We start from the raw sequence: 110,532 nt of genomic DNA on the forward strand, positions 1-110,532 counted from the left end.
TTCCTTAAAAGCAATTTTCATTCCATTCCAGTTTCCATAAGGCCCTTACGGCGCGGTTCGGGCATCCACCGAGATATGAGAGAGGCAGGTGTCGTTTCCTTTCCTTAAAACCAATTCTCTTTTCATTTTCCTTTCCTTACGGCGCGGATCGGGTGTCCACCGAGATATGAGAGGTTCCTCACGCACTGCTTGTCTTGTCTTTATTTTTTTTATTTTTGCAGCGTGTGACGTCACTCCTTTCGATTGTACACCATGATATGAGAGACAGGCATTTCCTTTCCTTAAAACCAATTTTCATTTTTTTAAGGCCCTTACGGCGCGGTTCAAGGTATCCACCGAGATATGAGGGAGACAGGCGTCGTTTTCTTTCCTTAAAACCAATTTTCTTTTCATTTTCCTTCCCTTACGGCGCCTTCGGGTGTCCGCCGTGACGTCACGCAGTTCGCGCATGCGCACCTGTGGCTTTTTCTGACGACGGGGTCCACGCTAGCCTCAGAGTTGAATAGCCTAGTGAAGCTTTTCGCTTCAAAAACAATACTTCCGTATTAAATACACCGTTTTTTCGACCCTTCTAGTGTCCTGGCAAACTTTGCACAGGAGCCAGTCAAAATGCGCTCCACATGTCGTTCACTATCCTTGCTCTGAAAGCAAGAGGGGTGATGTTTGACAAGCCGGATTCTTCCTGTCGAATTAAACAGCCGTAGGTTGCCAGGCATCGCCATCTATCAGAATTCGAGCAAATGGAGTACGACACTGTCTGGCAATTTCTTATTATACCGCAATACTTCTTTAAATAATGTTCTAAGCACACGGCGAAAAACGTTGCTGTGGATTTGTAATGCGTTTGTGAGTTGAAGGCAACAGAGCAACGTGAAGTTGTCGCGTGATCTTTTTGGTCCCTGGTTAGAGTTCACTTTAACTTCTAATTTTTCAACTTTCAGTGTGGGGTGCGGAGTAGCAAAAATTAACACTCGTTTCGCAACGATTCTGTGTGTTAATCTTCGCTCAACCACAGCGCGCATAGGCGCTGCCGCCTCTCAAGAAAGACTAAGAGGACATTTTTAACAATTTCTAACAGTGCAACTTCAGCGATGAGCACCAATTCTTACATTTGTCGGCTGAAGCATACGCTGAACACAGAATAGGTTTTTCTGTGGTTAAGCATGGAGCAATGTTCGTGTGAAGGATTGCTGTAAATAAAATGAATAGCGAAATTTACGCTGCATCTACCTTCATGTACTCGACTGGAGGCCTAGCCGGTACCATGCGTGCCTGCCATTTGCAATCATCACTGAGGCCGATACAGGACCAATAGCGTTTTTGTACCGGTGGGCCACAATTGGGCCTGTGGAGGTTTTTATAACAAGAAGTACAAGTTTACTTTGCATCTGCTCTCAAAAACCTGACAAGAGACCTCGTTGGACAGCCCGCTGTCCTTTGGCAGCAGGACGTATGCACCTAGGACAACGGCGTTTTAGTGCGGGTGGCATCATTTGGGTTTACCGAGGATCGTTATTCACGCAGCCCACGTCTAAGTTTAGTTTGCTTCCTTGAAGCCGATTGAGTGGTGATATAGGCAGGATGTCCTATGCAGGAGCAGGAGAGGCAAGCCCAGTTTCCTCTTGCCCGCATATCTGTCATGCAGGGTCGACGTACAGGGTCCGTCAAAAGTTCCCAGGCCACATGGTCCGCTTTTCATCGGTATATCCTGGCACTTAAGATTCCGATAGATCTATCGAGGTTCTCAGATGGTAGAACGATCCTTCTTCTATTCTCTACAGATATTTTGAGCTTCGAGGGTATCTCAACAGCCCGACAATGCTGCTCAAAAGCAAACCCTGTGGCCTTGGAACTTTTGACGGACCCTGTACGTATTCAGGGGCTCCACCTGCCGAACTGGCCATTGTGAAACAACAGGAAGCAAATTTCGTGTGCTCTCTGTGCTGTGATCACCGCGTAAATGCACGGTTCGCAAAGAATGAACCATCGGATTGGTGGTAAAGCACACACTCATCCCGTTTTACGTGCGCCTTGTTTGCTGCGTGGTGTAAAAGTTAATGAAGAAAAACGTATCACTCGGTTACATGAGGCTTCAGGGTTTTGAACACAGAAACGCTCGAAGAGACTTATTCATGGATGCAACAAGTTTGTAACGTGCTTGAGATCAAGGCTTTCACAATTTTAAGAGGCAAGTAAGCGTCACTTTGTCGGGAAGCATCGGCCATGCTCGGCAAGTGGTCACCGCGTATGGTAGAGCACCCACGAACAGGCGGCTCGGCCGCCGCTTTGCTTGTTTCGGGCGTTCACCTAGGTGACAGCACACGCCGTTTCGTGGTGCCCGTGCTGTTAGGAGGCCTGGGCAAACATTACAGCGGCCATCGGGCGAGCCTTGTTGGCGATAAGAAATTGCCGTGCTTGAACAGCAGCTACTAGCGGCTTTTTGAGCATTCGTCAATTGTTTCGTGCTCTCTACTTGGCAAGAAGTTTTCTTCGCGATGAAGGTTATATAAAGCTACGATGCAGAGCGAACGCTTGAAAATTTAAGAGATCAAGTTGGCCTGTTACTCCGGCTTTATAAATCATTCATGTCATGCATATCAATTCTCCCGAACACTCCGCGATGGAATATTTGAGAGAGGTTCAGCTCCATGCCTGCAGGCATGTTCGGCGGTGTTTGTTTAATTCATCTAAAATGGGAGCTAAATCATTTCATGCATATTAGTTGGACGCTGGCATTGTCTATTCAATACGGCTGATGCCAAGTTAGCTGCAATTGCAATCGCAGGAGTTGAATAATTTTTTTCGTTCACTGGTTCAGCGCAAATTTACGTATCTACAGCTGGATGCTAACAAGAATGGTCCCTCTCGTGACACCTTGTGTCACAACGCTGGAGGGACATGTACTTTTTTCAAGGGCCAGCCACCCAAGATGATGAGCCATTGACTTTAGAGCTGCCGAGCGCACATTGTCGATGGTAACATGCGGTCTTAAAATCGTCCAATTTTAATAAGAGCGTTACAAGGAGAATTGTAAATACCAAAACCAAATTTTGCGAAGTTGCCAGTCAGAACGCCTTGGCTCATTTCTTTAAGTACACCATTTGCAAATGAGGCCACTTTTTTGGCATTTTTTTTATTTTCATTCGAAGACCCTGACGACTATTACACTTATTAAGCATCCCTGAATTATAATATGTAATAAAATAAAAAATACCAGTTGGTCCACACGAACAGCAGCTAGTGGAAGATCCAGTGGTAAGCTAGTGAGACAATCAGAGCGTGGTTGCGGCGATAGAACGTTACCTTAACGCAAAGCTCTTCATGTTAGGGTCGCAAACTAATTCGTCGACGTACCTCTGATATTTTGCTTCGATCTCGGGAAGTGTTGCTTGCGGAATCAATATATCCAATTTCGAAAGACGTTGCAATAAGAGTTGACTACCAAAAATTTGAAAGGAAGAAAGTTGTTAAGGTGAAAACGCGCAATTTTTATCCTGCTTATCGCGCATTCCCGTATTTGGGGAAAAGTACCCCTTCCTGTGCGCTTTACGACGCAAGGTTAAGAGTGCGAGCGCTGCCCAGGTCGCCAATGACCAAAGACTCCCTGTCACATAGCGTGGAGGCCCCGACCTAATATTTCCTCTTTGACAAATAAATTTTGTTCCTCCTCCGCGTCAGTTCCTTCTCTCAAGCTCGTACGCACGAGCTCAGGACTGGCACAACCGTGCACACGCTGGTTTCCGTTCATGACGCGAGAGCTCCTGTGCTCGCTCTGACCATTGCGCTGTAAATTAAACCAAAGTCGGGGTGCTGAATTCGCGCTTCTGCGAGAGCTTCGCTTGTTCGGATTGAAATGGCCGGTGCCCCGCTCGGCTAAAAGAGGGTAGGTTGCAAAAGAAGACAGAGAGAAAAAATTTTTGTAAGAGGAATTCGGGGCATGCCCCAGGGTCTCCGCACGACCCTACTGCACTGAAGTGTTTATGTTCCTAAGGTCCGTAACACTCGCAGCCCGGCCGGTGGTGATGGTCTGCACGGCCGGGTCCTCCGAGCGCAGCAGGGTCTCCCAGTCCTCCCAGGTCTTGACGTTCTCTAGGTCCCGCGGGGGAGGGTCCGCCGGGCAGAGGGAAAGGATTTGGAGGGAAGAGCCGAGGGGCTCTGGGCATAGGACGCATGCAGGAGTGGGGAAGGATGGATGATTGTGGTTAGGGCAAGGGGTGTGTCTGTAGTCTCCGCCAGAGTGTAGCTTGTTTGTTATCGAGGGAGGGGTGGGGCGGGGGGCAGAGCTGGCGTCAGGCTCTGTGTGCCTGCGTCAGCTCGCTGAATGAGTGCATGCGCTCCTTCGTGAATCCCCGATCCGAGGCCACCTGAGCCCGGTTTAAAGAACCTCGGGCTAAAAGGTTGGCAGCCTCGTTTCCGGGATTCCCGGAGTGCGCGGGCACCCATATCAGCTCCACTTGGCGGGGAGGGGGTGCATCTGGCGAGTCCACTATGCCAAAAGCAGGGACATGAACTCGGCCTCGAGCGAAATTTAGAATCGCAGTTTTAGAGTCAGTTAAAATATACCGGGCTTCCGTGCGGGTTATAGCAAGTGCAATGGCGGCTTCCTCTGCAGCCTCTGGGGATGTGTCTGAAGGGAGAGGTAGTGTGAGGAGGGTGGATAAAGAGCAGTCCACCACAGCTGCTGTCGCTTCATCACCCGTGCAGGCAACTTCCTCCCATACGGCGTCCGGCTCGGAGCCGTACGGTCGATAGAGTGCCTTCGCACGGGCTCTGCGGCGCTGCTCATGGTGGGACGGGTGCATATTCCTCGGGAGCGGCCTGATGAGAAGCTCCCGGTGAAGGGGTCGTGGGATGATGAGGAGGGTTGGGTCATTGGCTGGTATTCTGATTCCGAGGGAGTCCAAGATATAAATACCTGTGGAGGTTTGTGTGAGCCTGATATATTGGGCCTCTCGGTGGGCCTCCACCAGTTCCCCGATCGTGTTGTGGAGGTCCATGCCTAGTAATCTGTCTGTGGGTGTGTTGAGGGGAAGATGAAGTGCTACCTTGAATGCCTTGCGAATCAAAGCATCCAAAGCGTTTATGTCATGTGTGGATAGTTGTAAGTATGGGGTAGTGTACAGGACACAGCTGAGGACAATGGCGTGAATGAGGCGACATAGGTCGCGCTCCTTCATGCCTCTGTGATGTCCCGAAACCCTTCGGATGACGTGCGATATCGCGCCTACAACGTGCTGGAGTTTCCTGAGGGTGGTGGAGCTTTTGCCATCGTTCTGGATGTGCAGGCCCGATACACTGAGGGTGCCAACCTCAGGCACCCGGTCACCATTCAGTTCAATGGCAATGGGGGAGCGGGGACAGCGGTGGTTCTTAGGCCGGATGAGGAGCAGTTCGGACTTCTATGAGGAGCAAGACAGTCCGATGGTCCCTGCTTAATTTTGGGTGAGGGTGGCTGCTTCCTGTAAGGTGTTCTCTATGTCGCCGTCACTGCCGTGGGTGGCCCACAGGGTGATATCGTCGGTATGAAAAGCGTGCTTCAGGCGGGGAATAGTTGCCAATTTTCGGGTGAGGGGGATGAGGGTAATGTTAAAGAGAAGAGCTTGCCGATATCCGCAAGCTTGGAAGACAGACGTCGCGGCGCTCACCTTCGTGGGAAAAGTGGTGCCGCGATACGTGCATTATAACTCTGAGGTGATCCTCGTGCGTGCGTACAAGAAAACCATCCCGGCCTGCGTGCAGTGCGGCACTGTGCGCCACTGGGCAGACACCTGCCCCTGCCCGGATGAAAAGTGTGGCCTGTGTGGCCAAACTGTGCCGACCGTCGACGGGGTCAAGGCACCGCATGAATGCACTCTGTGCTATGCAGTCTGTGGGCACGCCCACGCTACCAGCTTCCGCGACTGCACGGGAAAATTCCCGCAGCTCAAGGTGCCTGGCTCCAAGGCTAAACGCCCAGAGCTGCCAAAAAACCAGCAACCGCCCAGCGGCAGAGACACCGGTCAGTTCCCGGCCCTCAAGACATTTGGCGCTGCCGACGCCCGGGCATCAGCGCCTCAACATGACAAACGTCAATACGTGAGCAGGTGGGCTGAGATCGCCTTCTTTTCCTCCCATCCCCCACCCTCCCCCGTAACCGTATCCGCACTTGACACGGAATAAAAAAAAAACAGATAGACGTGCTCCGGCCACAAAATGAGATTTTGCTCAACAAAAATCAAAATTTAGAGCGACGCGGAGATCTGTCCTGCCCTCGTGACAGCCATCTCTAGGAAATTCCGTATCCCATCCTTTAAAAATTAACCGTCTGATTATCGATTCGGGCAATGAGGACAGCTGCCCCGCTCCTTCCGTCATCACCCCCTAGATGGCGCAAGTAGCTGGCTCTGGGGCAGCCAATCCCTCTTCCTCTCCCCCAAGAATTTTAAATCATGGCGAGACACCTTAATCAAACGAGTTCTGCTATCTCCAATTTGGCCATGACAACTTCAATAACACAGTGCAACTATAAAGGCTTTAAGGACCGCACTAAGCAGGCCAATTTCCGCCTCTACCTTCAAACTCTCGAGTCCTTGCCAGCCGTGGTTGCCCTCTAGGAGCCAGGCCTGGGCGACAAATTTCAAATTACACGACGTTCCAACAGGATACCGCTCTTGTCTTCTCGTTCACAAAGACTGCACAGCCAACTTAGTGGATCTTGACCTCCAACTCGAGTATTATTATGTAATGGTAACCCTCTTACCGGTCCACCGCAGGGACCCACTGTTCCATATACTCAACGTGTACTGCTCTCCCAAACATAAGCGAGTAATTTTGCGGACCTTTTTAGCCGCGTGCTAAGAGTAGCAGGTCGCGATCCCCTGCTGATTGTGGGCGACTTTAACGCTCCCAGCCAGCTGTGGGAGTATCGCAAGGAGGAGTCGCGCGGGTGTAAGCTGGCGGAGCTTGCGTCAACGCTGGGTCTCACCCTCCACACGGACCCTGTCCACCCAACCCGGCTAGGAAATTCCGTGACACGGGATACGTGTACGGACTAGACCTTCGCTCGCAACATACGACACGCAGACTGGCTCAACACCGAGGAGACCCTCGGTAGCGACCACTGCATCCTTAACAATACACTAAGCACACGCCCCCTCAAGCGTCCCAGAACTCAAGCCCGTATCCCAGATTGGACGAATTTCAGGCAGAATTTTCAGTCACGTGATAATGCTCCCATTTCCGAGCAAGGCTACCGAGCATGGTCCCAACAGCTGCTGACTCATCTTTTCTCGCATGAAACTCAAATCTAGCTCTCAGAGACGGTCACAGACGAGGATAACCACCTTCTGCACCTCTGGGAAGCCCGTCGCAGCCTCGTACGCCGTTGGCGACGCCAGAAACATAATAGAAAGCTTAAACCTCGAATTGCCGAGCTTACCCAGAAAGCGGCAGAGTACGCGGCCCAACTCATCGACTCCAACTGGGTGGATAGATGTAACACGGCCGCGCGACAAATGTCCAGCCGCAACACGTGGCGTCTCTTTCGAGCCCTACTCGACCCAACCCAAACACGAACCGAAGCACAAAAACATTTGCAGTCAGCCATGCACGCTTTCCCTGGCAACACAACTCAACTGGCACAGAAACTTTGGGACCAGTATCTGTGTACAGCCCAAGACGCCCGTGGATCTGCGTACTCTTATGCAGTCAAGGACAACACCGAGCTGGATCAACCTTTCCAACTCCATGATCTGCGGGCGGCTCTGGCAGAATGAAACGGGGCACTGCGCCAGGAAAGGGATAAGGTCATCGTCAAGCATTTGACGAACCTGCCCGACTTGGCATACCAGTCCCTCCTCGACTACATATGCAATTTGGCGCGGGGACACACCCCTGCCAAATGACTGGAAAACGGCTCTAGTCATATTTATTCATAAAGCAGGAAAACCAATTGACATAGATAACCTTCGCCCCATCTCTCTCACCTCTTGTGTGGGCAAACTTATGGAGACGATGGTGCGGGATCGGTTATCTGAATATCTTGAACACAAACATGTCTTTGCGAGCACCATGTTCGGAATCCGCCCGAACGGATCCTCATACGTCCTCCTGCAACTTAGTCGGGAAATCCTTGACCCCCTCGAATACGCCCATAATGACTGGGTAGTACTCGCCTTGGATCTTAAAGGGGCATTTGGCAATGCAACACACGAGATCATACTCCCTAACCTAAGCCAGACCGACTGTGGCCTCAACACATTTCGATATATCTGCCAGTTTTTAATGGATTGCCAATCCTACATCCACATCCAAGATAGAGAGCATGGTCCTCACCTACTCGGCACGCCGGGAACCCCCAAGGGGCGGCACTTTCCCCGCTGCTCTTCAATCTGGCTATGATGCGCCTGCCGGCACAGCTGGATGGTGTTGCCGGCGTGCAGCACACCCTGTACACCGATAACATCACCCTGTGGTCCACACAGGGCAGCACAGGGGACATTGAAACCAGCCTGTAAACAGCGGCGACGATAGTTGCCCGCTATGCCCGCCGCTGCAGTCTTCAGTGTTCCCCTCAGAAATCGGAGTTTGTACACCTCTGCCCCTAACAGAAGTGCACAACTAAAATCTCTCTTTCTCTTGCGAGTGGTCCCGTACGCGAAAGTGACGAGATACGGGTACTAGGACTTTACATCCACAAAAAACAGACGGCCAGACACTACATTGGCCAAACTCCGTAAGGTGGGGGACCAGGTGGGCCGCATGGTCCGCCGGGTTTCCAACAAACGAGGGGAATTACGAAGTAAGGATGCCTTGCGGCTGGCAAACGCCTCTTGAACCAGTCGAATTATCTATTCGACACCTTATCTCCACCTACGGAAACAAGAGGAGGATGCGCTTGAGGTCATCCTTGGCAAAATTATTAAGCGTGCCCTTGACCTCCCCATCACTACTTCAAACAGCCGGCTTATGGCTCTTGGGGCGGTGAATACTTTCCGGGAGCTCCGGGAGTCGCACCTTACAAACCAGTACACGCGGTTGTCGCTAACGGAGTCGGGTCGAAGCCTTCTTGCTCGACTCCATGTTCAACACACCCCTCCAATGGAAGACAGGTTTCACATCCCAGAACTGTGGAGACGTGCCCTCCACGTGCGGCCTCTTCCAGCAAACATATCACACGAAGACCATAATGGTCGGCGCCTGGCACGAGTGGAAGCGCTAGACCGACATTATGGCAAAAGAACAGGTGTGGACGCCTCCGGTCCTCACCACGGGGGATGGTACACGGTCGCGGTGGTTCACAACATCATATTCATGGGGCACTGGGTGCTACTTCAAGCTGCATTATGCAGCTTTTTGCCGAGTGTCCCCCTTTTCAACTTTAATGTGTGTGGAGAAATAAATTTTCAATTTCAAATTTCAACACAGTTAACGGCCTCACCTTCAGAGCCCGCAGTGCAACACAAGTAGAAGAGGTCGTGATTGCTCTCGTGGCCTCACATTCCGATTCAAAATACATAATCACCGGCTCGCGAGGGGCCTGTCGGAACGTCGAACAAGGCTGCACTCCCTTCCTAGCCTATCGAATCTACCAAAATTGCATACGGGATACGGACCCCGCACACTGTTACCTTATATGGGCCCCTGCTCATCAGGGGTTGGCAGGAAACGAGGTAGCAGACGCTCTCTCGCCGGGCTGTTTTCTCCTCCCCACCCGATCAGGAACCCGATTTTAATCCGGTCTATACATTCAAAGATATTACAATCTACTATCAAAATAGTCATCGCCTCTACCCTAGCCCATGTAAAGGCCTGAATAACGCGGATGAGCGGCTCCTTCTCCGTCTTCTCACCAATACATTGCTGTGCCCAGCAGCACTAAAACATTTTGACCCCTCCTTTATTGGCAGCTGCCCACATTGTAGTGCAGTGTCTTCTGACACCTATCCCCGCTATTGCCCCGCTATTGCCCCCATCACCAACCCAACCCGGGAGGACTGGGAGGCGACCCTGCTCGGCTGCCACGACTTACAGGCTCAACAAGCCTTAGTCGGGCGTGCCCGGGCGGCGGCCACCGCCACTAGGGTCCCATAAAAGGGACCTCCACCTAGTGCTTGTAAGGATCAGTCCCTTACGGGCTGATCCAAACATACCTCTTGTCCCTTGTTAATATTTTCACCACCACCACCACCACACACACACACACACACGCGCGGTCACGCACGCACACACACGCACACGTGCACACACACATACACACGCGCACGCACGCACGCGCGCACACACACGCTATTTTATTCCTCAGACAATATATTCAACAAACTGCAATATCTTTTCGGAAGCGTTTTAATGGCCACGAAGCTTATGACACCAGCCTTCCTAAGTTGCCATTATCGAAGCACACAGGAAATCCTGGTCATTCATTTGATAAACTAAGGTTGCTAATTTTGATCCGGAATTTGATCACTCTACGACCGAGAAATAAGGCAATCATTTCTAATTCACAAATTCAAAGCTTCTTAATCAAGCATAAGGTAAAACGTTGGGAAATTAATCTCCCTGTCATAATAGAATCCTATTCAACGACCTTAGAGATATCATAAATGGTTCCATTGGTGTCTTTTATGAATAAACGTAAAAACAGTGTATTCAAAAATGTGAATTATATGCTCCTGTAATGACAATTGCTTTTCTATTTGCCGATTTGCTAGTAGTCTGCGCACATTTAATTACACTGTATATCATTTTCTTACATGTTTTTTTTTCATGCTTTCAGGCTTAACAAATCAACAGTTCAAGTGGGTGCCCCACAAGCCGGGACAGGGAGGCAACGGAGGGAAGCGGATGTCAGTAGGCGACTGTCAAGAATACAAATGGTGTGTTTGCGACCGCGTGTCGTTCAAAAGCGACAGCATATCCTTACCACTGGGTTGCAGCCGTGAAATGAATGCTGTCGCACAATTTCGCATTACATTTCTGTAAAGGTGGTGTAATTTTTTTTCGTTTCCAGCGAGAGCTGCACTACGCCAGCCGCTTCGCCAGGTCAGGGTGGCTGCGCGCTAATCCGTGGCACCATGCTCCGCCAGCTGTGCGCATGCGCGGAGTGACGTCAGAGGCAGGGGTGGTGTTCGCGCCACGCGCCTCGCCGCGGCTCTGATGGCGGAGCAGACGCCGCTCGCCTCGTCAGTTGTGCGCATGCGCAGAATTACGTCATATCACGCACCGTTTGTGCGCGGCGCGCCTCGCCGCGTTGCCAGAGGTCAGTTGAGAGCGTAATGTCTTCTTCCTCTACTGCAATGGGTTTCACGCCGCCGTACAGGCGTCGACGCGCCGTTGGTCCGAGCGCGAAGCTGCGTCAGTGGCTTTCGGTATCGGTGGATGCTGCGTCGCGAAGCTTAGCCTCTTAGCGCAGCGCTTTCAGGAAAAGATATGGACTTACCTCTTGATGTGGTAGCCCAAAGCGGGAAAGGTTGGTATCGGCAGGTTCCTGACGGCTGGGATGAGGTAATCCGGTCGTAAAAGGTATAGTTGCGGAGCGGATGTGAACGCGTCCGCTCACACGGCCCCCTAACGATGCATCGTGCGTCTTACTTTCAAGCGAAAGGTAAGCGTAAGGGTGGGGGAAGGGGGGGGGGTGTAGAGCTGGCGTGAGGCTCTGCAGCTGACGCAGGCCTAGAGAGCCTCACGCCAGCTCTACCTCCCGCTGCACCCCTCCCTAGATAACAAACAAGGAATATTCTTGCGCAGACTACAGACACACTCTCTCCCCTCACCCCTTGCCCTAGCCCACTATCATCCATCCTTCCCCACTCCTGCATGCGTCCTATGCGCAGAGCCCTTCGCCTCTTCCCTCCAAATCCTTTCCCTCTGCCCGGCGGACCCCTCCCCCGCGGTACCTAGAGAACGTCAAGACCTTGGAGGACTTGGAGACCCTGCTGCGCTCGGAGGACCCGGCCGTGCAGACCATCGCCACCGGCCGGGCTGCCAGTGTTACGGACATTAGGAACATAAATACTTCAGTGCAGTGGGGTCGTGCGGAGACCCTGGGGCGTGCCCCGAATTCCTCTTACAATAAAGTTTTTCTCTCTCTCTAAGCGTAGCCTTAGGCATGTACCTCTCGTTCCTCGACCAGGCTCAACGAGAGCTAAACCACAGCCAATTTTTTTCAATGACGATCAGACCGATCCTCAGGCTTGGGCTCGGAACGAAGCATGCAAATTCGTTCGCAGCCCTTGATGTATACTTCTTGAGGATGTAAAGGAAGTTCCGCACCAGACGGTATGCAGATTTAAAGATTTTTCCCTATGGTCGCAAGCAGTTACGTAACAAAGAGTTTCGACCGATGCTTTCGATAGGCGGTTTTCACCTAGGAACATAACTTGGCATGTGCGGCGCAGTCCAGTATGTGGGCATAATGTAGGTAGGGCAGGCCAGTATGTATGTATTATTCAAATCCTAAGCAATGACTTGTATACCACTTTCGGAAAAATCAGAAAAAGTGAGCTTTGTTCTCTAACATGATAATTATTGTTCCACGGCTGATAACTAGTAATCGTGATGTTTGTAGGAGTAATTGTTGCAAGGTCTCTGTGTCCGTCTAAACATGGGCCCAGGTTAAAGACAGAATTTTTTTTTTGAATGTGCTGCCCCTCGGTAGCTGTAGAGGACCATGCTGGTGGACAATGTTTCGCACATATTGCAGTTTGTAGCCAGTGCCGACTGTCGGGCTACGTTAGTGAGGTCGTCGGCCGTATTACTACTGTCCGTACTGGCGTGGGAAGGTCCCAATGGAATAACGAATGGCGTCCCTGTTTTGATAGGCGCACAGCTTATTCGTATTTAGTAACAGAGCATGCCCCCCTTCAAGCCACTTCTACAAGAGGCGTTTCTTAAGAATGAACTGCGTGTGCTAAACAGTGACCGGTGTCTTTACCTCCGGAAATAAAAATATTTTCATGGCAAGGTAAAACCACAGTACATAGGCGATTCGAGAACTGGGCGCGCTCCCAAACGGCGCTATTGCTGGAACTGTGTGCGGGCCAATGTGTGGGCCCGTCTTGGAGCACATAAAGCTGGCGCACAGAACTTCTTTACTTCATGCCCCAAAATGGTGCAAGTGATGCCGCATTGGTGACTTCAGATCGGCTTGCTGCAAACGATGGGAGATACGGGTTACATAGGGACAAATATGGGACATTGCATATGAAGAGAATAATCCTTGAAGTTTTTATGAATTGAGCGCATTCATGGACGATCGTTAAGTTTATATTTCAGCGCACGCATAACAGGGCACCTCCCCTAAGAAGTAAAGTCCCGTTCAACAAATCTGAACGTGACTGGTATTTGAGGCTTAGCACTCATCAGTGTCCGGAACCCGATGTCTCCTTGATGACTTTCGACTCTGTACCTCATTAATATCTGTAAAAAAATAAAGTTGTTACGGAACAGCATGAGTACAGGTACACTAGCAAAAACATTGAGGCAAAGAAGGCCGTTTTCAAAAAGAAAAATATGCTTCAAAATTGTGTGGATCCCGCGGACTAACCCAGCATCAAAGCTTAAGCATCAAAAGTTTTGTAGAGCTGACTCCTTCATGTCAATAAGGAAAAGTTCAACGGGTGGATTAGCAACCTTGAGGAAAAACGTAGGTACCTGACCAAACTGGGAAGTGTGACTCAGTCCGGTTTTATATATGAAAACAGCTTGTCGATATTCTGTGATGAATGGTCATGTCCGATTTGAATTGGCTTCCGGGAATTAATAAGGACGTAAGGAAAGGTTACAGAATTGGTTGGTTCTAGAGAAGGCAATCTTATGACACAAATGATCACTTTGTACAGCCCGTTACTCACAATAAATTGTATTAAATCCAAGTAGGCAACTATTCTTGTTTAGGCTGATTGAAAAAAGTGCCATCTTCCATTTTAAGACAAGAATTTACCACGTTTCTCAACAGGGCTCCCAGAGCAGAATCAGATGCGCAGCTGCGATTCAGTGGCTAGGCCACTCGGCTGATGAGTCGGAGGACCCGGCTTCAATCCCGGCCGTGGAAGGAGCGTTTCGATGCCAGCGAAACGCGAAAGGTGCCCATGTAATATTAGCGCACGTTAAAACCCAAGGTGGCCTAAATTAATACTCAGCCTAGCACTACGACATTTTGATATATCATGTGCCATTTAGGCTCGTTAATGCCTAGGATTGAAAATTCTTATGGTACCGAATGGCCCGCTTCTACTGATTCCAAAAACTTGGATGAGTTTACACGAAGTATTACTCACAACTCAGCTCTGATATAAAGTTTAGACTGCTGCATTTGGTATCCAGTCTTTTGCCATTCAAGCCATTCACAGAGATCCCGTGAACTGTCATGAAAATAAAAAAAAAACACATACCTTTGCTAGAAGCGTGCAGACCTCAAGCTCGGCTATTCCTTTACCAAGGCAACCTCGCGGGCCAAAACTGAATGGAAGGGAGCCGAACGGGTGCGCGGTCAAAGCCTCGCCGTGACTGGCGCTCTCTTCACTGCCTTGTTTAGCTGACCGGAGCCACCTTTGTGGAAGGAACTCGGATGCCCGGGAGAAGTTCTCCTCTAGCCTCCCCGTTACGAACTGCTCAGTCCTAAGCACAACCTGCGCAAGTTATTGATGCGTGCCATTAGTAAACCGCGCATCAGCCTCAGGTGATTTATTCATATGGATCAACTAAAAGCAGTGCTTTGGTTTCTGTACTTGAACGTGCTAAGTAAACTGCTTAACAGCTAACAGTGCACTAGAGGTTAACTTTTCAACAACAAAAAGAATACGTCACCCTCTATGCCGACATTTCTGAAGAAGGCCAGAGTAAAACTGGTTAAAAAGGGGTATTTTAATTGACATGCCGCAGGCGTGTACATGAGGTGTCCGGGCGCATAAATGGAAGTAAAGCGTTCTGTTGGTTCAGTGCAGAACTGGAACCGTGCGACCCCATAAAGAATTCTGCGTACGGGGCCCTAACAATGCATAATACGAGAAATAATCGCGTTAACGTTGCCTGGAGCACACACACACACACAAAAACCACAAATTATCGAAGACTACCGTAGATTGGCATCTAGCTTAATGATTCCTCTGTACTAAACAGCGTCATGTAGTGCCACACACACACAACATTATCACACAAATAACGGAAAATTATCCTACAGATGTCACACATTTGTGTAAACTCGTACAGTCATTATAGAGATGTCACAGAATATCATACAAATTTTATGATAATCTATGATGAATCCTGTACGAGGTTATCGCATCACATAATTTTTTTCAGCAGGGAAAGGACGTAGGAAAACCACATTTATCGTTTTTGTGCATGCAGACAATAGCTGTCCTCTGTGGGGGCTACGTAGCAAGCCCAACGGGCTGCCGTTGGGTGTGCCGCCCGATGCCGAGATGCAAATCCCGCACATATATGTTGGGCCCCCATGGGCAGCCCATGCCTGACCCATGAGGGCCCGCAACTCAGAACCCCATTTGCGTTAATGGCGGTGCAAATGTTTTTGCGGCACTCCTGAGCATTTTCACCGCAGCGGATGAAAACTTAGGCCCCTCCTACATGCGCCTTTTTTATGCTATCAAAAATCACTCTGGGCTTCAAACTAGCATAGACACGCATCGATATGGCAGTACAGAATATAATCATGGTGAACTTCTTTTTCGACCTTAGGTATATGAGTAAAGGAGCCAAAACACGCCAGTTTTCGGACAAACAAAAGCATTTCACTCACATGGAAAATTCCAAACTTACATTCGCAGGTATATGATAACCGGACATAGTTACGCTGTGTCTCAACTTGATATTTACGCCTGGTATGATTGGGTAAAATCTGAAAGAAACAAAGGAACAGATTAGCAATGGTAGACAGAGGAGGTTTGAGTGTTTTGTGCTGCCTGTAATGCAAATTCTTTTACTTTATAAAATGCTGACAATGCTGGCGTAAAATGATTCAAAGGTATCGCAGCTATGACTGTACTGTGCGGATGTGATGACTTAACCCGCCTGTCAGAATTAATCCTGTGGTGCAGAAATTTAGAAATTCGCTCTCCAAAATGGGCTTGCTATAGCGCCAGATGCACTAGGTTCTGCATGCTTGAAGGGTTTGTTGACGCCAAGAACCTCTGGGTTACGATGCGCTGATTTCAAACCAAATTGTGGAAGGTTCAGCGTCCACCTTTGCTAGAGTGCCGATATTTTTGTGTTCTACTAGAGAATAGCCATAAAGTACACTTTTTATTGCAGGGTTGCTCGAGAACTTCGCTTAGTTGCGCCTACCTACGCCGCGCGTAACAGCTTATAAAATCATTGAAACTGTCCATTCAAGCACAGTTATATAATGTTTCGTGGAATCATAAAGCCATCCAATATAAGTCGTCTTTTTATGCGATCTATTTCAGGTAACCAACAAAATAATAACATATTCCTCTTCTCGAGGGAGCGGTTAAGTTTGTCACAGTCGCTCCAGACGCGACTCTAAAGAGCAAAGGTATATGCACCACGTTCTCTCCACAGAAACGCTAAAACTTTGTTCAAGCTTGGAGTGCGCGCCTATTATTACCAGAAAAGGCCACCCTGGCTGCGTGTACACAGGCAACGAAGGCAAAAAATATGACAATAAAAGGGAAACACTGCTCACTGTTAAAAGAATTCGACACTTGTGAAAAAATTGACTTCTTACGTTTGACTTCGACGTTTGTTTCCTGCCGCACACTGCTCTCTTCTTTCTTATCATCGTTATACATACTCGTATCAGTTTCCTTTTGGATAGATCGCTGCATCTTGTTCCCTTTAAGATATAACCATTTCGTCACCCTCTTCGCTTCTGCCCCATAGGTGAGGACCGGTAAGATGAAGGTCTTTTGGACTATCCTACTCAGCGATACTGGTAAGGAGCTGCGTGGGATGTAAGAAGTGGCCAAATGCACCCCCCCCCCCTCCCGCCCAGTTTATGAATTTCAAAGCTTCACTTCAGATGGTAAATTACTGTTCGTTCCTAGACGGGTTAACATTACATTAGTTTTCCGCATTATGAATTTTAGGCCCGGAGTTCTGCCTTGGCTTTATAGGACCTCGATCTTGCTTTCGTGCTCAGAATTACCGGAAAGGGAATGTCAGAGAATCGAAGCTTACGAAGGTATTTTTCGTTATCTTTTATCCCTGTTCTATTTCTCGACCTGGCATCCTTGCTCTATGGGAGGCTATGATGGCTGATGTTACTCTATGGGAGGCTATGATGGCTGAGCAGTTGCTCAAGAGCACAGACCTTTGGGTTAGTTGGCGCATAGCAGACACGTACAAGCGCAAAAAAAAAACATGGACAGAGAGACATGGACAACAGGAGCGCTTACTTCCAACTGAAGATTTATTGACACACAAGCACAATTATATACACCTTGCAGCATGACATCAAACTGATAGCCCTGCCGACATCACGTGGCCGCTCCCAAAAACATTATTTACTTTTTAGTCAGTGTGACACGGTGCGCTGACGCAGGATGGACCCGCTTTTCTAATCAATTCTGCCTCTATTATTTCTCTAACATCCTGACAACTATGTTTGGCCACAATCTTACATGCGCTGAAGATAGGTTTACATGGTTTCTTATTCTTTTCAGCAGAGTCATGACAATGTTCAGAAAGATCACCGTCGCTATAATTGCCTACTTTCCTCCTGTGTTCCAGTAATCTTTCATTCAGACATCGGCCAGTTTGACCGATGTACATAGACACACACGAGCAGTTGCTATACACATTTTCGAGTATTTTGCATATTTTCCTTGTACATCCTCGTTGTGCAGAAACCATGTCATTAACTCGCGGTTTTTTCCTTAGTGACTCTGGTTCCTTCCAGTTTGTTAATATTTTACCCTCCAAAATTTCCTCTGTGTACCTCGTTGTACTATCAATTTAATTTCAAAGCTTTTCTGGGCCTTTAAGATTGTGTGCCGCAACCAAGTGGCAAGATGTTACAAACCAATAGTTTCCTTTTAGGGAAGATTGGCAGGCTGCTATTCAAAACATATTGTTATTCAGAGCGTATATTGGCTAGCTGATGTTCACCTGGCAAACACATTCTACCCCATTGTAGTTCTCTCTGTTACTTCCTCTCATGATTCGGATGAGCAGTCACTAAGACCCCTTACCACTTTTAATATCTCGCTGCCTATCGAAAACTGTTGGTTCTTTTCGTGACCACGTCACATTGGGTTGCGTCAGAATGCGTCATACTTACTCCTGGCTCACCGCTCACCACGGAACATTTGTGCCGTCCATCATGCGCTGCAATTCTACTTCTGAGATATACCGATGCGATGTTCCAAGCGAATCAGAGATTTCCGAGGTGCCCTCCAAAAACATTTATCAAGCTCTTCATCGGGAAACCCTCTGAACACATCTTGCGAGCGGGGTGAACACGACCGGAGAGGTGGTGTCACCATTCGTGACCCCCTTCCTGATTAATACCTCATTTCTTTTCTAGTAGGGACTGTGCTCGGTGTGCAGTGTCTCTAGGTATGTTCTGGTACCATTGCATGATCCTCTTCCCTACCCTTGTAGGGAAGATCTTTTCTCGCAATGTGTGGAGGATAAGGGGCATGTATCAGGAAGTTATACTCCGCATGTTAACGGTACGAATGCGTTAAGTTGTTGATTTACCTATCTGGGAACCTGCATTGCCCCTTTGGGTGACAAAAGTCCAAGGCTGCTGTACTTCTACAAACAAGAGACTTTGTAAGAGAGGATAGACAGCTAATCAATATTTACATTTAGACAGCCTAAGTATCGGCTTTCAGGTGGATTAATTTGATGTTACCATTTCTGCACGCTTACTCTACACTCGAGGCATTTAGAGATTTTATGCACAGGGTAGCCAGTGTTTTTAGCGCGCCCCCTCCGTCCTTAGTGATCTGCAGTTATTTATTCCTCTCCAGTCACACTACTCCTGTGCATAGGTGGTAAGTCCTCCCCTACTGCCTCTAACGTTTCCAGTGTAATATGAATCTCCTCAGCCTCATTGCCTTTGTCATTAGCGTGAGAATTATTTCCGCTCTTGTACGATATCATGCAGCATTCCTCGGCTACATAACTGATTCACAGATATTACTTGTGCTGTTGCATTGTTTCTCATTGCGTACTTCTAATATTTGAGCATGCCTAACTTCTGCGTTTACGCTTCCTTGGTTCAATAGAACTGGCTCAATTCTCTGCACCCTGTGCTTCTTTACACCGCTTAACTTACACTTCGCTTAATATAGGGCGGCTCTGATAAATTTGGGCGCTGCAAGCGCCCTCTGAAGGAAGAGAAACAAGAAATTTTTTTGGAACACACTAATGGCGGGAGCAGATGCGTGCGCGGCCCGGCGCACTGTATGGCCCTCCTTCCCTGGTGACTTTGGCGATGGGGCTAACAAGAAGACCTTAAGCTCATGTTATACCCCGGCGACCTCTAGAGGGAGGCACAACCTCATTGCGGGCTTCAGTGGCAGCTCTCTCTCTCTCTCTCGGTGTAGTGGTTCGCGTCGAGAATATTCACGCCAACTCCTCGCCTTTCTTCGTGCGCAGGAATGACCCACTTCTCCGCTTCCGGGCTTAAGACACGGCTTTTAGGGGGCTGGTGCCAGGAGAGTTAGCGTTTCGCGCGCGATGAGGAGACGCGCATGACTATGAAAGCTTATGATTTGTTTTCTTTTGTTTAGTTTCTGGTCATGCTCATTGGAGTGAATCATGCAAATCATGGCTTGCGGGAAGCTGTTAAGAATCAGCCGCTTGTTCTGGCAGCTTCGGTAGCTGGGTTTTGTGCGCTGTCTTTACTGTCCTTTAAAATTTATAAGCAGTGTTTTCTGTTGTCTAAAGTAATCTCTGCGCCATCAATTTATCGTCGTTTTAAAAGTGGGCAGTCAGCTACGGCATGTCGTGCCAAATTACATGTACCTGAAAGAATTTAGGTCTAGAAAAAAAGATCCTGTGACCTAACTTTCGCTAGATTTATTTTAGCGGTTCCCTTATGTTGCTCTTAATTTAAGTCGGTTAACTGGTGGTAGGGAGATGTAGCTCTGCCTGGTACAGAAACGGCGGGAAACCTACGCTGCATATGATGAAAATTGAGCGCTACTTCAGCTATGTAGTTACGTTCCAGTAGAATTGGAATATATCAATAGATCAGTATATATCAGTATATATTAATATTACTGATATCAATGAGCGCACAACTTTGTAGCCTATACGTCCAGTCTGTTTGAAGCAACCAAGCTCACAACCTCCGTGCCAACAGTGTTCCACCAGCATGTAAAGAATGTGAAATGTTCGCTAGCGATACGCATGACAAGAGGACAATACCTTACAGTGATTTGGGCCAGTGCACTCAGCACTTGCAGTTGAATGTTTTCAAGGGAATGACTGGTTTCAACGCGAATGTTATTCCCAGTGCAACAAGATCTTCTGGCTTACAATCGACAGTGAAGGTAACAGGCAAAATGGCATAAGTGCGACTGCTAAATGATTTCGAGAGTGTGTCGTCCGTAATATTCATCTTTTGCTTGTCACTCGAAGGTCTGACGATATCTCGTGTTGTCCGCGAGTAAATTCATTTCAAAAATGCAAATTTAAGACATTAACCTAAGAGCATCAGGTTAAGGCACAAGACGAAACGTCTTAATCTTTACTAGAAACAAGCTTTGGTCAGCGTTGCTTTTTGGCATAGGATAGCCATGCTCCAAAATAGCCGATATAGGGAGCTTGAGAAGTACCAGGACATAGAAGGCGTGCTTTAGGAGTTCTGTTAATAGGAGGTGCAAAATACTTTGAAGGGTCCAAGCGGCAGTGGTTAAACTTCTTACCGGAGAGCTTCTTTGACGCATGCAGAAAGGTAAGGTGATATGTAGTTTTTGTTAGATCCTTTTTCGGACAAGGCGAAAACCTCCTTTCGTGCTTCCTCTTGAGCGATGGGGTTCATCGACAAGCAGTACAAGGCGTAAGTGGCCATTGCTGATGTCTGAAAAGTCACCAACAAATATTTTGCTCCGTTTCGTTCTATGAACCTGCTCACCCAAAATTGATTTATATGCATTAGCTTGAAATAGAGTCTGTTCAATTGATTTCTAATGAAATTCAACTGTAAAAAGATAATCAATAAATTGTTTGCTCCTTGCAGCAAGGCCAGCTGGTAAACGTTATTAGACTTTATTTACATTGGGCCTTTGGCACAAAGTTAATAACGTGTACAACATATAGTTTTTACCTGCTGCAAAAACTTTCAATACAGGGCACTTTTCCGGGGTTGGTTTATGCCACCTTTTAGAGTAGGGCTCAAGCATTGAGCGCTGGTTAAACTTGAGGCAAAAAATGACAGTATTTGTTTTATTTATTTGAACAACATAACGCCCTGTAGAGGAGCCTAATACATAGGGATGCGACACGTATGCACGCACGCATACACGCACGAAGAGACGCATGCATGCACGCATGGCTCGTTGCTGAATGAGAACTATACTGTTAACGCAGTGTAAGCTAAATGAATGAAACAGTGCACAAGCACGAGTCTTGAAGTAACACCACATTTGAAAGTCGCAATCAAATTTACAACAAAAACGTTTCCAACAACCTAAAATATGTGGAAATATCCGTGAAAGTTTTAAATCTGGCGAGTTAAATGAAGAAACAAACCGAGTTATTCCAAAATTCCAATAGTACAGACGACAAAAACACATTATCACGCTCAAGGCTTATGTTAATGGCTTATGGTAATAGCTGGCGAAAACCAATTAATATTTTACTGTATACATGTGAGGGGCAACCGCTTAGAATTTTTTATTCTATTCAGCTATTGTATGGAGTATGAATTATTGTGCACACAGGCATGTGTAATGTAGTGCTTAAGGGTAAAACAGGCGAAAAAATACTGCCTGAGGAACACTGAAAGAACTCTTCATGAATAGGCTCATTTATATAAGGTGTGTGAAAAAGTGACAGGCGAGCATGTGTCTATCTAAGTGCTAAGAGAACCATTTCTCCGTAATCTTTTTAAACCTGCCATGCAAAGATGTGGTGAGTGGTAAAATATAGAAAGAGCATTGCGGCTCGTAGGTATTGATTGTATGGGTTAAGTAGATTTGGTTGGGCTCTCGGACAGTTCCTACATATTGAATTTTAGGTAGGGTTATTGGGGTGCGTGCAAGCTTCTTCAAGCAGGGAGGAGCTTGTTTTAGTCTGTATTCAATGATTAGGAATCAGCGAGTAGCGCATGTAGCAGGCGAGATTAAACTAATTATGTCCCGTCGCATTGAACAATTTATTGGGTCAAGGTACTTGTTTAAGGAAGTAAGCACAACACTATTGTTGCAATCAAAGAAGATTAACCTGAGAACAATGTATTATAATTATATAGTCTTTCGAACACCATAAATTTTATCCCCCAAGATTAGATTACAATGCTTGACGGTCACTGCGAGCGGAAATTGTACGATAAACCAAGCAGTTATGATCAAAAGGCTTTACTCGAGATTACAAAAAGCTACGTAAATCACTTCTATGCCCTAGAAAAATCAAAACGATGGACCAAGGACGCTCCCTTGTGGAAAGCTTCACGTTGCAGGCAGTAAATAAAGTTACAGCGATAAATACAGGGAAACTGTGTTCGGAATAACAGATCATCTATTTCGCGTGCAAGGACACGAACGTGAATGTTAAAAAACTGGAAATTGAATTTTGGTTTGTGACGAAAGGAAATGATGCATTAACTCCGCTGTCTTGGTGGACAGCCGCACTGCGCTGTCAGGGAAGAGATAAAGGAGGGAGTGAAAGAAGAAAGGAAAAAAGAGGTGCCATAGTGGAAGTCTCCGGAATAATTTCGACCACATAGGCGTTCATGCCCAAGCCGAGTAAAAATATAAATATAGAAAATCTGAGACCAATATCTTTCACGTCCTGCGCCGGTAAGCTCATGGAGGTGGTGATTGTGAAAACATTAATTTGGTAGGGACAGGAGGTATATGCTTGAATCAACCCGTAAGGGACCGATTTTTACAAGCACTAGGTGGAGGTCTCTAGTTTGGGACCCCAGTGGCGGTGGCCGCCGCTCGGGCCCGCCCGAATAAGGCTTGTTGGGTCTCTAAGTCATGGCATCCGAGCAGGGTTGCCTCCCAGTCCTCCCGGGTTGGGTTAGAGATGGGGGGATGGCCGTGTTAGAGGGGCAGGCCCACACCATGTGATAGGTGTCTGAAGAGTTGAGTTGTATGCTACAGGTGGCATTAGACTGCTTATTCTGCCGCAAATTGCTCCACAGTAGCGTCACTTATATGTTAATAGTGTCTTAAAACCGGCCAGACCTGCCCCTCTATGCGCACATTCACATATAATAGCACATATTACACTCCCGCCGTCACCATCTATGTCCACAATCACTCACAGCAGAACATAATCCCGTCCAGAAGTCACCACCTATACACACATTAAATCACAGTAGAGCATAGTCCATTGCAGTGCCACCATCCATGCACACATTCACTCACAGAATAACATAGTCCAGTTCAGAATACATCATCTACGCACACATTAAATCACAGTAGACTATAGACGGTCCCTGCTGTCACCATTTAGATTCGAGATCAGTGTCTTACAGGAATGCTAAAAGAAGGCGGAAGCCTCCCTTCTGCATGTCTGGTTTCCACTCGGGTAGAAAATGTCCTGAACTGTACTGTGAAGGGCTGCTGTCTTCTTAAAGGAAGCGAACATCACATACCGTTCCCTGTTGTACTCTGGGCAGTACATAATATAATAAACCGCACTACAGTGCGGGCAGCTGCCGCTAAAGGAGAGGTCAGAATGTTTCAGTGCTGCCAGGCACAGCAATGTATTGATGAAAAGGCAGGGAAGGTGCCGCTCATCCGCCTTCTTGAGGCCTTTACATGGGTGAGGGTAAAGGCGTTGACTATATTGATAGTAGGCTGTAACATCTCTGAATGCATAGACGGGATTAAAATCGGGTTCCTGATCAGGTGGAAAAAAGAAAACAGCCCGGTGAGAGAGCGCGCGGACGGATGCGTCTGCTGCCTCATTTCCTACCAACCCCTAATAAGAAAGGGCCCATAAAAGGTAATGGTGTGCGGGGTCCGTATCCCATATGCAATTTTGGTAGATTCGACAGGCTAGGAAAAGAGTGCAGCCTTAAGGGTTCAACATTCCGACAGGCCCCTCTTGAGTCGGTGATTATGTATTTTTAATCGCAATTTGAGGCCACGAGAGCAATCACGGCCTCTTCTGCTTGTGTTGCACTGTGGGCTCTGAAGGTGAGGCCATTAACTGTGTTGCTGTTGCAAACTACAGCGACCGTGTACCATCTCTCGTGGTGAGGGCCGGAGGCGTCCGCGTAGTATACACCTGTTTTGTTGCCATAAAGTCGGGCTAGGGCTTCCGCTCGTGCCAGACACTGACCATTATGGTCTTCGTGTGACTTGTTGGCTAGAAGACGTCGCATATGGAGGGCGCGTTTCCACAGTTTTGGGATGTGAAACCTATCTTCCATAGGAGTGGCGTGCTGGAAATGGAGTCGAACAAGAAGGCGGCGACCCGACTCTGTTTGCGACAAGCGCGTGTACGGGTTTGTAAGGTGCGCCTCCCGGAGCTCCCGGAAAGTATTCACCACCCCGAGGGCCATAAGCCGGTTGTTTGAGGCAGTCATGGGGAGGTCAAGGGTACGTTTAACAATTTTGCGAAGGTCGACCTCGAGGGGATCCTCCTCTTGTTTCCGTACGTGAAGATAAGGAGTCAAATAGAGAATTCGACTGGTTAAAAAGGCGTTTGACTGCCGCAACGCATTCTTAGTTCGTAACCCCCCGCGTTTGGCGGAAACCCGGCAGACCATGCGGCCGACATAGTCCCCTACCTTACGGAGTCCATCATCAATTGTTCGTATAGAACCACCCTCAAGTGAAGGAGGTATTTTAGGTGTGCACTTTTGTGAGTTGCGGAGGTGCACAAATTTCGATTTTTGAGGGGAACATTGAAAACCGCAGCTGCGAGCGTAGCGGTCTACTAACGTCGCGGCTGTTTGCAGGCTGGTTTCAATGTCCTCTGTGCGGTCCTGCGTGGCCCAGAGAGTGATGTAGTCGGCGTACAGGGCGGGCTGCACGCCGGCGACACCACCCAGCTGGGCCGGCATGTACTTCATAGCCAGATTGAAGAGCAGCGGAAAAAGTACCGCGCCTGGAGGGTTCCCCGCGTGCCGAGTAGGTAAGCACCATGCTATCTTGGCGGCGATGAGGGAGAGAGTCTCCAATTATTTATAACAGCACGAGCTACTGCCGCCCTCCATGTTCAGTTTCTGGCCAAATTTATCAGCGTAGGACGAGCTGCTCTAAATCAATAATAAAGTCATCGACCCCTCCTTCAGGAATCCGGCCGACAGGACTATTTTGACCCTGGACTCGAAAGAAGCTTTTGACAACGTTAAACACAGTAAAATTCTGGAGAGCTGTAACGCCACCAATTGCGGTGAGAAAACATTCAGATTTATACAAAACTTCAGAATATAGGAAAGTTTACATCAAAATTGGGAATGCAAAATTCGCCCCCACCAAGATGGGAACCCGAGGGACGTCTCAAGGGTCAGTTATATCTCCAGCGCTTTTTAACGTTGCCCTCATGGTCCTACCCGAGAGGCTCAATGGCGTGCATGGCTTATGCACACGACGTTACTGCCTCGTCCTCCCGGGGCAGCGTGGGGCAGATGGAAGGGGGTCCTCTGGGAGGCCGCCTCGGTAGCTCAAGATTACGCTCGGGAGTCCGGTCTGGAATGCGCTCCGAACAAATGAGAACTCCCACACATTAAAAGGGATAGAAACCTAGGCTAGAACATGCAAATTTACGTTAACGTCACACAGATACCAGTGGTGGAGACGCTTCGGGTATTGGAAATACAAATTAATCACTGCTTTAGCGATGCGACCACCTTGCAAAACATAAAGTCCCCCTGTGAACAAATTCGTGGGATGATTAGCATGATATTCGGCAAGCATGGTGGACTTCCAGAAAAATAAACCGTTCGCTCGGTTCAGTCGTTCATCGTCAGTCGCGTGGTGTATGCGGCGCCTACCTCAAGCTGAGGAAGAGCGACGGCGGGAACCTCGACGCGATGATACAGGCGGCGGTTAAAAAGGCTCTAGGAGTCTCTCCAGTGCATCCACGCAGCGCCTGCTCCAACTTGGTGTCCACAACTCAGGTGGAGGAGCTAATTGAGGCCCACAGAACAAGCCAAATTGCCAGGCTGTTGGTGGCCAGCGCCGGCAGAGAAGTCCTTCGGGACTTCAATTTCGCGCTTTTCCCCACCACCGAACGAAGAGTCAACATCCTGGAGCCATGGAAAAAATACTTTTTCAGTTAAGCCGCTCCCAAAAGTAAAAATTGGGAGTATAATCAAGGGAGGCGTGAAGCCAGGACAAAGTTTATTCCAAATTACTGCCGGAATAAGAAAGGCATGGAATACATGGATGCCGAGGAGGGCATCTGCACCATTGCGGTGGTGCATAGGGGGAAGCGGGTGTACGCGCTCTCGGTAAAAACTACCGACGCGATAATGTTGGAGGAAGTGGCGATTGCACTAGCCGCCACGCATTCCGACGCAGCGTGCACAATATCGGACTCGCAGCAGGCCTGCCGAAATTACGTGCGGGGTAGGATAGCACCACTGGCCCGCAGAATATTATTGGCATTATAGAGCAATTCGGATTCGGCCGTGAGTAAAAACCAGATGTCATGGGTGCCCGGTCACCTGGCTGAGGGGAACGAGACCACTCACGCGGCTGCCCGAGCGTTTCTTCCCCCGGGTTCCGCTCAATTTCCCGGTTCTGCCATGGCAATCATGCCGATTACGCTAATCTCTTAGGCGGATATTACAAGCTATTTACGTCTCTGCAGGGTACTCCTGGGATCCGCCAAGGGTCTCGACAGGACCGAGGAGTGCCGCCTTAGACGGCTGCAAACCGGGTCTTTCTTAAATCCCGCCGTACTAAATCACGTGGACCGTACATTAACAGGCACGTGCAAATTCCGCGGGGCAGTACGCTAACCTACACCACATGGGATGGGCCTGCCAGTACAATATACATATAGACGTTATTAATCAGCCAACTAGGGAGGGCTTTGAGGTGGCCCTGCCCAGCTATATCTTGGAGGCCCAGCGGGCTCTGGTGCAGAGAGCACGGGCAGCGGCGGCGGCCAATGGCGTGCCGGAGTAGGGAATGCCACGCAGCCCACCTCCCTTTCCCAATTGAGTACAGTGTTGCAATAAATGTTTTCTCCCCCTTCTCCACTGACACCGTAACGTACACGGGCGCCTTTGTGTTTCGCCTCCATCGAAACGCAGCAGCCACGGTCGCGTTCGAACACGGGTAGTCGGGCTCATTCGAGCAAGCACCTCAACCACAATTCCAGATATTCTACTTTTAGCAATATTCTACTGATATTCAACTTTCAGCAGTATTCTTTGGTATAAAATAGAGTCAAAGCCAGTCGAAATACATAAATATATAGCACAATTTGGTGGCAAGCGTTATTCGATGAGCCAAGTTAGTCGATCCAGCTACCAGCTCACACCGTGAACATTTGTTTTGAAATCGATGCTGATTTTAAAGATTATCGTGCGAGCTTGTGAGTAACCTAGTGCTTTGGATAGCACGGCATGCTCCAAGAAATTTGCAGACGCTACTTTGCAACAAAGTGTGCCGGTGGTTGAGTGATAACGAAGGATTTCTTGATAAAAATTGGGCATTGATGGGGTATACCGTTTAAAAAAAATCAGGCCATACATCAATGATTATAAGGAAAAAGCTCACTGGAATGGTAAAATGGTTTTTAACGTTACAATGCAGGTAACATGTTCAGACGCCGAAGATGTCCTAATTTTCTTTAGCAGTTATAAGTACTTGTAGATATTACTTTATACCAGCAGGCAGAATATAGCAATAAAAAAAGCGCACTTCTCTGGCTAAAGATTACCTTTCGCAAAGTGATTCGAGCTTGCCGTGACATCCGCGCGAGTGCATGCTAATGATACATTAATACCTGTACAAACTTAGACTAGGGAACACCTACGCCTGTAAGATGAGTAAAAGTTATATTGGGTTGTTTACATGGAGGTGGTGCCTCTGAAAATTTTCGGCGGTTCTTTGTCACCACACATGATCAGTCGAGTTTGAACAACCGATGACGAGCGGATTTTAGTTACGCCTTGTAACCTCTGTCGCATGGCAGGAAAAATATCAAATGAAATAACTTTATTTCAGCATCAACAGGGAGATTACCGCACCTGGAGATGCAACAGTCTTCTAGAAAAAAGCCTGTAATGGCTTGACAAGGGCCAGCAACCCGTTCACAATGCAGTGCAGCAGTGGACAAAAAAAAAGAAGTGAAATAATGACAAGCCTCATAAACATAGCGACGGCACAAAGATGACGTATGTACATTTCACTGACACGATTAAAATGGCGGGGAGAAAATTGCATGCGTGAATTATAACTTCGACAACTATGCATAGGCTGTTGTATGGATTAGTTTGACGCATTAACGGAGGAGTTAAGAGTTTGTGGCAGTATGTACGTCAACATTTGGCAACCACTGTCTGTGCGGGTGAAGGGAACCTTCTAAATATGACAGCGCCGTTTTCTGCATGTTTTTGCAAGTGGAGTTAGGGTTGCAAGTATTCCTAGGAAAGGGTCATTATTTCTGCGACAGGAATGATACCAATAAAAGTGTGTCAAACATGTTGGACAGTAGCTGTAATTTAAGGTCATCAAATATAAGTTCTGTGTGAGCGTCACATGGCATGGTAAAGATGATTGTAATGGCTTTTTTCTGCAGCCGATGGATTTTGCACAGGTTTGTGTCAGTTCTTGTGCCCCGTACAAAGTACCCACACGTTAATGTGGATGCGAAAGGAGAGCTGTATGAAAGTAATTTGATGTGTTTTGGTAGGATGCAACGAAAACGTAACAATGCACATTATTCGTGAAAGAGTATGTGCGTTCCACTACATATTTTCTTCAAAAAGGACACCCTAAGTTTTTATTGCTGGCACCAAGTCTATGACCGACGGGCCAAGCTGCAGGGCAATATTTGAATTAACTGGCTTGTTTCTAGCGCGAAAAAGAGCAGCTTTTGTTTTTGAGACGTTTTTTGTTTTCGAGACATTGGTTACTCTACCCCAACCGGCCGGCTGCCCTGCTCCGCCATCTTTCTCTGCTACCCCTCTGCAGCGGAAAGTATCCTTCCGGCTCCCAGCTTCACCAGGCTCCTTCACAAACGGGGCGCCTACTGTAGCAGCAGCAGCGGCCTTACGCAGCTGGTGCAGCACCAGCCGCCGAAGACGATGACGCCGAAGTTCCTCCGAATGCAGCCCGCATCCCATTCTGTCGTAGGCTACAACAACAACATCTCGTGCCCGCGGGACGCACCGATCGGCGGCACGCCATCTTACACTCTAGAACTCCGGCCAATAAATCATTCATTTCCTTCACAGTGCCAGCCTGATGTTTTTTGGGGCAACGCACTTTTGAATAATCGATTAAAATTCCCAGTGTGTACAATTCGTTGATGAGGGAGTCAAGAATTATTTCTTTTTGAACTAGCAAAGTGTTTTCTGTCGCGCATTTTTTGTTGTAAATCCAAGCTGACAGGGCGTCATGTTATCATGTATTGTTAAGAATGAGTTAATTCGTATGTGTATTAGGTTCCCTACAACTTTAGAGAATATAGGGAGTATTGAAATAGGCCTATAGTTAGACCTGTTAAATTTCTCACCGCCTTATTAAATCGCAGTAACCTCTTCCATTAGCAGCCGGCGAGAAAAATGCCCATATGAAAACATTTGATTAACACGACCTCTTCTGCATTTACTGGGAATAAAAATGCAGTTTCCTCTGTTCTTGGGCGCCTAAAGTTTATACAGTTCGTGTGATGATGGCTATTTACTACTGATGTGACAAGAACACTAAAAGCTGCAGCTCGTCTTCTCCTGGGAGAGTTGCACCATTCAGAGTAACCTCCGTGGGGTTATTGGCACAAGTTGTAGTTACTTGTACTCTTGTTTGCTGCAGCTGCCAAAGTGTCAGAAGGAACGCTCCACGCAGCCGCAGGAAAGCGGCGATCCAGGTGTCGCTAATGTTTCCTTGACAGACACATCCTTAGCGTGTATCTTCGCGCGTCGGCACGCGCCGACCTGTCGATGAAAATACTGCAGAAAGGTGAAAAAGCGGCGTAGCGATGAAGGCGTGATGAACGAGACAGGTAGACCAGGCGCCGAGGTAACCGCTGACACTGGACAAGGTAGTCACAGGCAGAGCAGCAAGTACAGGCAGAGGTCGACGTCCAGTACCTGAAAATGGTAGATAGCGGCTTCAGGTGCTTGTGCACGTGTTCGCTGCTGCTGCCAAATTGTCAGGAAGAACACTCCGCGCAGCCACAGGAAAGCGGCGATCCAGGTGTCGCTCAAGGCTCCTTGACAGACACACCCGTAGCGGATATCTTCGCGTGTCGGCACGCGTCGACGGGTCGATGAAAATGCTGAAAAATGGTAGACAGCGGCTTCAGTGGATTGGACGCATGTTCGCTGCTTCTGCCAATGTCAAGGCATTTTCTGCCCCGCCCACGGTGAAGTGATAAAGTGCTCATCGGTTCTCGCCACTGCACTGCTTCAGCACGAGCGGGGAACAGATTGGCACGTGGCACTTGCGCGCTGGAGTGACGTTCTGGGATGTACGTCTCTGTCTGCTCTCTGCAGGCGCGAGTTTAGAATGGCGCGAGAATCGGCCCAAGTTCTCTAAGCCACACCGGCGAGGGTAATCGCGTTTTCAAAATTATAACATGTATCTTGGTGACGGTGGGCTACACGCCTTTCAGTACATAAGCAGACTAAGAATAATAGTTAGAAGGTTAACTATTATTTACGCAGCCTGCTAGTTAGAACATCTTAGCTGTACTCTAGCGCACTACATCACAGATGGGGCTATACCGAAAAAAGCGCTCTCCTAACTACGAAAGCCCATTTTTAAAATCTGTAGAGCGTCATATGTGAAACACCTTGTTTGCACAAGATCTTTTCGCGGGTTTTTTTTACGACTGACACCTTTCTAATCGTAACGTTAGTTATCTCCCAGTTATGATCAGTTATCCCTGGCAATGCATGAACATTTCATGAAAAAATACATTTTTTTCTGAGCAAATATTGTAGGGTAATGCGAGAAACGCTATTTCGTGACTCCTCATAACCGTACTGATGAAAAATGAAAGAATAAATTAAGTGAGAACACGCCAAGCACCAGGCACCTCATGCGCATTAGTACTGCATAAGTGCTATTTTCTGTATGGTAGCTATTAGTTTATTTTTCGTGTCACTACATAAGCAGAAGTGCTATAATCAATTCTCTCTTCACTAGCTTTCCCATATATCACATTGCAAATGCGCAGCTGTATTCGCAGGTCATTTGTGCTGTTAAAGTACCTTTACTTTACCGCTTCTCCTAAATATGACAATTAGACCACGAGGGTATTTGTAATAAAAAAATCGTCAGCCAATTTTTTTCAGGAAATCTAGATCGAGTATGACGTTGGTCAGAGTTCTAAATGGAAAAGTTATATGGAGACCCTTGCAACCAAAGTCATTGTAGCAGTCCTTCCCACACCTTTCCCTCTTAGCGCACTCAAGACTTTTTTGTGCGCTGAACTTGTTTTTGGACAGGTACTTATCTGATTAGAAACGTGGAACGACTCTCACCGTATTATTACCGGTAAAAATGACGTCATGCAGGAAGGTGAACATCTCTTTGAATGGTAGATCCTCGCACCAGAGATGCTCAATAACGGTGCTCTTCAGGCGTTTGCCGTTGTTCATTCGAACTTCGCCAGCTGCCTCTTTTGTGAGCCGGAAGAGAAACCTGTGGATTCACATTCAGTACGTGTTACTACAGCAACTGCAATTATGACCAATCAGGAAATTGTATCAACATTGCTGTGATACCATTTCGTTGAGATAGATTTTTTTGTATACTAGTATCATGTCATAGTACGGTGGCTACCACTGTAATGTGTAACCATCGTACACTGGACAACAGGGTATGGTCAGGGTGCGTATCTAAACTCGACATGCTCTCCGTATACCTCTATGGATTAATTTAGTTCTCCTATTGTCCTAGCATGAATTTTTGAGCAGATGAAAGGAACGCACCTATTAATCGTTATCCTTTGCTTTACACTCTTTTCACTGGTCACGGCTAGGCTCCCTCAATTTCTGTTCTCTATGAAGAATCTTATGCTTCCCCTTTCTAATCCGAAGCTCACATATTTATGCAGAACGCTCGCTCTTTATTATCAGCAGTTACCCCATGTTTAAGATCAGTGCTACAGGCATACCAAGGAAGTGCAAATTCGAACTTCATTACTTAATTTAAAAATCAACAGTCACCCAAAGTTCTTTCAATCATTTATTGATTTATACAAAGATTACATCCGAACTATATTTTCCTGAGTTAAATCTACAGATGCATTAGTATTCAACCTTACACGTATGGTCCTATTGTGGCAAATCGGTATCGTATAACATGCTTTCTACTGTTGCATTGAAACTTGGCGTCACAAACCTCGCTTCTCGAAATAAATTGCATTCGACAAAAGATCTCTTGCCTTCAGTTCTAGTATTATAAACAATTCTATCATATTACAGCCCACTCTTAGAAGGTGAATAAATCTAATTGTTCCTCGCTTCGGCTTGCGAATTTTGCCACGGCGGCGCAACAGAATGCTATGTTTAATAAGCATTGGGACAAAAGCAAAGCAAACTTTGTGGTGGTGCGCAAGGTCTTCGTATACCACAGCAACGCACGTCCCCTCTTTGCCTACATCGACACACCCTATATTGTGGCTACTCAGGGGTGAACAAGGAAAAGTGAAAAAAAAAGTGCCGAGACAAACACCGAAAAACAACTGCAGATGAAATTAACAATGTATGTGCAGACACAGAGTGTAGACCAAGTAATTCGCATGAGCTTACTCGCATTTCTACGCATTTGTGTTTTGCTAATGAAAGGTTCATGAGAAATAACGTAACCGCAATCGCCTGCTTTTGAGGAGTTGTTTTCTTCCTTTTTACAGGGGGTAATTGATGGGTGAAAACTGTTAGTGCTTTTCTAATCAATTAGCTTTAAGCGATAACACATTCAGCAATATTCTAAACCGAACAGCACAAAATAAATAAATTAATTAAAAAATCCCCTTTGTCCTTTGGTTTCTCTGGCTGTGGGCTTCTCGCATATTTATAACGAGCCCCTCATTCCCCTTCCCTGGTTTGCTTAATTGCTTAGCGACGGCCTCGGTTCTGGCAGCCTTGACTCCATAGGAAGCATAAGAGGGTTCTCACACAGCTTCCACCCTCGCCTTTCGATGACGTTCTACGTCACACCAGCGGTAACCCAGGACGTGCTACGTCCGCCGCTTACGAACGTGGATGGCGCTGATGAATTCTCAAGGTTAAGTTATTTGTAAACACAAAAACCCCCGAAAGGAGATTTCACAGCCGTCGCCGTAGCTCAGAGGTAGAGCACCGGACGCGTAATTCGGAGGTCGTGGGTTCGGACCCACCGGAGGCATGTGGTTGTTTTTCCTTCTGCTTTTCTAATCAATTAGCTTTAAGCGATAACACATTCAGTAATATTCTAAATCGAACAACAGCACAAAATAAATAAATTAGTAAAAAAATTCCCTGTGTTCCTTGGTTTCTCTGGCTGTTGGCTTCTCGCATATATATATATATATATATATATATATATATATATATGGGATAACAAACTCAAGTTGGGGAAGTCACATTGAAAAACTAAACAGATTTATTCAACGTATCGACCAGTCTCTGGTCGAAACGTTGAATACATCTGTTAAGTTCTTCAATGCGACTTCCCCAACTTCTTATATATATATATATATATATATATATATATACTAAGGTATTTACTAAGGTAATCGCTAATAGAGTCAGGACAACCTTGGACTTTAGTCAGCCAAATGATCAGGCAGGCTTTCCTAAAGAATACTCGACAATAGACCACATTCACACTATCAATCAGGTGATAGAGAAATACGCAGAATATAACCAACCCCTATATATAACCTTCATTGATTACGAGAAAGCATTTGACTCAGTGGAACCCTCAGCTGTCATGCAGGCATTGCGGAATTATGGTGTCGAAGAGTGTTATGTGAAAATATTGGAAGATATTCATAACGATTGCACAGCTACTATAGTTCTCCATAATGTCAGCAATAAAATTCCTATACGGAAAGGTGTCAGGCAGGGAGACACGATCTCGCCAATGCTCTTCAATGCCTGCTTACAGGAGGTATTCCGGGGACTGGAATGGGAACAGTTGGGGATAAGAGTTAATGGAGAATACCTGAGTAATTTACGATTCGCTGATGACATTGCCTTGCTAAGCCACTCTGGACAAGAACTGCAAAGCATGATCAATCAGTTAGACAGGCAGAGCAGAACGGTGGGGCTGAGAATTAACTTGCAGAAATCCAAAGTAATGTTCAACATCCTATCAAGGGAACAGCAGTTCACAATTGGTAGCGAGGTGCTGGAAGTAGTAAGAAAACATGTCTACTTAGGGCAGGTGGTGACCGCAGATCCGGATCATGAGAGCGAAATAACTAGAATAATAAGAATGGGGTGGAGCGCATATGGTAGGTTCTCTCAGATCATGAATGGTAGCTTACCAATATCCCTGAAGAGAAAAGTATACAACAGCTGTATCCTACCGGTACTCACCTATGGGGCAGAAACGTGGAGGCTAACAAAGAGGGTTCAGCTTAAGTTAAGAACAACGCAGCGAGCTATGGAAAGGAAAATGATCGGTGCAACGTTACGAGATCGGAAGAGGGCAGAGTGGGTGAGGGAACAAAGGCGGTTTAATGACATCTTAGTTGAAATCAAGAGGAAGAAATGGGCTTGGACAGGGCATGTAATGCGAAGGCAAGATAACCGCTGGTCCTTAAGGGTAACGGAGTGGATTCCAAGAGAAAGCAAACGTAGCAGGGGACGCCAGAAAGTTAGGTGGGCAGATGAGATTAAGAAGTTTGCGAGGATACAGTGGCGGCAACTGACAAAGGACAGGGTTAATTGGAGAGACATGGGAGAGGCCTTTGCCCTGCAGTGGGGGTAGTCAGGCTGATGATGATGATGATGACTTGAAATGAATGACTACTGCATGGCGGGTAGTTGTTTTTGGCGCGGTTTCTAACTGGATATCCACACCTTCCAGAAGGAACTTGTCAAGAATTCTCGGCCTCTGTCTTGTTTGAGACATTTATGTTCAATGAAAACAGTTCCTGCGGCTGAATTTGTGGTTCCAAGATGTACTTCGTACCATTTGCCAAGATAAAGGCTATTTTTTGACTCATTTAGGCACCTCCATGCACCGTCATGTTTACAAGTGTGGTCGTTGTCTTCTCTCGCCTTGTATGTAGCCGCTGCGTTAGCCTCCCCCGCCACCAGAACTCCTTCGTTTCTGGTGCCAGTTTCTAGAGAGCTCGCAGTACCCTGGCTGCTGCCTTCTTCCATTGGCGTTCCTGGGGATAGAGGACCCGCAGCCAGCCATACAATACGCCTACCTCTAGCTTATTTTTTTATGAATTTGTTACCATGCTGACCTATTATGACTCAAAAGGGAATCTGTAGCTATGTACAATCGTCATTTTGTTGTTGATGGCATTGCGTTTGTGATGTTTTCCTGCCGATTTATCAGAATGTATTGGTGCATCCTGTGTCAAGCCAGTCCTAGGCTTTTTGGGCACACTCCTAACATCCTCTATATTTAAATAAGGGTATTTGTATTCTAAACGCTTACACTATTACTGCTTGGTTATACTAGTCGCTAAGCCGCGTATATACTGAATGAACAGCTGTGCATTACCAACTGTTCTATTAGCGGTATCTGCTGCGCAAAAAGTATACCGCCTTGAAAATATGAACCAACTATTCCTCAAAAAAAACGGTGCTGAAATTGCCATAAACTACATAAGAATTTTTATTTGTTTTTTTTTCAGTCGTTCATTAACTTCAATCACAAACAGGAATGGTCAGATCACGATATTTGCTGCATTTTCTCTTTATGAATTATTTGCTAGGTGCTGTTTCTGAAAACTAAAAACAGTCATGACTTTCTTTGGAGCAGAATAATGCATGATGTTGAATTTGTTTTCTCGTCATGTATTTCACACAATTTCTTTTTGGTGCTTCTTTTATGATTAACTTTGTTTCCAGGAGACGATTTCGGGCATTATCGATCCTTGATTTTTTTTTAACCACGCTCTTTGGTGACCAATAAACGTTTATGCTTTTTACCAGTGCCACTTTTCTTTATTTTAATAGATTTTGTGGGCTCTATGTAGGTAGTCTGCTCTGTGTAGGCCGATTTTTGGATGGTGCCTATCAAAATGTGCTCAAATTTTCACACTCAACCGCGATATATCGTTCTTTCTCTGTGGTGCTGATGCGTACATTAAAACTATATTGTCTTTGTAAGCTTCCTGTCTTTCGTCGCATTTCGCTGTCAGTGTCGAGTACGCTTCGATAACTATCGATAAATGCCCGACGCTAGGGCAGAACTTTGTAAGCATGCTTTGCTCTTTGCTGTTTCATGCCGTGACCGCTTTCAGATGCTTTGAATCACTTATCTCCACTAGGGGAGCTGGATGCCGCATCGGGCGCCCGAAAGTGAAGCCACCGGAAGTAAGCGACCTTGCGCCGGAAGTCAGCCTTTGGCAGTGCATGAAATCGGACCTCAGCACGGTTTCTCAGTTTCAGGTTTTTTTTCCTCCTTAGCAATTCGTCTTTTCGTCGTTCTCGTCTTTTTACATGACAATGCCTACCAGTTGCGCCGTCAATTGAGCGAGGAGACCAGCGAAGTCTTCTGGAAGGACGTTTCAAAATTAAGGGCCCATTGCATCGCAATGCGGCGACACTAGCAGACGGCAGGACATCGCTACACGCAGCAAGTATGGAGCCTCGTCTACTCGGCGCCGTGTCGTCTCGCTTGCCTAGCTTCGCCAACTCTGCTCTTTACTGTGATGCTTGTTCGCACGCTCAATCCCAAGTTATGCTATCATTGGGGGATAAATTTAAGAAAGAATAGGTTGAAACGTTCACCAGGCAGCTTACTTTGCAGCGACCATTTTACCGAATTATGTTTAGACCGAACCGGAGCGAGGGCTAGGCTACTATATTGTGAGGTATCGACGGTGTTCGGTTGGTTCACATTAGCGCCTCCAAAAGGTATGGTACTGCTTTTTCGACGGAGCGTGTTATCTACTGTTTCTTGTTGCAGGAAGTTAAGCCTGAGTGGGCTTTAATTCGTGGTGCCTGGTGCAGTTCACTTCTAAAAGCGCGTCTCACGCGCACTACAGCATTCGTCTTTCTTGTCAGTCGTTCCTCTCGCGCTGTGCCTTTTCTTTCCTGCACGAAAATTCGGTTTTAAGATGACCTAGCCTCATCGTCATTCCACTACTTCTCCTTCACGCTCGGAAGACAAGAACTAGACAAGAACATAGTGTTTAATGGATGTACTTCTTTGCCTTTGCAGGGTGAGACCTGCATGCCTGTTTTCTTCTGTTTCTCTTAAATTACAGGGTTCAGCACACAATGCTCCCATTTCTCGCTTTCAGCTTGCTTTTTCCTTTCATATAACAGCAGACATTGCACGAGAACAACCAAAAAACTGAGAACGAAAGGGCGAAAGTCGCGACTTTTTGCATTGAAATACACAGCAGACACCCGACTTCCGGTACAAGCCGTCCAACTTCCGGTGGCTTCACTGCGGTATAACAGAGTATACTGTGGGGCCAGTTGGTCATACATAATCTGAACGAACAAACGTAGCGTTTAAAACAGGACACAGAAAGATGAGGACAGGACGTGGCTACATATCCAGCCAGCCAGGTATCCAGCCACCTAGTGGAGATCAGTGGCTTTGAATCGGTGTACCGACGACCTACTTGCATCTTCATCATCATCATTAGCCTGACTACGCCCAATTAAGGGCAAATACCTCTCCCATGCCTCTACAAATAACGCTGTCCTTTGCCAGTTTCGGGCACCACATCCCCGTAAACTTCTTAAATTCATCCGCCCACCTAACTTTCTTCCGCCTCCTGCTGCGCCTGCCTTCTCTTGGAATCCACTCCGTTACCCTTAAGGACCAGTGGTTATGTTGCTTTCGCTTATATACCCTGCCCAAGCCCATTTCTTCTTCTTGATTTCGGCTACAATGTCATTAAGCGGTGTTTGTTCCCTCACCCATTCCGCCTGCTTCCGATGTCTTAACGTATCATTTTGCTTTCCATAGCTAGCTACGTTGTCCTTAACCTAAGCTGAACCCTGTTTGTTAGCCTCCATGTTTCCGCCCGATAGGTGAGTACCGGTTAGATACAGCTGTTGTATAGTTTTCTCTTTAGGGATATTGGTAAATTGCCATTTATGATCTGAGAGAACCTGCCACATGCGCTCCACCCCAATCATATTCTTTTACTGATTTCCCTTTCATGATATGGATCAGCGTTTTCTATCTGCCCTAAGTAGATATGTTCTGTCACTCCTTCCAGCTCCTCGCTACCAATTGCGAGCTGCTGTTCTTTTGCGAGACTGTTGAACATTACTTTGGTTTCCTGCATGTTAATTTTTAGCCCAACCGTTCTTCTCTGCTTGTCCAACTCATTGGTCATGCTTTGCAGGTCATGTCCTGAGTGACTTAGCAAGGCAATGTTATCAGCGAATCGCAAATTACATAGGTATTCTCCATTAACTATTAACCCAGCTGTTCCCATTTCAAGCCCCGGAATACCTCCTGTAAACAAGCGGTGAATAGCATTGACGAGATCGTGTCTCTCTGCCGATACCATTCCTTATTGGAATTTTATTGCTGACTTTATGGAGTACTGTGGTAGCTGTGCAATCGTTATAAATATGTTCCATTACTTTCATATGGCACTCTTCGACACACTGATTCCTCAAAGCCTGCATAACTGCTTAGGTTTCTACTGAGTCGAATGCTTTCTCGTAATCAATGAAGGCTGTATATTGAGGTTGGTTATATTCTTGGGATTTCTGTGTCACCTTATTGTTATCGTGAGTATGGTCTATTGCCGAGTACGCTTTACGAAAGCCTGCCTGATAATCTGCTTGGTAGAAGTCTAGAGTTTTGCTGACTGTATTACCGATTACTTTAGTAAGTACCTTTTAGGGAGCGCACGGTAAGCTAATCGGTCTTTAATTCTGCAAGTCCTTCACGTCTCCTTTTTTAGGAATTAAGATAATGTTCGCGTTCTTCCAAGCTCCTGATACGCTCGAGGTCACCAGGCAATGCGTATAGAGGGTGGCAAGCTTTTTAAGCACTTTCTCCCCTCCGTCCTTCAACAAATCTACTGTTATCTGAACCTCACCAGCTGCTTTCCCCTTTTGCATTGCTCCTAAGGCTTTCTTTACTTCCTCCTTCGTTACTGGCCGAATGCCCAATTGCTATGCTCTACTGCCTCTATCAGTATCGCTCGTATTCCATTCGCTACTGTATAGATCTGTGTGAAACCCTTCATTTACTTTAACTATGTTATCCATATTGCTAATGACATTGCCCTCTTTGTATCTGTATAGATTTGTGTAAAACTGTTCGTCTATTTTAACTATCTTATCCATATTGCTAATGACATTGCCCTCTTTGTTTTAGTGCATACAGCTGGTTTTTACCTATACCTAGTTTGCTCTTCACTGCTTTTAGGCTACCTCCGTTGTTTAGAGGATGCTCGATTTTCTCAAAGTTAAAGTTCCTACGTCTACTGCCTTGCACTTATTTATTACCTTCGATAGCTATGCTAGTTCTGTTCTGTCTGTGGAGTTAGACGTCCTCATGCTTTGGCGTTTCCTAATGAAATCTTTAGTCTCCTGAGACAGCTTGCCGATATCCTGTCGAACCATCCTACGACCTACTTCTGCAGCGCACCCCGTGCCGATAGGCGTTAGATTATCGTTCATTTTTTCAACATTACGGTCATCTTCTTCAGTTAAAGCGGAAAATTTGTTCTCCAGCGAAATCCTCAATTCCTCTACTTTCCCTCTTAACGCTCACTGGCTGATAGCCTTCTGCTTCTCTAGTTTCCTCTGTTTTCACTTCAAATGTAAGCTAATACGAAACCTTATCATTCAGTGGTCGCTATAACGGACATTTCCGACGACCTCCACATCCTCTACGATGCCAGGGTAAGAGCACATTTTGAAGTGTATTTCATTTTTACTCTCACCATTGGGGCCATCCCACTTCCTATTTCCTTGTTTATGGAAGAAGGTATTCATGATCCGTAAATTATTTCCATCTGCGAACTCTCGTAATAACTCTCCCCTGCTGTTCCTGGAAGCTATGCAATAGTAACCTGCCGCCTTGTCTCTAGCCTGCTAAGTGGAAAACCAGCGGAAAGGACGCGTTCACAAGCAGGAGAAGTACCCAGGACAACGCTGGAAACAAAAAAAAAGTGATGACTTCCTGCGGCGGAAGATCGTTCTTTTTTATAAGGATGTCATTAGTTTGTTTGGTTCCCAGCGTTGTCCTGCGTACTGCTCCTGCTAGTGAACTATTCCCTTTTTCTGGTTTTCCACTTATTATGCACGAACTGGCCCAACAAGCTAAGCTTCTTCAATACTATGCTTCTTTTTGGGCATTTTTCTACATGTTTAGCCTCCTTCAGACCAGGCTGCCTTCTGCGTCCGCACCATCGCCTACCCCTCCTGCAAAGCCCGGTTTTATTCCCACTGCATAAAAAACGAGCTTCCGCCGCAGGACGTCATTAGTTTGTTTGGTTTCCAGCGTGGTCCTGTGTGCTTTCCCTGCTTGTGAACGTTTCCTTTTCGCTGGTTTTCCACTTACCATGCGCCAACTGGCCCAGCAAGCTACGCTTCTTCAATTACAGCCTGCTTCCTGCCTACTTTCGCACGGAAGTCGCCCATCAGTACAGTGTGCTGCGATTTCACATCTTTTTACTAGCTTTCAAAGATATGGTCGTCATGACTTGATGTAGGTGCGTATGCCTGCACCACCTTCAGCTTGTGCCTCTTATTAAGCTTAATTACGATATATGCCACTCCCTCGTAAGTACTATAATACTCCTCTATGTTGCCAGCTATATCCTGATTGGTGAGAAATCCCACACCTAGTTCTCGTCGTTCTGCTAATTCACGATAGTACAGTACGTGCCCGCCCTTCAGAACTGTATACACCTCATCTGTCCTCTTAACCTCACTAAGCCCTATGACATCCCTTTTAACACCCTTTAATTCCTCCAACAGCACTGCTAAGCTAGCCTCACTCGATGAGGTTCTAGCATTAAACGCCAGGTTCAGTTTCCAATCGCGGGCTATCCGGAGCCAGTGAACCTCAGTTGCGCAATTCTCGCTGAAAGATACATATGGTCAGCATCATTCACAGTGTACAATGCTGAAATGGTGATTCATAGCGCCGTGTGCCATGACTTCTGCACATCCTCCTGAATTGAGGTGATTCATATTCCACGAAATAAGCGGCAGAGAGATGATCACTCTTTTGCTGTGTGAAGGAACTCCGTCTCGAATCGATTCAAAGTGGCGGTGGGGTACACTTGATTCAGATATAGCCCGGAAAAAAATCTGTATTTTGTTTCTCGTGTACACGCTTCTTATCGTGTTGCTGCCATTACTTGATACGAGTTGAAGGGGTAGACGCATTCAGACTGATCTCATTCACTGCTACCGGCTCGAAAGACCACTTTTCCGCAGACGTCAAGCACCCCAATGGTAAAACCACAAAGACATCTTGCAAACGAAATGGCACTATAACACTCTTGAGGAATGCGCGTGGGCGATGGAGGAAGGCGCCACTATGTTCAGAGGTTAAGGCAAAGATACGGTAACTTATATCGTTACAAACAAACATAACAGATGAAAATCCCACTCAAGCACTATTATCAACACTGCTTAGATGTGACAGCCATGATCTCGAAAGCTCTTTCCATTAAGGTGGATAGATTCATTGATATGAGGTGGTCATTTTATCTTCTGGAGGGGCCCGTGTCCGTGAGGCCCATCAACGTATAGTTGTGCACCTAAAGAGCACTCGCCAGCATGGATCCCAGAATTATCTCGTAGCGATGCTGACCAGCGTGAAAATTCGCTCCGATGCTGACAGGCACTGTCGTATAAATAGAATGCGCTCTTCGCCGATAGAACGTGGGGTCAATAAGAGTAGAAAGTAACTCGGCAGAACGCCACTTCGCAATCATCGAGATCTGAGTGCTCTCCGTTCTTTGCCGTTCCGTAGTGAAAGAGGGTACGGGATACTGCAGACAACGAGCCTACACATTCCAGGCAAGTCCCCAAAGACCGAGGAATTACCGCACACGATCGTAGACTTTTTGCGAAAAATCGGCTGCTAGATGACGACCAAACGCGACGTAAATTTCCCCACTCAGCGAACGTATGAAAGATAGGACTATCTCTAGCGACGATAAAGAAAAAAACGAAGATAAAACAAGGAGAATAGGTCACGGCGACAGTATTGCCAAAGGCACGTCCCATACGGCTTGTTGAGACTTACGGTGCGATGAAGTCTGCTGCGCGTTTCCAGCGCCTGTTGGTAGGAGTAGGGAAGTAGCGGTAGTATGGAAATTGCGTCAACAGGGTCTCCACGCTTTGGACGAAATTTTCGATTTCGTGCATAAATTGGGCAGCTTCTGTGCCTGGCTGAATCTGGTTTTTCAGGAGCCCCAGTCTTTTTCCCAATGTGACGTAGACAATCGCTGCAAGAATGATTTGGAAATGAACAAAATGAGCATAAATATATACAATGCCCCAAATATATATATATATATATATATATATATATATATATATATATATATATATATATATATATACACACAAGAGTTAAACGTCAAGGCAACTGCCTGGCTTTAAATGTACTAAGACCAGTGTTACGCACATCACAGGGCAAAAGGAAAAGTATAACGTATGACTCGAAGCGTCTCCACATTTTCCGCCATTTTCATTTTTGTTGGCTTTTTCTTTCCCGAAGATTTTTAAGTCAAAGCTTACTACGATAATAAGACACCGTCCTTAAAGAAATCAAACATCTATCTCATAGCAGCATGTGGAAGTGGTCTCCACTGCTCATCTTCGTGCTCGAATAAGCTCACTTTTTACCCATATTTAGGGTGGCATAATCATGGCATAAAAACACATTTTGAAGCCATAGCCTGCAAGAATGACTGAAGAAATATATATATACAGTCTAGCCCGTTTATAACGAAGCCACTTATAGCGAAATAGCGGTTATAACGAAGGGATTTCAATCTCCCATTCCCATTTTTGCATTTTCAATACATTTTGGGTCCGGTTTTAACGAAGTAAATAAGAGCGCGTCAGCGGATATAACGAAGAGATTTAATACCAACCGAAAAATAATCTGCCAATCAACACATTTTTGCGTCCTTGAGGCGATTTTTCCGCGAAAATAAGAGCAAAATTCGGCTGACGGCGTCCTTTCGTGGCGTCGTCTGCTCTCCTGCGGAGCGAAAGGTTGCTTCACTGCATCGCATGGCACGCCGGTCTCGTGTTGCGCCGTCCTTGAACGGCGTCACGGCGACTTGAACCGCTAGCGACTTGAACCTTGTGCCTGCGGGTCTAAGCCACATGGACTTCGTTTTCGCCGACGAAGACCTTGTTGCCACCGAGGACTTGACGACTGAAGAAGTTGCCGGGAGTGTCATGGAAGGGAACTTGGCGGAGATCGCTTCCGACAGCGAATGCGACGATGATAGTTGTGCCCCTAAGCCGGTCACCTCCGCAGCGGCCATCTCAGCTGTTGACACGTTACGAATACACCTCGGGAGTCCGGAGTTCGATCAGATCTTTGGTTCGCAGTTGGATGGTATGTAAGCCGCAATCCTGAAGGCCGCACTCGCGAAACGTGTTCAGGGGACGCTCGACGACTTCTTTCAGCGGCAATAAATCCGTATGCCGATGTTTTCATTTTTTTGTAGTCCGCATATTACGAAACAGCGGATATAGCGAAGGGATTTCCGATTCCCGCCGACTTCGTTATAAGCGGGCTAGACTGTATATATATATATATATATATATATATATATATATATATATATATATATATATATATATATATATGTATATATATATATTGTAGCGTGCAACGCCAAAAAGAACACCCGCGCAGAGACGAAAAACCTGCGGCGGTCCCCTAGTGGTTCGAGCGCGCGCGAGAGAGCCAACTAACTTCTTCCTCTTCTAGCGCATGCGCTACTTCTGTCTCTTCTTCGAATGCATGTATCACTGCCCCCCTCTTATGCAGCATCGACACGATGCGGCTGGGAGTGAAAAGTCAGCGAAAGGGTAGAACACAGCTGCAGTGGACCGCAGTTCAGTCAGGTAGCCGGTCGTGGTAAGGCTTCATGCGAACAACGTGTACGACTTCAGTTCGGTGCGACCGGCGCGATGAACAAGCTGTCGGGGCGGGAGCAACTGCATAAGTCACATCACTGATGCGGTGCACTACTTCGTAAGGGCCGAAGTATCGGCGCAGCAGCTTTTCAGAGAGCCCGCGGCGACGAACAGGTATCCAAATCCACACAAGGTCGCCGGGAGCATAACTGACGAAACGGCGTCCACAGTTGTACTTAGTGGCGTCAGCCTCCTGTTGACGGTGGATGCGCAGGCGGGCCAGTTGACGCGCTTCCACAGCACGCTGAACGAAGGTATCTACGTCGATGTCAGCGTCAGAGTCGCAGTAAGGGTCGACGGGCAACATAGCATCCAACGGAGTGGTCACCTGGCGACCGAAGACAAGCTGAAAGGGGGTCAGTCGGGTTGTTTCCTGCAGGGCGGTGTTGTACGCAAACGTTACGTTCGGCAGAATGGCGTCCCAAGTTCGATGCTCGACGTCAACGTACATTGATAGCATGTCGGCTAGTGTGCGGTTGAGTCGCTCTACCAACCCGTTTGTCTGCGGGTGATACGCCGTAGCACGTCGGTGGCTCGTGTGCGTCAGAGTCATCACGGACTGGGTTAAGCGGGCCGTGAAAGCAGTTCCCCGGTCAGTAATAACAACGGCGGGTGCTCCATAACGCAAGACAATGTTGTGGACGAAGAACTGCGCCACTTCAGCAGCAGTGCCCTTGGCAAGAGACGTGGTCTCAGCGTACCGTGTGAGGTAGTCAGTCGCAACGACTATCCAACGCTTTCCAGACGAAGACTTCGGAAATGGGCCAAGGAGGTCCATGCCCACTTGATGGAAAGGGGTCTTCGGTGGATCGACGGGGTGAAGAAATCCGGCCGGTTTCAATGGAGTAGTCTTCCGACGTTGGCATTCACGGCATGTTTTGACGTAGGCCCGCACCGATGGGAGTAACCTGGGCCAATAATACTTTTGTCTAATCCGCGCGAGTGTACGGCTGACTCCAAGGTGGCCGGCGGATGGTGCATCATGACAGGCACTCAAGATCTCAGACCGCAGCTGTGATGGTACGACGAGTAGGAACACTTCTTCGCTGTTGGCAAAGTTGCGTTTGTAGAGAACACCAGACCGTAAAGTGAAGGTGTGAAGCCCTCGAAGAAAAACACGCGGAATGGGAGCTTCACTGCCTTCGAGGTAATCGATGAGCGGCGCCAACTCCGTGTCCGCCCTCTGAAGCTGCGCCATTTGGGTGGTACTAACAGAGCCCAGGAAAGGAAAATCATCGGTGGTTTCTTCGGTATTGATTGGGATAGGCGCGCGCGACAGACAATCCGCATCCTGATGCTTGCGGCCAGACTTGTAAACTACTGTTAAGTCGTATTCTTGCAAGCGTAAGCTCCATCTAGCCAAGCGTCCTGAGGGGTCTTTGAGGCTCGCCAGCCAGCATAAGGAGTGGTGGTCGCTTACCACACGGAAGGGTCGTCCGTAGAGGTACGGTCGGAACTTGCAGATGGCCCATATCACTGCAAGACATTCTTTCTCCGTCGTTGAATAATTGGTCTCGGAGCGCGTAAGTGTCCGACTAGCATAACTGATGACCCGTTCTGCACCGTCTTGCCACTGGATCAGTACTGCACCAAGGCCAACATTGCTGGCGTCAGTGTGGATGTCCGTGGCAGCATGCTCGTCGAAATGGCCGAGTATCGGAGTGCTTTGCAGACGGCTGCGAAGCTCGACAAATGCAGCCTCTTCGTCGGTCCCCCAGAGGAAGGGCGTGTCGTCACGGGTCAGTGCGTTCAGCGGTTCCGCGATTTTCGAGAAATCTTGAATAAAGCGCCTATAATAGGAGCACAGGCCTAAAAACCGGCGAACGGCCTTCTTGTCAGTTGAGCGTGGAAAACCTGAGACGGCAGCAGTCTTGTCAGGGTCCGGGCGAACACCTTGTGCGCTGACAACGTGACCAAGAAAGCGAAGTTCCTCAAAGCCAAAATGGCATTTCTCGGCTTTGATGGTGAGTTGCGTGGATTTGAGCGCTTGTAGCACAATGCGCAACCGCTCCAAGTGTTGGTCAAAGGTGGGCGAAAATATAACGACATCGTCCAGGTACACCAGGCAGGACTGCCATTTCAAGCCGGAGAGGACAGTGTCCATCATGCGTTGGAAAGTGGTCGGTGCTGAGCACAGACCAAATGGGAGCACTTTAAACTCATAGAGGCCGTCAGGCGTCACGAAAGCCGTCTTCTCCCGGTCTCTCTCGTCCACTTCGATTTGCCAGTACCCGCTTTTAAGATCCAATGACGAGAAGTATCTGGCGTTCCGCAATCGGTCGAGCGCGTCATCTATCCTGGGCAGCGGGGTAAACGTCCTTTTTGGTCACGCTGTTAAGTTTCCTGTAGTCCACGCAGAAACGCAGAGTGTTGTCCTTCTTTTTGACAAGAACCACAGGCGATGCCCACGGACTGGTGGACGGCTGAATGACATCGTCTGCAAGCATCTCGGCAACCTGATTTTGAATGGCTTCTCTCTCCACCGGGGAAACACGATATGGGCGCTGGCAGACGGGTCGCGTAGTCTCGTCAGTGATGATACGATGCTTGGCGAGTGGAGTTCGGCCGACCTTCGAGCACGTAGCGAAACAGTCCGCAAATTCTGCCAAGAGGGCCGACAGAAGATCCCTCTGAACCGACGGCAAGGCAGGATTTATTCTGACTGACTGAAGAACGTGATGTGGGCCAGCATACTCCGGAGAGGGTCCTCCCACGGTGCACAAACCTGGAACCTCAGCAACGTCGTGGAGGAAGGCAATAGCCATGCCTTTGGCCAGGTGCTGATATTCGTTGGCAAAGTTAGTCAGGAGGACGTGGGTGCGGCCGTCACGTAGTTGGACGAGACTTCTTGCAACGGCAAGTCCCCGCTTAAGCAGCAGTGGACTATGGCTGTCCGCTAGGCCCTCGTAGTCATGGAAGAGGTCGTTCCGCACGAGCACCAGAACACTGCACCGCGGCGGCACCGTGACGTCGTTCTCGACAATGCGCAGAGCGTTGCTGCAGGGATCGCGGGAGTCAAAGCGCGCCACGGCCTGTTTGGTCGAGAACGTGACACGTGCCTCCTGAAAGTCAATCACAGCGCCGTTCGACTGCAGGAAGTCGATCCCCAGAATCAAGTCTCTGGAACACTCGGGAAGTACGACAAATTCACCAACGTACGTAAAACCACTAATCCCAACTCTAGCCGTGCACTTGCCCACAGGGGAAATTAGGTGGCCACCAGCGGTGCGAATGGGGGTCCCCGTCCACGGTGTCAGAACCTTCTTAAGTTCTCCAGCGAAGGCACGGCTCATAACAGAGTAATCAGCACCGGTATCGAGCAGCGCGGTAATGTCAGTGCCATCAATTGTCACACGCAAATCGGATGCAGCGTATCTGATACTGTCGCTGCCTCTCTCTGTACGGGTATCGTCGGCTCGAGGGTTCCGCGATGGAGGATCTTGACACGTCCCGACGTCAGCGGCCTTGCCTCCAGAGGTCGCTGGTGTTAGTTTTCCCGACGCGGACTCGGCGAGCGACGGCCAGCAGAGCTACTCTGGCGGCCAGGGCTGGAAGAGCGATAACGGAGAGGCGAAGGGGAACGGGACTCGCGCCTTCCAGAGTAGGCAGGGTTCTGGCGTGCCCAGAGATGCTGTGCAATCTCATGCGGTCGTTCGCCGTTCTGAGGGCAGGGTGCGTCGGGATGGAAACCGCGAAGGCCCACTTGGCGGTACGGACAGGCGCGGTAGAGGTGACCAGGCTCCCCACAGTGGTAGCAGAGAGGCCTGCGGTCCGGTGTACGCCACAAATCCGACTTGCGAGGGCGTGGCCCAGCTGTAGCAGATGCGGTTGCAGAATACGTGGCGATGTTACTCACGGAGGTCGACGGGGTCACACCGTAGCCAGGCACGCTTGCGTGACATGTGCCGATGTTGCTCACGCCAGGCGTTGGGGTAATGGGACCGTAGCCTGTCGTGCGACGTACAACAGATGCGTACGTGGGTCGGTCATCGAACCGGGATGGCGCTTCAGGGACAGGAGGTGCCTGCGCAGCCTGTCGCACCTCGTCCCTGACAACTTCGGACAGCGCTGCCAGCGGCGCAGGTGCAACCTGAGGCAGATGGATCCGTTGCAGTTCCTCCCGGACAACGGAGCGAATTAGTTCACGCAAGGTGTCTGCACTGCCGCCGAGACACGACGAAAAGCCTTCGGGCACCATGCAGTTGATGTCGCGGTTGTACTGGCGGGCCCGTTGTTGCAGCGTCGTCTCCATCGTGGTCGCCTCGGTTAGAAATTCCGCCACCGTGCGGGGTGGGCTGCGCACGAGGCCCGCGAACAGCTCCTGCTTAACCCCACGCATGAGATGGCGCAGCTTCTTCTCCTCTGTCATGTTGGGGTCGGCGCGCTTGAAAAGACGGGTCATGTCTTCGGTGTACATGCGCACGCTTTCGTTCGTGCGCTGATTTCGGGAGTGCAGCGCAGCTTCGGCCTTCTCCCGGCGGTCAGCGTTGGGGAACGTAGCCAGGAGACTCCGGCAAAACGTCTCCCAGGTGGGAAGTGTAGCCTCGTGGTTTTCAAACCACGTCCGAGCAGACTCTTCCAGGGTAAAGTAGACGTTATTCAGCTTGCGCTCGTCGCACCAGCCGTTGTAGCGTGCGACCCGCTCGAACGTCTCCAGCCAGTCCTCAGCGTCTTCGAACACGTCACCGTGAAAAGATGGCGGTGTTCGCGGTGGGTGGCAAAGTATCGGCGCCAGGGGCCTGTTGTCAGCGGCCATGGCAGTTGGACTCGACGATAGAGGCTGGATCGGCGGCTGGGTCCTGGTGTCAGTGGCCATGTCAGTTGGACTCGGCGGTCGAGGCTGCGTCGTCCTTGTTGGCGGGGGAAGGGGCCCAAATTCAGGCGACTCTCCGCGGAGACGGCGGCTGGGTCGCTGGTGAACCGGTGTGAGGTCCGTAGTGACGCTGTACGGAGTTTGCAGGTCGGGAAGCGTACCCAGCACTGCTCCACCAAACTGTAGCGTGCAACGCCAAAAAGAACACCCGCGCAGAGACGAAAAACCTGCGGCGGTCCCCTAGTGGTTCGAGCGCGCGCGAGAGAGCCAACTAACTTCTTCCTCTTCTAGCGCATGCACTACTTCTGTCTCTTCTTCGAATGCATGTATCAATATATATATATATATATATATATATATATATATATATTGTTACGTGCTTAGCACGCACGGGGGTTTATTCACAGAGGGGATCGGTCGGAGCAGGATGGAAGCAGGAAGCCTACCAGCGTCCTTCAGCTCTTTCTCTTCCTTTTCTCCCTGCTGGTCAGTCCATCTTCTGCTTCTTCCGTCGAGGTTCTGTGGAAGCACGTGACATTTCCCTCCTCGCAGACGAAGCCCGTCGGGCGAGTTAAATAGACAGTCTGGGATGGAATCGCTCGAGGCGGGCTACATGCACCACCTGAGACTGGCGTGACCGTCGACCACTAGCAGTTAGTCGTGATATAACGTAATTAACGTCACTTATGCACTCCAACATAACAAACGGTCCAGTGTAGTGGGATAGCAGTTTCTGACACAGACCACGCTTGCGTAGAGGGGTCCACAACCACACAATGTCACCAGGAACATAAGAAACTTCCTGGTGTTGGGCGTCGTAGCGGTTCTTGGAACGCTCTTGCGAAGATAAAATTCGAACGCGGGCAAGCTGGCGAGCTTCTTCAGCTCTGCAGAGTGTGGTCGCAAGAGAAGGTTCATCGTGGATGAAAAATAGTAAAATGGTGTCAAGGCCGCAGCGAGGTGAGCGAACATAGAGCAGGTAAAAGGGGCTGTAGCCAGTTGTCTCATGTTGCGCTGTGTTGTATGCATGAGTAATGAACGGGAGGACGCCATCTCAGTCCTTATGATCTGCAGCGACGTACATAGCAAGCATGGTGGTGAGCGTCCGATTAGTGCGTTCTACCACACCGTTCGTTTGGGGATGATATGGCGTGGAGTGGCGAAAACTGGAGCTGCTGAGGCGGACAAGTTGTTCAACAACGTCCGCTGTAAATTGGCGTCCACGGTCGCTAATGAGAACTGCAGGAGGGCCGTGCCGAAGAATGACGAATCGAAGTAAGAAGTTAGATACTTCAAACGCAGTAGAAGCTGGTATCGCGGCTGTCTCACAATAACGGGTTAAGTAGTCTACGCACACAAGAATCCATCGATTTCCTTTAGAGGACCGTGGGAAAGGTTCAAGGAGGTCAATTCCAACTTGCTCAAACGGGGCTGTTAGAGGTGTGATTGGCCGCAGTTTGCCCGGTGGACTCGAAGTCGGCAGCTTGCCAGCAGGAAGCCTACCAGCGTCCTTCAGCTCTTTCTCTTCCTTTTCTCCCTGCTGGTCAGTCCATCTTCAGCTTCCGTCGAGGTTCTGTGGAAGCACGTGACATTAAATATATATATATATAAAGTCACCAGAAATTGAAAAACATAACAGGATTTAATTCAGGACGTTTCGGCTGGAGGACCAGCCTTTTTCGAGTGTATTACAGTATTCGAAACAAGCAGCTTTATAGCTTCCGCGAGGTACAGGAAAAAGCATAAAGCACAAATGCAAACAATAATGAGGAGGGGGGAATGAAAAAAAAAACAGGTTACAACTTGAAAACTCGATCCCCTAATGTGGATGCAGGTGTTCGGAAGGAGGTAACGACAGAAAATAAAAGGATGGAGGAAAATTTCTTTCCCCGCGACCTCATGGCTTTCTTAGAAAGACAGGGGAGTGCCCCTCGAGGAGTAGCTCGTTACCCCATGTCGGTGACAAACGCGAAGCGCTTGACAGCTGCCCAGCGAGGAGGCAACATTTCAGGAATAATGAGTAGAGACGGGGGTCGGCAGGTATTCCGAAAAAAAAGAAAAAAACTCTTTTGCACAAGACTGCAAAATGGCACTAAAGGTGCGTTCACACTTGCCCAAAAATCCGGCGAGCGAAGCGGATTCGCTCGCCGCAAAAACAAGGACCTGTTCTTACTTGTTCACGCGCGGGCGAGGCGGAGCCGCCTCGCCGCTGCTGTTTCTCGTTTTTCCACACCGCGTCGCTGCTAGCGGCATACACAGATATAGTGAGAAAAGAGCATAAGTTTACGCAGTCTACATGAATGCACATGCATGCTTAAACTCAGGCGCATTCCGACTTTTAGTTCAGGGTATGCTAGCACAGACGCAAAAATAAACTTAGCATATAGTGGCGCCATCAGGCTGTCAGGGCGGGAACCATTACTGTCAACAAACCGACTCTGCTCTTAAGCCTAGAAGCGGCATAATCGTCACTCTGAATAAAAAATAAAGCAAATTTATCACTAATACGTTTTGTTAGAGGCGAGGTGAGACGAAGCGAAAAACCTGTGCCGCATTTTTGGCCAGTGAACGCACTGAAAAAGGCAGCAACAATGAGAATTCAATCCGAAGCGAGGGGTCCGGCTTCGAAGCGCGCCGCCATGTTTGTCGCGGCGCGGCGGAAATGGGTCCAGCCCGATCTCCCCCGCCGCGCCGCTTTCCACCTCGCTAGGCGTCAAAAGCGGCTGATTCCGCTTCGCTCGCCGGATTTTTGGGCAAGTGTGAACGGGCCTTAAGATATTGGTTGTGGCAGAAAAAAAAAACTACTGCACAAGACTTTGCAACCTCGCACTCGGAGAAGGGTTGTGGCCTCTCAACGCATTTCGGCGACAAGCGTGAAGCGCTTGGCAGCTGCACAGCGAGAAGGCAACATTTCAGGAGAAAGTAGTAGGCAATGTTGGCTTCTCGCTGTGCGTTAGGCGAGTACGGCACCGAGGCCTACCCCACTGGCGCCAGTTTGGACGTCAGTAGGTGTGTTCGGGTCGAAATGGCGCAGTATCGGCAGGGCGGTCAGGATACCGAGCCAGGAATCGAAAGCGTCGTCACAATCACACACTCGGGACCACTGCGAAAGACCAAAACTGCCGGAGAGATGTGATAAAGATGCCGCAATTTAGGCTATATTACGGATAATCTTACGCAAGTAGGAACACAGACCGAGGAAGCTGCGCAGCTCTTTGGTATAAGTAAGTCTAGGAAACGCAGCCACAGCATGAAGTTTGGCCGGGTCGGGACGGGCACCGTCCTTGGAGAAAACGCGGCCTAAAATATTGAGCTGGCGTACGGCAGAATGACACTTGTTTAAGGTGAGCTGGACCGCGGCGTCAGAGAGGCAGGTCAAAACGTGCTTGAGGCGGTAGAAGTCAGTGTCAAAGAAAGGCGAAAAAACGACGATAACGTCGAAATAACAGAGGCAAGTCTTCCACTTTACTCCACGCAAGATGGTATCCATCATCCTCTCAAAGGTGGCAGGAACATTACAAAGGCCGAAAGTCATCACAGTAAATGCATACAAATTGTCAGGGCTTACAAAGGCAGTTTTGGGGCGATTGGTCTCTTCCATGGGTGCCTTTCTGTACCCAGAACGTGAATGTAAAGCTGAAAATATTTTGGCACTTTGGAAGCAGTCTAGCACGTCTCTCGATGCATGGCAGAAGATAGAGTCCTTGCGCGTAATTTTGTAAAATCTGCGGTAGTCTACACAGAAACGGATGGAACCGTCTTTCTTTTTGACGAGCACAACAGGCGAAGCCAGACTTATCGAGGATTAGATGTCGCCGCTCTTGAGAATTTGGTCGACTTGACCCTCAATAACATAGCACTGGGTTGCCCACACACGATAGGGGCGATGATGTAGTGGAGCGTGGGCACCTTTGTCGATGCGATGTGCGACAGTCGACGTTTCGCCCATTGAGCGGCGATGAAATTCGAAGTAGGCGTGGAACTGATGGAGCAAGTGAAGAAGCTGCGTGCGCTGCGGCGGAGGAAGATCTGCGTTGATGGAGCGGCGAAAGAGTTCTTTAGAGGAAGGGGTGGGTGTAGATGATGGTGGGCTGAGCGCACTCAGACTCAGGTGTGATACATCTGCAGTGTCCTCACGGGTTTGAATAGACGCTTTCGGTTCGACACTGCCGAAACATTCGCCATGGCGCAAAGCACTAGGGCAGGAAAACGGGTTGCACACTCACAGTACAGAGAGGCCAGCAGAAATAGTCGACACGCCGTAAGGCAGGTGAAGATGTGAAGGACTGTGTACGGGAGGCCTAGGCATGGCCCAAAAGAACTCTCCATCGACTAACACCAGAGACACTGTGTCTGGCTCAAAATTATCGCCCTGTCCCGTCAGCGAAGGCGGTTGTGTGGAATGCAGCGGGCGCAACACAGAGACGTGCGAAATAGCCAGAGGGCAAAAGAGGAGAGGCCGCGCGGGGCGCCCAGCGCGACCACACGCATCCCTGCGGCCCGTTTTGCAGCGCGTCCCCAACTCCCCCCCCCCCCCCTTTGGCGCAGAGACAGGCACGTTTGTGCGTTTGTGTGTGCGCGCATGCACGCCTGCAGACGGCCTTGTTGCGAGGTACGGGCTGTGGACTCGGAGAAGGCTAGGAGTGGGTCTTTATTAAGGGAAGTTAACCCAAAAGAAAAGAGGGCCCCATGCCCTTGGAAAACAGACTGTCTCCCCGGGCAGCTGCTCTCTTCCGCTGCTAAGGGAGGACTCCCTTTGTCCGTTGACGGCCAAGTTTTCGAATGCCGTGGTCGCGTGTCCAAGCCGCGGTTCTTGGAAGAGACCACCCCGGGTTCCGATGCGAGAAGAGAGAGGACAGCCGTGACCCTCATAAATATGTCAACTTCGAGAGGAGTGCGTCCTCGGCTGAACATGAGCTCCGCGTTCGCGAAGAGGCCGGCACCCTGCGGCGCGGAGGGTAGGCCGGAACGCTCGCGGCACAAACAGCTTCCCGGAGTTCGCGGGCCCACTGGCCTGCATTGTCTTGCAGCGCGACGGCCTTACTAATGGCTCGAGGTGGCGGGGGAGGCCGGCAAGTTAGCACCAAGAGGGCTCCCAGCAGAGGAGGCGAGGAGGACACCGAAGGAAAGAAAGGGAGTCCTCAGAGAGACGCGTTGGGGACAGGGAGACAAAGGAGAGAACGAGCAGAGACGGGCGAAGTGTACGGACGGAAGCAGATCGCGCTGGTCTGTAGTCGGTGAGGCCGGACCCGAGGGCATCCGCTGCAAACTGACCGCCAGCCGAGACGCCCAACAAGCCGGACGCCACAACCCGTCAGAGTATCGCCAGCCGAGACGCCCAAGAAGCCTGACGCCACCACCCGTCATAGTCACCGAAACGTGGGACCGCCACCAGCCTGAGCGCCACCCTGCCAGAGCAGCAGAGAGCGAGGCACCTGTTGGCCGGACTGCACCGCGACGCCTGATACAAGACAGCGGTGAGCGGAACTCCCAGTTACACCTTCAGGCAGTGAGAGTGAATAAATTAGGTTGAATCGGAGGCGTTGTGTGTTGGCTCAATTCTCCTCGCTTCAGCAGGACCCGTAGATAGCAACAAACAACTGTGTTGCATTGTGACTGACCCCCGACAGGCGGGAACGTCACAAGTGGTGGCAGCGGTGGGATTTTGCTGAAGTTTTGGTGCGAGACCATTAACCCTCGTACCCGAGGAGAAAGGGGCCAACATGTCGCTACCGCAATCGCAGAATTCTCATGACGGAACGTTGGGAGCTAGTGCGCTAATGCTGGGAGCTGTGATTCCATCATTCACGGGGGGTGACAACGGTCCCAAGATAAGGGACTTTCTGAAAATTTTAGAGCAGGTCGGTAATCTGGGCGGATGGCAGGAGAAACAGTTAGTCGGGATGGCGCGATGTAAGATGGTCGGGGCTGCTCTGGACTTTGCGTGGTTGGATGAAGAGGTGGCAGGCGTGACTTCGTATAAATCGTTTAAAGCGCTCGCGCTGAAACGATATGATACCGAGCCGGCGTGCAGGAAGTTTGAGAAGTTTCTCAGCGCAAGGCAGAGTGCTGGTGAGAATGTGCGCTCATTCGCGAGCCGGCTTCGTAGGCTCGGAACAGAGGCTTTCGAGGACGTTGATGGCGATGACACGTCGAAGAGAGAAGCGAGGCGCGAAATCCTTAGGGAACAGCTGACCTCTATTTTTCTGAATGGGCTCCGAGATCCGGTAAGGAGATTTGCTCTGTCACACGATCCCAAGACATTCGAAGAAGCAGTAGAGGTAGCGTCTAAAGAAGAGCAAATAGAGGAAGTGACGCGCACGAGCACCGCGACTGTCCGACGTGTAGAAAGCAGAGAGGAGAATGGTGATTTTAGTGAACGTCTGGATCGGCTGGAGAAGCTGCTCGAAGAGGTCCTTCGAATAAGTGAGGGCCCTCCATCTGGGCAGGCGCGAGAATTGAATCGACGCGTCAAATCAATCGCCTGCTTCTCGTGCGGCAGGTTAGGGCACCTCTCACGTTTTTGTCGTCTGCGTCAGATATCGCACGGGCACATTTCAGGGCGCTTGGACCGCTCCGAGCAGCGTAAGAAGGAAGGCGAGGACAGCCCTGAAGGTATCAAGGAGCTAGATAAAACATCTGCTGAGAGCCGCCACGAGCGAGGGTGTTCAGAAGCGGTATTGAGCCTATGCACGGACAAAGCAGAAGGAGTTCGCGAGCCAAGGGAGACCAATCGCCATTCAGACGAGCTCAGCCGCGCGGCGGACGCAAGGCTAACCGAGGTTCCCCCTGTGATTGAGCAAACCCGCCTGTACGTGGAGCAAAGGAAAGATTTGTCTGTGCTAAAATTGATAAACGAGTGCGACAGCTCAGAACGAAAAGAGTCAAGATTGTATCATTTGGACTCTTGTGGTTTACTGCGTTTCAGAGACAAAGCGCACGGAGCCTCAAACCGAGTAGTTGTCCCTTTGCTAATGAGGAGTGAAATTGTGAGGTTATGCCACGATATGGAAGGCAGAGGACATTTAGGATTTCAAAAGACCCGCCGGGCGGTTAGCAAAGGTTATTTCTGGCATGGACTGAGACAAGATGTTGCAGAACACTGCAGAAACTGCCAGTGGAGAAAGAAACCGAGGGTGAGCGAATTGCATGGACCACCTCCTAATCTTAGTGTGACTTAGGGGAAGTCTGGTAGTTGCCACGACCATTGAACTGTGCTCATGATTTCTGCGGTTGCGTGTTTTACATATAGAGGGCGGAGTTGTCCGCCGTGTGAAATTTACTCCTCTGCCTGGGGGGACTGAGAGTCCGCCCACGTTGTGCCGTGTTGTGAAACCAGTGCTTGTGCGCGAGGACGATGTTTAACAGCATTGACGTACTCGAAATGTGACTGCTGCCATAAGACTGAGTTGCGAACTTTGCGACGTACTGGTGGTTGTGAAAGTGAGGTGACCACGAATTTTTCGTAGAAAATTTCTTTATAATAAGAGGGGGTTTTGAAGGACTGTGTACGGGAGGCCTAGGCATGGCCCAAAAGAACTCTCCATCGACTAACACCAGAGACACTGTGTCTGGCTCAAAATTATCGCCCTGTCCCGTCAGCGAAGGCGGTTGTGTGGAATGCAGTGGGCGCAACACAGAGACGTGCGAAATAGCCAGAGGGCAAAAGAGGAGAGGCCGCGCGGGGCGCCCAGCGCGACCACACGCATCCCTGCGGCCCGTTTTGCAGCGCGTCCCCAACTCCCCCCCCCCCCCCCTTTGGTGCAGAGACAGGCACGCTTGTGCGTTTGTGTGTGCGCGCATGCACGCCTGCAGACGGCCTTGTTGCGAGGTACGGGCTGTGGACTCGGAGAAGGCTAGGAGTGGGTCTTTATTAAGGGAAGTTAACCCAAAAGAAAAGAGGGCCCCATGCCCTTGGAAAACAGACTGTCTCCCCGGGCAGCTGCTCTCTTCCGCTGCTAAGGGAGGACTCCCTTTGTCCGTTGACGGCCAAGTTTTCGAATGCCATGGTCGCGTGTCCAAGCCGCGGTTCTTGGAAGAGACCAGCCCGGGTTCCGATGCGAGAAGAGAGAGGACAGCCGTGACCCTCATAAATATGTCAACTTCGAGAGGAGTGCGTCTTCGGCTGAACATGAGCTCCGCGTTCGCGAAGAGGCCGGCACCCTGCGGCGCGGAGGGTAGGCCGGAACGCTCGCGGCACAAACAGCTTCCCGGAGTTCGCGGGCCCACTGGCCTGCATTGTCTTGCAGCGCGACGGCCTTACTAATGGCTCGAGGTGGCGGGGGAGGCCGGCAAGTTAGCACCAAGAGGGCTCCCAGCAGAGGAGGCGAGGAGGACACCGAAGGAAAGAAAGGGAGTCCTCAGAGAGACGCGTTGGGGACAGGGAGACAAAGGAGAGAACGAGCAGAGACGGGCGAAGTGTACGGACGGAAGCAGATCGCGCTGGTCTGTAGTCGGTGAGGCCGGACCCGATGGCATCCGCTGCAAACTGACCGCCAGCCGAGACGCCCAACAAGCCGGACGCCACAACCCGTCAGAGTATCGCCAGCCGAGACGCCCAAGAAGCCTGACGCCACCACCCGTCATAGTCACCGAAACGTGGGACCGCCACCAGCCTGAGCGCCACCCTGCCAGAGCAGCCGAGAGCGAGGCACCTGTTGGCCGGACTGCACCGCGACGCCTGATACAAGACAGCGGTGAGCGGAACTCCCAGTTACACCTTCAGGCAGTGAGAGTGAATAAATTAGGTTGACTCGGAGGCGTTGTGTGTTGGCTCAATTCTCCTCGCTTCAGCAGGACCCGTAGATAGCAACAAACAACTGTGTTGCATTGTGACTGACCCCCGACAGGCGGGAACGTCACAAAGACACTTGCCGTGGAGAAAAACATGAGCTGGCGTGAAGAGGACAGTGTCATCATAGAGAAAGTCACAAGAGAAGCGCCCATGGACGCTAGAGCATGAAGGCAGGTCGATGTCTTCGGCGACGTGGGCTTTAACACATGGCATTTAAGGAGCAGCGTCCGGTAGGGATTGGGGCAGAGAATCCGACTTCAGCGCGAGCGCAGTCGATTACATCGGCATGAGGAGACACGAAATCCCAGTCTAAAATAACCGCGTGAGACCAAAGCGGCGGGACGACGAACTCAATCGCATAGAGGACACTGGAATTACAACTCTAGTGGTGCAAGCTGCTGACGGCTTGATGTGCTGAGCGCTGGCCGCGCGCAGCGAGAGTCCGGTAAGTTGCGTGTTAACTTCCTTCAAGCGGCGACGAAGTTTTGTGTCTGTTACTGAAATTGCGGCTCCGTTGTCGACAAGGGAAATGACAGAAATTCCCTGGACCGAAATGTCAATAAGGTTCGCAGGAGATGGCTGTGTGCTTTGGTAGTTCGACGGGGACGCAGTTTATGCCTCAGGAACGGCGGCATCTAGTTTTTCTCTTGAGAATCATTACGGTGGCGAAACATCGGAGAAATGAAGCGGTGTCACGGCGGAGGCGAACGGCGGTCAGAAAGCGCTGAACGGTCGGGGTTAGTGGATGTACGGAGCTCACCAGATGCGGAGTACTGACGCACTGGAGGCCATTACCCGACAGGCGGTGCCGAAACTGAGACGGCGACGGCAATGGCGGGCTATGTGGGAAGGCAATCCGCAAGTGTAGGAAATAGGCCGGTAATCCGTTGTGCGCCACGGACCTTGGTCTCTTGGAGAAGGTCGGAAATAAGTTGCCGGCGCTTGTACGGGCCGTGAGATTGTAGGGTACGTAGGCGGCTGAGTTCACGCGACCACTTTGGCGCAAGTCATTGGACGAGCGACAGGTCTCGGGTCGACATCGGCATAATTCAGACTGGCGAAAGGTCTTAGGGTGGCGTCAGCGTATATCAGTGGAGCGGCGACACGTGATAGTGAATGGGCGCACAACCTGCTCTCGAATAGCATGTTAGACAGCCAGGGAAAATATGGAGACGACCCTTGATGGCTAGGCGAAAGCAAAAGCTGAGGCGCCACCCCTCGCACAGAATGTCCTTGGTGTGCTGCAGCAGAGAGGAGGTATCAGCTGCAGGTGTCAGTCCAGCAAGTGACTCTGCCTGAGCTCAGTGCTGACGAGTCATCACCCTGTGCTGGCTCAGCTGCTAGAAGTTCTGGCAGAGGGTGATGACTTCCGAAATGGTGCGCAAGACCCGCTCTAACAGCATTTCAAAGGCGCCGTCGTCAATACCTTTGAAGATCTGTGTTATTTTGTTAGCTTCCGGAATGGTCACATTCACTCGGTTGAGGAGGGCGATGACATCTATACACCTGGTAAAGCTTTCACCAAAGTGCTGCGATGGTTCACGCAAGCGCTGTTCTGCGCGGAGTTGCCTGACAGCCGGGCGATCAAAGAATTCAGAGAACTTCGTCTCGAAGGCCGACCAAGTTCCAACGTCCCCTTCATGATTGCAATACCACAATTTTGGAACGCCAGTAAGATAAAAAATGTCATTGTTTAATTTGGTCTCCTCATCCTGTTTGTTGTACAGGCTCCCCCGTTCGTAAGATGCGAGCCAATCTTCCACGTCATGTTCATCTGTTCCGCTGAAGATAGCCGGGTCCCGCTGGCGAAGGGAGCCGGCACAGATGAAAGGTGGCGGGCCTGCTTACACAGCTTGATATTGGATGTCCACCGGCATCGCAGGTTTCAGAACTCAGATGAGTGCAGCTAAGCAGCACCAGAGCTGATATTGGTAGCCCAGTAACTCCACCAAATGTAAATTTATGTTTACAACTAACTTTACCTTGAGAGTGCTTATCCGCGCCACCCACGTTCATAAGCGACGGACGTAGTACGTACTGAGTTGCCAGCGGTAACTAAAGACGGCTCCCGTTTCTGCGGCGATAATTGCGATCTCACGTTAGCAGAATGCATGTGGAGGAACGATGACAACGTCATGAGTTTGAGCACGGCTCCTGTTTCTGCGGCGATCATTGCGCTCTCACGTTAGCAGAATGCATGCGGAGGAACGATGACCATCCCATGAGTTTGAATTCGGGAGCAAGATCCCAGCAAGCAAAGACGCATATAAGAAGCCCTGATAAAAGATCCCAAGTAAAGACGCATATAACAAGCCCTGATAACGTCGTGTGAATTACGCTGAAGAACAAGAGCCGCGCTTTCTTCTAATTGCCCTCCGAATCCACTGGCGCTTATCTTGGAACCAAGCGCAATGTGAAGCCCAGTCTTGGGCAGCTCGAAAGGCGCGACGCGAGTGATGCTTTTAATAAAGCACGGATGAGAGCGTTGTAATCGCGGCGCATCCGGCCGCACGGCGCGTGCAGTCAGGAGGTATATTTTAAACACCGCGGGCTTCCGTTTTTCCTCAATAAAAACGGTAACCCTAGGTTTATCCCATTAAAAGTGCCTGGGTTGGGCAGTATTTGTGTAGCTATAAAACTTTCCTATTGACGCCTGAATGTATCAAGCTATATTTAAAAAGTTAATTTTTTTTCAGCAGAGTATATATATATATATATATATATATATATATATATATATATATATATATATATATATATATATATATATATATATATTTATATATATATATATATATATATATATATTCAAGCAAAACAAGAAATCTCGGCAGGGTATGTAGTAGTAAGAACGTAGACCTATGTTTGAAACGCTTGAAATCATTTATTGACGCTTCAACCGTGGAACGGCCTTCGTCAGAATGTCTGAATCGAAAGGGGCGGCACAATATATGTAGGTAAGAAAAACGCATAGGAGAATGGACCCAAAAAATTCGATAAAAAAGCATCAGGCACATGGCTACAAAACGATAAATGATCGCAGGGTGAATCACAAGACGATAAATGACTCGCAATACACAACAGCTACTTTGCGAAATACAGTAATTCTGTGTTGGCCACATATCAAGAACATCATTATGTGATTTGGTTATAATCAGTCCTAAGATGAGAAGTCACCATATTGAACAGCGAGAATAAAGAAGCAAGAAGTTACACATGATAAACGAAACACATGGAGGCGACGTACAGCATAATCAGTAGGAAGAATATCAATTACTAAATCCAGAAAGGAAACTGATGGCAAACACAGTACACTGACCTAAGAGCGAAATTTTTGCCCATTAAGAGGGTATGGAACTCAATTTTACTGTGCTTTCATTTAAACCTGAAGACACTGTATTGAATTTATAGATAAGTTAAGACTCCCTAATTTCCCGGTCATGATTAGTTCTAAAGCCTGATTCCAGAATGGTAGCAGAAATGTGATGAATTATATATATATATATATATATATATATATATATATATATATAGGTTGCGAAAGCGTGAAGTACTAGACTGCTTATCAGAATATATAGCGAAGTATACGCTTCGTTAAAGGAAACATATTTATTAAACTCGACGTTTCGATCGGAAGACCGATCTTCTTCAGGAGTGATTTTACATTGTGAATGCATCCCCTTTTATAGGGGCGGGCACAGAACAGGTAAGTGGGAAACACAAAGCACATACCAGAAAAATACGCATAAAAAATTATTAGAGGCAGTATATATATATATATATATATATATATATATATATATATATATATATATATATACTAGGACTATTTTTCGTAGTGCAAGCAGAACTTCTGCTTTAGGAGGTTTCTGTTAAAATGCCGCTAGTCCGCGCTTTGCTTTACTTTTTCGGCGCTTGTGTCACCACTCTGGGCTCGTTTTCATTGCCAAACGTAGCAGTTCTTTGCAGATGCAGATGTTCCGCAGATCTTCTAGGTGAAAAGTTGAGAAGGAAACGATGGAAAGACAGAAATTGCGTTGAAGAAAATTAGCATAGTTTTGCTTATACTCTAATCATAGAGTTCAGAGCATCTCCTGTTAATAAAACTGCACTCAAAAATGAATAAAAGAACTACTCAGCTCCCTTACTCTCAAGGCCCCATCTCGTCAATTCTTGATCGCAGCCAGCGACGTCACCATTCTGGTCTCTCCGGCTGGCGATGAGGTGAAGAAAATCATCGGTAACTTGTTCGATTCGCTCGGCAAAGGAATCGACTACTCGAGGGCGCAGGGTGCATGGTGATCCCATGTTACGGATTTCCTTCCAAGCTTCACCTTGGCTGCAAGAATCCCATAGTCTTAGTGTTAGATACCTCTTTAGCAGAGATATACGTATATCGCCGATTAGTTATCCGTTACAAAAAAGAGCGCGCTTGAGGAATTAGGCAGTGAAATGCGGACTAATAGAAAAAGTGGCAGTGGCTTTGCTCAGCTATGCCAGAATATACGCAGCCAGAGCTACCTTGGCGTCTCCGCTTAGCAAGACGTACTTCTCTTGGCTCAGGCGTCTCCGCCTCTTATTACAGGCGCGGCACCGGCGGGCGTAGTCGGGCCGGCGCTGCTCCCCGCGTGGCGGCGGCGATGAACTCTGAAGTCATGCGCCGCGCACCTGCTGCTCCTCTTCGGTTTCGCGCATGCGCACTATCGGCCTCCCAGGCTCACGGCGAAATGCTCGACTGGGTAGCGTTGTGTAGCTCTCGCTACAAAATTGACACATTAAGTTATATCGCAGATGCACGCTCGGAGGTAATCACCCTTAGCGAAAAAGGATGAGCTAAAAATGCATTTCGGTGACTGTATTAATTGCATAATTTTTTCGTATTTTTTGTTCCTATGCTTAAGTTGCAGTACGAATGCTTTCTAAGTACGCTAGGAGTAATATTTAGAACGTTCTTACAATTACGGCAAAAATACACTTTTGGCCGCTTAGTGTATTTTTGTAATAGATTTCAAATGTACTAAAAATACCATAGAAGTACATTAGATTACATTAAAAATACACTAAGTATATGCATTTAAGACATTAAAAATATATTCACTTCGGCTTAAAAACGCTCTGCTTGTCGGCTTCACCGGATGAGACGGGTTAATGTTGTAAACAGCAGAAATAATGAAGAAATAAGAAATAAAGGAGCCCATCCATGAGAAGACGCGGAGTTCTCATCAATCAAGAGGTCTATGACACTTCAAGGTCACTTGACGGAATTCGAACGGGAAAGATGTCACCACCCAGGAAATGCCGACATCAAGTGATGCAGGAAACAAGTGCTCTGACAAGTGCGATACTTGGCTTGCCTTATTATCTGGTCTGGTGATCGCTTTTTGCACAGACTTTGGGCCCCGAAATTGTCGCACGAGTGCCGTGGTGGCCGCGTTCGAGTCTAGGCGCAATCTAGAACCGAACTGCTAGTTCTAACTTGAATCAGGCGTAGGTCAGGAGTCGAGTTGTCAACCAACAAATCCACGGGCGTCTAAGGCAGCAGGTCTGCCTTGCCAGTCGGGGTCCTTTTCGCTGGCATGTTCGACCCGGAGGTGTCCAACGCACTCTGCCAGAATAATGCTATCACGTTCTACGCCCGTAACGTACATATGTGGTAATAACCTTCTTGATAGAAGTTACCTTAAGCAAAAGGACGACAGGAAAGGAAAAGGGAGAGTTTTTTCTGTTCCCCGAAACATCAATTAGAGCCCCAGATTGTTCCACGGTAGCTTGAAGTGTGATGGAAATATGCTTACATGGACTGCCCATTTCTTAGAATTGAAGTATACTTAGGACAAATTAATGTCACATTTACGAAAGTACTCTTTTAATTTATTGACAAGTGCTAAAACTGCATACGTATTTTTTTACGTATCCGAAACGTGCTCGAGGTATGCTTTAAAGAATATAAATTTTAAGAATATACTCCGAATACGAACCATGAAATTTCGAGAACAAATTTCAGACATATTTTAAATGAATTATAAATATCCCTTCGTATATTCAAAACATGTTAGTTTTCTCTAAGGGCAGTACTATGCGATGTATCACAATAAATAAGAAATGGCTTGTTTACAATAAAACTGGCTCTCACTGTTCAAACATCGATATCTGCTTATTCCTTTTTTTTGTCTTATGTATATGGAGAGTGTATTTAGTGTGAATCAGCGGCGTTTTTGCGATTCGGGAATTAGTGTTAACTGGTGGTTGTATATAGTGGTGGATCTTTCAGTATCCCTCAAAAACTTCTCCGGTCCTTCACTTACGATAGGCACTGTGCCCTACACTGACTCCTAACCAAACGCGTACTGACTAGCACAACACGTACATCCGAAATTATGGTGTTGGCGATGAACATGGAAGTACTATTCGAACTTAAGTACCGCACACATTGCGTGAATGAAAAGAAATTGCCATGAGAAAGTTGAGAATCCACGTTCTTAGCGGTAGTTGTATCTGCTGAGTCGCGGGCGTTTAGGCGATGAACATGCACTGGTGCCCAGCAAGTGATAGAAGCATTCTGATGACTAGACGCGAAACTCTACGTGGAATTCAGCAGCGAAGGCTCAGTGTCAGATGCCACTAACTTGTGAAACCCTGCCAAAGCGTGTACAGGCGCAAGAGGTCCCAACTCAGCCCAGACTAGAGACACATCAGATGAGTGGTGTTTGTACTGATGGATAATTTAAGCGAGCGGAAAGCCGCTTGATTATAAGATTTTCGTGCATGGAACTCGATGTCGTTGAGTTCGTGACATACTTGGCGATGTGCCAGTAGTTCATCTCAGCCTATGGAATATGTTACCACCGTATGAAACAAAATATATGTGTATGGTTACGTCATGGTGGCTTTGTCGACTGTCGGTGGCTTCCGAACACTGATAGACGTTATTACGAGCGCTTAAATACCGCTTTCAAAGCCTCTTCAGTCTCCAGGCATCACTCAGTCCGTGCAGCACTCGCTGTGAGGTTCTACTCCTCTCTTCCGTGCCCCCTACCGTAGAAATAGCTGAGATCACCGGTACCGCCGACTTAACTTGCCTCGTGTCACAGATTAGCATCTCTTAGGCTACAATTCCGAATTCTAGGGGATCGTACTGCGGTGGACACTGAGCCGAGCCTATGCACAAGGCTCTTACTTCAGTCGTAGCTTATTAAGCAATCGCGGGCACTCTTAGCGGCTCCCTAAAAACCCTCCCTCTTGCATCCACAGTCTACGTCCCCGTGACCCCGAGGATGACTAACCGAAAGCTTTAAAAAGTAAACTGCAATTCGCCCGTAATCATATCTAATGGATTAACCGAGTAGGTTCTCAAATATCGCCTTTTTTTCATTTTTAGTTGCCGCTCTCTCTAACTTAAATTATTTCCCCAACGAGACAAACCTGCGTCGAATGTGTTCTTTTGTAACCTGACCAACAATATCATGGCAAAATTTTAACAGAAGACAGGTTCAAGGTGGGAGGGGGAGAGGGGTCCGGCGGTAGCTTTCTATTCCTAGCAATGCCAAAGGAATTGCTATAAAACTTCGTCCTCCTTGCTATATAAATCACACTTACCCAGCCTCTGACCTGTATGCAGTATGCGACCCTCATAATGCGCGGATGTGGGGCCTCCCAGCGGGGAAATTGCATGCAAGCCTTCACTGCGTGCATACAAACTGCTGTCTTTGTTTGAATACGGCGATTTCAATAATTACTTTGATCTGGTGTCTTGAACGCACGAAGAACCTCCTGGGAAGAGGTAAGACGGGTAATTGCCTCCCTCGGGCAGTGGACACCTCAGTCGCGTTTTGATGTGCCCTCTTCGCGAAACGTAACCGAGGAATAGGGTTTGGCTTCAGAAGAGTATAGCGGACCCTTTATGGCGCTTCTAAACACCAAAAGGTGCCACACGTGATGTCTAGGGTTAACCTTACTGTACACAGAATGAGAGCTTTAGGGCAGCCCAAGGCGCTTTGCTACTGGCATAAAAAAAAAGAGACCACCCTTGACTCGTTATTTTCGGCAAAGACGGTACGTGCCACTCGTGTCGACACTAGCAAAAACCATGATTCACACAATATTTCGTGCTTAGCAATCCTAAAGTGTCCGCCATTTTTTCCATAGCAGGCGCTTCCGTCCAGAGGATTGACAATTTCCTTCACTATAGACTTACGCATTTATGATACCGCAGTTCGCGAAGTACTCCGGCTTGTTATTATGGTATAACTTGAATGGATGCAACCCCATGCGGTAGGGCGTCTTCTTTTCTTCCTGGTATAGGGTCCGAATGTCGTCGGCGCTGAACAAGTGAACCACAGTGTTACGTCCAGGAAGCTGCTCGGCCACCAAGGGCCCGTATCGGCGATGCATGTCCCAGGCGGCTTGGTTTATGTCGAAATTGTGGTACATGCCTAAAAGAGAAAATGAATGTGCCGGCCACTGCATACAGGAAATATTGTCCCTTTTCATTAATTCATAAAACAGTCTACAGCAAGCATGGGCTTCGTTGCAGAGGAGAAAATGAAATTCGGTAGAGACAGTTAGGACTGCTTACGGGGGGGAATGCGAAAGCCTTGCTGTCACTGGGAGCATTGACACTCATGCCCACACACAGGCATGCATGACACCATCCGGTATGCTGTACGACAATGGGTGCACCACATTTTTGATATGAAGATTGGCTTTTGAGGAAAAGAAATGGTGCTGTAACTGTCTTACATCTCGGTAAAACATATCAACCTCGCTTTGACGAAAGAGGTAAAAAGTTTGGTTGCTTGGTTTATTGGGGTTTAACGTCCCAAAGGAACTGAGGCTGTGAGGGACGCCGTAGTGAAGGGCTCCGGAAATTCTGACCACCTGGAATTCTTTAACGGGCACTGACACTGCACAACACACGGGCCTCTAGAATTTCGCCTTCATCGAAATTCAGCCGCCACGGACACAACTGAAGGTGCGTATATGATAAGTTCGAATGCATGTCGCAAGCTAGCCTCCACCTTGACTGTAACATGTAAGCTGTATACAATGAGAGATCCTATGACATCACTTGGAACGCTGTAATGCAAACGGTTGCTTCACAATTTTGGCGCGAACGTTGTCGGGAAGACGGACACTACATCCAGGTCTGCCAGTGGTGAATACAGATAGCTGGTTTTATGGAGTTTAACGCCCGAAAGCGACTGAGGCTATGAGGCAAGCCATAGTGAAGGGCTCCGGAAATTTCGACCACCTGGGGTTCTTTCACGTGCACTGACATCGCACAGTACACGGGCCTCAAGAATTTTGCCTCCATCAAAATTCGACCACCGCGGCCGCGATCGAACCCGCGTCTTTTGGGTCAGCAGCCGAGCACCATATTCACACAGCCTCTGCTGTGGCGTGGTGAATATATATATGCATGGTGGTCGCGTGGTCAACATATGTACATGCTTGTGCGTAGTGGCCGCGCTCGGCTTGCTGAGAGCGCCATTCGGCTGCTCGGTGGCGTCCCTGATTCTCTTGCAATCACCGAGATTTTCTGCAGAATGTTGTATTGAATGAATTTCTATAGTTTCTCAGAGTTCATTTTAGTCGCACAAGTTTTGCAAATGTTACTATAGTAAAGACTTTAACCGATTTAATAAGCTTTCAGGGGGAAAGCTTCGCTGGCCTGTGCCCGAGAGCACTATGGTATTGCCGCAGCCGATCACGCCTCTTGTTTAACTTCAACGCATTCCTGCTCTGTGTATTGCACGTCGTCGTTTTATGAACACTGCTACCGCACTAATACTGTGCCTAGACGCACCGCAGAACTAGCAAATTGAAAACATGATAAAACCTGGCTAAGCACATGTTATCGCACGTGTGCTCGCTTTAACTGCGCTAAAATTCTACCATTTTTTCATCCTATGCAGTGTGCTTCAGCAAGCATTTTCTAAAATTCCTAGAGATATACAGTCGGAATAAGGGCAAAAAATTGGCTTTGATTTAGCTCTGGTCAAACCTTGTCGTGTAGCGATAAGTACACACCCCCGGCTGCGCTTAGGCTTCGGTTGTACAGGTCGGTGCTCTAGATTCATCGTTAGAGGCTAAGCGAGCCCGTCTAGCAGCGTCGCTTTCACGGCGTTTGGCCAACCGTTCGGCGCGCTCCTCTTGAGTCTCTTCAGCGCGCTGTCTCCTCTTTATTTCTACGGCGATCCCTGTCCTCCTTCAGGCTGACCTACTTCTCACCATCCATATGTCGACCTTAACTATGGCTGCGCCGACGCGAGCACTCACCCTCTATACTCCCGGTTATCACAGCTGCGGAGCGCGGGGTGTGACATTATACAGAGGGCGCAGCGAGCGCCCAACGGCTCAAGCCCCTTTACCAACGGCAGGAGCGGTGGCTGCGCGGCGACCGCGACGAGCCGAGTAGCTGGATGGTGGTGGAAAACGTTTATTTGCTCTATTTTACAGTGGTTTTTGCGGCTTCAAATGGAGTCTTTCATCTTCTCTTTAGGGTCGGTTCCCCTAGTCCAGGGCTCCGCTGAGGGTAGCTGCCCTGCGTGCACGCCTTACTAGTCCTTGTTGGACTCTCAGGATGGCGCTGGATAGTATCCTCCCTCACTGTTCCGCACTCGGTTTTCTATTATGGCTAGCTAGTCTAGACGCCGAGTTCATGGAGTATCTAGGCCCGTGGTGTGACGTCACAAACAGGGCGTGGTGAGCACCCAACGGCAGGAGCGGTGGCCGCGCGGACTCTCAGGATGGCGCTGGATAGTATCCTCCCTCACTGTTCCGCACTCGGTTTTCTATTATGGCTAGCTCGTCTAGACGCCGAGTTCATGGAGTATCTAGGCCCGTGGTGTGACGTCACAAAGAGGGCGTGGTGAGCACCCAACGGCAGGAGCGGTGGCCGCGCAGCGACCGTGAGGAGCCGAGTTGCTAGAGAATCGAGGGTCGTGGTGTGATGTCACAGTGTTGCCACGGCTCTAAGTGCGGCGGCGGCGAAGAAGCGCAAACCTGGTGAAATGTAGCTATCGCTACAAAAAGATAGTGTGAGCCGCGGCGTTCATCAGTTGCTCTAATGAGTACCCTTATTCCGTAGGTAATTAAAATTTGCTCATTATGTTTTAAATGACACAGTCGGGTCGATAGTGTACATGGGGAGTTCGAAGCCATGGGGAAGACGATGCGAGATCAGTCCGGGAGACGAACAAAACGATATTCTTTAACGCTTCGTTGCGGGAGAAAATCCGAACCTTGTTCCGGACAAAAGTGCAACTGAACGCATTAAGTGCACAGCAAGCAAGGTATAAAGTGAAGAAGAAGAAGAACTCTATTTTTTCCACCGATCTAGGAGGCCCCGCACTCCACGCGCTTGGCGTGCAGGTTCAAGGAGCGGTGCCCGGGGTTTCCGCGACTAAAGACAAGCGAAGGTACAGTGTTTCTTCGCGGCTTCCATCGCCAGGCGGATGACTTGTTGCTGTTCTGCGGGGGACAGGCTTCGCACCAAGGCCTCCCAGGCATCTCTACTTTTAATGCTCTTCCTGATGCCTAAGGAGACAGGACATTGCCAGAGTATATGGCCAAGAGAGCCCCTTTTTTCGCAGATTTTACACTTATCATCAGGTTTATCGTATATTCGCGTGATGATCAACCAGACTGGATTTGGGAAATTCCCAGCTTGCGGGTGTCGCAAAGCGACAGCCTCCCTGTTGCTCAAAGTTCGGTCCGGTGGTGGCAGAGACCTTCTTCGAACTCTACAGTGCTCGACGATTTCAGTGTAGGTTTGAGCACGCTCATCCAGTCCCCGACAATCGGGCGGCTCTACGGTTACCCGGAAGTAGAGAGCTCGGGCTAACTCGTGTGCTGCCTTATTGCCTGGGACTGATTCGTGTGTGGGGGTCCAGGTTATCGTAGTTTTAAGGGTTAATTCCGTACTTGCTAAAATTTGTTTGCGTCTTTCGAGACGCTTCCCTTGCCAAAATTTCAGACAGCCGTTTTGCTATCGCTAGTTATGATATTTGCTTTCGTTCCAATGCATGCGAGCGCTATTGCAACTTCCTCAGCTGTATCTATGTTTCGGCTTCTAATGGATGCGGCGGCGACTGTCACGCCACGGCCGTTGACCACCGGGGAGACAGCAACCCTCGACTTTCCGCTAGCCGCGTCCACATAGGTGAGTTCCTCATCTGTCTTATTTTCCATGCGCTTCTTAAGCGCTGCCGCCCTTTTCTGTCTGCTTTCCTTGTTATAGGTCGGGTGCATGTTGTAGGTGAGGGGGGTACGAGTATATTTTAACGACATTTTAGGGGAATATCTGTTTTGTCACTCGCACCGCTTTCTCATTGCAGCCCTAACCAGCCCAGGATGGTTCTCCCCGTGTTAGGCTCAATCTTTCTGGCGGCGCTATATGCACTGCTTCCGCCAATTCAGTCCAATTGTCGGGCTCCCCCATTTCGAGGAGGCGGTCCGTTGAAGACGTATTGGGAAACCCTGGCGCCCACTTTACGCATCGCCTGATAGTGCGTCTATTCTGTGTTTTTCATCTGTCCTAATGTTCAGATGTGGAATGGCATAGCATATGCGGCTGATAATGTGGGCGTGCATCAGTTCCAGGAGGCTACGCTCTTTTAGGCCCCAACCCTTGAGTGCGACTCTTCTGAATATCCCAGTTACTTGTGCGGTGTAATTGTCTAGCTTTTAACGGTTGTATTACCCGTCGGCATTATACCCGTCGGCAAACCCGTTGGATTTGCATTTGTGCCTGTAGCTGATTAACCGAACCCATCAGCTGAATGAGTAGGGTCTCAATTTTCTGAATTCGCGCCTCTTACCTGGCGTCTAATCTCCTTTCCAATGCCACCATTGGATCCGTTCAGCACTCATTGTGTTTCTGCGGGGGGTGGTCTTTAGTTCTCTATTTTCTTTTTCTAAATTATCAATTCTTTTACCTTTCTTATTTTCTGCCTAGAACGCGTCGCTAGCGGAGCTTACCAACTTGTGGTCGCCGCTCGGGCTACGTCTTCGAACGGGTGGGCCCAATAGGTTCTTGAGGTCTCTAGTGCCGAATCCGGAGCTGGGAGAGTACGACCAGGACTCCGAGCTGGAATGCCCTCTGGTCCCGGAGCTCGAGCGGTCCCGCGTCCCGGAGCTCGAACAGCCCCGCGTTCCGAACAGTTCCGCGTTCTGGCGTCCTGGAGCTCGAACGGCGTCTTCTGGTGGATGTTACCTCCATCCTCGGGAAGTCTCCGTTCTTGGCTCCGTAGCCTTTGCTGCTGGATCTCGTAGCTTCGCGTTGGTCCCGGAAAATCTCCTCTGGTTCTAGGACGTTCCTCTCCTTCGTCTCCCTTTGCATCACCTGATCGTAGCTGTACTTATTGTAGTTTTTCTCCCACCGTCTCTTCTTGGCGATGTATGGAGCCCTGTACATCTCTCGACATTTGTTGTAGCCGAAAGGGTGCTCTTTCCCACAAAGCTGGCACTTCGGGTCACATGAGGGATTTTTGTTTGGGTTTTTCATTCCGCATCGGACCGACCTGATGTTCTTTAGATCTGGGCAGACGTCCTCTCGGCGTCCCAGGCGGCCGCACGCGTGGTACACCTCAAATTTTTCTTATAAAGGACGCACCTTTGGGCAAAGAGGGATAGATATGCCCAGCGGAGTATATGCTGATCTTCTAAAAGGATGAGTAAGGTTGTAAAGTTCGCTCCCAGAGTGCGGACAGCGAGCACGGGGGGGGGGGGGTTCTCCTTTCTTCCACGTATGTGCTCCAGGAGCTCTTCGATGGATTAACGAGAACAGAGCGTAGAGCTGCGTATTTTCTTTCACGCTCTTCGCTAGTGGTTAGTTTGTCTTGCTGTGTACTTGTAAGGGGGCAGTAAGTTATGTAGTAGATGAATTTGCACAGAGCCAGCGCTTGAGCAAGGCGGCTGGTGTGCGCCTCGGAAAGGCCGGCATGTTTTAAAACTACGCGGTGGAGTAAGTGTGTGCTTGAGTGGCATGTGCGTATTGACTGATTGATGGCAGAGGTGAAAGTGTTGGGGGTGAGTGGCAAACCCAGGATGCGACAAGACTCGACGCGGTGGATGCGCTGCCCGGCGAGGGTGAGTGAGATGGAGGGGTTCATCGTCCATTCATATTTACTTCGCGTTATCAGTAGAAGTTAACATTTCACCGGAGCGGGTTGCAGGCCGGCTTGTGAAAGGTGTGAGGAAATGGTGATAAGTGCATGTTGGAGGGTGGTTTGGACCTCTCTCGGTGAGCCAGTGGTGACACAAAAGGTAAAATCGTCTGCATTTCAGAGGGATTGAAGGTCGGGAATATGGGCTAAGGCCCGGGCGAGCGGGACCATGCCTAGGTTAAAGAGAATGGGAGAGAGGACGGCATCTTGTGGAGTGCAACGAGTGAGTGGGATGGGGTGAGACAGTTTGTCGAGATAGCGAATACGGGCGCAGCAGTGGGACAGGAAAGCTGTTATGTAATTGTGCATGCTGTGTCCGCACTGTGTGTCAGCTAGTATGGTGAGGATGTGGTCGTGTGATATGTAGTCGAAAGCCTTGCGTATGTCAACTGTTACTAAGGCTTTGACCTGCGCAGCGTCTGGAGCATTTGTGTTAAAGAAGGCGTGTTGAAGGAGAAGGAAAAGGTCTTGGGTGGATAGTGCTCGGCGAAAGGCAATAAGGGTGGGGGGGGAGATAGTCGGCGGCCTGAAGATGGGAAGTGAGGCGGGCAAGCAGCATGTGATCCATGAGCTTGCCCGCGCAAGAGGTGAGGCAAATACGACGGAGGTTATTGATGCTGGAGGGTTTATTGGATTTCGGTATGAATGAGACCAGGGACGATGTCCAGTCATTGGCAGGGTGCCAGAGGTCCAGGCGTCGTTGATGACATTAAGAAGAAATGTGTGGGCAAAATGTGTGTTACAACGTGCGAGTGCTAAGCAAAGTTCTGTGTGTGCGAACGCGACGTCTAGGGCGGGAGCTGCTGGGCCATGATATGGTTAGTTTAAAGAGGACTGTGAGGGTGGGACATAAAGTTGTTGGAGGCTAGTGAAAACCTCTGTTGGAGTATGGGAGGCGAAGAGGCATTTGAGAGTGGTTGTGGGATGAGGTTCAGGTCTGAGAAGGGAGTGGAGAAGGTACCGGGATGATTTTTGATGTAAAGTCTGTCTCTAAGCGGTCGCATGTTCGTGTCCAGTGTCAGGTGTCCAGTGTCTTGCAGTGGGAGATAATGTTGTTGCGGAGTGCTTGTATTCTGTCGCGGAGCTGTGTGTTGTGTGGTTGTGTAGCTAATGCGCATTGGAGACCTTTTCTCTGCTTCCACAGTCGTAGAAGGTGAGGATCAGGGCTGTCACGGGGGGTAGGATTAGAAATTTCACGTGTGGCACGCGATTGCGTGTTTCTTAGATCAGCGACCCATGAAGTGTAGTCGGAGGGGTTAGACGGGGGTGGGGGTAAGAACCAGCGAAAGTCTGACCACGAAGTGTGTCGCAGCTTCGCCCTGCATCGGGGGTGTTGTGTGGGTATGCTGATAACAAGGATGGAATGGTCCCTAAGTAGGCATGTGTCACTATTGTGAAAAGTAACATGTGGAGTATATAGAGCGAAGGCGAGGTCGGGTGTGGTGTCTCTGTGATAGGAGGAACCCTCTCTAGTGGGTCGTAAAGAGTCATCAAGCAAGGAGTATTGTCGAGAGTATATATGATCGTGGAGTAAACGCCCTGCTTTGTGTGCGGTTCTGTAGCCCCAATGTGTGTGTGGTGCGTTGAAGTCGCCTGCCACAAGGAGCGGGGAAGCGTTGGCTTGGAGGAAGTCGAAAAGGTGGGTGTGAGGGAATGCTGCTTGGGGGGGAGGGGGGTGTAGAAGTTAACAAGAATGATGGGAACTAGATGCTGTGTGAGTATATCAGGATTTGGCAGGACTGAGAATTTGAGGTCTATTCGGATATGTGTTGAGACCAGTGGTGGTGGTGGTGGTGGAAAACGTTTGTTTGCTCTCTTTTACAGTAGCTTTTGCGGCTTCAGAGGCAGTCGTCCATCTTATCATCAGGGCCGTTTCTCCTAGTCCAGGGCTCCGCTGAGGGTAGCTGCGCTTCGTGCACGCCTTACTAGTCCTTGTTGGACTCTCAGGATGGCGCTGGATAGTATCCTCCCTCACTGTTCCTCACTCGGGTTTTCTATTTTAGGTAGCTCGTCTATTTTCTGGCAAGCCCATGTGGTATGGTATAGGGTTCGTTTGTCTCCACACCACGGGACTCGCTCTTGTATTGCGTGGGGTAGATTTTACTTAGCATGTTTAGGCACGGGAGTGTTCTCCTTTGTAACTGTCGCCATGCTACGGCGTCTTCTCTATTGAGTTGTTTGTGTGGGGGCGGGTATTTTCGTCTGATTCCTCTGTAGTAGTTAAGAATGTCTGTATAGCTTTGGGCTAACGGCTCGGGTTCCTCAGTGGGGTCGGGATTGTTGGATGCTCGGTCTGTTGCGTACCCTCGAGCTATCCTATCCACCTCCTGATTTCCCGTGATTTCGGTATGTCCCGGCACTCAAGCTATCCCGTTTTTGGCCTGGTTGTTTTTAGTTTTGCCACTTGAGCTTAGAATGCGGAGCGCGCTGTGGCTGATTCTGCCATTTAGGTAGTTGCGGCATGCAGCTTGTCAGTCGGTGAGTATGGTTAAGGACCTGTTGTATAGGTAGCCCTCCAATGCCGCTAGTGCCACGGCTGTCTCTTCGGCCTCGACTACCGTACAGTTCCGGATTGACACTCTGGTGATTTCTTTTAGGTCCGAGTTGATCACCGTTGCCACTTTGCTTTTCTTATGGTTTCTGTCCTCAGTGTATGTAGCGGCGTCTGCATACACAGTGTGGTTTTTAGTTGCGCTGTGTACGTAGACGCCGCTACATACACTCAGTTTAGGTCCAAGTTGATCAGCGTTGCCACTTTGCTTTTCTTGTGGTTTCTGTCCTCAGTGTATGTAGCGGCGTCTACATACACAGTGTGGTTTCTAGTTGCGCTGTGTACGTATCATCATCATCATCATCATCATCAGCCTGACTACACCCACTGCAGGGAAAAGGCCTCTCCCATGTCTCTCCAATTAACCCTGTCCTTTGTCAGTTGCCGCCAGTGTATCCCCGCAAACTTCTTAATCTCATCCGCCCACCTAACTTTCTGCCGTCCCCTGCTACGTTTGCTTTCTCTTGGAATCCACTGCGTTACCCTTAAGGACCAGCGGTTATCTTGCCTTCGCATTACATGCCCTACCCAAGCCCATTTCTTCCTGTTGATTTCAACTAAGATGTCATTAACCCGAGTTTCTTCCCTCACCCACTCCGCCCGCTTTCGATCTCTTAACGTTACACCTATCATTTTCCTTTCCATAGCTCGCTGCGTTGTTCTTAACTTAAGCTGAACCCTCTTTGTTAGCCTCCACGTTTCTGCCCCATAGGTGAGTACCGGTAGGATACAGCTGTTGTATACTTTTCTCTTCAGGGATATTGGTAAGCTACCATTCATGATCTGAGAGAACCTGCCATATGCGCTCCACCCCATTCTTATTCTTCTAGTTATTTCCCTCTCATGATCCGGATCTGCGGTCACTACCTGCCCTAAGTAGACATATTCTCTTACTACTTCCAGCACCTCCCTACCAAAGGCGAACTGCTGTTCCCTTGCTAGGCTGTTGAACATTACTTTGGTTTTCTGCATGTTAATTCTTAGCCCCACCGTTCTGCTCTGCCTGTCTAACTGATTGATCATGCTTTGCAGTTCTTGTCCTGAGTGGCTTAGCAAGGCAATGTCATCAGCGAATCGCAAATTACTCAGGTATTCTCCATTAACTCTTATCCCCAACTGTTCCCATTCCAGTGTGTACGTATACGCCGCTACATAAATTGAGGAAGTGGCCAGTGGTGTTCAATCCGTAGAACTCGCATGAATCGCTCTGTATCCCAAGAGGGTGCGTTCGCCTCTGGTTTCCTGGAGTAGGAGACCAGAGGGGGGGGGGGGGGGTGAGGAAGGGTGAGGGGATGCTGGGAAAGGGGAGTAGAGGCCGTGCGGATGCATCGGCAGTTCCATTGGAGAAAGCTATGGAATGGGGAGCGTATTATAGTCTGATGTGCCCTCGAGGTAGGGGCTCTGAAGACGGCCACCGGGCTTTTATTGCGTTAGCAATACCCCTGTATTTTTCGCCTCCTCGCGTGGCCCAGGTCGGTAGGGACGGATGACCTTGAACAGCCGCTGCGCCGAGCAGGTGGCGCACCGCTACTTCAGCCGCGCTCCGCCAGATGGCAGCGCCTTTGGCGCGCCGCGCCATAGAGTTTCTTACTATTACTTAGAGGGAAAGCTGACAACCGTTCTATGGGAGTTTGCATGAAAGCCCCTAGTGACCACTTCAGCCACCATGGGCGCTCAAAGCATCATGGGGCGGAGAGCTACCGACTGCAGAACTACAACTTTTGGCCAAAACATATTCGTAAAATAAAGCTTTTCGATAACTACGAATGTCCTAACATTCTATATCCTGTCTTTAAATTGCAACAAACGATCATAAACGCCTGTAAACGCAAAGTTTGCCCAAAATAAGAGCTGGTTATCTTTCCTGTTGGCCAAGTAATGAACACTACAAAAACTAATATTTCGTAATTAACTGGCGCATTTTTAAAAGTAAATATGTTTTAAAAAAAGTGTTATTGCTTAGATACCTTAAAAGGTTGTTTAATGGCATTTCGGATAAGTGAAACCCTTTATTGGCGTTGTGTGTCGTCGCGTTTTCACTACTATGGTTTTTGCACACTGCGTTCGCGCGAAAGTCGTCTGCGCACACACGAAGAGCGTTTTCGGAATGAAACGCCTTAGTAATGACACTTCGTGTTCGTGAAAAACTACGACTGTCTCGCAACAAGTAGCTCACCGTCCCATGATGCTTTGAGCGTCCATGGTGACTGAAGTGCAGCGCCGCCAGCTTTCCCTCTAGGTAATAGTAGGAAACTCTATGCGCCGCGCGGGAGCGGTGCCGAACAGTTTTCTCTGTCTACGTTAGATGGCGCTACTAAGACTTCCGCCACTTCTGGCCTTCGAAGCCGGCTTTAGCGTCAATGGCGCGCACTGCATCGATGGCACTCGAATAATATCGCAACGCGATTTAAGGCATTGTATGATAATTGCACAAAAATTAATGACTAATTGAGTAATAATAGCAATTATCCTAATTTCTAGTCAGACCTCATAACTAAATAACACCGAGTAGAAAATTGGTCGAGTTGGGGAATCAAACCAGGGTCTCCGCAGTGCGAGACTAGCACGTTAACCACTTTTCCATGCCAGCTTTTTGTCTTTATTGCCTGTTTTTACAGATTACAACAGATCATAAACATATGTTCTGCGCTGCACTCTTAAACATAAAGAGCGGACATGTGTTTCACTCGCGTGAGAAAATCAAAACTGTTTCAGGGAACACAATTCTCCCATCAACTGGATAACTTCATCTCCAAAACATAGCTCCTTGTACACTTCACCTAGCTTAAATATGTTTTCTTTGAAGTAATCTCGGCCACCGCGCATCTTCATCGCAGTGTTGTACAGCCATCCTGCTTCGCCAAATACTGTGCAGGCCAAGAATGAAAATTGCATCATATTTATAAAGATCCGTCTCAGCGTCCAGGAATCGTATCCCATACGGCGTCAATGATGTCTTTTTTTATTGTACGTTGGAGCACGTCCCAAAAGAGCAGCGCATCCCAGCAATCAATAAAAGCGTGTTCTGTTGACTCTGTTTTGTGGCACAACAAGCAGTCAGCGCCCATGGTAAAAACGATCCCTTCACCTCCATCCATGTTTTAACCGACAGCGTCCCACTGTGCAACTTGAAAAACGTCTTCACACCCGCTGGCACCACCATTTTTCGTACTTTTTTTAAGACATTTCCTCCTTGGCCTCCACTATACAGAGATCGATATATTGGCTCCGGGAAGACAGATTCAAGCAAATTTTTAAGAATTTTTCACGCGTGACATTAGAAAGGTATTCCAAACTGAAGCGAGCATTAAGAAACAGGAAAGCAAAGATCACTTCTTTCAAAAACCGACTTGCACTGTATCTCATCCCGTCCACACTGGAAACAGCATAGTTTGGCAAAGCCGAAGAAAGCCTCACTTGAATAAATGTCCGCAGGAAATCGTCGCGTTCATCTCAAAGAAACATAACCCTTGACACCACCTGTCTCAGGTATAAGTGTGGCAAGGAAAGACCCCCTTTTCTCAAACGCAGAAATAAATTATCACGTTTAGTCCTCTCCCATGCGGACTGCCAAACAAAAACTGCGCAGAGGCGATGAAACTTGAATGCTAACTCGAGCGCATGAAAGGACCTGCAACAAATAGCACACTTTTGAAACCAGGTATACATTACATATGTTCGCGCGCTTGAATACAGACGGTTCCTTTCCAGACCATTTCTGTGCACGCGTGGAGAGTTCTTGAATTTTATCCTTCCAAAAGTCATCGTTATCTTGATACTTGTCAAGACGTACATTTAGGTATTTGGAAGGAACATGTGACCATTTTAAACTTGTATGAAACAAAGGCGCCGATGCCCAATTCCCATGCTAAAGGCCCGCACACTTGTCCATATTAACAACGCTATTGGTTGCATCACAAAACCTGCGAACAGCTGACATCGCATGTTTTATGGTGCTGCGGTCGCTACAGAAAAATTCCACATCGTCGGCATAAGCCCATACTTTAATTTCACATGCCTCCAGTTCGAAACCACGAATACAGTTGTTATTTATTACATTCGAGCAAAGTGGCTACAGGTGCAGAGTGAAAAGTAGTGGTGACAATGGGCAGCCTTTCCACACGGATGCTCTAACGGTAATTCTGTCTCTGAGCTTCCGGTTAACAACCAGATTCGTAGTACAGTTACTATAGGCTATTTTAACCCCTTTTAAAATAACTTCTGCAACACATATATGTTCGAGGATTTTAAAAATAATGTCATGACATACACGGTCAAAGGCCTTCTCTAAATCAATTTACAACATTGCGACTCGCCTAAAGGGAGCGTCAAAGCATTCCGGTATACTCCGAGTAACATGAACATTCGTGAAGATGGTCCGCAGGGTTTCGGGACGTCACAGAGGTATGAAGGAGCGCGACCTATGTCGCCTCATTCATGCCTTCGTCCTCAGCCGTGTGCTGTACACTACCCCATACTTACAACTATCCAAACATGACATAAACGCATTGGATGCTTTGATTCGCAAGGCATTCAAAGTAGCACTTCATCTTCCCCTCAACAAACCCACAGAAAGATTACTAGGCCTGGGCCTCCACAACACGATCGGGGAACTGGTGGAGGCCCACCGACAGGTCCAATACATCAGGCTCACACAAACTTCCACAGGTCGGTATATCCTGGACTCCCTCGGCATCAGAATACCGGCCAACGACCCAACCGTCCTCGCCATCCCACGACCCCTTCACCAGGAGCTTCTCATTAGGCCGCTCCCGAGGAATATGCACCCGTCCCACCATGAGCAGCGCCGCAGAGCCCGTGCGAAGGCACTCCATCGAGCGTACGGCCACGAGCCGGACGCCGTATGGGTGGACGCTGCCTGCACGGGTGATGAAGCGACAGCAGCTGTGGTGGACTCCTCTTTATCCGCCCTCCTCACACTACCTCTCCCTCCAGACACGTCCCCAGAGGCTGCAGAGGAAGCCGCCATTGCACTAGCTATCACTCGCACGGAGCCCGGTATATATTAAGTGACTCCAAAACAGCGATTTTAAATTTTGCTCGAGGCCGAGTTCATGTCCCTGCTTTTGGAATACTGGACTCGCCCGATGCACCCTCGCCCCGCCATGTGGAGCTGATATCGGTGCCTGCGCGCTCCGGGAATCCCGGAAACGAGGCTGCCAACCTTTTAGCCCGAGGTTTTTTAAACCGGGCTCAGGTGGCCTCGGATCGGGGATTTACGAAGGAGCGCATGCACACATTCAGTGAGCTGACCCAGGCATACAGAGCCTCACGCCAGCTCTACCCCCCGCCCCACCCCTCCCTAGATAACAAACACGCAACACTCTGGCGCAGACTACAGACACACACTCTCCCCTCACCCCTTAACGTAGCCCACTATCATCCATCCTTTCCCACTCCCGCATGCGCCCTATGCCCAGAACCCTTCGCTTCTTCCCTCCACATCCTTTCCCTCTGCCCGGGGGACCCTCCCCCGCGGGACCTAGAGAACCTCAAGACCTGGGAGGACTGGGAGACCCTGCTGCGCTCGGAGGACCCGGCCGTGCAGACCATCGCCACCGGCAGTGCTGCAAGTGTTATGGACTGTAGGAACATAAACACTTGAGTGCAGTGGGGTCGTGCGGGGACCCTGGGGCGTGCCCCGAATTCCTGTGTAAATAAAGTTTTCTCTCTCTCTCTCTCTCTCCGCCCTTGAATTCCACACGTCTGCTGGGGGCCAACTCGATGGTTGGGAATGAACAAAGGCGCATCTAGTGAATACGATCTCTTCGCTCACTCCCATCTTCCTCCATTCCCGTTACGGCGGCGTTCAGGTGTCCACCGAGATATGCGAGACACATACATCTCCTTTTCTCAAAAACGAATTGACCAACGTGCAAGCCGTACATGGCGTTCTGAGCATGGCGTTCTGTGGACTCCCTGCCAGCGTGGCGGAATGGTCACATGACCAAATATGGCGGTGCCCATTCTCCCGTGCTGTAAAGCGTCTATAAATGCGCGCTTGCTTTACCGTGAATGCTTTGCTATGCAGTTCTCTGAGGAGAAGTGGCAGCGACAGCAAGAAGCCAAAAAGTGACAACATACACAAGAGACTCCAGAACAGCGTGAAGAACGTTTTGCAAAGCGTCGTGCTATAGATGCAGCTCGGCGACAACGTTCTACCTCGCAGACTGGTTCCATGTCGACGATCACCGATGAATTTCAACACCTGACTGCTTAGGAACGCCGCAATGCTAACAGGCGAAGGCAGCGCGCCGAGGAATCGCCAGAAGAATGTGCGCACCATTGCTCACGCAATTTACCCGGTTTAACCAGAGCTAAACCACTGCCATTTTTTTTAGGAGTGGGGAGGTAGATGGGGAGGAGAGAGGGAGAAGAGGGATTTAAGTGCATGTTGGATTTGTTCTGTAAATTCCGCCTACTTGTCGGCGGCGTTGGAAAGTGTAGTGATTAGGGCTGTGAGTTGAGTGATTTGCAGTTTTGTGCCTAGATTTGTTGTTCCGACATTATGGTATGGTGTCAAAGATAAGACGAAGCAATTCATGCCTGTCTCAAGGGCATGCATGTCAAGATAAAGCTGGGCTAAGGTATCGGGTTGTTGTGTGGGGGTGAGGGAGTGTACTGGTGCAGGTTGGGCAGTTGAAGCAGTGGGAAGTGGCCCGCCTGGATGCGGTCGCGAGGCTAGTTGTTCTTGGCTCATGATGCTGGTGGCATCCGTACTGGAGAGTGGGCTCTGGTGGAGACAGGCTCTGGGAGTAGGCTTGGTGCGGCAGTAGTCGCTAGTTTGGGCGTCAGGGACCAGTGTGTTGGTGGCCGTGACGGTCCTTGCAAGACATCTGCATAGGTCTTGGTAGTGCTAGTATGAATGGTGACGGGAAAATGCTTGCGAGAGGAGTGGTTGCGGGGGCTTCAGGGCTGTTGCCCGAGAGATGGCTTATGCAGTGGGTCGCGAGGTTCTGACTTTGTAGAGGGCTGTGCTCGGGCTTGGTCCTGCTGCTTGCGGACCGGGCAGGTATCGGCGAAGGTAACGTGGTCCTTTTGACAGCGCAGGCTCCAGGGGGCACAGGGATGGGCAGCGTTCGGGTGGACAAAGATGGTGGTACAGTAAGGAAGAGGGCTTGGTGGGAAGGGCACTGGAACTGTCTGTGTCCATACTGAAGGCAGCGAAGGCAGCCCCATGCCCGGGGACAGTGTGGGTAGCTGCGGTACGCTATTTGTTCGAAGTACATTGTTCGTGGGACGGTGCGACCATTAAACGTAATTAGGACGGTGTTTGCGGGATCCCATCATCCTTACACCGATGTGGTGCGGGTACGGGAAGAGATGTCAGCCAGGAGTTGCGAGTTAGTGAGCCTGCTGCGGTCCACATGGAATATTCCTCGGGCTGAGTTTGCGAGGGTGAGTACGCGTACAGGGTAATATAGTGAGAAGTCGAGCTAGAAAGCGATGAGACGCCGGTTTCCGGTGAGACGCCGAGGCCCCATGAGCCGGCGAAGACCGCTGAGACGCCGAAGCTTGATGAAACGCCGAGAAGGCGTTTCGCACTTTGTTTAGAGTTAGTCCGAAGAATTAGACGCCTTTGGTCGAAACGGGTGTGGGCAGTAATTTCAGTGCGTGCATGGTCAGTGAAGTGGGCGACAGACGTGATAAGCTTGAAGGTATGACTAACCGGTGCAGCTATGAGTAAGGCAGGGTGGTGGAAGCCAACTGAGATGAGCGCGTGTCGATGACGGGGTGGCTCGGGAAGCTTGCAGGTTCTACGGCCGTACGTAGGCGTGGTGAATGGGGTGGGGGCCTCTACGTCTTAAAGTGGAGACATGTTGGGCAGCAATGCGAGGGTAGGCAGGACTTGTGGCGAGGCCAGAAACGTGACCGGCGCAACGCCGTCTTCGGCGACTTCCATCGCCTGCATAGGGTGTGGCGTGGCGGACGCCAAGTCTGCGGTAGGCGTACCGCGACATGTGCCACTTCGTACTTTCAAAAGAGCGCTCCGTGGCGAAAAAAGGTCTGATTCCGTAAATATTGGAGTTGGAACTTGCGGGAGCGATGTTGAAGATATCTTGGGGCGATGGGCAAAATTTCCAGCCATTTGGGGTAGATGGGATGGAGCTCGATATGAGGCAGTCTGCATCCGCTAAGTGCGCCAGGAGAATCCCTCAATACACTATATAAAACAACTCTAGGACTCCCCCCCTCAGGCTTCTAAGACACCCTGTACAGAACAGGCATTTTCTACTCCCTTCAAGACCTCTTTAACCTGCACCGGGAGAGACAAATCACCAGCCTGTCCAGCTCACAAGCTGGGCTGCAGATACTATCTCAGACTTCAAGAGATCTGCTGTTACCTAATCTTCGCCGGCTGCCTCCCCCCTTTGCATTGCTCCTAAGGTTTTCTTTAATTCCTCTTTCGTTACTGGCGGGATGTCCCATTGATGTGCTCTACTTCCTCTCTCATTAGCGCTCTCATTAGATTGGCTAATGTATATATTTGTATCGAATTCTTCATTAATACCTTAATACGTATTGCTAACGACGATGCCCTTTTTGTCTCTTAGCGCGTGCATCTGGTTTTTACCTATTCCTACTTTTCTCTTCATTGCTTTCAGGCTACCTTCGTTCTTTAGGGCATGCTCGATTTTCTTCATATTAAACTTGCTTATGTCTGCTGTCTAGCGCTTATTTATTAAATTTGATAGCTCTGCCAGTTCTATTCTGTGTGTAGGGTCAGAGGCTTTCATGTTTTGGCGTTTCTTCATCAAAGTTTTCGTCTCTTGAGATAGTTTGCCAGTATCCTGTCGAACGATCCTACTGCCTACTTCTCCTGCGCACTCCCTAATGATAGCTGTGAGATTATCGTTCATTTTTTCAGCATTGAGATCGTCTTCCTAAGAGCCGAATATCTGTCGTGCAGCGGTATCTTGAACTCCTCTACCTTCCCTATTGCCAGTGACTCGTTAATGTGCTTCTAGTTCACTAATTTTTCCCGTTCCCCCCTCAGGTCTAATCTAATTGGAGACCTTAGCATTCGGTAGTCGCTACAACTCACCTTTCCGAGGAACTCCGCATCCTGCACGATACAAATGTGAGCGCATAATACGAAGTGTATTTCATTTTTGGTCTCACCATTTGGGCTCCTCCACCGGAAGAAGGTATTCCCGATCCGTAATTTTTTTATCCCTGTGAACTCTACTAATATCTCTCACTTGCTATTCCTGAGGCCTATGTCATAGTCGCCTACCGCATGTTCTCCGGGATGATTCTTGCCTACATTTGCATTGAATTCGCCCATTAGTACAGTGTATCATGATTTCACATTGTTCATTGCAGATTACAAGTCTTCATAGAAGCTTTCAACGATCTGGTCATTATCGGTAGATGTAGGCGCGAAGGCCTGCACAGCCTTCAGCGTGGACCTCGTATTAAGCTTATTGGGCTCTGCATGGGGAGCAGATGCAAAAAAATGTGTCTCAGTGAGAGAACGGAGAGTAGGAGCCATGATAATAAATGCGAACTGTCTACGGGACATGTTCCCTTCATTACGGAATTCGTGGGCCTTGAACGCGCCCCAGAATTGAGCCGAGAATGTGCACGCTATAGCAGCCGTGTACTCTCCTTCGAGTGCGATTGTTAGCGCGCATGTGCATGAATTCGAATCGCGTGATATAATATAGATATTTCCACCAGTGGCATGAGTAGTTTATGCACAGTGGTGCTTTGAGCCGTAATCAAAAATTTGCTCAACACGAATCAAAAAGTTTCTACTTCCGAGCACCTTTTAATGCAGCGGTTATAAATATCGTGCCAGGTTTTCTATCGCTATTTCATAGCTTTGCTGTTCGTCGTACTTAATGAAGGTCAAGTGCACTTATCTGTATGTGCCACTTGTTGAGCGTGGGAGTGCTTGTTTTTGTTGCGGAAGCAACACTGCGCTAGGTGTGAGCGATTTCGCGGAGCCCCAGAGAGCTTCAATTACGCATGCGCGAGGTGCAAGTGTGAGACAGTTACTGCGTAATTTCCTTTTCTCGAATACATTTTTCACTTTCTTCATTACGGCTCCTCTTTCTTTTTTCACTGCCACTTCCTCCCTTCATGTACGGTGCGTTTCAGGTGTCCACCAAAATGACAAAGAATTACTGCGCCATTTCCTTCCCTCAAAAAACGTTCCATTCAAAGTGCAAGGCATCCCGCCGAACGGGTTTTGGCGTTCTGTGGACTCCCTGGAAGCGCTACAACACGCTGTCGCGTTCCACTTCTAAAAACGAAGCTTAAGCATCATTAAATTGCAGTTAATTAGTACTTAGTCATTAATCAGTTATTAGCCATTGATTAGTAATTTGCCATTACTTAGTAATTTTTACTCTTTATGTGTGACGTCACCTAGTGCTGACGTCACCAGTGCCACAGAGGCAGTCAAAATGGTGCGGAAAACGCTTTCGCCTCTACGCACTTTAGACAAAGTGCCCCCTGAGATGCCGCCGCCGCTGCGATTGCCGCGCCGTGGCTTCCGCAATTCTACTTGGGATGGCCATTGGTCAAACCACAGGCAATTTTGTTTTCGGCAGCCTACCAAGTATTTTAAGCAGGGGGTGAAGAAAAAGCTTTATCACCTCTGCCAATTAAAAATTTGTATTAAAAAATAATCTTATTACAAATGTAGTTCGAGCCTTCATTCAGTCCCCATGCACCTGTTTCTGGAAGCAAAGGAAAGAGCTCGTGTCTACTTCGTGACTTTCACTAGCCAGGTAAACGTTACCTCAACATGATTACCGTATTCGATCCCATGCTGCTCGATTCATCGAATAGGTCATCTAGGCCTTAATTTCTCGGGTTACATAAGGGTAAATTTAGGTTCGAATCTCACATAGAGAGCCTAGCGAAACCCTGAGCCGCCAACATATACTTAAGGGAACTGACAAAGCTGCGTGTCCCATATCGCTTATACACTGACGTTGTAAGAAGTGCGTTACAGGAGACAGGGCTGTGTTTGCCTGATTACAAATACCGGCCTAAAGTGCGCGACAAAAGTGCGAAATAAGACCGCCTCCTGCTCGATTATTTTCGGAAGACAAGCTAAACGCTCGCAGAGTCAGCAGTGTTGCACTTAACTGCTGTAATTTTTCAAGCCGATTTGATGCGTGTTTGGCCGAAGCATTTTAGTTCCTGACCTTAGGGTGTACAAAACCTTCAAAAGTTTCTCTGTAATACCCATTTGAGAAAAAAACTTCCATGAAAAGCAAGAAATTGCCGGATTGAACATCACTGCTTATGCATGCGCAGTTACGTTTAGGGACATTACATTACTTCCATTCGTTAATACATAGCGCTACCCATTGAAAAATTTACTCCGTATAACAAGCTTCTTATAAAGTATGAGATTGTCGTGGATGCGAACAAAGTACAGTCGCCTAGCTCGGCCAAAGTAGGCACGATTTCAGCGCTAACACATTGAAGGGAGCCCAGCAGGTACGGCAGTTCAGCAGGTGCAGTGAAATAAACGTAACCACAATGAAGTAGCTCACCTGCATGTCATACTCTTGTACATTTCAGAAAGAGAAAGACGCGTCAACTGACTTACAGTTTTAAATTTCACCATATCATTTCGACATTAGTTGTTGTTTTCCATGAAACGAATCTCCCGGAAAAGTTTTTTTTTTGCACTTTCCAAATCGCCTATGCTAGCTCCACTTCTAATGAAAAAAAAAGCATATTTGCACCAATCGATCTAGTTTCATTCAGCACTGAGCGTACATGTTCGTACGAACTCAATTATCTTCCTGAGAGATTTTCTCCCTTGCTGAATTATTCAGTTTTGACAACCAGTCTTCTTTTCCAAGTTTAATGAATTTACATGCTATATTCTCCGCCATCACACCAGGATGTGGACAGGACTGGCAAAGTTTTGTTAACAGAACAAACTAAGATGGTCTTTTTTCCATTCTTTGCAGTTCCCAACATTGCAAATCTAGCTTATGGGCCATTCTAACACCGGATATCAGGGTGATAAATGTACAATGTACGTTATGGGCAAAACTACTTAACAAGAGAGCTTGTCTTACCTACAACGGGAAAGTATATCCAGGAGCTCCCAACAATAGGAAAAGCTGTTATCTTGGGCACATCACTAAATGGTTTGGCCGAAGGAAAGCTGTGATTGTCACGTGACCACGCAATTAACTGCATAAAGCATGCATTAGTTGCAAAAGACCTCCGCCGGCCTGCATACCGGAGCATAGTAGCGCACATTCAGCCGTTTAAACGGCGGAATACAGAATGTCTGCCCGGAAAAGAACGGCTGGAAACGTCTAGATGTGCAGGTGCACTGTATTTTGTCCTAGGGCGCGCGCAGTGTCATTGCCGCATGCAATAATAAATTGGTCGCGCCGGCCTCTTTCTCTTTCGTTTTTTTCGTGCAGTCACGTGTCACTTCATTTCTGTATGTTGGGACGAATGCTGGAGCAAACTCGTTTTATTGTAACATTTTATATCATGTACCTCACGCTTTAAAGTCGGTGACAACAGTTTCTTCTAGCAAACAGAAAAGGCTCCTTCATCTTAGTCTACACCTTTCGCGGGCTCCTCCGTAGATAGAACAGCAACCCAGCGTATTTCTGAAAAGACTAGAAATTACAAGCCAAGCAGTGAAAAATAAAATAGGAGTGAGCGCAGTACGTGCGCTAACCAGGCAACAAATTCCTATTTTGAACATTACGTCGGTGATCTACGTTCTCGTAAGATCTGATATTGAAGTTAAGCAGAATAGAAATGACCGGTCCTTATTTGAGCTCTCTTATAGAACTCATCATTTTCCACGGCTGTATGAATGAACACTCATATGCCGGGGCATTTCACAATGAAGATAATTACACACCGCGCTAGGCTCTCCAACATAGTAAAGAGAGCAAAGGATCATGCCCTGTTCTCGCCGAAATGTAGAATTCTTGGACAAACATTTCGAATATTGGATTATTGTAAGGTACTGTCATTCGAGTATTGAATGTAGTGTTCTTATTTTTGGGTGGGTAGAAAAACCTTTTCAAGTTTTTCAATCGCTCGTGTCGAGAAGTTACGAGTGCCATAAAAAACGATTGAGGAACAATTTTTGTGATAGCAAGAACATTTACAGTGAAAAAATGCCAGCCTGCTGTGGGAAGATCTTAGGATATATTAATCGCTACAATGAAATCTTACAAAATATGAAAAGGTGCATTCATAAACTCTTTCCCGTTGAAAAATGTTTTTGTGCGGAATCCCTGGACAGAAGTTAGTGTCGTGCTGCTCGTGTCATTGCTGAATTTAGCGCATATTTCTTCGGGTTACATTTTGCGAACATCAGCATTCATCATTATTTATATATTTTTCAGTGAATAGCAAAGAAGTATCAATGCGGTAGAAAGCTACAATTTTGTGGGAATTCTCCGCGTGTGTTAAGACTAACCCTGTTGCAGAGCGATGTGAGTGATGTGAGTTTTATTTTCCCGGTCGGGCTACAGCTCTTGCATCAACAATGATGTAATATTTAATTGTTTAATAATAGTGAAAATGAGCCCGGCAAATGTGTGCGGAGTGGGTGCGCGACACTTGCGTTTGAATCTGCGGGTAAATTGGAGATCATAGTGTTTTGGATATTGACAATAAAACTATTGAATACACAGACTGCGTACCGCTTCATCTCACAAGTGTCCTTTGAAGCCTGGGGAAGGCTTAGCATAGATCCGCGAAAATACAAACGTTTCAGCGTTCAGCTAAAGTTCACCTTTTAGAGATATTCGAAAAAGCTAACATGTTTCCAAAAATGAGCTGGGTAGGAAACACTCTGGTTCTGATATTTGCGGGCGTTCTTTTCTGGTGTATAAAATCAGTCTACTCTGAATTTAGTTGCTATTAATACATGTCATATAGTCTCCTTTTCTCTTTCTCGAAGGGACTATGCTCGGGCTATAAAGTCAACAAGTCATCGTGTAACCGGGGTGACTCTGAAGTCATTACGCAGGTTGGAGAAATAGCCAAGGAAAATAGCCTTCTTTGAATGCAGAAATAAATTTGACCGAGTGAGGCAAACTACAAATGTTAAAACTGATATGGCATGGCAATGAAAGACATGAATACCAAATAATTAACACGTTAATCTTCTCTGAGATAAAGTTTTATGTGCAGGCTTGCTTAATGCAGATGAATCTTGATTTTACGTTTTAAAACTTAACGAAAAACTTTCAGCTGGTAGAAGGAATACAGGTATAATGGTGTTTGCCCTTATACAGTCCTCTCTCTATGGATAGTCTGTGAACCTTAATTATTCTTTCTTAAAAGAATATTGCTCCACTGTTCGCACCCGGCACATGGCCCGCACCAGCAAGTTGTCTAATATGCTCATAAATATATGTGAAACATGCCGTGGGCATCATAAAATATTATATTGCCTACACGCTGGCATTTCATGCTTTATTAAGCGATGTGGAAAAAGGTACATAATTAATCTTCCTTATAGACAGTGCGCAAAGAGCAGAATTCACCCTTTTAATCATGTATATGTCATCCACTGTAGCTGAAAATCACGGCACAGAAACGTGACTAAGTATGCGGTAAGGATTTCTATTTGTTAAAGCGTTCTGTAAACCAGAGTCCAAATTTGCATGCCACACGTATCCGAACAGTATGAAAACACCGGATTCAGGACCACACTCACTGTTCAGAGCAGATCTCTATACCTTCCGTCCCGATTAGCACCAAAGAAATTCGTAGAACTACTTTGTACGACTATCACGTGTCGAATCCAGGTATCAGGATTGTTCAGGAAGACAGAAAACGTGCATATTGTCACGTAGTGTTGACTGCAGTCCGGAGAACTGGAAAACACCAAGAATGACTTCTAAACGACTCTTTAATTGGGCTCACTAGCGCCCGCAAAGAACTGAATCATTAGGCGGCGGCGTAGCAACAAGAGTGCTCGGCGGTCGTCGAACAGAATCCCCGCCGCTGTCGGCAGGGCTCTTTTTAAAGCTGATAGCGAACTGTCGAGATACACCTTGGAAAGTTACTAGAACAGTCTGGCGCAAAGTAGAATTGGCTCCACCTGTATGCGATCAATCGAGATAAATCTAGGTGCGTCGTGCGTCACAAACGAAACGATAAAGCGGCGTCTCGGCCGCTTTGAAGCATGAACAAACAAACAATTCAAACAAACGCTAGAAAGGTTCGCGGCAATATATCTCTAACTTTTCAGGCTAGCATAAATACACATCAGTAACTGTGCAGAGAAAAGTTAAAGTAATATGCAAAACCACCTTCACATTACTAAGGCACTGCCGGCGTGATAGACAGGGCGACCAAGATTTTGAGAAATACTGGCATCAACCAAGATTTATTGATGAAAGGAGATTTGGGGACCAGCTCAGCCATTTTATCCAACAATACGGATTTCTGTAAACAAAAAAGCGGCATTACCATGGGCGCTGCGATCACGGCTACTAATGACTGTTGAAACTACGTTTTCTTTTCATGTTTACACTGTATGTCTTTTGTATGTCATTCTCTTAAGCCCGCCTCCCGAGACGAAAACTAGACACCTCTCGCTTGTTTATGGCCGGCGGCGGCTCCCCTCGGGCGACGGGACTCTGGGAACCCGAGGGGAGAGGGGCCAAAGGTTGAGACGGGCGGAGAGCTGTTCCGTCTAGAGGGGCATTGGAAAAGGGCAGAACGATCGGGGAGCCCCAACGATGAGCATGTAATTTCTCGAGCTCTTGCTCCCCTCCTAACGAACAGTTTGATTGTTTCTTGTTTCTTGCAATAAACGAAGTTACATAAACGATAACAGTCTACTGTCTACAACGAGGAACTAAATCAGTTTTAGTTTCTACAAAACATTTTTGGTGCCGAAACCCGGGAACGGATTACTCAGGAACATCGACCGGACCCAACGACTCAGCGTGCCAACGACAGCAACATGGATGTTCTCAGGAAAAAGAGGAAGGCCGTCAGAAGCCAGGCGACGCGACTGACCAAAGAAACGGACGACATCTTGGCTGCTAAAGAGGCACCCACCGTCGAAAAGGTGAGCGTGCTTCTTGAACGCCTACAATTGGTCAAACAACAGCTCAACGAGGTAGACGCGGCAATCGAGCCAAATATCAAAGAAGATGAAGCGGAGGCTGAATTCGAGCAAGTCATCGAGTACAGTGACAAAATTGCTACCTGCATTTGCCGACTAAAACTCAAGAAAGAGCAAACCGAACAAGAAAGCAGAAATCAGGAAACCCAGATTAAAGCTACCGTTGGTAGTGCTTCCGTGGCTCAAAGGATTAAATTACCGAAGCTGGAACTAACAAAATTCGACGGCAAACGAAAAAACTGGCAGCCATTCTGGGAACAATTTGAGGTGGCAGTTCACAAAAACACGGAACTCTCTAACATCGACCGCTTGAATTACTTGAAGACGCTGCTGACCGGAGAGGCCTTGACAGCAATTGCCGGACTGCAGGCATCAGGTGATTGCTACAGCGACGCGGTCGACATCTTGCGACAACGATTCAGAAATCCGGAAGCGTTGATTCAGGATCATATGCAGGGCCTAATCGATGTGAAACCTGTGTTCTCCGCAAGGAACGTGCGAGCTTTGAGAGGGCTTTACGATGAGATACAGGTTCACATGCGGGGGCTGAAGGCGCTGGGTATCGATGAAGACGGCTACCAGGCGATGCTGTATCCGCTCCTTCTCCGCGCTCTCCCGAAGGAATTGATCTTGGGCTACCATCGTTCACACTCTGAGACCCAAGAGGAAGCGACGTCTGTGGTGGTCGACGATTCAGGGTCAACGACATCGTCGTCGGACAGCTCACTGTTGACGCCGCTTCGTTCCCTGCTCAGATTCTTCCGCTTCGAGCTTGAGAGCCGCGAAAGAACGCTGGAAGACAGGCCTGACGACGCACATGGTAAGCCTGATTCTCATTTTGATGGGCACAAGGCACGAACGCATCGAGGGAACGCTCACCCTTCTTCGGCCTCAGCCCTGCATGGTGCAGCCAACTGCATGCAATGCGTGTTTTGCGACTCAAAAAGACATGAAAGTCAAGAGTGCGAGTCGAAGATCACAGTAAACGAGAGGAAGGCAATCCTCACAGCGAAAGGCGGATGCTTTCGTTGCACGAAGCATGGACATCGTTCAAGGCAATGCAGGGTTAAGATCAGTTGCAAGAGATGCAAACGCAGGCATGCGACAGCGATGTGCGACCCTGCCATCAACGATGCCGAGAACGCACGGTCGGCCAACGAAGGGGTACAGCCAGTGAGCCTGCATGCCTCAGGAGCAGAAAAGGACCCCACTCACCGCACAGTCCTAATGCCTACTGTTACAGCCTTGAACAAGGGGACAAAAGCAAGAAAAGTCTCTCGAGTTCTCTTTGATAGCGGCAGTCAGAGAACCTTCACAACGGAAGACTGCTCCAGAAAACTCGGGTGCAAATTGCTCGGGACAGAGTTACTGTCGGTGGGAGTATTTGGAGGAGGACAGACCAGACGCACATTCAGGCGAGTTGAAGTGTGCCTTCTCCGACGAGACGACCCAAAATCGCAGTACGAAATCGAAGCCCTAGAAATACCTTCTATATGTGAACAGGTTATCCCTTGCCCCAACGAATTGATCAGAGAAACACTTCAAGATCTGATGCTTCCTTTGGGTGATGATTCAGCTCTTAACGACGGCACACCGATTGATGTGCTGATTGGCTGCGATCAATATTGGGAATGCGTCACCGGGAAGGTGAGAAAGCTGCCCAACAAGCTGACTGCCGTCGAGACGGTATTTGGGTGGGCAGTTCAGGGCCAAGCACTGACCAAATGTCAAGAGACAGTTTGCACACATGCTTTTGTCATGAGAACGACCGTGGCTGATCGAGAAACCGCTCCGATTCTAAAGATGTTCTGGGAGTTGGAAAACACCGGTGTGTCAGACACAACGAACACAAATTCAGGCTCCAAAGCCCTGGAAGAATTTACTAAAAGTATCAAGAAGATCAACGATTGCTATGAAGTAAAGCTTCCTTGGAAAGACGATGTGGAAATGTCTGACAACCGCGGAGTAGCAGAGAATCGCCTTCGGTATTTAACGAAGCAGTTAAGCAGGAACCCGAGCCTCATGAGATATTGCGACTCCGAAATGCGGCGTCTAATTGACGAGGGCATAGCAGAGAGGGAAACAGACGCACATTGCGACGACTCTCAGAGAGTGTACATGCCCCATCAACGTGTACTGCGCCAAAGAAGTACGACCACTCAAGTGAAGACCAGCGAGCTATGGTGGAACGGGCCACAGTGGATAAGAGGTTCAGCTGAGGTATGGCCGGTTGAACCCCAACAAGGCGACTTCACTGTTGAAGAACTCGAGCAGAAAAAGGAGGTCGGTGTCTTAAACTCCACCTGCGATAAAGAAGATGAGCTGCTGGATCTGAAAGAATTCAGCTCTGTATCTAGAGTGAATCGAGTAACAGGTTGGATTTTCCGGTTCGTGAAAAGTCTGCGATCTGCTGACAGGAACTCGGGCCCTTTGACTGCAGCAGAAATCGAACATGCGGAAAAATTTTGGCTGAGAAGAGTTCAGCAATCAGCATTTTCTGCGGAACTGGAAAGCACAAAGAAAGGCAGCCGCATCCAAAACGACTCCGCCTTGAAAGAATTCGCGCTGTGGACAGACGAAGACGGCCTACTGAGGATTGATGGGCGAATCTGCTCTACAGAGACGACACTCGAAAAGCGACACCCGATTGTGCTCCCCAAGCATCATCGCTACACGACGCTGCTGGTGCACCAAGCCCATCGACAGCTGCTTCACGCAGGCGCAAGAGACACACTTGTGCAGCTGCGAGACGAGTACTGGATTGTGCGGGGGCGTCAGCTTGTGAAAAGTGTTGTGAGATCGTGTGTGGTGTGTAAACGGCACAGTGCCGCGCACTTCGACGCAGCAACGGGGCTGCTTCCCCCTGACCGGACGTCCCAAGCGGACCCGTTTCAGGTCGTCGGCCTCGACTTTGCCGGTCCCCTCATGGTGAAGGAGAACAGTCGGACCGTAAAGTCGTACATCGGGCTCTTTACGTGCGCTGTGACGCGGGCCGTGCATCTTGAACTTGTAGCAGACATGAGCACAGAACGATTCCTACAAGCTTTCCGTCGTTTTGTGTCACGCAGAGGCTTGTGCCGAACTATTTACTCTGACAACGCTCTTTCGTTTAAACGAGCGTCAAAAGATATGGGCATTTTGTGGAAGCTCCTGCGGCACCCTGAAACTCAGAACCATTTTGCCAATTCCGGCATATAATGGAAATTTATAGCGGAGCGCGCACCGTGGTGGGGCGGATTCTACGAGAGGCTGGTCCGTAGCGTGAAAAGCGCGCTGAGAAAAACGATCGGACGCCAGTGCCTAGACGCCATTGAGCTGTCAACAATCCTGGCTGAGGTGGAGGCAGTAATAAATTCTAGGCCCCTCACGTACACATATGAGGACCCTAAAGACGGTGCTCCGCTCACGCCGTCCAGTTTCCTGACGGGAAGACGCTTGACTGCTCTTCCTTCGCCTGAAACACGAGCTATCGAAGCGTCCGCCGCTTCTCTCCGGGCGCTCTGGAAGAAGAGAGGGCGAATGCTAAATCTTTTCTGGCAGACATGGCAGCGAGAATACTTGGGGCAGCTACGCTCGGCCTTTGCCTCTAAACGACCCAGAGCCGTGACTCCCCGAGTCGGAGAGGTTGTTTTGGTTCGAGAGAATCAACCGCGACTGCTCTGGAAAACTGGAGTCATCGCTGCCGTGTTTCCTGGGCGAGATGGCAGAGTTCGTTCTTGTGAGGTCAGGATGCCGCAGGGGAGGACTTTGCGACGCCCTGTTCAGTTACTGTACCCATTAGAGTTTTCGGAAACGTAGAATGAGCAGGCTCATTCGGCGGGGCAGTGTTGAAACTACGTTTTCTTTTCATGTTTACCCTGTATGTCTTTTGTATGTCATTCTCTTAAGCCCGCCTCCCGAGACGAAAACCAGACACCTCTCGCTTGTTTATGGCCGGCGGCGGCTCCCCTCGGGCGACGGGACTCTGGGAACCCGAGGGGAGAGGGGCCAAAGGTTGAGACGGGCGGAGAGCTGTTCCGTCTAGAGGGGCATTAGAAAAGGGCAGAACGATCGGGGAGCCCCAACGATGAGCATGTAATTTCTCGAGCTCTTGCTCCCCTCCTAACGAACAGTTTGATTGTTTCTTGTTTCTTGCAATAAACGAAGTTACATAAACGATAACAGTCTACTGTCTACAGCGAGGAACTAAATCAGTTTTAGTTTCTACAATGACATCTTTACGATGGAGGCCGCTGAATAAAAAGCACTACACTCACGTCAAAAACATTGTAAGTTCTTATTTTCTGCATTGACGAGTGCTTCTGCATCTTAAAGAAATCAGAGGTGGAAAAGTTCTTCGCGCCTCGGAATTCTGTCCAGGCCCTATAAGAACACAAGGCAGAGACCAGATTTCTCGGCTCGTAGAAAGCCATCACACACAGGTCGCTGTTAAAATCTTAATTCCAATCTTCATATTAACCAAAGGCGTGGTCGTCTCGACTCTTCTAGTGAGAGCATAGTGCATGTGCTCTCTTGAAGCGGCGAGAAAAATAGAAGCCACCATGCTCGCCGATCTATAGAATAATGCCCACACATGTGGCTTTATTTAACCCGTTTCTCACCGTCAGAGCCGGAGTGCAGAGCAGCAAATTCATCAGCGATGCAGCGAAACGCACTCGCGTTGTGCTTCCATACCTCAAGGGCGCCAGCAAGGCAATGGTACGCATTCTGCGAAAATGCGACATCTGCGTTTTCCACAAACCCGTTTCAGAGATCACCAGCTTTCAGCAAGGGCCCAATGAAGACGTGCGCAGAGAGCAATAGTCGGGTGTTATCTTCAAAATTCCACGCTCTGACTGCACGGCCTCATACAGTGGCCAGACAAAAGCGGTGAGACCGATAAATTTGCAAGAGTAGATACTTCAAATATGAATACACAGTGCCTGAACTGGAAATAAGAAATGACCTTTTTTTTTAGTGCAGTTATATTTTGAAACAGAGAATGTGGAGGAAAAGTGAGAATTCTGCGTTCAATGCCGAAAGTGCGAGCTGTTTTTGTTAGCCGGGCCGCAGAACTGGGCAGGTTTCACACACGTGTCGAGAAAATTTTTTTTTTTGCTCATTAACAGTGAATTCCCCAGCTGGCTGCAGATGAGTTGACAGTTAGGAAAATTCCAAAGTTTTCCTCTTGTTTGAATGAGGTTAAATGGAATGTATTTCACGCGGAAAAAAGAGCAGCAGAGCACGTGCTGTCACGCCGCTGTATTCTGTTATTGGTTCTCTTGCGCCGAATCCCACTCGCTTTAACGGCTTGCTGTACGGCCTCAACGAATGTGCACTAATTTTTAAGCAAGCCGTAGAAATGAACGGAAGTAGATGATGCGAATTCTCCAGCCAGTTCGTTACTTCTGTAAAGAAAACCGAAAAGCAAATTTTGGTTATCGTTGTCATTTCAGTCCTACATGTCTGTTTAACCCCCAGCTACTTCAACCAACCTATTGATTTTTCTGACCAGCCACCGACCCGTAAATGATAAATCTACGGATCATGCGCGAATAACGGAGAATTGATGTTTTTCGCTTTTTCAGGAGACCGTGGCAGTCATGAGCCTCGAGCCTTTTCGTCACCTGTATTTGTTTTGGGGGTTTTAATGTTAATGTGTCTGTACTGAATGCCTAGCGGAACAGCCCGTAAGGCGCATTAGAAAAAATAGAAATTGCCGAATGGTTTCTTTACCACTTTCCTTGAACGCAGAAATCTTTTACGCGCCGAAAATGACTCTTAAAAGATTACGCGCTTTTACTCGCCGAAAATGATATAAAATGACGGTGCATGAGAACCTTAAAGGGACACTGAGGAGAAATTGAAGTTGACTTGCGTCGACAGAATACCAGCTCCTGATTACAAAAACGCCATTCATACTGACAACAAAGCTCCTGGAACATAGAAAAGAGCAAGAACCAAAATACAGGTATCGCCGCCACAGGCCAAACTCGCAAGTACAAGCTTCATGGCGTCATAGGACAAAACAGTGTTGCTAGAACCAATAGTTCTAGCAACACTAGGACACGAGAAGCTACGAATCACTGCGGCGCAGCAAATGCATGCGCAAATCTCCTTGACGTCACCAGATGGCGCCACGTACCCGATAGCTACGCGCGCTCCTGCAGCGCCGGGACCAATCAGCGCTTGCTCTCAGCGGTATGGGGACTCCCGGTATTCCGCTAACGGTAACAAGGTACACGGTATGCTAAAGGCGTCTATTTGCGAGAACTTCGTTGACGACTTCGAGAACGGGATCCATTGTAACGCTGAAAACGCCAGTGCAAATGTAAACGAAGCGACGGCCGCAATAGCCGATAGATGCCTTCAACGTGCGGCCGGCGGTAGCTTTCTTTTCGGCTGCTGCTGGGCCGCACTGCTGGCCGCCAGAAATCACGGAGTCTGCGTTACGTCATGTGAATGTCATGTTTCACGTCACTTAGTTCTGTGTCGTCATAGCAGAATCCCAAGTTTGAATCAGAGCGGCGGGAAAAACTATTTCAACTTCGAATCCAAATTTCTTAGAAATAAATGCATCATTCGCTGCCGGCCAAGTGGCAACAAAGCCATGAAATGCCGAACTATCGGATTTTGCTATAAAAAAATACTAATAGAGCTCTCCTCAGTGTCCCTTTAAAGCCGCTTTCCCCTTTCCGCCCTCAACGATGTACAGGTGCCCACAAGAGTTTTCGGAACAGAAAAATTGCATCAAAACTTAATCTCTGACGCCGCTTCAGCGTGGAACCATGAACTGATGGATGAAGTCTGTACTTTCCTTCGCGAACAAAAAAATGCACTTATTAATGATAGGCTGAGTCTCTACGTAACGGAAACAATTGGGGCTTTTTGTGCTTTAGGCTTATCGAAAACTTTTGTGGGCACCTGTGTGTTCCAAATATTTCATGTAGACACGGGTTCCCGTCTCGCCTTTCGAGCTTCAAAGCGTACCCGTCCAGTGTCCCCTACTATGATCGGGTATTGGCCTCCAGCCTAAGTGGATTAGCAGACGGACTCTCCGGGGGCTGACGATGAGTTAGGAAAGACTTCTTGGTGGGAACAGCCGAAATAACAAAACGCAGACACAGAAAGGAACACACAGAACGTAGACGAAGCTGACTGTCAACTAAAATTTTATTGGAAAACCCGCGTTTTTTGTTTCCTTGTCAAAAAGATCTTGCTTTTATCTCCCGTGGGGTTCGTTCAAGAAAGAACTTTCTTTTCTTTATAGAGAGATTGATGGTGTACTAACGCACCGCTGTCCTGTTTCCCGTATCGCCAATGCCTCAAGGATCTCACATGTCACTTGGTCTGCATACCTTTCCATGACTTGAACTTCATGCAACTAGGGCTCACACTTGCGCACTTTTTTGCGCACTTGCGCACATAGAACGTCTACGTTCTGTGTGCTCCTTTTTGTGTCTGCGTTTTGTTATTTCGGCTGTTCCCACCAAGAAGTATGAACCAACTAGCTCAGTTTTCTACTCTTTTAGGAAAGACGTCGTCGGGAGTTAGACTCGCGGCGGGGCGACGTCGGTGGCGGCAGCAGCAGAAAGCATTCTTTCCCTTTTCTGCGGGAAGAAAGGAAACGAGCCACACATCGCCGAGAGGCGAATTTCGGCGGCGCGGCCGCAATGCCTCAGGGCTCGTCGAGCCGCACGGTGGCGTTGAAGACTGTCGCCCTTTCTTTTCTCGATGGAGAACGACGACGACAGGCGAAGCAACTCCTCTTTCCCTAAGCTACGTGGGGATAAATGAAGGTGAGTTCTTCGGAAAAATTATCTTCCAAGAAATAGGTGTTCAAAGCTACCCTGGTCCTGGGCAGGCTTTAGCGGATTGTGCTCATGATGGTGGCTCACCGTCACTGCAAGAAGTGCTGCATCGCGGTGGCCACATCATCATAACCTGCGGATCCGCTGCGAGGGGGAAGCGGTGCGATGGGCGGCAGCCCAAGTTTGCTCGAGAGATCCCTGACTGCATACTCATCCAGTAGCGAGATTCCCCGGTTGGGGATCTAGGGATATGATAGCGGACATAAAACCCGCCTCATGCTTATCCTGTGAGCTATATCATATAGCTTCTGATGGAATGACAACGTTCTGATATGTCATGCGCCTTATCACAACTTCATAAGCTTCTTCTACCTGAGAGCATTGTAAATAATCTAAACAAACTTTAAAACTCACCTCCTCAACAGCTGTCCGGCTCTCGCCACTCCGTCTGCGGTCGCATCGTCCTTGTACAGATGCATATAAGAACGTGGGCTGCAACAACTGGTACCAGCGATGTGATGTACCACAACCGCAAGAAGGCATTGGTGTGGTAGTCTGTGCGGCATCTTGCTTCTGGTAATGGTAGGTCCACGATCTCTTTTCTTGGTTTTACAGCGTTTTAAATTTTGAGGGTATTTGTAGACCTGGGCAATGAAAGGTTGCTCTTGAGATTGCCTGGGAATCTTTCTCTGACATCAAGGCGGAAAGCTGGGCTAGTTGGTTTGACATAGCTAATTAAAAGACTAGCGCATAAAACTAGGACAAAGACAGAGAAGGAGACAGGACGAGCGCTCGTCCTGTCTCCTTCTCTGTCTTTGTCCTAGTTTTATGCGCTAGTCTTTTAATTAACTTTCTCTGACCACCTAGTGTAGAGATTAGCCGTCGCTTCAGAGGAGTGATGGACGGGAAACAGCCGTGCACATCGGACCTACTTCTGATACGAAAGGATTTTGGAATCATTTTTGGGTCGTTTAATGGCAAACTGTTCTTAATTGAGGCTGCTCAGGGAAGCGATGCCGACGCACGAGAGATAGCCGAATGTTGGGAATACATTCAGGACGCCGTAAGGAAATAACAGGAAAGGGAGAGACGAGACCGAGAGCGTTAAGAAGAACAAGAGGATCGAGAAAAAGTGCCCGCCCGGCACGATGAACGCAAGAAAGCAGCCGGCGAAGAGCGGGAAAAGGAATGGGAAAGAAAGCTGCCGCAAATTACGCGAAAACTTAACTTCATCAGAATTCAAAGAACGCGATGTCGTTTAACGGTTTTCGTAAGTGGAGAAGGCTACACAAGTTTTCTGAAAAATTTTGAAGACATTTGTACAGAAGAGCAGCCAGACCGGGCCAATAGCGGATAATGTTGCTGGCCATCTTTCCGGGTGATGTCGCCGGCCAACTAGTGCGCCTGCTGGACGAGGACGTCCACAGCTACGAGAAATTTAACCGTGTTTTCTTCTGGTACTTTGGAATTCGCGCAGAGGCCAATTGGAAATGCTAAATTGACAGTGGGAAGCGCTACCATGACGGCGTTACAGACGAACCTAGGAGCTTCACTTCATCGGCTGATGATACGAAGTCTGCTCAGAAGCTCTAGGATAGTACACTCAGCTCAAGACTACTTCGGCAGGGAGCACCGATGAGTTATGTCGGTAAGCTACCGAAAAGTGTAAATCTGCAAATTTTAGCGCCTGGAGGAATAGGTTGGATGACAATGCTAGAGCGGTGAAAAGTGCAAAGCGGTGGTATCGAGCCAAAAAGAGCGTGCACTTTCCGCGAAGGAGGCGGATTTCTACAGTCGAGAGGACCACACGCAGGAAGAAAGTCCTTATGATTTCGATGACACAGAAAAAGCCATCGTTTTCTCATTTGCGGGTGGTCGTCACGAGAGTTCAGTGACGGCCAATTTTGATGAGATCCGAGACCAATCTGTGAGATGCGACAAAGTCGCGAAAAGAGCCGAGCAACCTACTTCGTTAGCGCTCGCTGCGAATGACAACGAAAGCAAAGCGCCCTGTACTATCCCTGTCACAGAGGCTACTTTAAGAAATGCAGCTTATGTTTTCACCAATAAATAAAGTAGTGAGTACGTATGCCACCGCAGAGAAGGAATCAAAGGAGACCGTTCTTCGATGCGGGTGGCCAACAGTAGTAGCCAAATACTGGAGATCACGCTTGGCTGTAAAGAGAGTGACCACGAGTCAACTGGGGGTGACTCTGAAACTTAGGCCAGGGAGCAACGTTACCCAAATAGTATGGTTGAGATCATAGTGCAGGCCAGGGAGTAAGATTCGTAGGCCTTTGTTGTAAGAGCGATGAGAGGGAGAAGTTATTATCTAAAGAATAGACGCTACAGTCGGGACTTCGGACCGACCAAGAGTTCAATAAGGCAGCTCGGTGCGGCTTGAAAACATGCAGGTGATGAGTGAGTGCAAAATCACTGTAGATCATGGGGAACGGCCAGGAGAGGAGCTGTCATGCTCGAAGGATATTTCAGGAGCGACCAAGGAGCCAGATGAGCCATCGCCTATCTCTGACAACGAGGTACAGGCGAATTGGATAAGCCAATAAAATCTTGCACGCGATGAGCCGCGCAGACCCTCTAATCAACTTCGGATGCAGGGCAGAAGTCTGCAGGTGTGAACAGTAAGAGCACCGCGAAAACTGCAGACGCGCAAGATAAGTCTAGACTAGCAGTTTCAAAACAGTGCTGGAGCACAAAGAAAGCCAATCAAGGTGCGTTCGGAAAAAAAAAAAGAAAGTACGGCTGAAGAAGCCTGTGATTTGAAGGCCGGCCATGCATGTGTCCTACCAAAATTGTTAACGCGGCGCTCAGAGATTCGCAGGCGTCACATGAAAGTTACGCTAACAAGGCGTGTCCAGGTTATGGTGGCAAGAGGGGGAGGTGTGTGAATTGGCGGGGCTGCGCCGTGCGCGGCGGCGTCCCACTTCTTCATGCGCCAAAGGCGGCGCGCGCATCTTGCCCAGCCAACCACCGACTTTGTGCGTAAGCTTGGAGGCACGTAGCTGCGCCCGGTCTTCAACGTAATTAGTAGAGGCCGGATTTTTAGGCACTAAAAAGCACGTTTTAGGCGCCATAAAAAGGCGGTTAAAACTGCATTTTAGGCACCTAGCGGAGAAAAATAGGCACTATAAACTTTATGAAAAGTGCACACAGTTACGAACTTCAGCGAGCAATATCTGCCGTAAAATAAAACAAAAAGACAGCAAGAATGATTTCGGACCTTAAGCAAGGTGCAAACATTAGAAGCCGTTTTTTTAAGGCTGTCGCACAACTTTTCGTACAATACACATGTTTCAGCAGAGCAAAAGGGGACGGTTACCAACCCTTTTAAAACACTGGTATACCTCGAAACAAACAATTCGCTTGTCGTGTACAAAAGTAAAAACAATGAACACCTTAACAGGAGGCCATGTATTTAGAAATTGATAGAAACATTGTCAATTCAAAGCATCTGACAAATGAGTTCAGTCTTCGCCCACACAGGAATTGAACTTATTTATTGCAGGCATACACGATGCTTCAACATTAATAAATATGTTGTCATTTGTAGCTCCATCTGGTCAACTACCACTTTAACAGCCAAAGTCATGAACAAGCTGCCACGATAATATGGCAGAAATTAGGAAAAAGCTGGCTTCGATATTTTCGGCTGACGTGGTTGATATTGTGTACGCAGCCCGCGTAGGTGCAGTGTTCACCGCAGCCAACTGACGAGGTCATCTAATGTTGCCACGTGTGTGTTCTACTCAAAACAGAAGTGGATTCGAAACGAAAACAAACGGAATCTGAAAGCAAAACCACAGCGTATTTCAGGCCCTGTTTCTGTAAAATAGGGCGTTTTTAGGCACCGACGTCGGAAATAGGCATTTGTAGGCACGGACACCCAAAATAGGCATTTATAGGCACTATAAAAAGAGTATTAAACATATTGTCAACACTTAATTCGTGCTCATATGTAAAAATGGTGCGCCTACGAAGCGTTCAAAAAAATAGGCATTTGCCTAAAATCCGGTCTCTAGCAATTAGCTAGGTATGCCGCGACCACGTGGCGCTGTTATGCGAAGCATATTAACGTAAGTTTCGGGCCTTCCCGCGACGCCCGGCGGTGGCCACCATTGACCTTGAAGTGAGATCACATGATGTGACGTCACGTGATGACGTCACACCGGCTGCTGATGGGGCCTCATATCGCGCCGTCGGACACGCCCGGCGGAGGCCTCCGCGCTTCGGTTCGCGCCGTCGCGCGCGACGCGGCGGCGGCGCCACCATCGCTGCATCACGTGATATGTGACGCCACGCTAGGGATGAAGCGGCGCGCGCCCGCCGTCGCGTCAGTCTTTGTGCCCGCAACCGCGCCAGCGTCTTTGCGCCGGGCGTGTATGCGGTCAAGATGCCTCCAAACGCTAAGGACGTTAATGATAGGAATGCAAAACGAATCAGTGGGGAAACAGTTTAGACTTGGTGTTGTGTAGAAATGCTCAAAGAGAATACAGAATAAGTGACGTGCAAACCAAGAGTCATGCATTTACGGACCATAAGAGTGTGTTTGTCGGGCTGCAAAGAATAAAGTACGACGATTAACCTAAAACCACGTCTCCGTTACTTAGCCCCATCCACACTGAGGCAGCTGCTTAACATGCTTCGCATCCACTGGGCTTGACCTTGATAAGCCTCCAATTTTTTTTGCTTTCAACGCTGCCAGACTATGAAAGATCCGTGTCGCAGGTGAAAAACACGACGAGGATGAAGGTATGGGACAAAGCACAACCGTGAACCTCTGTCCTACCAGTCGATGAAGCATGAACTAAACACAATATTCTCCCTTTCTACTTTCAATAAAAGTGCACAGCCAGTATATTCTATGTTTTTTCATTGAATACATAGACCACACTGTGTGCACTTTATTTGAACGCATAAAGGGAAAATGTTGAGGTTAGATTGTGGGCACTGTTCTCGTGTTTCGTTCCTGCTTAGGGAAATTTATATTCCAGAACTGGTGCCAATCAAAGAAATATGCATCACTGCGCAATAAAAACTTACGGCATATTTGCTTGTCAGCGTTTCGTTTCGCTCCGATATATTACATGCAGCCAGTGGATATCGCAGTAATTTCGGCAAGAAAGTCGAGACTGACACAAACTGACGCTTCATGTATAGCATGAAGAATGCACTTCTGTTGTTAAATCTTTGAATGCGCTGAAACAAGCAGTGCTGAAAGAAAATAACTTCCCTTCACTTTAAGTTTGTAAGCGTGCGCTTCAAGAATCAGTGCCGGTTTTCTCACAATTCGTTACATTATTCGCATAACTGACATTCGGTCAATGACGCGAACAGATGATACAATTACGTAAAGAGCTGGCTACGGGAGCTTGAAAATAAAAACGGCCCAATTACCATTCAAAGAACTACATAGCGTGAGCGAGCTTGCGCCATTGTTTACACTTTAGCATTTTGAACGTGCGGAGCTCCTCACCTGAACACATACTAAATTCACTGAGACTTGAAAATCCCTTTAAGACGTGCTTATCAGGCGCTGCAAGTTGCGAGGAAAGGGAGCACCTGAAACTCCGCTGCGCAGCGTCGAGCCAGGGCTTGTAGGTATCTCATTGCCGACAAGAGCATCGCAACATCGTCATGAATTGACAACTTGCGAAATATCGCGCGCCCTCTGCAATTTTTCAACCAAAAACCCCCGTTCGCCGACGGCCATCTTAAATTCTTGTTCAAAAATGGAGAGGGAAGATAACCCTTTATGTGTATGAGACGGATGTGGTTGAAAGCCTTCAATACAGCAGGGGCGCGCACGTGAGGAGCGGGTCGAGATAGGGGCGCGTTAAGGGAATGCACCATTGTAGCCTTTCGACAACTTTCCTTTACACTCTATCTCGAAAGCTGGTGGGGATCGGCGGAGCTTCAGGTTCACGCAGATTAGGGGCGAGCCCGCTAACCTTTTCGGAGAAGGATACAGGGGAGCTCAACTCACTCATCTACCCTCGCGCTAATCCCTTCAGTCAACACTGCGGGAAGTGAAAACGCTGTCTGAACGAACGATTTTGGTTGTAAGCAACCTTCCTGTAAGTAAACTTTCCTCCAGTTTTCGATTGGTGCTTCCTCTCCGGCACTCGGATGCTCACACCTCCAAGCTCTAGCCACCACACCCAGGTAAGGCAAGAGTCCCCGCGGTCATTGTACAGGCATTGCGGAGGTTCTGTGACGAGGGCCTTTAGGCGTACCTTGCAATAAATTAACAAAATAAATAACAAGTGAAACATGTAGCAGGCTACTGCGAAGCATTCTCCGAGGCTGCGCGAAAGAGCGCCGAAGAGCACGCCCCCGGCAGAGAAACTAAGGGCATTCCCGTAGGGAAAAGAGGATACACGGGCACTTTGTTAGGAGTAAATCACTACCTTATCCCTTTCGACTTCACGCGCGCTACCCAGGTACAGGAAGCATCTCACTTTCCACGAAGAGCAGGAGAGTGTGGGGAGCGGGTTATGTCTAACGGTTTTGTCGAGCTGCTAGAGCACCGGTCGAACTGCGACCGTGCAGGGCGGGGCTGCAAGATGGGCAAAATCTTCGACGCGAGACGAGGGTCATTAGCAGATTCCAGGAATTAAAGTCTCCGCTGTTTCCTTATTCTTCTTTGCAATTTTGTCGAAAAAGTTTCGAGCCTGAATAGTTCTTTTTTGATCTTTATTAATTTTTCGCTGCAGTGATATGCCGCTTATAAATATTTCCTTTAATGTAAATTGTTTTGCAGCATGCACTTGTTGTGCCCATGTTTAGTAACGTCCTCTGACACGCGAAAGTACTAGCGAGATGGGCTATTGTAACTTAACACATTAGCGCCCAGCGTGCTTTTAATAGTACAGTTAAATTTTTTTCCGTTTAAACACCAAAGATTGAATTTTTCTTTTTTGTCATCAGGGCAGATAGCCCTTAACTAAGAAGGCGCGTTTCTTCTCCCCAGTATGTCATCTTTTCGTGGTAAAACTTCAGGATGTTTGTTTCCCACGGACTGCTCTAGTTGTCGCTGGCTTGTAATTTTCTGGCGTCCACATTTATTTCATTTCATTTATGTTCCTTAAAGGCCCGGTGAGGGACATTACTTAAGGGGTGGGTACAATATTCGTTGGCGGTAAGTGTTAACACGATGACAAATGAGCATGACGATTGTCAGCGAAGGTCGCGGAGCACATGATAGCTGCAATGTCTCGAGGAAGGTCGTTCCAGGCGACAATAGTACGGGGGAAAAATGAGGCTGCAAAAGTAACCGTGTGGACACGTGGTCGAGAAACTTGGAAAGGATGACAAGTGCGATGAGAGATTTAAGTACATCCTAGTTTGGTGTATATAGCAGCACGACACACGAAAGTAAACAATGGATGCTTTGAATGTCCCGCACCTTTGGTTTTTTTTTAGCGCTATGATGAATTATATGCTGCTGTACTTTCTACGCTGGGCCTCCCTGTGTGCGCAACTGCCCCTATTTATTGCAGGTCGTAGATCTTGTGGTACCTCGCAGTTTTCCGAAAAAAAATCACTTTGTCTGCTCAGTGAGGCCTCTGAGACTGCTCTACTTGTCGCGAGCTATCCTTAATGTGACGGCGGTGTAATTTTAATTCGTTATAATAAAGTTTTGGTTATAAGAACTGCATGTTCTGCAAAGCAGACGGTTTGTGTTATGCATTTCACACCTACCGTGGGAAGTTTTTGAGTTCGGAAAATAAACTTTTGGAAGTCGTATTTTCCGGTCGTTTGCATCTTCTTCATTGCTTCATTAGCATCTTTTTTGCGTAACCGTTTTTTTTAACATCGCCGAGACTGACCGGTTTTCTTTGTCCAAAATTTTGAAGCGAGTGCCTTAAATTTAATAAAGAAAACGAAAACTGACTCAACTAAGCTTGGCAAGTTAGATATCCACATATAGGCTGTCGAGCCATGGGCTGTGTCGTGCATCAGAATTTGTAGTCTTGATTATCGATTCCTAACGCCTGGCATTTCTCGGAGGTTAGCCGTGTACTGCCCTGTTAGAAGTATGGGCTTCGCCTGAATGCTAATGATCCATTCCGAGGACCCTGCAAGCTGTGCTGGGCTTCCCGGCTGACCGCTAGACATGACGGTATGGGACATAGACGCCCATTCGTGGGGCACAGTCCACTTTCGACCACTTTTGAAGAGCGTTGCCTCTTACAACATACGTTTGTCAAGGACGCGTGTGTCTGCAATGAACTGACCAGGACAGCAAGCACACTATGTCACATAGAAACAGTGGGTGCGTAGCGCCTAAGTTTATACCTATACTTTCTATCCGCTATATATGTGCCAGTATCGCCGCCATCGAAGTGGGACCCCCCGGGACCCCAATTTACATAAAATATGGGAGCCATCGGTTTGAAGCGGAATGTTCGAAGTGGCGCCAAATGACTTGGGATGTTGCTAATGTAGTGTAGTGTAGTCTTCGAAGGCGCTGCGTCGCGAACGGCTAGCGGTACGCCTCGGTTCAGTCCTGAGGCAGCGATCAGTCCCAGCGGCAGCGATCAGAGCACAAGCACGAGCATCGGCGCCGTTGTCTTCGTCCTCTTCTTCCTTACGCCAGCCGCCCAAGGTTCGGGAGCCGAAGGCCTGTCTTACACTAAGGATAAAATTACGAATTGAAATGAAGTCTTGAATATGTGTGGGATTTGCAACGACGGCTTTCCCCCAACCATGGATCCTGAGGACGTTTAGGCGGCCATTATGGCTGAAGTGTTTGCAGCAAGGGGTTCGGATGGTGCGAAATGATTCGCCGTGTTGTGATGCACCCGTTTATAAACTTAATATATAGCGAGGTAATATGCCGTATATAGCAAATGTTGCTGCAAATCACAAAACTAATTAAAAAACCATGAGGTAGACGGCGCTGCATGTGGCTTAGAAGGGGTGTTTCTGGAAACAGCCGCGGACGTTTGGATTTAGTTTTCTGCACGTTTGCTGAGAACACGAATGTAAACACTTTGAGCTCTGATAGCTAACACCTTTAAGTCGAATAGTGAGGCAGCATTGACCGATAATTTTTTTGAGCAGCGGAAGAGCCTTTATTATCGGGTATCCGCCTCCAGCCTAAGAAGATTAGCCGGTGGACTCCCCGTGGGGGACTGACGATGAGCCCTTAAAGGCGTCGTCGCGGGATCGGCTCCCGGCAGAGCCACGGTGGCGGCGGTGACAGCGTCATTTCCTTTTACTGCCGGAAGAGAACTAGGCACACATCGAAGGCTCGCCCACAAGTTGCGCCAGCCATGCGGCGGCGTGGAAAACTGACGCCTTGTATTTCACTGACGGAGAACGACGACAGCGGTCGAAGAAACCCGTCTTATGCAGATAAAATAGGCCGATATCCTTAGAGGGATGACCTTCCCAGCAATGGGCGTTTAAAGTTACTCTGGTAAAGGCCCGGCTTTCGCGGATTCTTCTCAAGCTGATGGTAATCACCGTCTCTGCAAGAAGTGCTCTGTAATAGTTGCACCACCATCGTCGGCGCCGAATCCGCTGCGGGGGGGAAATGGCGCGGTGGGTGGCAACCGAAGTTTGCTCGAGAGATTCCGGACTGGAAAAGCACGCATTGCAATGATTTCGCAGTTAAAAGAGCGATCAGTCAAAAGCGCGATCGAAGGCGTGCTGACGCAGTTACGCGAGACCGCCATAATTCCCTGTGTACATGATGTGTTCCATCTGCTAAAGAAGGCAGGAAATCGCGGAGGCATCCGGAATGTATTTTCGACTCCAAGCAAGCTAGGCGGTCTTTGGCGAAAAGTGAATTGCAAAGAACAAAAACCGCCGTCATACACTACAAAGCATGGAACCCACGATACCCTCGCAAGAAAGGTATAGTTTACGAGATACCGCTTGAATGCGGTCGCACGTAGGAGGAGGAGGATATAGAAGAGGAAAGGCAGGGAGGTTAACCGAAATAATAATCGGTTTGCTACCCTACACGGCACGTATGTAGGTCAGACAGGACGGCGCCTTAATTACCGGCTGTGTGAGCTCGCTAGCTCAATGAAGACTGGCACAGGAAGCAATCTTCCGACCCTCTGCAAGCTGTGTGAAAATTTCCGCCCAAAGCTTTACCAGACGCGCGGTCTAAGAAGTTATCAGAAAAAAAATTGTCAGTGGCTTAGCTCGGCTGGGCAAGGATATACGTAGCGAAAGCAAACGAAGCCGAACGGATTGTTTGAGAAGTCGTCTTCGAAGCTCCAGGTCGCACCGCCACTCTCCGCTAGTCGAATCGTATCGTCCGTTCTACGTCGAGCGACTTCATCCTCGTCCAGTGCACTGGCGGTCTGACGTACCGCGTTTCGGGCCGCATCACTCTTACGCCTATTCTGTAGGCAAACGGCACGTTGTTCTTCGGTTTCTTGGGCCCGCTGAAGTGTCTCCGTCGTATTCCATCGTACATCACGGGCCACCTTCAGTGAAGCAGGGCTCAGGTCTCTCCTCAGTCTGCTGTCACTGCTGCTAGCGGTCGAGACATTGGACGTCAAACGTGTCCGCCTCCCGGAGGCATGTTCACGGCGTTTAGCCAGTCGTTCGGCACGCTGTTCCTCTGTTTCCTGGGCGATTCGCGTCCTCTTAACCTTGTTTCGATGTCGATTCGAGGCCTCCTTCTGATAGCATACTTGTCGCCGCCCATACTGCCGCCTCAACTGTGGTTGCGCCGCACGCGAGCTCTCCTTTCATACCCTCCATCAGATTATCAGGCACATGACACACTGCTGGCGAAGCGAGCGGTGGCGCGCTCAACGATGAGGCAAGTGGCATGACGTCATACCAAACGGCGGCGGCGGCTCCGTGGCGAGGCGCACGGTGTGACATCACGCCAGATGGCGCGGTGAGCGCGCGACGTCTAAGGTGCCTCGATCGCCAGCGCCAGGCGCCGGGACATCAAGGCACCCTAGCGGCGTCCACCAGCTGCGTCGGTTTCTAGGCATCGGCTAAAGGTAGGTAGGTCCCTGTGTCTCCTCGGCGCACTGCCACAACGAAATCCCAAGTTCGTGGCGAATGTAGTCTTCGCTACAATAACAGCGAACGAAATTCACGAAGCTTTCACAATCCAAAGGAATTGAACGAAGTCCGTCAGCACGCCTATGATCCCGCTTTTGAATAAGGAACTCTGCTATCTAACCTCCTAAGTCCCTTAATCTCTGTGGCCGAATCACGTTTTTTTAGTTTGTTAGTATACATGGCGTCTTTAATAATTTTATTTTGCCGGCGGTATATTTTGCTTACGCAAATAAACCGCGCTCCACTTGGTTGTATTCGGTGCATGTTTTTGTCTTTCTTTCTCCATCGTTGTCGTATTGCTTCCGCTGCTTTATTTTTCCGCTGTCAACTAACTAGACTATATTGCCACTCTTCTCCAGTCTATCGCTGCTTCTTCCATTTATGAAGTGAATACAGTGCATAAATGCACGCAGCAGCCATCAACTTTCTTTTGCGCATCTTGTGGATGCCATCGCGAGGACCCCGTACCCTCATCGACCGCATTGAACTTGCCCACCTGAACACGCCGGTGCCCTTGCTTTGCCCCACCTCAAGCTGGCGAGCCTCAGACCACCGCAGCACTATCGCTTGTACTACCTGCCTGAGCATGGCATCTGTGCGCTCCACGTCGTACACTCTCTACTCCCTACTGTAGATTACTAAAATAAACGCGTCATC

The 110,532-nt window shown here is 48.5% G+C and overlaps 1 protein-coding gene across 1 annotated transcript; it reads right to left on the bottom strand.

The window, feature by feature from the left end:
• Positions 1-13,275: 13,275 nt before the first annotated feature.
• LOC149370468 (putative cytochrome P450 49a1) lies at positions 13,276-87,147 on the bottom strand. The gene is made up of 10 exons (XM_089577798.1): positions 87,140-87,147; positions 86,973-87,061; positions 66,371-66,608; positions 62,325-62,515; positions 42,651-42,852; positions 31,766-31,925; positions 20,841-20,995; positions 15,757-15,835; positions 14,370-14,606; positions 13,276-13,395 (listed from the first exon to the last, which is right to left on the bottom strand). The coding sequence occupies exons 1-10, from the start codon at positions 87,145-87,147 to the stop codon at positions 13,276-13,278; spliced, it is 1,479 nt and encodes a 492-aa protein (XP_089433924.1).
• Positions 87,148-110,532: the final 23,385 nt, after the last annotated feature.

This window comes from Amblyomma mixtum, chromosome 1, assembly GCF_055824585.1.
Source record: "Amblyomma mixtum isolate Tamu chromosome 1, ASM5582458v1, whole genome shotgun sequence".
NCBI lineage: Eukaryota > Metazoa > Arthropoda > Arachnida > Ixodida > Ixodidae > Amblyomma > Amblyomma mixtum.

Excerpts from the sequence above, each read along its gene's own strand:
- LOC149370468 (XM_089577798.1), bottom strand. Across the intron at positions 20,996-31,765 it reads TTTTTACCGGTAATAATACG|ACATCAGCAATGGCCACTTA; the intron begins GTGAGAGTCGTT and ends GTGACTTTTCAG. Across the intron at positions 14,607-15,756 it reads GTTATCATATACCTGCGAAT|GTTGTGCTTAGGACTGAGCA; the intron begins GTAAGTTTGGAA and ends TAACTTGCGCAG.